Source organism: Camellia sinensis, chromosome 3, assembly GCF_055761805.1.
Source record: "Camellia sinensis isolate YWXY chromosome 3, ASM5576180v1, whole genome shotgun sequence".
Taxonomy (NCBI): Eukaryota; Viridiplantae; Streptophyta; class Magnoliopsida; order Ericales; family Theaceae; genus Camellia; species Camellia sinensis.
The window spans coordinates 194,975,795-195,119,973 of NC_138963.1; the positions used below are offsets into that span (position 1 = coordinate 194,975,795).

Below are 144,179 nucleotides of genomic sequence, written 5' to 3' on the forward strand. Positions count from 1 at the left end.
TCTTTGAGTCGTATTACCCATGACTTAAATTGTAGCGTGGCATTTTTTCCTGATCATTGTCTTTTTGAGGACCTTATCACAGGGAAGAGGATTGGCAGTGGTAGAGAGGACCATGGTCTCTACATTCTAGATCAGACAGACAAACTGGCCCATTCAACTATTCAATTCTGATCCACCAAGGGCGACATTTGGCTGTGGAACCGTCGCTTAGGAGATCTCTCTTTTTTATGACTTAAGTATTTATTTCCTTCTGTCTTTGCGAACAATATTGTGTCTAATTTTCAATGTGAGCCTTGCCAACTTGGAAAACAACACAGAGCCTCTTTTGCTCATTCTATTAATAAAAGTTCAGTTCCCTTTTCTTTGATTCATTATGATGTTTGTAGTCCATCCCATTTTGTGTCTTTAATCGGTAAAAAATGGTTTGTTACCTTCATAGATGATTGTTCCAGGGCCACTTAGGTATATTTGATGAAAGATAAAAGTGCGATGTTTTCTGTATTTCAAAACTTCTATAAAATGGTTTGTACTCAGTTCGGGGTGGTTGTTAAAATTCTTTGTTCTAATAATGAGGGCAAATATATTGACTCTGGCCTTGCCACTTACTTCGCCATTCATGGCATTATTCACTAGACTTTATGCACTAATACCCCTCAATAAAATGGTGTTGCCGAACGCAAAAATCGCTATCTCTTTGATGTCGCCTGTTATCTATCCTTTGAGATACGGGTTCCTTGATCCTATTGAGGGGACGTGGTTCTCACTGCTATTTATTTAATTAATCGTCTTCCTACCGAAGTCCTTCAAAAACAAACACCTCTTCAAGTTTTGTTTGGGTCTACCACTTCCAGGTTCTCCATTTCTCCTAAGACTTTTAACTGTGTTTGCTTTGTCCATAATCATTCACCCACTCGTGGTAAATTAGACCTTTGTCCATTAAGTGTGTTTTTCTGGGTTATTCTGCCACCAAAAAATATAAGTGTTATCATCCTCCCATTCGCAAATGTTTTTTCTTCATGGATGTCACTTTCTTTGAGTCTCAACCTTACTTTCTGCCCTCTCCGGTATCACTGTCATCCCTTCAGGGGGGAGCCTTGGTGTGAAGAGATTCCTATTCCACTTTCACCTGTGGTTGACTATATAGAGGATGATGAGTCAGCAGTTGTTGAAGAAAAGGCAGGCAAAGTTTATATCAGGGACAAGGACAGACAGCAAGTCATCTGGATGCAAGAGACTACTTTCCTTCCTTTACTGCGAACTTATTCTCTAGATGAGTGTCTTGAGAGTCCATGTAATTTTGATTCTAATACTCCTATTCTTGATTTTTTAGATCTTGATGTTCTCATTGTTAATAGGAAGGGGGTTAGGTCATGTACTCAACATCCGATTACTAATCATGTCTCTTATTCTAATCTGTCTTTGTCATGTAAAGCTTTTCGGTCTAAAGTGTCTTCTATGAGTCTACCTACCAATTCTCAAGATGCTCTCTCTATTCCTGAATGGAAGCATGCCATGATGGAAGAGATTAAAGCTCTCAGCAAGAGTGGCACTTGGGAGTTAGTAGAGTTACCTAGAAGCAAAAAATCTAGTTGGGTGTAAGTGGTGTACACGATAAAACACAAAGCCGATAATTCCATAGAACAGTACAAAGCAAGACTGATTGCTAAGGGTTTCACTCAGAGTTATAGGTTGGATTACCAAGAGAAATTCACACCGGTTGCTAAGATGAATTCTGTGAAAATCTTACTCTCTTTTGCTGCAAATTTGGATTGGCCACTTCATTAATTTGATGTGAAGAATGCCTTCCTTCACGGAGATCTAGCAGAAGAGGTCTATACGGATATTCCTCCTGATTTTGCGAATGCTAAGTCCAACGGTGAAGTATGCAGGCTCCGAAAGTCACTTTATGGGCTAAAGCAGTCTCCTAGGGCTTGGTTCAAAAGGTTTGCTCAAGCTATGATGAACTATGGGTTCAAGCAAAGTCAAGCTGATCACACTTTATTTGTGAAACAGTCCTCACATGGAAAGACCATAGCTCTTATTGTCCATGTTGATGATATCGTTCTGACACAAGATGATGTTGAGGAGATTCCTCGTTTGAAAGAATACTTAGCCAAGGAGTTTGAAATCAAAGACTTAGGCTATTTGAAGTATTTTTTGGGCATTGAAGTAGCTCGGTCCAAGAATGGCATCTTCATATGCCAGAAGAAGTATGTACTTGACTTGCTAAAGGAAACTAGAATGCTTGGAGGTAGACCTTGTGATACACCTCTAGAATTGGGCCAGAAACTGAATGAGGATCAAGAGGGAGATCCAGTGGACAGGGGGAGATACCAGAGACTAGTGGGAAAGCTCATATACTTATCCCACTCACATCCAGACATTGCCATTGTCATGAGTATAGTGAGTTAGATTATGTATGCTCCGAGAACTTCCCACTTAGAGGCAGTTATGAGAATCCTGAGATACCTGAAATCTTCTCCTAGAAAGGGTCTCTATTTCTCAAAACAAGGCCATCTCAATGTGGAGGCATTTACTAATGCAGATTGGGCTAGATCCGTCACTGACAGACGATTAACTTCCGGATATTGCACATTTGTTGGTGGCAACCTAGTCACATGGCAAAGTAAGAAACAGAATGTGGTTGCTAGATCTAGTGCTGAGTCGAAATTCAGGGCTATGGCTCAGGGTGCATATGAGTTACTATGGATTAAACTTTTGTTAGGAGACTTAGGAATCCATCAGAATGACTCCATACGACTATACTGTGACAACAAGACCGCAATCAATATAACTCATAATCCAGTTCAACATGATAGAACTAAGCATGTAGAGATTGATTGGTATTTCATTAAGGAAAAACTCACTAGTGGTATCATATGTATTTCATTTGTGAAGACTGGAGACCAACTAGCCGATGTTCTCACCAAGGGGCTAGGGAGCAAATCATTTCATGGCATCCTTAAAAAACTGGGCATGAGAGATATCTTCGCACCAACTTGAGGGGGAGTGTTAGAATAGGAAATACGTAATTGTGTGATTGTGTTTCCTTATATTATGCCATATGGCACTCCTGTAATTACTCAATATGATCAATATAAAAAGGAATGAAGTCCAACTCATTCTCTAACTCTTTCTCTTCTCCAAAACTACAATGCCACACCTCTTTGGCAGTGTTGTATTTAGAGGATATCATCCCGATGCGATCATCCATAGAGTTATGGAACCAGGTCAAAACTTGAGCATTATCACAATCTCAAGTGTCACAGGAAATCAGACATCTTTCTTATTTTAGATCCGATGGACAAGGAATAGAACCAATTTTTTCGACTGAGAAGAAAATTTCTTATAATACTAGAACAATAAGCATAGTTGCCACCTGTAAGTTTGCATTTAATAGCTTGAATTTTATCTTCCAACATTGTAATGAATCAGAAATAAAAGAGAAGGGAACTGATGGGGCAAAATGAGAAAACCCAATAAATCTGAGGGGTCAAACTGTAATAACTCAAAGTTGGGACAGAAGGATCAAGAACTTGTGGACGGAAATTAGAGAACAGAGATCAGAGACCAGAGAGAGAACCAAAGCAGAAAAGCTTCAATCGACACAACCAGAAAGAGAGAACCCGAAATCGAGCCAAAGCAGAGGTTGCGAGAGAGAGAGATCCCTCAAACCCAGACTAGAGTGGCTATTTCAGAAGTCTATTGCGACTTCGGAGAAGACCAAAGAAGTCTGTCGCAACTTCGAAGAAGTACAAAGAGGGCTATCACGACTTCGGAGAAGTCCAGAGATACCTTCGTGGCTTCGGAGAAGACCAGAGAAGACTTTGAACAACAAGAGTGAACGAAGAGAAGAACTTCGAACGATCAAGGCCAGACCTAGGGTTTTGGGCGTAGTTCCGATACCATGTAAGTTTTTTGTATTCTGTATATTCAATTGATCTCATAATACAAAGGATACAGCTATTTATATAGAACTCTTTAACCCTAAGACAAAAAAGGAAACGATGTGTTCCTAACCCTAAGACTAAAAAGGAAACGAAAACATACTACCATATATCACAATACAACTACCATATATCACAATACACTACCATATATACATATATACACAATATTCTCACAACTACCCCCCCAGAGTGCATGGCATGCTTACAAAAGGAGAAAGTGCCATGTCTAAAAGTTTATACCATTGTGTACCAAAGCAACATGTTGTAGTTGATGGGTTCACATGATGCAGTCGAGAACTTTCAATCTCTACTTGCCGAAGTTCATATTCTAACATCAGGTGCGTATAAAATTTGCAAATGAGGAAAAGAAATTAAATCCGTTGCAGTTAAGCTAGCAAATAATCATGGTCTTTTAGAACTCTCCTTTTGTTATCCTTGGTGTTCTGATCTACAGAAAGCTAAAATGTTGGAGCATACTTTGGCAGTGCTTGCTAACATTAGCTGCTCGGGTTTATATTAGAACTTAGAATATCTATGAAAATGGCACATTTGATTTGAATTCAACTTTTTTTTTCAAAGAGGGAGGAGGGGGGAGGGGGGGTTTGTTGTAAATTTGACGTGTAGACATATATGTCCAATTGTGTTTTTCAGTTCAATGAAATGGGTTTAGTAAAAGAAGATGAAGAAGAAATTGGAAAGATAAAAAATAGAGAATGGCATGATGATTTGGGAATGTAAAATGTATGAAAACAAAGAGAGAGAGAAGTGAAAAATAAAAGTACAATCACATCTATTCATGCCTCTTATATTTTTATGCACTAAATTTATATTCATAAACATAGCATATAAAAATATATGAAAAAATATTTTTATCGTATTCCTGCCATATCTTAATTTTTTTCAAAATCGGCACATCCTGTGTCCATGCCCATGTTTCTTAGATCAAACGTAATCACCATCTCGTTGCCTCAATAAGAACCTTTTAAACCATTGATCCTTTTTTATCTAATCCATATTCCAATCAAAATAAATAAATAAATAAATGTTGAAGTTTAATGTTTACACCTAATACAATCTAGTTATTCTAAGATGATTATGCACCAAAAATAGATCACTAAAATGGAAAAAGAAAAAGAAAATGTTACAGTCGGTCAAGCCTACTATAACAATTTGATCAAGTTGAAGTGACTTCTCATGAATTCAAATCCAAACAACATACAATATATAAATTTTATATATATATATATATATATATATATATATATATATATATTCTCTTTCCCACTCATTTTCTAACCAACTAAATCAACAGTATTATAGAATTGCAAACCAACAGCAACCGAAATAAACTAAATTACATTTATAGACCAACAATAACAATAAATAATAATAAAAAAATCCAGTGAAAAACACATTAGTGAATAATTCCAATTAAACACTAATATTCAAGAATTAAATTGGAATTCAATTCAATTAACAAGAAATAAGAAGGAAACAAATCAGAAAGCATACCAATAATTCGCCCGAAAGCGACATGAAATGCACGGTGTGAAGCATATCTTGCCTCCTCCTCTATACATCTTTAAAAAAATATTATAAAATAAAATATAAAAAAAAAAACCAAAACCACCACAAATTCCCATCAGAATACCATGAAATATAGAACCAGCATTGATCATAGAAAGTGAGGGCAAAAGGGTCACCCGGGAGTACCTAGTAATGCCTTGTACTTCTCCAGCCTCCGCATCCAACCCTAACGAAAATCACCACAACCTTCCTCCTCGTTTGTAGACTGAAGTTGATTATTAACGATTTAATGAACATGAGTAAAATGTTTATTTTTGTCATTTGTTTGAATGATGAATCTTAATTCATATGCTTCATTTTATGTGTGGTTTATTTCTTTAAAATTTGAAAATGAATATATAGGCCTTTTATATGTATCACGTGTTTTACATTTATTGTTAAGTTGAATCGAATATTTAATAATATTTTATAACACACTTCAATTCACAAATTATATGAAAATTATGTGATATTTTTAAAAATTAGAGGAGGAAATCGCATATGACACAAACTACCGGAGTAAAGGAAAGTTGGCCTTTTTCTTAAAAAATCACTACAATTTATTCTTTTTATGTTTTTAAATTTTTTTTATAAAAAGTTAAAAAATTATTAAAAAATTAAATATACAAAACAATCTTAAGAGGTGAAAAAATGTCTACTTAATTTTTTATTGAGTAGATTATACTAACCTTTCTTAAAATTTGTAAAAAAAAAATACAATAAATTTTATAATTTTAACATATTTATATTGAATTCCTTTATAATTTTAATTTATATAATACTTAATTCTTATTTTATCAATAATTTATTAATTGTATGAATGAAAAAAAATAATATTATCATTTTTTATTCAAAAATATATATTTTAAGAGAGATAAGTGTAATTTATCATTTATTTATTTTGAAAAAGGAGCCAGTGTGTATTTTGAACAACTTTTAAATGTCATTTTAATAATTTTCATATAACTTTCACCTACTCATAATAGAATTGAGATATATACATAGGCAATACAGATGGTGATTGATTATTGAGTGCTGTTTTGGGATGGCATTATAGTCTGATTTTTTTGACTATTTGACTATTGTAATTTGATTAAAAAAATTATATTTAAAATAATTTTTGAATGTTTTTATAATTGAATTGATGATTATAAAAGAAAAAATATAATAATTATAATTTAAATATAATATTTTATCTTATTAACTATTTTAGTTAAACCCACGTACCAAATAGATCCAGTGTCAAATTCAATCTCTTAAACAGACAATTTCCATTTTGAAATGGGGTCATAGCATTTTCCGTTATTATACAATTGGGAAATTTGTTAAAGACCAATGAAGTGAGCTCTCACTAAAAGTATTTACTTTTCTCTCTCTCTCTCTCAAAAAAAAAAAAAAAAAAAAAAAAAAACAAATAAACTTGACATTTAGTTCTTGTTTGGAAACATGTTATTTTAATAATTTTTTGACTTTTTATAAAAAGATGTACAGAAAAATAAAGAGAGTAATGTAACAACTTATAGTGATTTTTTAACTTTTTAACTAAAATATAGAATTGATAAACGAGACCTTAGAGCATCTCCAGCAGTATAGTCATTCTCTCTTTTCAAACATAGAAGCGAGCTTGGAAGAGTGAAAGACTCCTCCAGCTGACTCGCTTAAGCACCACTGAGATGGTTGTGAGCTACAGTACCTCGCCAAGACAAGCGAGGTACTGTTCATGAGCGTTTCAATTTTTTATTTGTTTTTGCCTCCTAAGTTCTGTTTTTGGTGGTAAAGTTTTCGGTGGTAAAAGTTCTATCAGTACCTCCCCAACAAATCCATAAAGAAGACATTCCAAAACTTACAAACTCTCTCATCCTCTCTATCTTTTTCTCAAACTTTTTGCTGAGGTAATAAGTTTTGTCATTTCTATTTGTTTATGCCATGAATAGTGGATAAGAAATTGGAGAATATGAAAGCAAATATTTAGATTGTTGCATTCTTATTTCATTATTTGTTGATTTTGGCAAAAATATTACACATTGCTTTGTCATTTGTGATTATGGGAGGAAATCCATGTGAATATATATTTTCTCCTTCACTTTGTGGCTTCTCTTGTTTTTAATCTCATCTTACAAATGGTTGCACCAAGTTATGGCTCCATGTTCTTAATCAATAGGTCATGAATTTACTACTTGTAAAAGAGGAAATATTATGTATTTGCATTGCACACTATATGTTTGTTGTAATTTCTGTTAGAATAGAAATTGTAAATTGTACCCAATTATTTTATCCCATCAGATGAGTTTCATATAGACAGAACACTTTAAATTTCTACTCCATTGAATGAATTCCATTCAGTGTGTTTGGTTTGAGTTTTCTGGATTAAGTTTTTTAAAAATTGACTTTTTTAGTTTTCGTGTTTTTTTATTTTTAGTTAATATTTTTTAAATTTTAAACATCTTTTTTTACTTTTTTAGATGCACCTTACTTAGATGTATCTAAAAAGTAAAAAATTTGTGAAAAAATATTTTAAAAAATTAATAAATACATAAAAATATTAAAAAATGTACTGAATTCTTGTATTTTTTTTTTGTATTTTTGGTATTTAGTGAATTTTTAAAAGATTTTTTTATAATTTTTTTACTTTTTAGGTGTATTTATGTTAGGTGTGTCTAAAAAGTAAAAAAATTGCTTAAAATATTAAAAAAAATTCAGTAAAAACAAAAAAACACGAAAAATAAGAAAATAAAATTTTCTGAAAAGTGTTTTTTGAAAAGTGGAAACAAGCATGCTTATTGATCCTTTCAAATTATGCTCCAAAAGTAGTAGTAACAGCAAGCTGCCAATAGCAGCAACAAGATGCCTAGTAACAACAATAGCAATAGGAAGCTTCTTTATTCCCAATATCTATAAACTTGCATTGATAAAGGAATTCATTACAAGTTATGGTTTTGAGCTTTTGTCTATCTTTGGCACCTTCTTTCTCTATTGCAAAGGAGACGTCATTGAAATCAACCCCCCATGCATAGCCATAGTTTGTTCAAACTTTGAGAGCTATTAGCTATGAGAGAGCAAAGATTTTTTCTTTCACTGATTATTGGAAAACAACAAATGAGAGCCTCCACTTTCCCAAAAGGTTATGAAAAGAGCATTGGCTATCCCAAAAACAAAACAACCAAAAAAAAGAAGAAGAAGAAGAAGAAGAAGAAGATGGAATTCACTAAAGTGCAAATTCACCTCTTTGTTTGAAAAAACTACTGCTCCTCCAGCAAGACTGATAGACTCCAAAAGTGAAAGACACAAATTAAATAGTCTGATTTCTTCAAATTTATTTTTTATAACTTGTGTTTCAAGCAGACAACTTAGTAAGGGTCTAAATTGGACACTAGGACTTTTAATGGTTGAATTGTCAAGGTAGCCTTATGTCTTGATTTAGTGAGAATATTTAAATACTCTTATGTCTTGGGTTCATCCTTAGTAGTTTGATTTATCTTTTTCATGGGAACATGCTAGCAATTTGTTTTCAGGTTTGTATCTATAACTACCAGAGCAATGTTTTCTTCCTCTTTCTGAGAGTTGTTCTTAGCTTGAAAAAACATGGAAGTCGTCTTCCTTGTATCCAGTACTATTCAAATTGTTGCAGCTTGCCATAAGCTCTATTTTTTAAATTTTAATTCTTATATATTATTCAATCATAGGTATGGATTCACAACAAGATGGTTACTTTATCAATCTTTTACAAGAAAGGCCCAACATTGATGAACATTATGTAATGGAATCTCAATATTTAAATCAAAATACTCAAGTCTTTGCCCAAGAGTCTCAATTTACTGCTAAAATTGAATCTTTGTCGAAGAAACCTCAACGTGGAGGAAACCTCACAATAAAAGAATACAAACTCCTTGTATCGGCTTGGCTTAATATTAGTTTAGATATACACGGGATTGAGCAAAAATGCTCTACCTATTGGAAAAGAGTGTGGGATTTTTTCCATGAGCACAAGAAATTTGAGTCTAATTGAAATGAGAATTGTCTTTTGAATCGATGGTCAACCATTCAGCTTGCCATGAATAAGTTTTATGGGTGCTACGCCCAAATTGAATCCTTGCATCAAAGTGGCATAAATGAGGATGACAAGATATTGAATATTGTACATTTACAATTATTATTATTTGTGAAGTTACCAAATATTATTTATTTATTTAATTTTCAGATTTGCAAGGCGAAAATTATGTACAAGGAACTCAAAAAATCTACATTACAATTCGAACACTGTTAGATTATTGAAAAATCTAGAAATTCCCTAGATATTTATTTGTGATTATGTATCAATTTTAACCAGTAAATAGCAATCCTAATCAAACAATCAAAGACAAATCGACACAACGATTTTATGTGGAAAAATCACAATTGGAGCGTCTCTAATTGTGATAAAAAAACCACGAGCAAAAGCCACAAAACAATCCACTAAGAAGACATAAAGGAATTACACAAGTGTACTCTCAATTACTTAGCAAATCTAGATTCGAACCGATCCCTATGTGCCTCTTCTAGCCCCATTTTCATCTCAAAATTATCTTGTATAACGTTGAATCCACAACACCAATGTCAAATCCACGATGATGAGCCACTCCAGAATCCACCAAAGTTTCAAGCCCGAATTCCTGGAAATCCACCGAAGAACAACTCTCTCTGTTGTATTGAATAAATAAAACAAACAAACCCTTTGATATAATCCACTCAATTCATGATTGAAACTCTCACAAATATCAAAGGAAACAAGCAAAGAAGCTCTAGAAGAAAACCCTAATACCCAAGAAGAAGATCTGGAAGCTGTCACCCTAAAAACGGATGAAACCATATATTTATAGAAAACTGATCTGCGATCTCCGCTCGAGTGCAAGAATGGCTACTCAAGCAGCTCTACGCTCGAGCGCAGGAATGGCCGCTCGAGCGGAAAAAACAACTCCCATTACTTTTGCAGGCGAGTGAAACTTCTAAAAGGTCGTGATCTTCGACATAGTCAGCGAAGTGGCAAACATGAAAGAATTAACTTCTGAAACATCTCTGCAAGACACAATTTGGGTTGGATTCGCATCTAAAACTCATAACCTCACTGAAATAAAATATCGAATAAAATTAAAACTGAACGGAGTTTTGTCAAACGAGATTGCCAAGAATAAAAACCTAACAATTATGTTAGTGGATCAACCAAAATGGACGGTAGAGTTTGAGAAGAAAAAACAACCAAAAAGACCAAGAAGAAGGGCAACCTTTTCTCTTTGTACTCCGGATTCGATAAATCTAGGGGAAGACGATGTCTCACCTAATGTTTATGTAGACTTGGAGAGACCAACCAGTAGGAAGGCTGAAAAGAAGCGATTGAATAAACGAAAGAAGAAAGAAAGCATACTTTCAAGTATTACAAAGCTTTAGAGGACATCAAGGAAGACAAAAAGAAAATGATTGACAAGAAAATTGAAATGATTGACAAAGTATACGTTCAAGAACAAGTGAAACTTCGTATCATGCAAGAAAAACATGAGGTGGAACTTGAAAAACATGAAATGAAACTTTTCAAAGAGGACGAAAGAGTTATTTTGATGGATCTCAGTGGCTTGCCGGAATCCAACAAGAATTTTATCATGCTCGGCAAATGAAAATCATTAAGAAAAGAAGAATGAATTAGTATTCATTCTCTATTTGCTCCTTATGATATTTTGGCTTTTGTCTAGTACGCTAAAAACTTGATGTATGATTTTTTGGTTCTGCTAGTATTTTGGTTCTGCTTTTGTCTAGTATTGCTTTGGCTCTGCTTTTGTCTAGTATTGCTTTTGGTTCTGCTTTTGTTTAGGATAGATGTTGAACTTAGTAATGTTTTGGTACACAATGTAGAAATAGGGTATACTGGGGCATTTGGCATGAATGATGGCAATGCTAGTTGTCTAATTCGATATTGTTTATGCTATGTTGTTCTACTGCTGTTTATGCTATGTTGCTGCCATTTTTGGCTGTTTTTTAATCTATTTTTGTTGTGTTTTTAGGCAGTTTTGCTGGTGTTTTACTGGTTGTGTAACTATTTTTTCCCCGTTCTTTAATCTCCTTTGAGGAGTTTGACTGAAGTTCTTCTACCTATTTTTTTATCACTTGCCAAGGTTAAAACATTAACACCATATTTCCAAACATCATGTGACAACACTCATCTCTAATTAATGTTAAACTGTGTTTGAGCATGATAAGTAACTGATTAGAATGAAATCCTGAATTGACTGCATGAGTGTATTGTTTTAAATGCATTTCCATCTATTTGATTACTGAATGATCTGTTCGTGTTTTTATTTCAAATTGCGAATTAAAAGCCTTATCGGCAACCGATTCAGAAATTGATTAAGGTTATATGCTAATTAGGATTTATAGGATTTTATGGTAAGTTTAATTAAAATATGATTTGGATTGATTAAATTAGATTAAATAATGTTAAATTACATTAGTTTGAATTTATTACATGTTTGCCACTAAGTGGATTCTTCTAGGCCATCCACCTAATCTTGATTCACATGTGTTTGGCACCTCTTTTCATTCATCCTCAAGACCAAAAAAAGGGAGAGAGAGAGAGAGAGAGAGAGAGAGAGAGAGAGAGAGAATTGGGAGAAAATTTGAATTCATCTGGAATTCTTGCTTGAACTTAGAGAAATTGAAGAGAATTGGCAAAATTGAGCTAGCACACTTGGAATTCAAGACCTAAGATAGGAAACTCACCCTCTTGAACATGAATTTGAGTTGTTACATGCATGGTTCATGAGAAATTGGTGATTTAAGTCAAGAATTAGCTTAATGTGTTAAATTAAGAGTCCATTCATGCATGCATATCCTTATCATAGAATTTTGAGGTTGTTTTCATGAAAATTCTTACATGCAAGTTCATATTTTAGTTGTAGTTCAATAACTCACCATGTTTTAAAGCTCAAGCTTGCATTTGATTACGTTTTAGAGCATTGGAGTTCATAGGAACTCGTGCATGTGATGTTCTTGCATTATTCTTCAAGTTTCATGCAAAATTGTGTTCAATTATCACACATTTGGGCTTGATTTTATAAAATGATCTTTGAAACATGTTGTACTATGGGTTTCTAAGTGTTTTCCAAAAAATTAGCCCAAAAGAATCGAGTTTGAAGCTTTAGAAATTGAGCTTTGTGCTTGAGAATCAATCTGGAAATTCCAAATTTTGGATCCACGCTTGAGCGGAGGATTTCACGCTTGAGCGTACACTCTGAGTACATGCACTTCCACTCGAGCGAAGAAAGTCACGCCTGAGCGTGAAATGCATATGCCCAGAAGTTCATGTGTTTTGCAGTCCGCTCGAGCGAGAGAATTCACGCTCGAGTGAGAGTCTGAGTCTCACGCTCGAGCGGAGGTCGAGCATCCGTCGAGCGTGAATATCATGCAACCAGTACTTTTCATGAGTTTGCAGCCTGCTCGAGTGAAGAAAGTCACGCTCGAGCGGAGCTTCATTGTCTGCATGTCCGCTCGAGCGTAGAAAGCCACGCTCGAGCGTGGACCCCTGTTTCAGCAAATTTTGAAAAGTATTTTAAAGTACATTTTTGCATCCTCATTTCATCCTAGGCATTCCTAGGTCAAGTTTAAAGCATCTTAATGAGGATAATGTTATAGAACCACACCAAGTCAAGTTTAGGGGCTAAGCTATTAATCCAAGTGTGTAACTTAGTGAGTGTTCGTTCTGCAACTGTGTAGGGTTGGCACCCGAAGACGTTGCCTAGCCTGTCTGTAGCCCAGTGCTCTGTGAGTAACAATGTTGTAAAGATACGTTCAATTATAATTATTTCTGAATGATTGACTGTACCGCTTTCTTAAATGACATTACTTACTGAATGAATGTTTGTCCTATTTGTAAACTGTACTCGTAGCATTCATAGCAACTTACTGTTACTGTACTGTTACTGTTACTGTTACAGAGATCTCTGTCAGTTCCAATGTTTGGAACTACTACTGTTTACCTGTTCTGATGGCCATCAACTGACTGTTCGGTCTATTAAGACCTACTGTACTGTTTTGCTATTGGATGTACCACATATGACTACTATAGTTTCTAAATGACTAATATGGCATGAAATATGAGCCACTGATTGAATAACTGATTTACCGATGCAAATGACTGTTTTAAATACTGAAAAGGCATTCATTCTTAACCCCTTTACGCATTTGTTATTCACTAGGCTTTAGCTCACTGTTTATATTTATATGTAGGTGTCCAGGCACCGAACCGAAGCTAGGAGCTTCAAGTTAAGCTCTTGTTTTGTCAAGCCAACCATCGCGCCTCACTTCGAGGTTCCGAGTCCGTTCAAGCTAATGCTGTTTTGGGGTGTTTCAAAATCACCCTTTTGTCTTTGTTTTGTATTGACTGAATAAGACTTGACTGTATAGGCAAGGTGATGGGATTGGATCCCTAACCTGGATGTTATGTATATATGTTGTATGTATATATGTTTTGATTATGAATGTGGCTCTGTTCATAAAAGTCTTTTTCCATTCAGATTTTCATAGCTCATTGGATATCTTTTTATCTACTGTTTGGCTTCCGCCAGCCCCTTACTCTGTATTACTGTCTTTACTGTTAAGCAGGCCTTTGGTAATCACGGATTACTGGCCGGTTACGATGCTAAACCCATAGGGGCAGGTTTGGGTCGTGACACATCATGTGCTGTATAGATTATCCAAACATCATTTGTGTTGTATTTTCTTTGCATTGCTAATTATTTATATATATATATATATATAAAGGCATATAATTAAAATGAAAATCATATAATTAAAAGGCATATAGAATTATAAAATTACACATAAATCAAAAACATATACCGATTACACTTACTAATAACATACTACATAAAATGAAACTTTAAATTCAAAGCTTTTATGACTCACTGTGTAATTGCCACAAGTGTTCGACAAGTTCCGATTAGAGATGAGAATGTGTTTGTCTGTCTCTAATGTTATGATGACATTGAATGAATTCCACAAGTTCGGTAGTTCTCTCCTGTAACACTTTTACATGGGGACTGTCATCGATTTGATCATAATTGAAGTCTTTTACTCTATTGTCATCCCGCTCATCCTCAATGATCATATTATGTAGAATTATGCACACCTTCATAATATATTTAAGCATTTTAGTATTCCAAAAACATGCCGGTCGATGCACAATTGCAAATCGTGCTTGAAGCACTCCAAATGCACGCTCTACATCCTTTCTTGTCGCCTCTTGAGCTGTAGCAAAAAGTTTTTTCTTATTTCCTTGAGAAGGAATTATTTTCACAAATGTTGACCATTGTGGATATATACCATCGGCGAGATAGTATCTCATTGTATATTCATTACCATTGATTGTGTAATTGACTACAAGAGTACGCCCTTGAACAAATTCGGTAAATACAAAAAACCTTTCTAACACGTTGTATCATTATAAGACCCGGATAATCCAAAAAATGCATGCCAAATCCAAAGATCGTATCATGCAACAGCTTCCAAAATAATTGTTGGTTCATGAATGTAACCAGTATACATACCTTTCAATGTAGTTGGACAATTTTTCCATTTCCAATGCATACAATCAATGCTCCCCAACATCCCAGAAAATCCATGACATTCACCAACCACTAGCAGTTTAGCGATGTCATTGTTGTTTGGTGACCTCAAATACTCATTAGAAAAAACATCAACAACTGCTTCAGCAAAATATTTTAAGCTTTCTATTGCAGTGCTTTCTCCAATTCTCACATATTCGTCCATAAAATCAGCAGCTACTCCATAAGCAAGCATCCTAAGTGCAACAGTTATCTTCTGAAGAGAAGACAAACCAAGTTTTCCAGCACAATTTCTTTTTTAGAGAAAGTATGGATCGTGCGCTTCAACTGCAGCTTGAATTCGAAGAAAAGGTGAATGCTTCATCCGAAACCTCCTTCGAAATAGCTCAAGAGGATATACAGAGTCGACAAAAAGGCTTTTATGACCTTGAATATGGTCACAATGAATGACTTTACGACCTCGAATAGAACCACGACGTGAGCTTGATCCTATCTCACTATCTAGTAGTTCTTCATCCATTGTAACAGCTTTGAGCATCTCCAAATCATCATCAGATTCAAAGAAGTCAGAGTTATTTACAGGCATATCATAAAGAGAATTAGAAATCATAAAGAGAATTGGAAGCCATAGAGAGAGATATGAAAGTTCGGATGATGCAGAAAATTAAGTTGAGGATAAGATCAAATGAGAGGAAATGTCTTATTTATAATTGAAAAGTAAAAAAAATATGACTGTTGTAAAAATATGACCGTTGGAAAAATATGACCGATACAAAAATACGGCCGTTGAAAAAATATGACCGTTTGAAAAATACAACAGTAGAAAAATGTAACTTTCACCAAAATATAATTATATTTAAAAGAATGAAAGAAATAAGTTTTTTTTTTTTTTTTTTTTAAATGGGAGAGAAGGTAGTTAAAGTATAAGAGCATCTCCAAGAGCCCTGTTATACCCTATTTTCAACCAAAATAGCAAGCCAAAGCATAAAAAAAGACCTCCAACAACCACATTAGATGCTTCAACAATTTGATACAAGCAACAGTTGCTAGCTACTTGAAGCGAGAAACTGTTGTTGTGCTATATATTTTTTTATTACTTTTTCCCTATGTGTCATTGAAAGAAATAATATATATATATATATATATATTTAAAGGGGATAGTTAAAGTAAGGTTGAGTAAAGTTGAAATTTATAAATTTATAAGGTTGAAATTTAAATATATATATATATATATATTATGGCAAACTTCACTTTACCCCTTTATGGTTTTGGCCATTTGCAGATTACCTCTCCTAACGTTCAAATATCACCACATAACCCCCTTGTGGTTGATGGACTAAAACACACACTAACTTCTGTTAACAGAAGTTGGAAATTGACAATTATACCCTCGTCTTCATTTTGTTCTTCTCTCTCTCTCTCTCTCTCTCTCTCTCTCTCTCTCTCCATTTCAAGGAAAACCCAATTCTCTCTCTCTCTCTCTCAATCTTCATCTTCTTCTTTTCTCTCTCTCCATTTCAAACTTTATATGTGTACATACATATACATATATATACATATACAATCTCATCTTCATCTCTCTCTCTCTCTCTCTCTCCATTTCAAACTTTGTTCCTTGTTCTATTCCGATTCAGACTTGAGTTTCTTTTTCAACACCTTTACTCTCTCTCCATTTCAAACTTTGTTCCTCGTTCTGTTCCTTGTTCTATTCCGATTCAGACTTTGGAGTTTCTTTTTCAACACCTTTACTTTCGCTCTGGCAGCTTCAAGCTACGCAATGACTTTTGCATAATCAGCAACTTGTGACTCTAATCTTCTATTATTTTATTTTATTTGGTCAATAATAATCATCTCTGAATCAACACAGAAAACATGAAAGAAATTAAAAGGCTAATCAAAATAACGATAATTTGAAAGAAATCATGAAAAAAAACCTCAAATCAAAAGCCTAATTTTTTTACCCAAAAATAGACTTGAATAAATCAAGAATAGATGGCTCTGAAGTGGCTGGGGTTATAGATGAAGTTCTCCACTTCATTGGAGATCGACAAGCCATACAAGAGGAATTTCAATTCTCTTCAATCAAAAAAAAAAAAAAAATTTAAAATGGGTTTAGATTTGTATTTGTATACAAATATATACAAATCCAAACCCATTTTAATCTCTGATCAAATATATGTATTCAAATATGTATATGTATAGAAGGAATTTCAAATCTCTTCAATCCAAAAATAAAAATAAAAATTAAATAGATTTGGATTTGTATATGTATATGTATATGTATATATGCACATGATCAAAATATATATATATATATGTACACATGATCAAAAATGTGTCTGTTCAAAGATGTGGTTGTTCAATTGATCAGAGATGTGTTTGTTCATCCTGTGAGAGAGGATGGATATGGGTGGTGGTTTGAGGGGAGGAGAGAGAGAGAGAGAGAGAGAAGAGATGAAGAAAAAGAAGGTTGAAAATATAATGGCATCTTTTGTAAATTTGAAGAGGTAGAAAGAGTATTTTCGTCATAAAAATGGACTCACTCCCCGTAGAGACACATGACTTTCACATTCTGTTATCTTAGATAAAAAAGTTAACAGTGCATTTTAGTCCATCAACCACAGGGGGATTATGTGGTGATTTCTGAATATTAATGGGGTAAATCACACCCGGTCCAAACCACAGGAGGTAAAGTGAAGTTTGCCCTATATATATATATATATATATATATATATATATATATATATATATATATATATATTTATTTAAAGGGGATAGTTAAAGTAAAGTTGATGAACAAACTATTTATAAATTTATATAATAATATATTTATGTGTGTGTGCATAAATGAGTAAAGTTGAAAGAACTAATATTTTAAAAGGGATAGTTAAAGTAAAGAGTGTTGTTGGAATGTGTATTGAAAAAATGGTTAGCTAAATTAATAAAGTGAAATTTTGGATAATTAATTTGGTGAGGATTGCTGGAGATGCTCTAAGAATATTTTAATAGAAGATAGCTAAAGTAAATAGCCTTGATAGAATGTATATTAAAAAAATGACTAACTAAAATAGTAAAGTGAAATTTTGAATAGTTATTTTGACTATCCTTACTAGAGATGCTCTTTAGTCTTATAGGCCATACAATAGAAATTGACTCATCTTGTTCTCAATTGGCAGGAAGACAATTGACAAGTTTGGTAACATACTAAAATAATTAAAAGGTTAAAAAATTATTATAAAAAATTCAATTATTTTTTTATTTTTTATATATTTTTTTATTAACATAATTAAAAAATTAAGTAAAATAGCTAATTTTCATAAGAACATCTCCAACGGTTCATCAAAATTTTCATCAAATCTGAGTAAAAAATAGACTTTTTTCTCATTCTGATACGGAGGGCTCCAATGGTTCATCAAATCAAATTTTCATCAAATCTGCGCCGAGACAACCGGTTGGTCGACCGGTGAAGGCAAAATTTTTTTTTTTTTGAATTGTTTGAATCTTTTCAGTGAACTGTCTGAACCTTTTTCCGGGTCGACCGGTTGGTCAACCGATAAGGCAAAAAAAAAATTTTTTTTTTGAACTGTTTGAACTTTTTTTTTTTTGAATTGTTTGAACCCTTTAGTGGTCGACCGGTTGGTTTCCCCCAACGGTCAGGAACAGTGATTTGGTAAAATGCTGCGTTTGTTCTCATTTTGGTGAAAGGTTTGGTGAATTCTCGATTTGATATCGATTTGGTGAAACTGTTGTAATTCAAAAAAGTGACTTTTTCACCAAATTTTAAATTTGATGCCAGGTTTAATGAAGCGTTAGAGATAGTCTAACAACTTAGATGTTTTGATCTACTCTTCGAAACCATAGCTGGAACGTCTTGTACTTTTAAAATCTTACTTAATCTTATCATTTTTTTTTTTACAATCATCTTCTTATAATTTAAGTCAAATTTAAGTATTACCTTGTTTTAATTTAAGTAACTTTTTTGTGATGAAAATGTAAAAGATCAAATTGAATTTAGCAAAAATGTAGTGCTATTGAGGCGAGACATATGTTATGTATGCCACGTGTTAATTTTCATCAATTTTATTAACACTGGATCAATAGAAAAGAAATATCGCAACTTAATTTTTAAAATATAAAAAGTTAAATACAGTACATATGATGAAATCAATAAATCAAATAAATGATGAACCAATTATCTACCAACAAAGTTCCCAGTTGTAACAACAAAGTAAAATTGACCAATTAGCAAGATATTTTTTGACGAATACCTGATATGAAGCCTGTATCACTTGGTATTTTGGTAAATAATTCAAAACCCACTTACTTTGCAAGTGTCTTCTCTCAAATTGCCAATGCCTTGAACCTATCAATTTAGAACAAATAGACCATTGAAGATGCATTTAATAACACAAATGACATTATCACATTATTCTTATGCAAAAATTCTATACACTACCAGCGAATTATGTAGTACATTACTCCAATAAAAAAAGACTAAAACGGAACAATTATTGAACAATTGGCGAGCAAACAAGAGATAGTTTGGGTCCATATAAAAATTTATGCTTGAACAACCGACCCCTATGCTTAAATATAGATCTCACTTAAAAAAATAACAAATCCAAATCAATCTCAAAATTTTACTTAGCATCAACAACAAAATATCCAACAAATTACACCATGAACAGATTGTTTTTCAAAACAAATAAAAATACAAGGAGCAAAGATGTGTCCTTTACGTGAACTTCGAAATCTTGTCAAGTGTCGTTGCATTGAAGAAGAAAAGTCTGTGTTTTAGCGAGCAAGTGTGCTATACAGTTTCTAATTTGGCCAACAAAGACAAGAAGGCAAGCTAAACATTAGTTTAGGTAAAAGAGCTCACTAAATTCAAGAAAAATCCCTCCAGAAGACTAGTCAAGAAACTAACTCAAATAATTGTGTACAATAACTACCTACTTAATGAAGTGGTATTTTTTACTAGATATTTTGATTGAGATTGCTAGAAATGCTCCAAGTCTGTTGAGTGGCAAATCCCAAAAAGTCAAAAATCGATGAATGTGTATAAGCAGAAACATTGGCCAAAGATTATTGCAAAGTTTTTTTGTTTCATGCACAAAAGTTTCTCTGCACAGAACCCTCACAATTTCAAGTACTGACTTTCAGCTGAAAGAAGTTTCGTTGGTTGATTTTATTGATGGGTTGTAGTCCCTTTCTACCCAAATTACATATTAGTTGATTTCATGACTCGAAATATTATAAATCCAAGTCTTTTCGATATCCTGTACATGGTAGAAAACTTTCAAGAATGTTTAGAAAACAAGAGAGATCAATTAGACTCATGTTATAAAACATATCATTTTGTTTTCTTTCTTTCAGACAGTAGGAGAGAAGCAACAGTCGCTGCGTCATTGCTGGTTTTGATGATCCAATCTAATCATTTCCTAGTTTAGTGTGTAGATCATCCATAAAAAATTATAAAAAAAAAAATCTATCCAATAATCATAGCCACATGATTTCATTATATTTATTTTCAAAAAGATTAACAATACTATCAAAATCATTCTTCCATCTATCTTTTTGGTTTAAAACAAATATAATGAAATATATGACTAGGATTATCATATTGACTTTTTTTCATGGATAATCTATACACATGACTAAAAAATGATCCGGTTCAGATCATCAAAACCAACACCTCGGTTCTTGACAAAATGACAGATTGGATTGTCCAATCAACCTCCATGACTCGAGAAAAGTCTACTCTTTTAGAAAATAAAAATTTAAAATTTCCCAGCAACGTCCAAAGACTTTGGTGCTTATGATTATGACCAATTCCATACTCCTTATAGACAATTTCCAAGAAGCTACAAAGATGAAGATTAGCAATTTCCCTGGTAGAATGATGGCACTAACCCTGTCAATCATAGAGCTTCATCACTTGCTTTTGTTTTCACAGCAACCGAACAGAACACCCTAAAATTTGCAAAAGCTGTGTGTCATGGCTCAAATAGTAATATCACCCCTTCTACAGGTGATCTTCGAAAAACTTGCTTCACAGGTTCTGATGAAGCTTCAGTTCAGCAGCCACTACCGGAAAAAGCTCGAGAAGCTGAAAGCTGCCCTGCCTGTGATTCGAGCAGTCATCGAAGATGCAGAAGAACAACAGCTCAAGGATAAGAAGGTTAAGGTCTGGCTGAGAAAGCTTCAAGATGTGGTTTACGACATTGATGACCTTCTGGACGAGGTCACCACCCAGTTTCTCCAAAGAAAGACGAAGAAAAAGAAGGTACCGATGGTTTGCTTAGCTCTTGAGCCTGTTTCAAACTACTATGTTATGCCTCGTAAGCTGACAACGATTCAAGAGAGGTTGGATGATATAGCAAGAGAGATGTCTAACTTCCAGTTCAGGGAGAGAATGGTGTATGAGCGGTCTGATATGATAGAACGACGACAAACAGGACCTCATATAGATGAATCAGAGGTTTGTGGTAGAAGAAAGGACGCGGATGCAATAGTAAATATTTTACTGTCGGCCACCACGAACACTGACACAGTCAGTGTTTCAGTGATTCCAATTGTTGGAATTGGGGGAATTGGAAAAACAACTCTTGCTCAATTGGCATATAATGATCCAAGGGTGGAAAGTCATTTTGATCTAAGAATATGGGTGTCAGTGTATGATAATTTTAATCCGAGAAAGATCATAAATGAAATTCTGGAGTACACAACTAAACAAAACCATGAGTCCTCACAAATAGGTGTACTACAGTCTCAACTGTTTGAATCCTTGTGTGGGAAGCGATACCTTCTCGTGTTGGATGATGTATGGACCGATGATCAAGACGAATGGGAGAAACTGAGATATCCATTGAGAAATGGTGCAGATGGAAGCAAAATTATAATCACCACCCGCAGCAAAAGAGTTTCATCAATAATGAAAACAATGCACCCTTACACATTGGAAGCTCTAAGCGAAGATGAATGCTGGACCTTGTTCAAGCAACGAGCTTTTGAGTCAGGAGAGGAGCGAGGATATCCAAACTTGCTGCCGATAGGGAAACATATTGTCAAGAAATGTGGAGGGGTGCCTTTAGCTGCCAAGATTCTTGGAAGTTTGATGCGCTTCAAAAGAGAGGAAAGTGAGTGGCTACATGTGCAGAAGAGCGAACTATGGAATCTGGATGAAGGAGAGAACAGAATTTTTTCGGTTTTGAGGTTGAGTTACGACCATTTGCCATCACATCTGAAACGATGCTTTGCATACTGCTCAGCATTGCCCAAGAATTTTGAGATCAGCAAGGAAAAGTTGATACGCCTGTGGATTGCGGAAGGCTTGATTCAGTTGTCTGGTGATACTTATTCTACCAAGAAGATGGAGGACACTGGCAACGAATATTTCAATGATTTGCTGTTGATGTCTTTCTTTGAAGCTGTAAATAAATATGATAACAGCAATTCATCAGAGTTTACAATGCATGATCTCATTCACGACCTTGCAAAATTTGTCGCAGGTAATGAGTTCCTGATGCTAGATCAGGATGATGCTTCTGTCAAGCCTGCAAAAGTTCATCACTCATCAGACCCAAGTAGTAATCTTGCCCAAACTCGCCATGCATCAATATTCTGCAATTTTTGGTCTTACAGGGTTCCTGAAGCTTTGTACGCAGCAAAGCAATTAAGAACTCTCAGATTTTTCTCTCCAACAAAGGACTCTGACAAAGCCCTACCGATCATAGCTGCAGTCTTTAAACGCCTCAGAGTGCTAGATTTAAGAGGGTGTGGGATCAGGAATCTGCATAAATCAATTGGTGTCTTGATATATTTGAGGTATGTTGATCTCTCTAACACCCTTTTGGAAACTTTACCTAATACAATCGAGAACCTCTGCAATTTGCAGACGCTGGATCTCTCAGGCTGCCATAATTTGATGAATTTGCCAAATGGGATAACACGATTGATAAACCTGAGACATCTGATTATAAAGGACTGCACGAGACTCACCCGTATTCCGGCATCTATGAGAAGTTTACTGAATTTGCAGACCTTGCCAATTTTTATTGTTGGCCCAGCATTTGATGAGAGCCTTTTCCAACTTGTGCATCTAGACCTGCGTGGTGAGTTAAAAATCAAGCATTTGGAGAATGTTGGTAGTATAGTACCAGACCTGTGTTTGGAGCAAAAGCAGCTTCACTCACTGGGATTATCATGGGGGGATAATGAGGCAAAGTCGGATCATTCTCCATCGAGGCAACCTTTAGAAGGGCATCATACGGATCATATCCACGCGGAGACTCTGCTCAACTTGTTGAAACCCAACAACACTTTGAGAAAGTTAATTCTAAATGGCTACTCGGGAGCCGTGTTTCCACAATGGATGAACGACATCATGCTTCCTAATCTTACAGAGCTAGTTTTGAACAACTGCAGAAGATGTGAAAAGCTTCCTACGCTCGGGCAACTTCCTTTCCTCAAGGTTCTCAACATGCAAGGACTAGATGCAGCGGCGAGCATTGGTAGTGAGTTCTACGGCATAGAAGGTAGAGGAACTGCATTTCCTTCACTGGAGCAACTAACCCTCAAAGATTTTCCCAGTTTACAATCATGGGAGAGTGAGGATTCACAAGATGCCTTAATTTGCTTGCAGAAACTAACCATCATTGAATGCCCTAGACTCGAAACCATGCCACGGTTTCCAACTCTTCAACATTTGGAGCTGCGAAACTGCAATGCTAGGGTACTCAGGTCAGCAGCAGAGCTAAATTCACTCTCCACTCTTATTATTGACTCCTTTCCAGAGCTATTGCACCTACCACAAGGGTTGTTGCAGAACAGTCCTCTTACATCTTTGACAATCAGCTCTTGCCAACAACTTAGTTCACTGCCATGGGATTTGAAAAACCTTGGAGCTTTAAAGTCATTGACTTTACGCTGGTGTGAAGAACTATCTGCTCTGCCACAGCAGATTAGAAACCTTACCTCTCTGGAGTCTTTGGAAATCACGGAGTGCCATAGTTTAGTCTCTTTGCCAGAGGAAGGCATTCAGGGCTTGCATTCCCTTCGATCATTTTCTATAGAGAACTGCAATAACCTGGCTTCTCTGCCAAAGGGAATAAAGCACCTCACAGCCCTTGAGCGCCTGACAATCATGTATTGTCCAAATCTGCCCTATTTACCCGATGAACTGCAGCATCTCTCAGTACTCCGAAGTCTTAGTATATTAAGCTGTCAAGTACTGGCATCTCTACCAGAAGGACTACAATACATCAAGACTTTGCAGAACCTGGAAATTTGCAGCTGTCCAAACCTCATGGATTTGCCAGATTGGGTGGAGAACCTCATTTCTCTTCGATCATTGGCAATCACCGATTGTCAGAATATGAAGTGTTTGCCAAAAGGTCTAGAACGTCTCAATGCACTCCAGCATTTTTCCATTAGAGATTGTCCTGACCTTGAGGAAAGATGCAAGGGCAGAGGAGCAGACCGGAAAAAGATATCCCATGTCCCATACATCTACATTGGATCATCAGCATCACAGCAGGCAACACAACGTTGCTGCAAGCACTTCAAGTTGCAACAGTCATAAACTGTTCTTTTTTCTAACTGGTAAAGTAATTGTATCCCTTCCTATAAAATTGTAGCAATTGTATCCCTTCCTATAAAATTGTAGCAATTGATATATGATACCAATTTGCATGCAATTTGTCATTTCAATTCACTAGCTACAACAAAGTAAGTCAAGAGCATACTACTGTAAGTTTTTTGTATTCTGTATATTCAATTGATCTCATAATACAAAGGATACAACTGTTTATATAGACCTCTTAACCCAAAGACAAAGAAGGAAACGATGTATTCCTAATCCTAAGACTAATAAGGAAAAGAAAACATACTACCATATATCACAATTCAACTATCATATATCACAATACACTACCATACATACATATATACACAATATTTTGACACCCCCGGTCAAACTCAAGGTGTTTTAGCAAAAAACACTGAGAGTTTGCCAAAAAGAAATTAAAACCATGCAGTGGTGTGAGTCTTGGTAAAGAAAGCAAGTTGTAGAGCCGAGGAGACGAAAGGAAACAAGATAGAGTCAGACTGCGGATGCTAATGGACAAAGGGACAATCAATCTCAATGTGCTTGGTCCGCTCGTGGAAGACAGTGTTATGTGCAATTTGAATAGCACTGCAGTTGTCACAATAAAGAGAAGTCGGAGAAGACTGAGGGACGCCTAAGCCAAAGAGAAGACAACGAAGCCAGACAATTTCAGCAGTAACATGAGTCATAGCACGGTATTCTGCTTCAGTAGTAGAATAGGCAATAACAGTTTGTTTTTTGCTTTTCCAAGAGATCAAGGAATTGCCAAGAAACATACCGAAACCAAAAATGAACTTTCGATCGGTAATATCACCAGCCCAATTAGCATCAGCATAAGCCACTAACTCCAAGAAAGAAGTAAACGATAACAGCAAGCCTTGGAAGATAGTACCGTGAAGATAGCGAAGAATCTGAACCAAAGCAGTCCAATGTGCAGAGCGCGGAGCAGAAACAAACTGGCTAACCACATGAACAGCATAGGCAAGATCAGGGCGAGTAACCATCAGATAGACAAAGCAACCCATAAGCTCGCGATATAAAGTGGGATCATTCAGAGGGACACCATCAACAGTGTAGAGCTTCACATCAAGCTCAATGGGGGTATCAGAAATCTTAGTGTCAAAAAGACTGACACGGTGAATAACCTCATTAGCGTACTTGGCCCGAGACAAAAAATAGCCCTTGGGAGAAGAAGCCATCTCAATACCAAGAAAATACCTCAAAGGTCCCAGATTCTTCATTTCGAAAGTGCGGAAATATGTTGCTTGACCTCAGAGATAGCAGAAGAGTCAGAGCCAGTGATAATCATATCATCCACATACAGTAATAAAGAAACAAAACTAGCAGAGGTGTGGAAAAGAAACAAAACAGAGTCGTGGGAACAAGATGGAACCCAAGCTCAGTAACAGCCGTCTAAAAGCAATCATACCAAGCACGAGGAGATTGCTTGACAAACCTGTCCAGTGGAATGAGGAAGGCCAGAGGGAGGACACATGTATACCTCCTCAGTGAGATGGCTATAAAGAAAAGCATTCTTAACATCCATCTGATAAAGAGGCCAATGATGAATAGCAGCAACAGAAATCAAAGTACGGACAATAGTCATCTTAGCAACTGGTGCAAAGGTTTCCTTATAATCAATGTCATACTCCTGTGAGAAACCTTTGGCAACCAAGTGAGCTTTATAGAGCTCAAGGGAACCATCAGAATGAGTCTTGATTTTATAGACCCATTTGCAACCAATCAGATTCTTGCCAGCAAGCAAAGGAACCAGTTCCCAAGTACTAGTCTTCTGTAAGCCAGACAACTCATCCTCCATAGCTTGAATCCAATTAGGATCCTGACAAGCCTTCTTGTAAGACCAAGGTTCTAAAAAAGAGTGAATAACAGACAAAAATGTACAATATGAAGGAGAAAAACATGTGTTAGAAAAACTAAGTTTAACTATCTGTTTACGAATGCGAAGGGGATACTTACGGAGAGCAAGATCAAAAGTAAGAGGAATAGTAGCAGGGACAGAGTTAACTGGTAGAGGAAGAGCCTTGCGACGCAAATAAACTAACAACGAAGGAGGAGAAGGAGCCGGCAGGGGAAGAGAGGGAGAGGAGGAAACAGACTCATGGGGTACAATAGAGAGAGACTCAACAAGAGGAATGTTAAGAGGAGAAAAAGGAACAAGCTCAGGGGAAACAATAGAGATATACTTAGCAGGAGGACCTCAGAAGGAAACGGATTAATGTGAACCAAGTCTTCTTTAGAAATTGGAGCAGTGAGAAGTGGAAATTGAAAATAAGCAAGACGTTCCAGAGAGGCAACATGACGGGAGACATAGAGGCGACGGGAAATAAGATTGTAACAACAATAACCTTTCTGAGTAAGACTGTAACCCAAAAAGACACACAAGTCAAACCGAGCACTGAGTTTTGTTCGATCTTTTCAGGAAAGAAAAACAAAACACGCAAACCCAAAAACATGAAGGAAAAAGTAATTAGGAAGTTGAGAAAACAGAGCCTCATAAGGAGAACGACCAGACAGTAGGGGAGTAAGCATATAGTTGCGAAGAAAAGCAACTGTAAGAATGGCTTCTCCCCAAAAGGGAGCTAGAACAAAGGCAGAAAGAAGGAGAGATCTAGCTTTCTCAAGACGATGACGGTATTTACGCTCAGCACGACCATTTTGGGCGGGTGTATCAATACAAGAGGTTTGGTGAATGGTACCCAAATTTGACAGATACTCACAGAACTCAATTTTAAAATATTTCCCACCTAAGTCAGACCGTAATAATTTAATGGTAGACCCAAACTGTGTAGTGATCATAAACTGAAAGGTACAATATATTTGGTGGAAGTCAAATTTATGAATCATAAGGTAAACCCAAGTATAGTGGGTGCAATCATCCACAAAAGACACATAGTATGCAGAATCCCCTTTAATAAGAATAGGAGAGGGTCCTCAGACATCCATATTCACAAGAGAAAAAGGAAAAACATAAATAGAAGTACTTTTATTGAATGGTAAAGCTAACATTTTGGCAAGTTTACATCCCTGACATTCATTAATAGTACTAGAAGAAACTTTACCCAAAAATCCTGGCTGAGCTAAAGACCATAAGCGGTCGACAAACAAATGACCTAAGTGAGAATGCCATAAATAAAACGGACTCGACTGAGAATCTAACTAAAATGAGGAAAGTGCAACTGGAGAGGTGGATAAAGGGAGATGTAAGTTTTCTACCACATAAAGATCTCCAACTCTACGGTCGGTCTCAATCTGCTTCTTGGACACCTGATCCTGCACACAACAGACAGAAGAAGAAAATATAACATCAAAACCAGAAGCATTAAGTTGGCTGATAGATAATAAGTTGATAGATAGCTGAAGAACATAAAAAACAGAGGGAATAATAACAGCAGACATGGCAGAGGGTAAGATAAACTCAATACACACAACACAACAGACATACCAGACCCATTAGCAATATTAATAGTAATAGAAACAGGAAGGGGACTACAGTTTCGAATTAAGGAAAGATGAGGAGTCATATGATGAGAGGCACCAAAATCAAAAAGCCAGAGAGAAGAAGGGATACTGAAGGAAGACCCAAGCAAACCTGAATGAAAAGAGGTAAGAGCGGAGGCAGATGGTGATGGCTGAGAGGTGGACATAATTTGCTGAAGTTGAGCAATCTGAGCAATTAAGAAAGCCAAGTCAGGATCGGGAGGAGCAGATGCTGCATAAGTGGTAGGAGGCCGGAAAGTACTCGGAGTAGGACTGCGAAACTTTGTCTGAGGTGTCTGAGGTGTCTGACGTCCCTTCTTGGGACAGTTGTGCTTCCAATGGCCCCTCTGATGGTAGAAAGCACACTCATCTAAAGCCAATGGCCCTTTCTTGGGCTTGGCAGTGGCCTGAACCGGTGGGATCGATAATAGTGGAGGTTGAGCAGGAGCTATGAAGACAGATGGAGACAAAGTCTGACTGGTCGTTTTAAGACGGGTTTCCTCGAAGAGAAGCTCATGAACAGTGGCATCCACAGAGGAAAGAGGAGACTGGTGAAGGATGCCACCACGAATAGCCTCATATTGAAGGGAGAGAGCCGTTAAGAACTACACTAAATGACCATGCTCTCAAAACTCAATATAAGCATCTAGAACCTTGAGGCTGGAAGGTTCCATAAGAGCCAACTAATCTCAAAGACCTACCATTTCAATACAGAAATCCTGAATAGACAGATCCCGCTGACGAGCTCCTTGAATAGCTGCTTCCAACTCGTACCGCTTAGCAAAGTTGGATTGCTGATAAACACTCTTTAAGTAATCCCTGTTAGAATAAGAAATATGTAATTGTGTGATTTTGTTTCCTTATATTATGTCGTATGGCACTCCTACAATTACTCGGAATTGTCAATATAAAAGGGAATGAAGTCCAACTCATTCCTTAACTCTTTCTCTTCTCCAAAACTATATGTTATTAGAGCCAAAAACCCTAGCCCATACCTCTGTCGGCAGTCACCTCTTTCAGTCGACTTCTCGAGCCTATCACCCAGGCCCCCTACAGTCAATCTGAACCTCCCACACTCTTGTTCAGTCCATTAGCAGCCTCCCTGTTCCTCTAGACAGCCTCTTAGGCCTAGTCGACAACCCCTCTAGCCTTCTAGGGGTATGTCGACAGCTTCTCTCTTCCACCGCAGGATTGCCCAGGCTCATCGACAGCACTAACTTGTTCAACTAGGGCCGTCGTGGCTTCCTAGGTGGTCGACTAGGGCCTTCAGTGCTCCCTGGTTGGTCGGCTAGCCTCACGCATGTAACTAGTCGTCTTTGTTCTTGTTGTCTCTGTATACAACAACAACAACAACAACAACAAAAAACAGTTTTCTTTTCTTCTTTATGCTTTCATAGGCTATATGCTTTCATAGCGTGAGTTATGTCTTTCCTTCCACTATTATCTTCCGAGTTTGTGATTAGCCTTGGGTTTGAAGTTTCTTTAGTAGAATACTCATGGCAGAGTTCACTAGTGAGTCAACAACTTCTCAGTCGCTTAAGAGCGAGAGCTCCCTTCTACCTTTTATTATGACTGATAATCTCAACCCTGGCCTAAAAATCACCACTTCTCTATTCAATCATCAGAACTATCTAGCGTGGTCGCAGAGTCTGACTATTTTCTTAAAGAGCAGAGGGAAGATGGGTTATGTTGATGGCAGGATACAGGCACCCACCATTACGAACCCGAGTTATTTGGGAGGACGTGACTACTACTTACTTTCGGAAGGGGAACTTCTCCCAGGCTTTTGAGTTACGTCGCTTCATTGAAAGGTCGGTACAAGGTGAAATGACTATCCTTCAGTATTTTACCTTCTTTAGCAATGGGTGGAAGCGACTTGATCATCTTCAAGATTACAAACCAGTCTGTCCCACTAATTCTGTGGGTTACTGGGAGTTTATGACACAAGAGCGGGTCTTCAAGTTCTTAGAAGGCCTAAATGTGGAGTATGATCCAGTGCAAAGCAGAGTCCTTGGCATTGATGTGCTTCCTTCTCTCCAGGAAGCCTTTGTTTTTATGCAGAATGAGGAGAGTCGCCGCTCTGCAATACTTCCCTCTGTCACTGCTGATCGCTCGGCCTTGGTCTCTGCACCCCCTCGCGATGGCGACCGTGTGACTCATGGTTCTCGTCCTTCCTCTGAGAAAGATAATCTTTTTTATGACTATCGTTGTCGACCTTGCCACACAGGAGAGACCTGTTGGAAGCCGTATGGGACTCCTTCTGGTGGTCGAGGAGACCGTCCTGGTACTCGAGGGGGTAGGTCTAGTTCATCTAGAGGCCGAGGGGCCAATGCTTGGGCACATCTTTCAGACTAAGTTGAGCCACCATCTTCATCTCCGATTGTCTCCCCTGCTGCTGATGTTTCAGGATTCTCTGCCTTGGATTTTGAGATTGCTCTTCGACACTTGTTAGATCATCGAGCCTCCACTTCTGCTCCAGGTGCACCTTCTTCTTCCTTTGCCAATTCAGGTAACTTGGCTTCCTCCCAATGTGCATTGCTATCTTATACACCTGTGCTATGGATTATTGATTATGGTGCTTCTGACCATATGTCTGGCTTTTCTAATTTATTTTCAGAGTATAACCCCTCCTCTGGTCAGGACAAAGTGCATATTGCTCATGGTACTTTTTCATCTGAGTCAGAGAAAGGTTTAATTCATGCCGTCTCTTCTCTTCCTTTGTCTTCTGTCCTCCATGTTTCCAATTTTAGTGTTAATCTTTTATCTTTGAGTCGTATTACCTGTGACTTAAATTATAGCGTGATATTTTTTCTTGATCATCGTCTTTTTCAGGACCTTATCACAGGGAAGAGGATTGCCAGTGGTAGAGAGGACCATGGTCTCTACATTTTGGATCAGAGAGACAAACTGGCCCATTAAACTATTCAATTCCCATCCACCAAGGATGACATTTGGCTGTGGCACCGTCAATTAGGACATCTCTCTTTTTTATTACTTAAGTATTTATTTCCTTCTATCTTTGCGAACAATAATGTGTCTAATTTTCAATGTGAGCCTTGTCAACTTGGAAAACAACACAGAGCCTCTTTTGCTCCTTCTATTAATAAAAGTTCAGTTCCCTTTTCTTTGATTCATTATGATGTCTGGGGTCCATCCCATTTTGTGTCTTTAACAAGTAAAAAATGGTTTGTTACCTTTATAGATGATTGTTCCAAGGCCACTTGGGTATATTTGATGAAAGATAAAAGTGAGGTGTTTTCTGTGTTTCAAAACTTCTATAAAATGGTTTGTACTCAGTTTGAGGTGGTTGTTAAAATTCTTTATTCTGATAATAAGGGGAAATATATCGACTCTGGTCTTGCCACTTACTTCGCCACTCATGGCATTATTCACTAGACTTCATGCACTAATACCCCTCAACAAAATGGTGTTGCCGAACGCAAAAATCGACATCTCTTTGATGTTGCCCGTTATCTATCCTTTGAGATGCGGGTTCCTCGATCCTATTGAGGGGACGCGGTTCTCACTGCCGTTTATTTGATTAATCGTCTTCCTACCGAAGTCCTTCAAAAACAAACACCTCTTCAAGTTTTGTTTGGGTCTATCACTTCCAGGTTCTCCATTTCTCCTAAGACTTTTAGCTGTGTTTGCTTTGTCCATAATCATTCACCCACTCGTGGTAAATTAGACCCTTGTCCATTAAGTGTGTTTTTCTGGGTTATTCCGTCACCAAAAAATATAAGTGTTATCATCCTCCCATTCGCAAATGGTTTGTCTTCATAGATGTCACTTTCTTTGAGTCTCAGCCTTACTTTCCGCCCTCTCCGGTATCACCGTCATCCCTTCAGGGGGGAGCCTTGGTGTGAAGAGATTCCTATTCCACTTTCGCATGTGGTTGACCACATAGAGGATGATGAGTCAGCAGTTGTTGAAGAAAAGGCAGGCAAAATTTATATTAGGGACAAGGACAAACAGCAAGTCATCTGGATGCAAGAGACTACTTTCCTTCCTTTACTGTGAACTTATTCTCTGGATGAGTGTCCTGAGAGTCCATGTAATTTTGATTCTAATACTCCTATTCCTGATTTCTTTGATCTTGATGTTCTCATTGCTAATAGGAAGGGGGTTAGGTCATGTACTCAACATCCGATTACTAATCATGTCTCTTATTCTAATCTGTCTTTGTCATATAAAGCTTTTCTGTCTAAAGTGTCTTCTATGAGTCTACCTACCAATTCTCAAGATGCTCTCTCTATTCCTAAATGGAAGCATGCCATGATGGAAGAGATTAAAGCTCTTAGCAAGAGTGGCACTTGGGAGTTAGTAGAGTTACTTAGAAGCAAAAAATCTAGTTGGGTGTAAGTGGGTGTACGCGGTAAAACACAAAGCCGATAATTCCATAGAACAGTACAAAGCAAGACTGGTTGCTGAGGGTTTCACTCAGACTTATGGGTTGGATTACCAAGAGACATTCGTACTGGTTGCTAAGATGAATTCTGTGAGAATCTTACTCTCTCTTGCTGCAAATTTGGATTGGCCACTTCATCAATTTGATGTAAAGAATGCCTTCCTTCATAGAGATCTAGCAGAAGAGGTCCATATGAATATTCCTCCTGGTTTTGCGGATGCTAAGTCCAACGGTAAAGTATGCAGGCTCCGAAAGTCACTTTATGGGCTAAAACAGTTTCCTAGGACTTGGTTTGAAAGGTTTGCTCAAGCTATGCTGAACTACGGATTCAAGCAAAGTCAAGCGGATCACACTTTGTTTGTAAAACACTCCTCACATGGAAAGATCATAACTCTTATTGTCTATGTTGATGATATTGTTCTGACAGAAGATGATGTTGAGGAGATTCCTCGTTTGAAAGAATACTTAGCCAAGGAGTTTGAAATCAAAGACTTAGGCTATTTGAAGTATTTTTTTCGCATTAAAGTAGCTCGGTCCAAGAATGGCATCTTCATATGCCATAAGAAGTATGTACTTGACTTGCTAAAGGAAACTGGAATGCTTGGAGTTAGACCTTGTGATACACCTCTAGAACCGGGCCAGAAATTGAGTGAGGATCAAGAGGGAGATCCAGTGGATAGGGGGAGATACCAGAGACTAGTGGGAAAGCTCATATACTTATCCCACTCATATCCAGATATTGCCATTGTCGTGAGTATAGTGAGTTAGTTTATGCATGCTCCGAGTACTTCCCACTTAGAGGCAGTTATGAGAATCCTGAGATACCTGAAATCTTCTCCTGGAAAGGGTCTCTATTTCTCAAAACATGGCCATCTTAATGTGGAGGCATTTACTAATGCAAATTGGGCTAGATCCGTCACTGACAGACGATTAACTTCCGGATATTGCACATTTGTTGGTGGCAACCTAATCACATGGCGAAGTAAGAAACGGAATGTGGCTGCTAGATTTAGTGCTGAGTCAGAATTCAGGGCTATGGCTCAGGGTGTATATGAGTTACTATGGATTAAACTTTTGTTAGGAGACTTAAGAATCCATCAGAATGACTCCATACGACTATACTGTGACAACAAGACCGCAATCAATATAACTCATAATCCAGTTCAACATGATAGAACTAAGCATGTGGAGATTGATAGGCACTTCATTAAGGAAAAACTCACTAGTGGTATCATATGTATTCCATTTGTGAAGACTAGAGACCAACTAGCCGATGTTCTCACCAAGGGGCTAGGGAGCAAATCATTTCATGGCGTCCTTAACAAGCTGGGCATGAGAGATATCTTCGCACCAGCTTGAGAGAGAGTGTTAGAATAGGAAATATGTAATTGTGTGATTGTGTTTTCCTTATATTATGCCGTATGGCACTCCTGTAATCACTCAATATTATCAATATAAAAGGGAATGAAGTCCAACTCATTCTCTAACTCTTTCTCTTCTCCAAAACTACAATCCCACACCTCTTTGGCAGTGCTGTAGTTAGAGGACATCATCCCGATACGGTCATCCATAGAGTTATGGAACCAGGTCAAAACTTGGGCATTATCACAATCTCAAGTGTCACAAGAAATCAAACATTCTTCTTATTTTTGATCCGATGGACAAGGAATAGAACCAATTTTTTTGACCGAGACGAAAATTTCTCATAATACTAGACCAATAAGCATAGTTGTCACCTGTAAGTTTGCATTTAATAGCTTGAATTTTATCTTCCAACATTGTAATGAATCAGAAATAAAAGAGAAGGGAACTGATGGAGCAAAATGAGAAAACCCAATAAATTTGAGGGGTCAAACTGTTATAGCCCAAAGTTGGGACAGAAGGATCGAAAACCGGTGGACTGAAATTAGAGAACAGAGACCAGAGACCAGAGAGAGAACCAAAGCAAAAAAGCTTCAATCGACACAACCACAAAGAGAGAACCCGAAATTGAGCCAAAGCAGAGGCCACGAGAGAGAGAGAGAGATCCCTCACACCCAGACTAGAGTGGCTATTTCAGAAGTCTATTGCGACTTCGGAGAAGACCAGAGAAGTCTGTCGCAACTTCGAAGAAGTACAGAGAGGGCTATCACGACTTCGGAGAAGCCCAGAGAGACATTCGTGGCTTCGGAGAAGACCAAAGAAGACTTCAAACAACAAGCGTGAACAAAGAGAAGAACTTCGAATGATCAAGGCCAGACCTAGGGTTTCGGGCGTAACTCTGATACCATGTAAGTTTTCTGCTATGAAGCATAGACATGGCAAAATCAGCGCCGTGGCGGAGTCGGACACGGGGACAAGCCGGGGACACGAGGACACGTCGGGGACACGTACGGGACACGCCATCTGCCGTGTCCCTTTAATTTAATTGTTTTTCTTGTAGGGGACACGCGTGTCCAGATCTGGACACGGCGTGAAACACGGCAAGTAGGAAGAGACAAAGGAGAGAGTGTGAAGGAAGAGAGTGAAGAGAGACAAACCTATCGAAGATCAAAGCTCCATGAATCCAGTCGAAGATCGAAGCTCCAAGCTCCATCAGTCAATCGAACACCCCAGACGATCGCAATCGACCTCCATCCATGACCTCGACCTTGACTCGCCTGTTGATCTCCATCAGTAAGTCTCTCTCTCTCTCTCGCCCCTCTCTCTCGCCCCTCTCTCTCGCCTTCCTTCTCGCTCGCGTCTCTCGCTCTCGCTCTCGCATCGATCGCGTCGATCGCTCTCTCTTGCTCTCGCGTCGATCGCCCTCTCTCTCCTCTGATCTGATTCGATTCATGTATCTATTAGGTTTAATGTATCTATTATAGGTATATAATATATATATGTATATATGTATTTATTTAATATTAATAAAAAAAACATATCTTATATCTTATATTTTATATAACATATATACATATATTAATAAAAAAAAAAGTAGATAAAATAAAATAAAATAAAAAATTAATAGAATCATATTTATTTAAAAATATAATAATAAAATAAAATAATTAACTTGTATTAAAATAAAAATATTTATATAAAAAAAATTTTGCCGTATCCCCAGCCGTGTCCGTGTCCGTGTCCCCATTTTTTTAAAATTGCCGTGTCCCGTGTCCATGTCCGTGTCCGTGTCCGTGTCCGTACTTCATAGGTTTTCTGTATTCTGTATATTCAATTGATCTCATAATACAAAGGATACAACTATTTATATAGAACTCTTTAACCCTAAGACAAAAAAGGAAACGATGTATTCCTAACCCTAAGACTAAAAAGGAAACGAAAACATACTACCATATATCACAATACACTACCATATATACATATATACACAATATTCTCACAACTACCCCCCCGAGTGCATGGCATGCTTACAAAAGGAGAAAGTGCCATGTCTAAAAGCTTATGCCATTGTGTACCAAAGCAACATGTTGTAGTTGATGGGTTCACATGATGCAGTCGAGAACTTTCAATCTCTACTCGCCGAAGTTCATATTCTAACATCAGGTGCGTATAAAATTTGCAAATGAGGACAAAAAATTAAATCTGTTGCAGTTAAGCTAGCAAATAATCATGGTCTTTTAGAACTCTCCTTTTGTTATCCTTGGTGTTCTGATCTGCAGAAAGCTAAAATGTTGGAGCGTACTTTGGCAGTGCTTGCTAACATAAGCTGCTTGGGTTTATAATAGAATTCAGAATATCTATGAAAATGGCACATTTGATTTGAATTCAACTTTTTTTTTTCAAAGAGGGAGAGGGAGGGGGGTGATTGATGTAAATTAGACGTGTAGACATATATGTCCAATTGTGTTTTTCAGTTCAATGAAATGGGTTTAGCAAAATAAGATGAAGAAGAAATTGGAAAGAGAAAAAATAGAGAATGGCATGATGATTTGGGAAAGTAAAATGTAAGAAAACAAAGAGAGAGGAAAGTGAAAAATAAAAGTACAACCACATATATTCATGCCTCTTATATTTTTATGCACTAAATTTATATTCATAAACATAGCAAATAAAAATATACGAAAAAATATTTTTATCGTATTCCTGCCATATCTTAATTTTTTTCAAAATCAGCACATCCTGTGTCCATGCCCATGTTTCTTAGCTCAAACGTAATCACCATCTCGTTGCCTCAATAAGAACCTTTTAAACCATTGATCCTTTTTTATCTAATCCATATTCCAATCAAAATAAATAAATAAATAAATAAATGTTGAAGTTTAATGTTTACACCTAATACAATCTAGTTATTCCAAGATGATTATGCACCAAAAATAGATCACTAAAATGGAAAGAGAAAAAAAAAATGTAACAGTCGGTCAAGCCCACTACAACAATTTGATCAAGTTGAAGTGACTTCTCATGAATTCAAATCCAAACAACATACAATATATAAATTATATATATATATATATATATATTCTCTTTCCCACTCATTTTCTAACCAACTAAATCAACAGTATTATAGAATTGCAAACCAACAGCAACCGAAATAAACTAAATTACATTTATAGACCAACAATAACAATAAATAATAATAAAAAATCCAGTGAAAAACACATTAGTGAATAATTCCAATTAAACACTATTATTAAAGAATTAAATTGGAATTCAATTCAATTAACAAGAAATAAGAAGGAAACAAATCAGAAAGCATACCAGTAATTCGCCCGAAAGCGGCATGAAATGCACGGTGTGAAGCATATCTTACCTCCTCCTCCATACATCTTTAAAAAAAAAAAAAAAAAAAAAAAAAAAAAAAAAAAAAACCCCAAAACCACCACAAATTGCCATCAGAATACCATAAAATATAGAACCAGCATTGATCATAGAGAGTGAGGGCAAAAGGGTCACCTAGTAATGCCTTGTACTTCTCCAGCCTCTGCATCCAACCCTAACGAAAATCACCACAACCTGCCTCCTCGTTTGTGGACTGAAGTTGATTTAAAATGTTTCTTTATTTTTGTCATTTGTTTGAAAGATGAATCTTAATTCATATGCTTCATTTTATGTGTGGTTTATTCCTTTAAAATTTGAAAATGAATATATAGGTCATTTATATTTATCACTTATTTTATATTCATTGTTAAGTTGGATAGAATATTTAATAATGTTTAATAATACACTTCAATTCACAAATTATATGAAAATTATGTGATCATTTTTAAATATTAAGAAGTAAATCGCATATGACACAAACTACCGGAGTAAAGGAAAGTTGGCCTTTTACTTAAAAAATCACTGCAATTTATTCTTTTTATTTTTTTTTATTTTTTAGTAAAAAGTTAAAAATTATTAAAAAAAATAAATATACAAAACAATCTTAAGAGGTGAAAAAATATCTACTTAATTTTTTATTGAGTAGATTATACCGACTTTTTTAAAAATTTGAAAAAAAATGCCATAAATTTTATAATTTTAACATATTTATATTGAATTCCTTTATAATTTTAATTTATATAATACTTAATTCTTATTTTATCAATAATTTATTAATTGTATGAATGAAAAAATAATAATATTGTCATTTTTTATACGAAAATATATATTTTACTTTATTTATTTTTGTAATTTTAAGAGAAATAAGTGTAATTTATCATTTTATTTATTTATTTATTTTGAAAAAGGAGCCAGTGCGTGTTTTGAGCAACTTTTAAATGTCATTTTAATAATTTTTATATAACTTTCACCTACTCATAATAGAATTGAGATATATACATAGCCAATATAGATGGTGATTTATTATTGAGTGCTGGTTTGGGATGGCATTTTAGTCTGATTTTTTTGACTATTTGAATATTGTAATCAGACTAAAAAAATTATATTTGAAATAATTTTTGAATGTTTTTATAATTGAACTGATAATTATAAGAGAAAAAATATAATAATTATAATTTAAATATAATATTTTATCTTATTAATTATTTTAGTTACCAAATAAATCCAGTGTCAAATTCAATCTCTTAAACAGACAATTTCCATTTTGAAATGGGGTCATAGCATTTTCCCTTATTATACAATTGGGAAATTTATTAAAGACCAATGAAGTGAGCTTTCACTAAAAGTATTTACTTCTCTCTCTCAAAAAAAAAAAAAAAAAAAAAACAAACAAACAAACAAACAAACAAATAAACTTGACATTTAGTTCTTGTTTGGAAACATGTTATTTTAGTAATTTTTTGACATTTTACAAAAAGATATGCAGAAAAATAAAGAGAGTAATGTGACAACTTATAATGACTTTTTAACTTTTTAACTAAAATATATAATTGACAAACGAGACCTTAGAGCATCTCCAGCAGTATAGTCATTCTCTCTTTTCAACCATAGAAGCGAGCTTGGAAGGGTGAAAGACTGCTCCAGCAGACTCGCTTAAGCATCACTGAGATGGTTGTGAGCTATAGTACCTCGCCAGGACAAGCGAGGTACTGTTCACAGGCGTTTCAATTTTTTTATTTGTTTTTGCCTCCTGAGTTCTGTTTTTGGTCGAACAGTTGTTGGCGGTAAAAGTTCTATCAGTACCTTCCCAACAAATCCATAAAGAAGGCATTTCAAAACTTACAAACTCTCTCATCCTTTCTATCTTTTTCTCAAACTTTCTGCTCAAGGGAGGTAATAAGTTTTGTCATTTCTTTTTGTTTATTGCATGAATAGTGGAAAAGAAATTGGAAAATATGAAAGCAAACATTCAGATTGTTGCATTCTTGTTTCATTATTTGTTGATTTTGGCAAAAATATTACACATTGATTTGTCATTTGTGATTATAGAAGGAAATCTATGTGAATGTATATTTTCTCCTTCACTTTGTGGCTTCTCTTGTTTTTAATCTGATCTCACAAATGGTTGCACCAAGTTATGGCTCCATGTTCTTAACCAATAGGTCATGATTTTACTACTTGTAAAAGAGGAAATACTATGTATTTGTATTGCACATTATATGTTTGTTGTAATTTCTGTTAGAATAGAGATTGTAAAATATACCCAATTATTTTATCCCATCAGATGAGTTTCATATAGACAGAACACTTTAAATTTCTACTCCATTGAATGAATTCCATTGATCCTTTCAAATTATGCTCCAAAAGTAGTAGTAACAGCAAGCAGCCAATAGCAGCAACAAGATGCCTGGTAGCAACAGTAGCAATAGGAAGCTTCTTTATTCCCCATATCTATAAACTTGCATTGATAGAGGAATTCATTAAAAGTTATGGTTTTGGGCTTTTGTCTATCTCTGGCACCTGCTTTCTCTATTGCAAAGGAGATGTCATTGAAATCAACCCCCATGCATAGCCATGGTTTGTTCAAACTTCGAGAGCTATTAGCTATAAGAGAGCAAAGATTTTTTCTTTCACTGATTATTGGAAAACAACAAATGAGAGCCTCCACTTTCCCAAAAGGTTATGAAAAGAGCATTGGCTATCCCAAAAAACAAAACAACCAAAAAGAAGAAGAAGAAGAAGAAGAAGAAGAAGAAGAAAATGATGGAATTCACTAAAGTGCAAATTCACCTCTTTGTTTGAAAAAACTACTGCTCCTCCAGCAAGACTGATAGACTCCAAAAGTGAAAGACACAAATTAAATAGTCTGATTTCTTCAAATTTATTTTTTGTAACTTGTGTTTCAAGCAGACAACTTAGTGAGGGTCTAAATTGGACATTAGGACTTTTAATGGTTGAATTGTCAAGGTAGCCTTATGTCTTGATTTAATGAGATTATTTAAATACTCTTATGTCTTGGGTTCATCCTTAGTAGTTTGATTTATCTTTTTCATGGGAACATGCTCGCAATTTGTTTTCAGGTTTGTATCTATAACTACCAGAGCAATGTTTTCTTCCTCTTTCTGAGAGTTGTTCTTAGCTTGAAAAAATATGGAAGTCGTCTTCCTTGTATCCAATACTATTCAAATTGTTGCAGCTTGCTATAAGCTCTGTTTTTTAAATTTTAATTCTTATATATTATTTAATCATAGGTATGGATTCACAACAAGATGCTTACTTTATCAATCTTTTACAAGAAAGGCCCAACATTGATGAACATTATGTAATGGAATCTCAATATTTGAATCAAAATACTCAAGTCTTTGCCCAAGAGTCTCAATTTACTGCTAAAATTGAATCTTTGTCGAAGAAACCTCAATGTGAAGGAAACTTCACAATAAAATAAGACAAACTCCTTGTATCGGCTTCGCTTAATATTAGTTTAAATGTACACGAGAATGAGCAAAAGCGCTCTACCTATTGGAAAAGAGTGTGGGATTTTTTCCATTAGCACAAGAAATTTGAGTCTAATCGAAATAAGAATTCTCTTATGAATCGATGGTCAACCATTCAGCTTGCCATGAATAAGTTTTGTGGGTGCTACTCCCAAATTGAATCATTGCATCAAAGTGGCATAAATGAGGATGACAAGGTATTGAATATTGTACATTTACAATTATTATTATTTGTGAAGATGCCAAATATTATTTATTTATTTAATTTTCAAATTTGGAAGGCGAAAATTATGTACAAGGAACTCAAGAAATCTACATTACAATTCGAACACTGTTGGATTATTGAAAAATCTAGAAATCCCCTAGATATTGATTTGTGATTATGTATCAATTTTAACCAGTAAATAGCAATCCTAATCAAACAATCAAAGACAAATCGACACAACGATTTTACGTAAAAAAATCACAATTGGAGCGCCTCTAATTGTGATAAAAAATCACGAGCAAAAGTCACAAAACAATCTACTAAGAAGACATAAAAGAATTACATAAGTGTATTATCAATTACCTAGCGATTCTAGAATCAAACAGACCCCTATGTGCCTCTTCCAGCCCCATCTTCATTTCAAAATTGTCTTGTATAACGTTGAATCCATAACACCGATGTCAAATCCACGATAATGAGCCACTCCAGAATCTACCAAAGCTTCAAGCCCAAATTCCTGGGAATCCACCGAAGAACAACTCTCTCTTTTGTATTGAATAAATAAAACAAACAAACCCTTTGATATAATCTACTCAATTCATAATTGAAACTCTCACAAATATCAAAGGAAACAAGCAAAGAAGCTCCAGATGAAAACCCTAATACCCAAGAAGAAGATCTGGAAGCTATCACTCTAAAAACGGATGAAACCATATATTTATAGAAAACTGATCCGCGATCTCTGCTCGAGCGCAAAAATGGCTGCTCGACCAGATCTACGCTCGAGCGCAGGAATGGCCGCTTGAGCGGAAAAGAAACAATTCCTAGTACTTTTGCAAGCGAGTGAAACTTCTAAAAGGTCGCGATCTCCGACATAGTCAGCGAAGTGGCAAACATGAAAGAATTAACTTCTGAAACATCTCTGCAAGACACAATTCGGGTTGGATTTGCATCTAAAACTCATAGCCTCACTGAAATAAAATATCGAATAAAATTACAACTGAATAGAGTTTTGTCAAACGAGATTGCCAAGAATAAAAACCTAACAATTATGTTAAGGGATCAACCAAAATGGGTGGTAGAGTCTGAGAAAAAAAAGCAACCAAAAAGACCAAGAACATGGGCAACCTCTTCTCTTTGTACTCTGGATTCGATAAATCTAAGAAAAGACAATGTCTCACCTAATGCTTATGTAGACTTGGAGAGACCAACCGGTAGAAAGGCTGAAAGGAGCAATTGAATAAACGAAAGAACAAAGAAAGCATACATTCAAGTATTACAAAGCTTTGGAGGACATCAAGGAAGACAAAAAGAAAATGATTGACAAAAAAATTGAAATGATTGACAAAGTATACGTTTAAGAACAAGTGAAGCTTCGTATCATGCAAGAAAAACATGAGATGGAACTTGAAAAACATGAAATCGAACTTTTCAAAGAAAACGAAAGAGTTATTTTGATGGGTCTCAGTGGCTTGCCGAAAATCCAACAAGAATTTTATCATGCTCAGCAGATGAAAATCATTAAGAAAAGAAGAATGAATTAGTATTCATTCTCTATTTGTTCCTTATGATATTTTGGCTTTTGTCTAGTAGGCTAGAAACTTGATGTATGGTATTTTGGTTCTGCTTTTGTCTAATATTGCTTTGGCTCTGCTTTTGTCTAGTATTGCTTTTGGTTCTGCTTTTGTTTAGGATAGATGTTGTACTTAGCAATGTTTTGGTACACAATGTAGAAACAGGGTATAATGGGGTATTTAGCACGAATGATGGCAATGCTAGTTGTCTAATTCGATGCTGTTTGTGCTGTGTTGTTCTGTTGCTGTTTATGTTGTGTTACTGCCATTTTTTGGCTGTTTTTTAATCTATATTTGCTGGTATTTTTAGGCAGTTTTGCTAGTGTTTTTGGGCTGTTTTGCTGGTGCTTTACTGATTGTGTAACCATGTTTTCCCCTTTCTTTAATCTCCTTTAAGGAGTTTGACTGAAGCTCTTCTACTTATTTTTTTATCACTTGCCAAGGTTAAAACATTAACACCATATTTCCAAACATCATATGTGTTGTATTTTCTCTGCATTGCTAATTATATATATATATATATATATATTGTAGACACAAATTTTAAAACATGAAGTGTTTAAACACATTTCAAAATTTATGTTACAAATATCCACTGTTTAGTTTTTGGACTAAACAGTGTTGATTATTTGAATAGCAGGCTCTTATTTCCGATCTGTATTTCAGATCGTTAATTACACATTTTATACAAATGAAACCTCCAATAAATGAAGAACAAACTAAACAACAAATGACAAATTAAAAAAAAGAAATATTTCATTGAGATTGTTATGGGTTTTGAACCCTCGAATACAGAATACAGTTTGGGTTTGGAACCCTTTACCTATTCATCGCCATTAGCGTAGGCTCTTCAGTTCTCTAGGCTTCTTTTCTTCTTTTTTTTGTAACGACTTCTTTAGCTCTCAATTTCTTTCTCTCTCTCTCTCTGATCTTTTCCCTTTTTGATTTTTCGATCCCCCGTCTTGTGTGATGGTCCTCATATTTATGGAGGGCCATCAGGTGATAGAAACGCTTCATCTTCATTTTGAATTTCAAATTGAATGATAGCGCCTATTTGAATTTTGAATAATAGCACTATCTGATTAATCATATATCTGATTAACCGGATTGATCTTTGGGGTTTCATCCTGTGTGGTGTCCTTGCTGTAGGCTCTACAGGTGTCATCTTTCGTAGGCTCCACGTGTCATTTGAGCATCTTGAATAACGTCGTTAAGAGACGACGTCGTTTTATTTATACACTTCAACGGAGCAGGTTAATCATTTTGGGAAGTGATTGCCTACAACAATCTTATTGTAGGCTCTATGTGTGTCATTGACTGTATTTAAAATTTAAACATAAATTTGGTTTAAAATTTATGTGCCAACAAATGCCCCTCGTGACTTGCACAAGTGAATTTTTTTAACTGTGCGAGTCACGACAATTTGGCACTTTTATCTGGATGATCTTTAGGTCTTGGATGGGATTATTTCTTTGCTTTGGTCTCTAGCCTTTTTTTTTTTTTTTTTTTTGGGTTGACGGCTTTTTCATGAGCCCTTTTACTTTTGTTGCATGGGTCCTTTTTGTGGACTTGATTTTTTTTTATTTTTTTTATTTCTTTATTTTTTTTCCTAAAGGGTCATGATTAAAATCCAAGATTTAATTGGACATTTCCTTTTGTGAGCCTACAGCTTGCCACCATTTTTTTTTTTTTTTTTTTTGCAGTAGATTGTTTTCTAGGCCATCATGAATTTTTCTAAACCATCATGGACTTTTTCTTTTCTACGCCACCATTTTTTTAAAAAAATTTGGCCTTTTCTTTTGTGGACCTCCAACTTGCCACCATTTTTTACAGCAGATTTTTTTTCTAGGCCATCATGGATTTTTCTAGACCATCATGGACTTTTCCTTTTCTAGGCCACCATTTTTTAATGGGCCCTTTTCTTTTGTGGGCCTCCAACTTGCCACTTATTATTTTTTAAGATTTTTTACAGTAGATATATATATATATATATATATATATATATATATAGTTTAGGAGTTTGTCTTTAAATTGGGCCTTTTCTTTTGTAGACCTCCAACTTGCCACCATTTTTTATAGCAGATTTTTTTTCTAGGCCATCATGAATTTTTCTAGACCATCATGGACTTTTCCTTTTCTAGGCCACCATTTTTTAATGGGCCTTTTTCTTTTGTGGGCCTCCAACTTGCCACTTATTATTTTTAGGATTTTTTTTACAGCAGATATATATATATATATCTATATATATTTTAAGAGTTTGTCTTTAAATGGAATAGGATGGATTGATATTGGTATGATTTCTAATCCAACACAAACTTTTACTTAGTATTTCAAATCCTACCTAAACTCTTGGTTCTTTGAAGTATTTTAGGAGACCACTACCTCCCTTTTTAAGCAAAAATATTTGCTTGTATAACACCTATTCATATATTTTTTTTGCAGCCCTTTTTTTTTCCTGCAGATTTTGTTTCTCCCAGCAGATTTTTTTTGTTTTCCAGAAAATTTCCAGCAACTTTCCAGCAGCAATTGCTCTTTGAGGATACAAAAGACTACCCTCTATTCCCCTCATATCAGGTTTGCTTTGAGAAAAAAAAAATTTTTCTTTCTTTAAGACCAAATACAGCAACTTTCCAGCCACTTTCCAGCAGCAATTGCTCTTTGAGGATACAAAAGATTACCCTCTATTCCCCTCATATCAGGTTTGCTTTGAGACCAAAATTTTTTCTTTCTTTAAGACCAAATAGCTTCTTTTTTCTGTGCTTTAGCTTCCATAAGATCTGTAGGATTTCTAATCCAACACAAACTCTTACTTAGTATTTCAAATCCTACCTAAACTCTTGGTTCTTTGAAGTATTTTAGGAGATCACTACCTCCCTTTTTTAAGCAAAAATATTTGCTTATATAACACCTATTCATATTTTTTTTTTTTTTGCAACCCTTTTTTTTTTCAGCAAATTTTTTTTTTCCAGAAAAACCAGAAAATTTCCAACAACTTTCCAGCAGCAATTGCTCTTTGAGGATACAAAAGACTACCCTCTATTCCCCTCATATCAGGTTTGCTTTGAGAAAATTTTTTTTTTTCTTTCTTTAAGACCAAATACAGCAACTTTCCAGCCACTTTCCAGCAGCAATTGCTCTTTGAGGATACAAAAGATTACCCTCTATTCCCTCATATCAGGTTTGCTTTGAGACCAAATTTTTTCTTTCTTTAAGACCAAACAGCTTCTTTTTTCTGTGCTTTAGCTTCCATAAGATCTTCTTCTTCTTTTTTATCTTATAGCATCGATTTGTTTGTCGCTATGCTATTTGGCAAATTCTATTTTATGTATATATATATATATATATATATTTTAAATGGCCTACTTGTCAAACCACAAGGACTTTGCATGTTGTACACAATCTGACGCAATGTTATATCACAAGACTTTATATCTTTGCGGTAGCATCCTCTTATTTAGCTTGGCCATCCAGGACTTTGCATGTTGTACCTCTATCATTCTTCTTCTTCTTCTTCTTCTTCTTCTTCTTCTTCTTCTTTTTTTTTTTTTTTTTTTTTTGTACAGGAGAATCTGGTGCTGTTTTATAGCATCAATCTGTTTATTTAGCAGATTTATTTCATGAACTCACCATTGAATGTTGTGCTTTTTATATGATGGCAAAAACAGCTCCTTTTGCTAGCCCATAAATCTACATAGTTCTTGAAATCAGGACAACCATGTAAACAATTTTTTAAGACCAAACAGTATCTTTTTCTTGTGATTTTAACTTCCACAAGATTTTCTTCTTTTTGTTTTTTTGATGAAGCTAAGACCTTTTTTTTTTACTTAGCCCTATAGCAAAATTTCTTTCTACATGAGTCCCTCTTTTTATTACACATATATAAACCTGAATAAACCCCTTTTTTCTTTCCTTTTATTTTTACCTTCCAGCAGGAAATTTTTCTCCATGAGCCCTCTTATAACCCATATGAACCGCTCACCTGTCATGTTTGTTAAGCAGATATGGCCTAGATATGAATAAAGACAGTCCATTTTGCTAGACCACAAACCCAAATAGTCAAACAAAGACCCTTTTTTGAAGCCAAGACAAGCATGTAAAGATTGAAACCACACCTTCTTTTTTTTTTCCAGCAGCAGCAACCTGTTTGTTGTCTAGCAACCTGTTTTTTTTTTTTTTTTTTTTTTTAGCCTGTATCCTTACTTGTGGATATGACCAAGGAACTTGCTGCTTGTATCTTTTGACAAATGATAGCAAAATCCCAAGCTACGAAAATTTGCTTTGCCCTTTGGCTTCTTTGGCTAAGATTAATTTTGTTTTCTAATCTAATCTAATCAAGGTGTGCCCCCTCGTGATTCGTGCAAGTGAATTGTAACTATACGAATTACAATTTTTTTTTTTTTTTTTTTTTTTGGCAATAGCTCACGTCTTTTTCCCTCTTTTGCAGGCAACACGCAAGGCGTCAGAGTTTGTTTGCAGGTATCATTGCCCCTTCTAGCCTAATGGCAATGAGTGGCTTGAATCCTTGGCAGTGATTGTGTCCTTTCACCCCAATGGCTTGAATCCTTGGCAGTGATTGTGTCCTTCACCCCAATGGGTTGAATCCTTGGCAGTGATTGCGTCCTTCACCCCAATGGCTTGAAACCTTGGCAGTGATTGTGTCCTTTCACCCCAAGGGCTTGAATTCTTGGCATTGATTGTGTCCTTCACCCCAACGGCTTGAAACCTTGGCAGTGAATGTGTCCGTCACCCCAACGGCTTGAATCCTTGGCAGTGAATGTGTCCGTCACCCCAACGGCTTGAATCCTTGGCAGTGAATGTGTCCGTCACCCCAACGGCTTGAGTCCTTGGCAGTAAATGTGTCCGCCACCCCAACGGCTTGAAACCTTGGCAGTGATTGTGTCCGTCACCCCAACGGCATGAGTCCTTGACAGTGATTGTGTCCGTCACCCCTACGGCTTGAGTCCTTGGCAGTGATTGTGTCCGTCACCCCAACGACTTGAAACCTTGGCAGTGATTGTGTCCGTCACCCCAACGGCTTGAGTCTTTGGCAGTGATTGTGTCCGTCACCCCAATGGCTTGAATCCTTGGCAGTGATTGTGTCCGTCACCCCAACGACTTGAAACCTTGGCAGTGATTGTGTCTGTCACCCCAACGGCTTGAGTCCTTGGCAGTGATTGTGTCCGTCACCCCAATGGCTTGAATCCTTGGCAGTGATCGTGTCCGTCACCCCAACGACTTGAAACCTTGGCAGTGATTGTGTCCGTCACCCCAATGGCTTGAAACCTTGGCAGTGATTGTGTTCGTCACCCCAACGGCTTGAGTCCGTGGCAGTGATCGTGTCTGTCACCCCAATGGCTTAAATCCTTGGCAGTGATTGTGTCCGTCACCCCAATGGTTTGAAACCTTGGCAGTGATTGTGTCCGTTACTCCAACGGCTTGAGTCCTTGGCAGTGATTGTCTCGGTCACCCCAACGGCTTGAAACCTTGGCAGTGATTGTGTCCGTCACCCCAACGGCTTGAAACCTTGGCAGTGACTGTGTCCGTCACCCCAACGGCTTGAGTCCTTGGCAGTGACTGTGTCGGTCACCCCAACGGCTTGAAACCTTGGCACATATCGAAAAGTTCTTTTTGTTGAAACTGGAATAGATTCTAGAGCGTCTTTGACATTCGGAGTATCTTCAGACTTCTTCACATCTTTTCCCTTTCTTTGTGAAGTCTTTGTATAGAAGCGAGCATCAGCATAGTAGGCATCTACTTCTCCAAATGGATCATTGTCAGCCACAATTGTCCCCTCTTTTTTAGGTGAAGGCAACGGGTACTTAATACATTGGTGATAAGTTGATGGCACTGCATGATGATTATGCATCCATGGTCTCCCAAGCAAAGCATTGTAAGAGGTGTCTACATCAATAACCAAGAACTCAATGCTTTCTTCAATATCCCCAAACTTGGTTTGTTATTCAATTTTCCCCATTGGGCGTTGCTCATTCTGATTAAATCCTTGAATGACCAAACGACTTGGGCGAAGTTGTGAAATTCGAACCCCTAATAAATTTAAGGCCCTCCGAGGCAGAAGGTTCACCGCAGATCCTCCATCAACGAGAATTCGAGAAATTTTCACATCATGGATATGCCCAGTGATAAACAAAGGCCGATTATGGTCTGTCATTTCAGCACACATGTTTTTGTCACCAAAGGTTACCATAGCCATGCATGTAGTTGCCTTCTCTTGATTTCTACCCTCAATTTCTTGGTGGAAATCCTCTAGCTTGGACAAGGCATATATTAAAGACTTTCGAAGCTTTGGAAACATTTTTAGTGCATCATATACGCTCAACAATGCTGGAATTTTCTTTAGATGAGCTAGTACATCATATTTCACTTGCTCTTCCTCCAGCAAAACTTGTGGAACTTCCGACGTTTGAGGGTCCTGAGGATTTCGTAATTTCCTCCGATAGGTCAAATAAGTCTGGCATACTTCAGCAACCGCCTTTTCGTTGACCTCAACTTCTTTTATTCCCTCACTTATTTGGACCATGTTAACTGGTCTAGTTGCAGGGTGATCATCATCATCAGTCACTTCTCCATCTTCTTGGAGCTGCATTCTTCTCCCATTTCTTAGGTACCGGGAGTCACGCCTATAAAAGCATTGAGATTCTTCAAAACCATTCTTCATGGCCTCCCAACTAGGCACCACGACTCCATCGAGGGAGCAATACCAGTCAAAGGTGATCCCCTATAAGGAAAGGGGGAATTGTTTTAGGCAAAGTGCTTCATTTTGAGCTGTTTCCCCACACTGTTTCAAAAAATGCCCAATATGTTTTTGAGGATCTCCATACCCCTCATATAGGACAAAATTTGGAAGTTCGTATCCTTCAGGAAATGGTGTTTGCTCTACCCATAAAGGGAACAAATCCCTTGGGCGATAAGTGCCCATCTCTCGAAGGTCAAGGGCAGTTTCAATCTTCTCCTCAATTGTGCCTTCTATGAAATCATATGTTTGAGAAGATGTACCTTCGTCATCCAAATGTTCTGACATCTCAATTTCTATTGGCCATGATTTATAAAATGTCCTATAGAATCGATCAGCCATGGTGTCCCAATCTAGGATTGAATTAGGTGGCAGGCTGAAGTACCAATCCGCTGCCCACCCTTACAAAGAAAGAACGAACTGCCGTAGAAGTAACGCCTGGCTTTTTACTGTATTTCCACATTGTGCAAGGAAACGAACCAAATGGCGCCTTAGACAACCTGTCCCATTATATAAAGGAAAACGAGGTACTGCATATCCTCGTGGGAACTGAACCCATTCGACCCAATTAGGGAAAGGGTGTCTAGAAATTTGATTTCTTTCAATACTCAAATTTTGATGGGCTTCAAAACCCTCATCTTTCAAAGAGACTGTTACTTTTGCCTGATGTTCCGTTTCCCTTCTAGTTTCAATTTTTGTTTTCTCATCATCACCTGGATTGCGAATGATATGTATTTCTCGCTCTTCAAAATTTATGTCCACAGTGATGACATTACAAGGAAAGTCAAAGTCGTCACTTGATACACTTTCTCCATCGTATGTCCTAGCTGGGGATGTGTATGGTGAATCATCAGGGGAAAAGTCAAGTTCCCAATCTTCATTAGGATCCTCAACTTGAGATGACTTTGCTTGTTTACTTGAATGCTTCCATACTTCATCATCCGACTTACACCTGCCATTCACCTCATTATCCTTGAAGTGTAGTCGTTTTTTCGCCTTTTTCACAAGCTCAGAGTCGGACCTATACCCAGTGTCTCCTTGTTCTGTTCCCCTTACATATTCTGGAGTACTTTGATAGTACATTGGTGGTACTGGCGAATACTCTGGAGAAAAGGCTTCTGGTGTATACTCTGGAGAAGTTGGTGTATATTCTGGAGAGGCTGGTGTGTATTCTGGAGAAGTTGGTGTATACTCTGGTGAGTCAGGTATACAGATAGGAGATGTAATTCAATCCCCTTCCCTAACTTTTGAACCAACTTCACCCTCATCTTCCTCGCCATCACTCAAAACAATGATGGTTAGACAATGGGCCAAAGTAAACTTTTCCTCCCTTCTGTTATCAAAGTATGTCTACAACTCCACAGATTGAAATTTTGAAGGTAGAAATTCCTCCAATGTGATTGGGACAAGAGGACCTTGCTCTAACTGCTCATCAGGGACCAATTTCTCCCCATTTTCCTTCTTTGGGTTCTTTTTTCCTTTTCTCTTACTTACTTTTGTTTTTTTCTGTTTCCTAGAAACTTTTGAATTTTCTTCTGGGCAGACTCCACCATTAGGACTTTTGTGTCCGTCACCGCAATGACACACATATATTCAAAATTCAAATATATGATAATGAAGGTGAATGGGTTGTTTATCAGTCAAAAAGCATGAAGAAAAAACAAAATGCCACAGTGAAAGCTAGAAGTGTGGTTGATTCAACAACACAAGGGCCAAAAGTTTCCAAAAAGCAAAAATCAAAAGTTTCTAGGAAACAGAAAAAAGCCAAAGTAAGTAAGAGAAAAGGAAAAAAGAACCCAAAGAAGGAAAAGGGGGATAAATTGGTCCCTGATGAGCAGTTAGAGCAAGGTCCTCTTGTCCCAGTTACATTGGAGGAATTTCTACCTTCAAAATTTCAATCTGTGGAGTTGCAGACATACTTTGATAAAAGAAGGAAGGAAAAGTTTACTTTGGCCCCTTGCTTAACCATCATTGTTTTGAGTGATGGCGAGGAAGATGAGGGTGAAGTTGGTTCAAAAGTTAGGGAAGGGGATTGCATTACATCTCCTATCTGTATACCTGACTCACCAGAGTATACACCAACTTCTCCAGAATACACACCAGCCTCTCCAGAATATACACCAACTTCTCCAGAATACACACCAACCTCTCCAGAATATACACCAGCTTCTCCAGAGTATACACCAGAAGCCTTTTCTCCAGAGTATTCGCCAGTACCACCAATGTACTATCAAAGCACTCCAGAATATGTAAGGGGAACAGAACAAAGAGACACTGGGTGTAGGTCCGACTCTGAGCTTGTAAAAAAGGCGAAAAAACGACTACACTTCAAGGATGATGAGGTGAATGGCAGGTGTAAGTCGGATGATGAAGTATGGAAGCATTCAAGTAAACAAGCAAAGTCATCTCAAGTTGAGGATCCTAATGAAGATTGGGAACTTGACTTTTCCCCTGATGATTCACCATACACATCCCCAGCTAGGACATACGATGGAGAAAGTGTATCAAGTGACGACTTTGACTTTCCTTGTAATGTCATCATTGTGGACGTAAATTTTGAAGAGCGAGAAATACATATCATTCGCAATCCAGGTGATGATGAGAAAGCAAAAATTGAAGCTAGAAGGGAAACGGAACATCAGGCAAAAGTAACATTCTCTTTGAAAGATGAGGGTTTTGAAGCCCATCAAAATTTGAGTATTGAAAGAAATCAAATTTTTAGACACCCTTTCCCTAATTGGGTCGAATGGGTTCAGTTCCCACGAGGATATGCAGTACCTCGTTTTCCTTTATATAATGGGATAGGTTGTCCAAGGCGCCATTTGGTTCGTTTCCTTGCACAATGTGGAAATACAGTAAAAAGCCAGGCGTTACTTCTACGGTAGTTCGTTCTTTCTTTGGAAGGATGGGCAGCAGATTGGTACTTCAACCTGCCACCTAATTCAATCCCAGATTGGGACATCATGGCTGATCGATTCTATAGGACATTTTATAAACCACGGCCAATAAAAATTGAGATATCAGAACATTTGGATGACGAAGGTACATCTTCTCAAACATATGATTTCATAGAAGGCACAATTGAGGAGAAGATTGAAACTGCCCTTGACCTTCGAGAGATGGGCACTTATCGCCCAAGGGATTTGTTCCCTTTATGGGTAGAGCAAACACCATTTCCTGAAGGATACGAACTTCCAAATTTTGTCCTATATGAGGGGTATGGAGATCCTCAAAAACATATTAGGCGTTTTTTGAAACAGTGTGGGGAAACAGCTCAAAATGAAGCACTTTGCCTAAAACAATTCCCCCTTTCCTTAGAGGGGATCGCCTTTGACTGGTATTGCTCCCTCGATGGAGTCGTGGTGCCTAGTTGGGAGGCCATGAAGAATGGTTTTGAAGAATCTCAATGCTTCTATAGGCGTGACTCCCGGTACCTAAGAAATGGGAGAAGAATGCAGCTCCACGAAGATGGAGAAATGACTGATGATGATGATCACTCTGCAGCTGGACCAGTTAACATGGTCCAAATAAGTGAGGGAAACAAAAAAGTTGAGGTCCACGAAAAGACGGTTGCTGAAGTATGCCAGACTTATTTGACCTACCGGAGGAAATTTCGAAATCCTCAAGACCCTCAAACGTCAGAAGTTCCACAGGTTTTGCTGGAGGAGGAGCAAGTGAAATATGATGTGCTAGCTCATCTAAAGAAAATTCCAGCATTGTTGAGTGTATATGATGCACTGAAAATGTCTCCAGAGCTTCGAAAGTCTCTAATATATGCCCTGTCCAAGCCAGAGGATTTCCACAAAGAAATCGAGGGTAGAAATCAAGAGAAGGCAACTACATGCATGGCCATGGTAACCTTTGGTGACAAAGACATGTGTGCTGAAATGACAGACCATAATCGACCTTTGTTTATCACTGGGCATATCCATGATGTGAAAATTTCTCGAATTCTGGTTGATGGAGGATCTGCAGTAAACCTCCTGCCTCGGAGGGCCTTAAACTTATTAGGGGTTCGAATTTCACAACTTCGCCCAAGTCATTTGGTCATTCAAGGATTTAATCAGAATGAACAACACCTAATGGGGAAGATTGAATTGCGAACCAAGTTTGGGGATATTGAAGAAAGCACTGAGTTCTTGGTCATTGATGTAGACACCTCTTACAATGCTTTGCTTGGGAGACCATGGATGCATAATCATCTTGCAGTGCCATCAACTTATCACCAATGTATTAAGTACCCATTGCCTTCACCTAAAAAAGAGGGGACAATTGTGGCTGACAATGATCCATTTGGAGAAGTAGAGGCCTACTATGCTGATGCTCGCTTCTATACAAAGACTTCACAAAGAAAGGGAAAAGATGTGAAGAAGTCTGAAGATACTCCGAATGTCAAAGACGCTCTAGAGTCTATTCCAGTTTCAACAAAAAGAACTTTTCGATATGTGCCAAAGTCCGAAAGGAAATTGGGGGCAAAGGCTCTAGCCCCAATAAATCCAATTTTGGATCTCAAGGGTGAGTTCACGTTGCCATTAAGGAAGACAGAATGCACTTATGTGGAGAAATATAATAAAATTGTGGTCCCTTCTAAAGGAAAAGGATCGAAACCCATCATATTCCACTCACTTGGAGATGTTGAACAGAAAGTGAAAGTTGAACAAATGCCAGAAGAAAACATCTCGAGTTTTGAGAAGCCTACCTTCAGTTCAGAAATCACACAGATGTTGGTAAAAGTTGGTTTAGATCCTGAAAAACTACCAGGAACAATGACACCCTTTGACTTTGCATTAACACCTTTACAGAGGCAGGCTATCCAGCAAGGCGGTATTATCACCGCTAGGACAGAGGGGTTAGGCTATCAGGGGAATGAGGAAAAATTTCCAATAAACATGACTATCACTCAAGATGTGTTGGAAGATGTTGACCAAGATGAAGCTCAACCTGCACCAACAGAATTTGAAGCAGGAGGCCAAGCCACCGTGGATGACCTTTGTGAAATAAATCTGGGTGATGAAGGAGAAAACAAACCAACCTTCATTAGTGCAAATTTAAAGGAAGAAGAAGCTCGGCAATATATTTCCTTTTTAAGGGAGTATCGTGACATATTTGCATGGAACTACAATGAGATGTTTGGTCTTAATCCAGAGATTGCAGTCCATAAGCTTGCAATTCACCTTGAGAAACGGCCAGTTAAACAGCCTCAAAGGCGAACTCGACCAGAGCTTACAGCCCAAATTGAAGCCGAAGTCGACAAGCTTATCAATGCAGGATTCATCAGAGAAGTCAAATATCCAACCTGGCTAGCAAACATAGTGCCAGTCAAGAAAAAGAATGGTCAAATCAGGGTTTGCATTGATTTCCGTGATCTCAATGAGGCTTGTCCTAAAGATCATCCAGATAAAAGTGCCAAATTATCGTGACTCGCACATTTAAGAAAATTCACTTGTGCAAGTCACGAGGGGCATTTGTTGGCACATAAATTTTAAACCAAATTTATGTTTAAATTTCAAATACAGTCAATGACACACATAGAGCCTACAATAAGATTGTTATAGGCAATCACTTCCCAAAATGATTAACCTGCTCCGTTGAAGTGTATAAATAAAACAACGTCGTCTCTTAACGACGTTATTCAAGATGCTCAAATGACACGTGGAGCCTACGAAATATGACACCTGTAGAGCCTACAGCAAGGACACCACACAGGATGAAACCCCAAAGATCAATCTGGTTAATCAGATATATGATTAATCAGATAGCGCTATTATTCAAAATTCAAATAGGCGCTATCATTCAATTTGAAATTCAAAATGAAGATGAAGCGTTCCTATCACCTGATGGCCCTCCATAAATATGAGGACCATCACACAAGACGGGGGATCGAAAAATCAAAAAGGGAAAAGATCAGAGAGAGAGAGAGAAAGAAATTGAGAGCTAAAGAAGTCGTTACAAAAAAAAGAAGAAGAGAAGCCTAGAGAACTGAAGAGCCTACGCTAATGGCGATGAATAGGTAAAGGGTTCCAAACCCAAACTGTATTTTGTATTCGAGGGTTCAAAACCCATAACAATCTGAATGAAATATTTCTTTTTTTTAATTTGTCATTTGTTGTTTATTTTGTTCTTCATTAATCGGAGGTTTCATTTGTATAAAATGTATAATTAACGATCTGAAATACAGATCGGAAATAAGAACCTGCTATTCGAATAATCATATGAAGAGTTCACCCCCTCCAATGACATTTTATATTCGTCCCAGACATCCAAGGCGTGCCGTGGGCTTTTCAACATTTATGCCAGCTCTTGTCAATCCAAGAAGTTTAACCACTGGACTTTCAAATTCATTGACGAATCCCCAACTTCAATTAGTGGTTTTCAACGAAAAGATAGAATTCCTGATGATGTGTATCTTTCTGGTTTTTTGACAAGCTGGCTTAGCGGATTTGTCTTCCCTCACTCTTCCGGGGAAATTCGTCCGACAACCTTTCATGTAGCCACCAAAATGGCAGGTGGAACCTTATTTAGCCTGGCTATCCCCGTCCTTGCATACCTCTATCATTCTCTTGGTAAAATGGCATCATCATCTTCACCTGGGAAGGAAAATATTCAGGGTCCTTTACATTACCTTTTTGGATGGATTTCACTATATTTTGTCACGACTTACTCTCATGGGGATCCTCAGTCGATTTGTCCGATTCCTGATATTCATTTCATGCCATATCTTGGGTTTATTGGAAACCAATCGGCTGCCCAGTTTTTTACTGATAAATTTCCATTTGTGGACTCTCTTCTAACTTATCGTACGGAGTGTCAGTTTAGGGCTCTTACTCATGAAAGTGAACCTTTAGGCATTCTGGTCGACTCTGAAAGGATATCACCTTTCCACCTTGGCTATCTTATATCTGAGGCAAGGGATTTTAACTTTTAAAATGGGATTTAATTTCATTTCTGAACCGTACTCCCCTAACCGATACGATCGTCAATTTGGATTTGCTCATGCATGCCCTATACCACTTAATGTATCTTGTCGGCAGCCCTCTGAGTGGTCTAAATTTTATTACAACTGGCGCCATATGCTACGTTGCGGTACAAAAGTCTCATTGGAGTTACCAGGCTCCCGATCTACTTCTCACGTAACCATGCCTTATGCCAATTGGTGGTTGGGAACTTCCTTTACCGTGCTTCAATATGTTACTCATACCCAGCCGAAATCTTCACGCAAGAGAAAACTGGATATGTCAATTAAAGACCGAAAGACGAAGAATCCTCCTTACTCTAGAGCTAGGTCATCATCTTCACCTATTGCTCTGGAAGTATCATCACCTCAGAGAATGGATAATAGTCGACCACTTATTGCTCCTTCTCGATCTAGTTACTCGGTTTCAGATCTCCTTCATCTTTTTGAGGATATGTGTAATTCTCAATTTAAAATGAGATTTAGCTTTGAGCAAGTAGATTCTGGTCCTCAATTTTCTAATCTCGCAAAGCTTTTTCCAGAGACTATGTTTATCAGTGATTGTACAAGAACTTCCCAACCCACCGTAGCGACCAAAACGCCAATGGATCAATTTCGCACATACTTATACTCTTTTCTTGAAGATAAAGATGAGAATATGATTCAAGAACTCTTTGAGGAAGATGGGTATGAATTAACTGCCTTGGGTCGTATTCGCATTAAGAGTGTTGAAATTCCTTCTCCTACCAAATCTTTTGATTGTTCTCTCAATGGAAGTAGCGAGAGTGAAGATGAGTTTTATGACTACACCCCTCTTTTAGATGGCACACCGACTAAGATGAGTAAATCGCCTTCAGCAAATGTAGCTTTTTCTTCTCCTTCGAATGAGTCATCCAAGCTATTAGAGAAAGGTATAATTCTTTTTTTCTTTTTTTTCTTTTTTTTTATTATTATTTTTTTTAATACCTTTCATTTTCTTAGACACTGCGCCTCGGACTTCCCCAGCTGCCTCGCATATGCCGTTGGCTACCTTTAAGGGTATTCTTATTCATTTCTTTGTACCTCATTTTATTTCATCATGTATAAATACTCAAAGAACTCTTTTCTCTTTAGATCATGCCACATTGCAAAATCCATGGTCCACTTGTGGGAATCACAACTTGTCTCCTCCACCTAAGTCTCTTCAAGCCGTACACCAAGGTATACTTCATTCATCTATATATATATATATTGTTTTTACCTTCTGCGTTTTCATTGAGTATCTCCTTCTATTTTCACAGAAAATACTTCTGACACATTGGAAGAGACAGACGAAATTACTTCTGATACCTCAGAAGAGGCCCAAATTCTTGCAGACTTACTTGAAGCAAATGGGGTTAACAAATTATTCGACAAACTTGAAGCACCCTTTGCTCCATCTAACCTTCTTTTGGGAACTTCCTCTAACAAAGCAACCACCCATATTCAGAAAGGTCTTACTATTTCTCTCCAATCAATGACGGATGTTAATGGCATGATTGCTGTAGCAAACAACGTTTTCATGATTTTGAAGAGTTTGGGTGTAGACTTCATCTCCTTTTATGAGAAGGTGAAGATATTCCTTGGGTGCTTTGCTTTAAAAACCCAACTTGCAGATTCTTCAAACTTGTCTACTGTAGAATTTGAGGCCCAATATTATGAGAAGAATCTTCATTTCGACAAAGTTTCTAGCGAACATGAACAATTGTCTACTTCAATTATCAAGTTGGATGAGCACATTGCGGGTCTTAATCAAAGGATTATTCAAACCAAAGAGTTACTCAAACAACTTGAAGAGGAATTGTCATCCACCCAAGCGGAACATGCATCCTTTATGTGTGATTTTGCACAAGCTTCCGAGAGTGTTTCTAAATCAGAAGAAGACGTGCAAACTGCTCTGAATGTTTTGAGCCAACACAAGAAGAAGAATGGACAACACAGTGTTGTGGAACGTGCTTTTGAAAAGGCCAAGACTTTTCTTAATGAATGAATGCACTTTTATTTTTTATTCATCCGAACATAATGTATTTATGAAATTTCGCTCAATGATAGATTTATTTGTTATATGAAATTTCTCAATACAATACATTGATTTGTCTTATTTTAGCCGTACACAATAGATTTATTTGTTTATACATTGATTTATCTTATTTTGGCCGTACACAGTTTATACTCTTGCGGGCCAGGAGTATCCAATGTTTTATCACCTTAGATTTCGATGAGGTATTTTAGCAGTTTAACCACATACAATACCGTTGGTGGTGTTTGACTTTTGTTTGGCCGTACACAGTTTATACTCTTGCGGACCAAGAGTATCCAATGTTTTACCACCTTAGATTTCGGTGGGATATTTTAGCAATTTAACCACATATAATACCGTTGGTGGTTTTTGACTTTTGTTTGGCCGTACACAGTTTATACTCTTGCGGGCCAAGAGTATCCAATGTTTTACCACCTTAGATTTCGGTGGGATATTTTAGCAGTTTAACCACATACAATACCGTTGGTGGTTTTTGACTTTTGTTTGGCCGTACACAGTTTATACTCTTGCGAGCCAGGAGTATCTAATGTTTTATCACCTTAGATTTCGGTGAGGTATTTTAGCAGTTTAACCACATACAATATCGTTGGTGGGTTTTTTTTTTTTTTTTTTTTTTTTGCCCTAACTTCTGCCTAGGCCGCCCTTTCGGGTTTTCAACCTAGCAGGCTTTCTTAAGGGTAATATCTCTTCAAGAACCTTGCATTGGTTGGGGGAATGATTCTGTCACCATCCATCGTTATCAACAAATAGGCCCCATTAGAATAAACCTTCTCAATCACATAAGGTCCTTCCCATTTGGGCTCAAGCTTTCCTTTGGTTCTTCGTGAGACTACTATGGCTGTTCTAACCATTAGTACCAAGTCTCCCTTTTTAAAGGAACGAAACCTCACTCTTTTATTGAATGCATTTGACATCCTTTGTTGGTAGATTTCCAAGTTCTGTTGAGCATACAACCTTCTTTCATCTAGGGTCTCCAGCTCAGCCAACCTCACTCTTGCACTTTCATCTTCTGTTAAGGACTCTTGTATTGCCACTCGTAATGATGGTATTTGAACCTCAAGTGGTAACACTGCTTCTCCTCCAAAAACCAACGAATAAGGGGTTGCTTGAGTAGGAGTTCTGTGCGAAGTTCGATAAGCCCACAAAGCTTCTTGTAACTTTTCATGCCAAGCTTTTTTGTTCTTATCCACCATCTTCTTAAGAATTTTGCACAATGTCTTGTTGAAAGCTTCTGCCAAACCATTGGCAGGTGCATGATATCTTGATGAATGGTTGTTTTTGATTTTGTACTTGGCAAATAACTTGTTCAAAGCATCACTCCTGAATGGCTGTCCATTATCCATGATGATACTTTCTGGAATCCCAAACCTGTAAATGATATGGGTTCGGATGAACTCGGAGACAACTGTGCTTTTTATATCCTTTAAAGCCACAGCCTCTGCCCATTTTGAAAAATAGTCAGTTGCAGCTAGGATGTATTGATATCCTGCTGAAGATGGAGGTACAAAAGGACCAATAATGTCCATACCCCATGCTGCAAATGGCCAAGAACAAGTTGTTAAATGTAAAGGCTCTGGGGGTTGGTGGAGAAAGTTCCCATGGAATTGGCAGACTTGGCATCTTCGAACATAATTTATGCAATCTGCAATCATAGTCGGCCAATAGTATCCCAACCGTTTTAGCTGCATATGTAATTTAGGACCACTTTGGTGTGCCCCACATACACCTGCATGTATTTCTGCCATTACCTCTTGAATACGCTCATTGGCTATACACCGCATGAACATTCCATCCAAAGACCTTTTGTATAACGTTCTATCTTTCCACATGACGAATTTGGTAGCCCTGCGTCTCACTTCAATTCTTTTTACTTTATCTTCAGGTAGCCTACCATGTTGGAGGTAAGCTATGAATGGTTCTCGCCAATCCTTCTCGTTTTCTCCTTTTGTGGTGACAACCAAGATTGGAACCAAGTCAGAAGCCTCTTTTAAAGGTTGTAACACCCTTCTTTCACCTACCGTGATAGTAATTGTTTTGCTATCTGGTAGGGTGAGTGATGCAGCCAAACTTGCAAGTGAATCAGCTCGAGCATTTGTTCTTCTCTTCACATGGAAAATGTGTTTTTCTGAATTGCGAAAGCAATTGATCAGCCCTTTCATGATACGGGATGAGACTTGTTTTCTTAACAATGTATTCTCAACGGAGTTGCTTTACCACCAGTTCCGAATCTCCATAAATTGAGAGTTCTTCAATAGGAATTTGTAATGCCAATTCTAATCCAGCAATTACAGCTTCATATTCTGCCTCATTATTGGAACATCCTTCACTTAAGGCGAAAGAATGGGTGATTATAGCATTGTCTGGAGTTACAAACACAATTCCAATTCCAGCTTTATTGTTTTTAGGATTTTCTTGCTTTTTGCCATCTGGACTCCTTGAAGCTCCATCAAAATACATCTCCCATCCTTTCTGAATTTCTACTTGCATAACCTCTTCATCTGGTAAATCAGTTACTAGAGGTGAGTCATCAGGTATAGGATGTGCTGCCAAAAAATCTGCTAGAGCCTGCCCCTTTACAGCTCTTTGGGGAACATATTCAATTGCGAATTGTTGGAGAATTACAGCCCACTTTGCAATTTTCCCTGAAAGTATGGGCCGTGAAAGTATATATTTCAAGGGGTCTGCTCTTGATATCAACTTGACTTCGTGTTCCAAGACATAGTGCTTTAGTTTTTGCAAGGCGAACACCAAGGCAAGACATGTCTTTTCGATGGGGGAGTAATTGACCTCTGCCCCAACCAAAGTACGACTCAAGTAATACAAGGCATTTTCTTTCCCATGCTCATTATGTTGTGCCAACAATGCCCCTAACGAACCATCCAAGACTGTTATGTACAACAAAAGTGGTTTTCCTTTTATTGGGCTCATAAGTACTGGAGGCTTCAAAAGATACTCCTTAATACTGTTAAAAGCATTTTGGCACTGCTGATCCCATTCAAATGGAACACCCTTTTTCATCAATCTTGAGAATGGCAAACATCGACCAGCCAAGTTAGAAATAAATCTTCTGATATAGGCCAATCTCCCTTGTAGCCCCTTCAATTCCCTTAAATTTCGTGGAGGAGGCATTTCGACAATGGCTTCAATCTTGGTAGGGTCAATTTCAATCCCTTTGTTTCGAACCACAAACCCAAGAAATTTTCCTGATGAAACTCCAAATGCACATTTTAGTGGGTTCATCTTGAGTTTGTACCTCCTCAAACGTTCGAAGATTTTTCTCAAATCTTCCACATGGTTTTCCTTTTCCTTTGTCTTGACGACAAGATCATCAACATAGCATTCGATGGTGTCATGGAGCATATCACCAAAAATTACAGTCATCGCCCTTTGATACGTGGCCCCAGCATTTTTCAGGCCAAAAGGCATTACCTTATAGCAAAAGACTCCTCTCGGAGTCCTGAATGCAATCATTTCTTCATCTTTAGGGGCCATTCGGATTTGATTGTATCCTGAGTATCCATCCATAAAAGACAAGGTTTCATATCCAGTAGTTGCATCTACAAGAAGTTCAGTAATGGGCAAAGGAAAGTCATCTTTAGGACAAGCCTCATTGAGATCACGGAAATCAATGTAAACCCTGATTTGACCATTCTTTTTCTTGACTGGCACTATGTTTGCTAGCCAGGTTGAATATTTGACTTCTTTGATGAATCCTGCATTGATAAGCTTGTCGACTTCGGCTTCAATTTGGGCTGTAAGCTCTGGTCGAGTTCGCCTTTGAGGCTGTTTAACTGGCCGTTTCTCAGGGTGAATTGCAAGCTTATGGACTGCAATCTCTGGATTAAGACCAGGCATCTCACTGTAGTTCCATGCAAATATGTCATGATACTCCCTTAAAAAGGAAATATATTGCCGAGCTTCCTCTTCCTTTAAATTTGCACTAATGAAGGTTGGTTTGTTTTCTCCTTCATCACCCAGATTTATTTCACAAAGGTCATCCACGGTGGCTTGGCCTCCTGCTTCAAATTCTGTTGGCGCAGGTTGAGCTTCATCTTGGTCAACATCTTCCAACACATCTTAAGTGATAGATGTTTACTGAAAATTTTTCCTCATTCCCCTGATAGCCTAACCCCTCTGTCCTAGCGGTGATAATACCGCCTTGCTAGATAGCCTGCCTCTGTGAAGGTGTTAATGCAAAGTCAAAGGGTGTCATTGTTCCTGGTAGTTTTTCAGGATCTAAACCAACTTTTACCAACATCTGTGTGATTTCTGCACTGAAGGTATGCTTCTCAAAACTCGAGATGTTTTCTTCTGGCATTTGTTCAACTTTCACTTTCTGTTCAACATCTCCAAGTGAGTGGAATATGATGGGTTTCGACCCTTTTCCTTTAGAAGGGACCACAATTTTATTATATTTCTCCACATAAGTGCATTCTGTCTTTCCTTAATGGCAACGTGAACTCACCCTTGAGATCCAAAATTGGATTTATTGGGCTAAAGCCTTTGCCCCCAATTTCCTTTCGGACTTTGGCACATATCGAAAAGTTTTTTTTGTTGAAACTGGAATAGACTCTAGAGCGTCTTTGACATTCGGAGTATCTTCAGACTTCTTCACATCTTTTCCCTTTCTTTGTGAAGTCTTTGTATAGAAGCGAGCATCAGCATAGTAGGCCTCTACTTCTCCAAATGGATCATTGTCAGCCACAATTGTCCCCTCTTTTTTAGGTGAAGGCAACGGGTACTTAATACATTGGTGATAAGTTGATGGCACTGCATGATGATTATGCATCCATGGTCTCCCAAGCAAAGCATTGTAAGAGATGTCTACATCAATGACCAAGAACTCAGTGCTTTCTTCAATATCCCCAAACTTGGTTCGCAATTCAATCTTCCCCATTGGGCGTTGTTCATTCTGATTAAATCCTTGAATGACCAAACGACTTGGGCGAAGTTGTGAAATTCGAACCCCTAATAAGTTTAAGGCCCTCCGAGGCAGAAGGTTTACCGCAGATCCTCCATCAACCAGAATTCAAGAAATTTTCACATCATGGATAAGCCCAGTGATAAACAAAGGCCGATTATGGTCTGTCATTTCAGCACACATGTCTTTGTCACCAAAGGTTACCATGGCCATGCATGTAGTTGTCTTCTCTTGATTTCTACCCTCGATTTCTTTGTGGAAATCCTCTGGCTTGGACAGGGCATATATTAGAGACTTTCGAAGCTCTGGAGACATTTTCAGTGCATCATATACACTCAACAATGCTGGAATTTTCTTTAGATGAGCTAGCACATCGTATTTCACTTGCTCCTCCTCCAGCAAAACCTGTGGAACTTCTGACGTTTGAGGGTCTTGAGGATTTCGAAATTTCCTCCGGTAGGTCAAATAAGTCTGGCATACTTCAGCAACCGCCTTTTCGTTGACCTCAACTTTTTTGTTTCCCTCACTTATTTGGACCATGTTAACTGGTCCAGCTGCAGGGTGATCATCATCATCAGTCATTTCTCCATCTTCTTGGAGCTGCATTCTTCTCCCATTTCTTAGGTACCGGGAGTCACGCCTATAAAAGCATTGAGATTCTTCAAAACCATTCTTCATGGCCTCCCAACTAGGCACCACGACTCCATCGAGGGAGCAATACCAGTCAAAGGTGATCCCCTCTAAGGAAAGGGGGAATTGTTTTAGGCAAAGTGCTTCATTTTGAGCTGTTTCCCCACACTGTTTCAAAAAACGCCTAATATGTTTTTGAGGATCTCCATACCCCTCATATAGGACAAAATTTGGAAGTTCGTATCCTTCAGGAAATGGTGTTTGCTCTACCCATAAAGGGTACAAATCCCTTGGGCGATAAGTGCCCATCTCTCGAAGGTCAAGGGCAGTTTCAATCTTCTCCTCAATTGTGCCTTCTATGAAATCATATGTTTGAGAAGATGTACCTTCGTTATCCAAATGTTCTGACATCTCAATTTCTATTGGCCATGGTTTATAAAATGTCCTATAGAATCGATCAGCCATGGTGTCCCAATCTAGGATTGAATTAGGTGGCAGGCTGAAGTACCAATCTGCTGCCCATCCTTCCAAAGAAAGAACGAACTACCGTAGAAGTAACGCCTGGCTTTTTACTGTATTTCCACATTGTGCAAGGAAACGAACCAAATGGCGCCTTGGACAACCTCTCCCATTATATAAAGGAAAACGAGGTACTGCATATTCTCGTGGGAACTGAACCCATTCGACCCAATTAGGGAAAGGGTGTCTAAAAATTTGATTTCTTTCAATACTCAAATTTTGATGGGCTTCAAAACCCTCATCTTTCAAAGAGAATGTTACTTTTGCCTGATGTTCCGTTTCCCTTCTAGCTTCAATTTTTGCTTTCTCATCATCACCTGGATTGCGAATGATATGTATTTCTCGCTCTTCAAAATTTACGTCCACACTGATGACATTACAAGGAAAGTCAAAGTCGTCACTTGATACACTTTCTCCATCGTATGTCCTAGCTGGGGATGTGTATGGTGAATCATTAGGGGAAAAGTCAAGTTCCCAATCTTCATTAGGATCCTCAACTTGAGATGACTTTGCTTGTTTACTTGAATGCTTCCATACTTCATCATCCGACTTACACCTGCCATTCACCTCATCATCCTTGAAGTGTAGTCGTTTTTTCGCCTTTCAAGCGATTGGACAAATAACTGCAGGCACAAGGCCTCATTCTGGGCTATTGGCCCGCATCTTGAAAGGAAATGAGCCACATGTTGTCTTGGATCTCCTGTACCATCAAACATTTTGAAATCTGGTTGGGAAAAACCAGAAGGGAATGGAACAGCATCTACCCATGCTGGGTAAGGTTTTGTAATTATTCAAAAATTCTCATCATCTTTTTCTTTGACTTTCTTTACTTGTCTCCTCACCATATCATCAATCATGGCCATGAGCATTGGATTCATACCACCACTGGTTAGATCAGAGTAACAAGGACCATTGCCCCCTGGGGCTAGTGTACTTTGTATGCCTACAGATGTTCCCACAACAGGTTGTGTCATTTGTTTGGGTGCACTTCCTGGTCCTGTCATTTGGGCCTGCAACTGTTGCATTTGCTCCAACATAGCAGCCATTTCTCGTTCTCTTCTCTCAAGTTGTTCCTGTAGGGCCACCACTTTTTCCTTGAGACCTTGGTCTTGCTAGACCTGCGAATTTTCACCTTCTTTCTCAACCTCAGTCATCATAACTGCGACTTTGTTGATATCTTTCAATTCATTGTTTCCAATATTCGTTGAAACAAACGAGATAGAATCATCTTGTTCGTATAAAGGATTATCAACCCCCACAACATTATTCATATTTGAAGCATCTAACTGCGATGCTTTGTTTTGAGCCTGACGGGTTATGGACCTTGTCACAGGCCCTTTTCTTATTCCCTCCATAGATAGTTCAACCAAAGTAGAAATATTTCCCAAGGGTTGCTTACCCTCCTCCACCTTGGATTTTCCAACAAAGACAGGACTTTCAATTTGTTTTTGGGGTTCATCTTTCGAGAGAGCCCTTTCAATAGCTCCTATAACATTTGTTGCCACTGTTCTTAGTTCCAGTTTCTTTAAAGCCTTATTTCTTCTTCGCCTTTGTCTTTTCGAAACTGGACCGAATGGCATATCAAGTTGAGCCCCCCGGGGCATAGAAGGAACCGTTTGCGTTTTTGCAAACTCATGAATTTTCAAAACAGTCCCTACATTTTTAGAGTGGACCAATTGATGTTGATTCAAATCCCGTTGGGCCAACAGGTGTTTGTTATTCGAACCTTGTCGGGCCAACGGGTGTTCCTTATTCAGTCGGGCCAACGGGTGTTTCTCACTCGAACCCTGTCGAGCCAACAAGTGTTCCTTTGGCTCTTGAGAGTTGACTGAGATTTGGTTTGACCGATTTTGTGCTCTGAACAGAACTATCGGTTTGTAGGCCACAACTGTTTTTTCAACAACAGGGGCCTTTTTTCCATCAACAAGAGTTTGGGTCATCACCGGCCTCCCAATGGCCCTAATGATGGCCATGTTTTCAGCAGAGGCTTTCTTCTGGGCAGACTCCACCATTTTAATGGAGTCTTCTACCCTTTTGAGTAGTTGGGCCACAACATTTTTTGTTGCCCCCGTTGAAGCTGCAACAAAAGTCGTAGTTGCAAACTGATTAGCCTCCTTTGCCTGAATTAGAAAGTTCTTCGTTCGGGCTGTGGCCCTCACAATTGCGTACTGCTTTGACGCTTTCACATAATCTTCAGTAATCTTTCTCAAACTTTCAGCTTTCTGGAGAAGTGTGACTTTCTTCGTCACACCAGTTACCTTCGGGACAGCCAAGAGCTTTCGCTCCGGAGCCCCTTGGGTGGCAGGGGAAAGAAGTGCATCTTTCCAGGATTTCGTTGGCTCTACCTTTGGGACAGCCAAGAGCATTCGCTCCGGAATCCCTTGGGTGATGGGTGTTATCTCCAACCTTGGTGATTTCAAAACCACTGGAGTGTAGGCTTGTCTCCTAACAGTCGCTTCAGCATTCCTATAACAAAAGAATACGTCAGTAAGTTTCAACTATATATATATATATATATTTTTTTTTTTTTTTGGTTCTTCAAAAGATGGGAGGAGAAATAAGGTCCCACTGAGCGTGCCAGAATTTGTAGACACAAATTTTAAAACATGAAATGTTTAAACACATTTCAAAATTTATGTTACAAATATCCACTGTTTAGTTTTTGGACTAAACAGTGTTGATTATTTGAATAGCAGGTTCTTATTTCCGATCTGTATTTCAGATCGTTAATTACACATTTTATACGAATGAAACCTCCGATTAATGAAGAACAAAATAAACAACAAATGACAAATTAAAAAAAAAGAAATATTTCATTCAGATTGTTATGGGTTTTGAACCCTCGAATACAAAATACAGTTTGGGTTTGGAACCCTTTACCTATTCATCGCCATTAGCGTAGGCTCTTCAGTTCTCTAGGCTTCTCTTCTTCTTTTTTTTGTAACGACTTCTTTAGCTCTCAATTTCTTTCTCTCTCTCTCTCTGATCTTTTCCCTTTTTGATTTTTCGATCCCCCGTCTTGTGTGATGGTCCTCATATTTATGGAGGGCCATCAGGTGATAGGAACGCTTCATCTTCATTTTGAATTTCAAATTGAATGATAGCGCCTATTTGAATTTTGAATAATAGCGCTATCTGATTAATCATATATCTGATTAACCGGATTGATCTTTGGGGTTTCATCCTGTGTGGTGTCCTTGCTGTAGGCTCTACAGGTGTCATATTTCGTAGGCTCCACGTGTCATTTGAGCATCTTGAATAACGTCGTTAAGAGACGACGTTGTTTTATTTATACACTTCAACGGAGCAGGTTAATCATTTTGGGAAGTGATTGCCTACAACAATCTTATTGTAGGCTCTATGTGTGTCATTGACTGTATTTGAAATTTAAACATAAATTTGGTTTAAAATTTATGTGCCAACAATATATATAAAGACATATAATTAAAATGAAAATCATATAATTAAAAGGCATATAGAATTATAAAATTACACATAAATCAAAAACATATACCGATTACACTTACTAATAACATACTACATAAAATGAAACTTTAAATTCAAAGCTTTTATGACTCACTGTGTAATTGCCACAAGTGTTCGACAAGTTCCGATTAGAGATGAGAATGTGTTTGTCTGTCTCTAATGTTATGATGACATTGAATGAATTCCACAAGTTCGGTAGTTCTCTCCTGTAACATTTTTACATGGGGACTATCATCGATTTGATCATAATTGAAGTCTTTTACTCTATTGTCATCCCGCTCATCCTCAATGATCATATTATGTAGAATTATGCACACCTTCATAATATATTTAAGCATTTTAGTATTCCAAAAACGTGCCGGTCGACACACAATTGCAAATCGTGCTTGAAGCACTCCAAATGCATGCTCTACATCCTTTGTTGTCACCTCTTGAGGTGTAGCAAAAAGTTTTTTCTTATTTCCTTGAGGAGAAGGAATTATTTTCACAAATGTTGACCTTTGTGGATATATACCATCGGCGAGATAGTATCTCATTGTATATTCATTACCATTGATTATGTAATTGACTACAGGAGTACACCCTTGAACAAGTTCGGTAAATACAAAAGACCTTTCTAACACGTTGTATCATTATAAGACCCGGATAATCCAAAAAATGCATGCCAAATCCAAAGATCGTATCATGCAACAGCTTCCAAAATAATTGTTGGTTCATGAATGTAACCAGTATACATACCTTTCAATTTAGTCAGACAATTTTTCCATTTCCAATGCATACAATCAATGCTCCCCAACATCCCAGAAAATCCATGACATTCACCAACCACTAGCAGTTTAGCGATGTCATTGTTGTTTGGTGACCTCAAATACTCATTAGAAAAAACATCAACAACTGCTTTAGCAAAATATTTTAAGCTTTCTATTGCAATGCTTTCTCTAATTCTCACATATTCGTCCATAAAATTAGCAGCTACTTCATAAGCAAGCATCCTGAGTGCAACAGTTATCTTCTGAAGAGAAGACAAACCAAGCTTTCCAGCACAATTTCTTTTTTAGAGAAAGTATGGATCGTGCGCTTCAACTGCAGCTTGAATTCGAAGAAAAAGTGAACGCTTCATCCGAAACCTCCTTCGAAATAGCTCAAGAGGATATACAGGCGATTCAACAAAATAGTCGAGAAAAAGCCTTTTATGACCTTGAATATGTCACAATGAATGACTTTACGACCTCGAATAGAACCACAACGTGAGCTTGATCCTAGCTCACTATCTAGTAGTTCTTCATCCATTGTAACAGCTTTGAGCATCTCCAAATCATCATCAGATTCAAAGAAGTCAGAGTTATTTACAAGCATATCATAAAGAGAATTGGAAATCATAAAGAGAATTGGAAGCCATAGAGAGAGATATGAAAGTTTGGATTAAGCAAAAAATTGAGTTGAGGATAAGATCAAATAAGAGGGAATATCTTATTTATAATTGAAAAGTAAAAAAACATGACCGTTGGAAAAATATGACCGATCCAAAAACACGACCGTTGAAAAAATATGGCCGTTAGAAAAATATGACCGTTTGAAAAATACGACAGTAGAAAAATGTAACTTTCACCAAAATATAATTATATTTAAAAGAATGAAAAAAATAATAATTTGAAAGAAATTAGTTTTTTTTTTTTTTTTTTTGAAGATGGGAAAGAAGGTAGTTAAAGTATAAGAGCATCTCCAAGAGCCTTGCTATACCCTATTTTCAACCAAAATAGCAAGCCAAATCATAAAAAAAGACCTCCAACAACCTCATTAGATGCTTTAACAATTTGATACAAGCAACAGTTGCTAGCTACTTGAAGCGAGGAACTATTGTTGTGCTATATATTTTTTTTTATTACTTTTTCCCTATGTGTCATTGAAAGAAATAATTAATATATATATATATATATATTTAAAGGGGATAGTTAAAGTAAAGTTGAGTAAAGTTGAAATTTATAAATTTATAAAGTTGAAATTTAAATATATATATATATATATTAGGGCAAACTTCACTTTACCACTTTATGGTTTTGGCCATTTGCAGATTACCTCTCCTAACGTTCAAATATCACTACATAACCCCCTTGTGGTTGATGGACTAAAACACACACTAATTTCTACTAACAGAAGTTGAAAATTGACAATTATACCCCCGTCTTCATTTTATTCTTCTCTCCCTCTCTCTCCATTTAAGGGGAACCCCAATTCTCTCCCTCTCTCTCAATCTTCATCTTCTTCTTTTCTCTCTCTCCATTTCAAACTTTATATGTGTACATACATATACATATATATACATATACAATCTCATCTTCATCTTTCTCTCTCTCTCTCTCTCTCTCTCTCTCTCTCTCTCTCTCCATTTCAAACTTTGTTCCTTGTTCTATTCCGATTCAAACTTGAGTTTCTTCTTCAACACCTTTACTTTCGCTCTGGCAACTTCAAGCTTCGCAATGACTTTTGCATAATCAGTAACTTTCGCTTTGCCCCTATATATTAATATATATATATATATATATATATTTAAAGGGGATAGTTAAAGTAAAGTTGAGTAAAGTTGATGATCAAACTATTTATAAATTTATATAATAATATATTTATATGTGTTTGTATATATGAGTAAAGTTGAAAGAAATAATATTTTAAAGGGGATAGTTAAAGTAAAGAGTATTGTTCGAATGTGTATTGAAAAAATGGTTATCTAAATTAATAAAGTGAAATTTTGGATAGTTAATTTGGTGAGGATTGCTCGAGATGTTCTAACAATATTTTAATAGAAGATAGCTAAAGTAGATAGCCTTATTAGAATGTATATTAAAAAAATGACTAACTAAAATAGTAAAGTAAAATTTTGAATAGCTATTTTGACTATCCTTACTGGACATGCTCTTAGTCTTATAAGTCATACACTAGAAATTGACTCATCTTGTTCTCAATTGCCTGGAAGACAATTGACAAGTTTGGTAACATACTAAAATAATTAAAAGGTTAAAAAATTATTATAAAAAATTCAATTAATTTTTTTTTATATATTTTTTTATTAAAATAATTAAAAAATTAAGTGAAATAGCTAATTTTCATAACAACTTAGATGTTTTGATCTACTCTCCGAAACCATAGCTGGAATGGAAGAAGATGTCGTCTTGTACTTTTAAGATCTTACTTAATCTTTATCATTTTTTTATAAGGGTAAATTATAATTTAACCCCCTGTGGTTTGCCTAAAAAACACGGAGCTCCCCTATAGTTTCATTTGTAACACTTAAACCCCTATACTTCATACCAAAGTGCAATTTTCGACAGAACTATTTATTTAAACAGAACGTGTATTGCACGATCATGAATGATGAGTGGAACAGTTTTTCCCTCCCAAAAACATATAGCAAATGATCAAAACACCCTTATTGCCATATATATACACAAAATGGTGTAGTGCAATAGAGCTTGGATTACATTCTTAGCGAAACATTAACATCTTTATCCCCAAACAAAATTCAGTGTTTGAGCATGGGTTTCATTTACCTCAAGCATTAACATCCTTTGAGCATTGGTTTGAGCATGGGTTCCATTTACCTAAAGCATTAATATCCTTTTGTTTGTTTCATTTACCTCAAGTTCTCTCTCTCTCATTATATAAATATACAATATCATCATCACCTTCACCACCATCAGCACCGTCACCTCTTGTTTCCCCTCTTATCTCACCACCATCACCTTTCATGCAAAATCACAACCAACCAACATCACCACCATCATATTTCATGCAAAACCACAACCAACTTCTTATTCCATGCAAAACCATCACTTAAAATCACCACTACAACTTCTCTCTCTAAAAATTATCCACAACCAACTTCTTATTCCATGAAAAACCACCACTCAAAATCACCACCACAACTTCTCTCTCTAAAAATTATCCACAACCAACTTCTTATTCCATGCAAAACCACCACTCAAAATCACCACCACAACTTCTCTCACTAAAAATTATCCAAACCCATTTTTCTTCTTATAATTCAAATTAGTAACAAATCCAACCCATGAATTCAAATAATTAATATATGTAAACATTTAGATTTTTGAAATAGCATTGATGGGATTCATACCAACCAACCCCACTTTTTCTTCCTGTTTTCGACATTTCTTCGGCCCATCTTTCGGACTCCATAACTTTCGCGATTCTTAACGGTTTTATCATGTTCTTTCACCAATCTCCTCACCTTGCTTTATACTTCATCCTACGCTACCTCATTTTCTCACTTCTTTCTGAAATGGGTGGTTTCGGCATGCCGAAAGTTGTCCGAAAACTAACGTCACACATTTCAAAGAAACATCTCAAAATCTATTTCTTCTTTTTCATCATCTACTCTCTTCTGTTGCTTCATCTATAGCATTTTGTAAAAAATGGTTCTTGGTTTTGACGAAGCTGGGCAATGGTGGTGATGATGGTGGTCACGGTGAGAGAAAATATATAATATATATATATATATAGAGAGAGAGAGAGAGAGAGAGAGAAGTCAAAGCTTGGGTTCACCATTTATCCTTCTCCTCAAGTGTCTACATGTTAACTTATCAATGATAGATTCAATTTGTTGACTGGTGATTTATAATGGCATTAAGAAGAAAATTAGAGAAATAAATAAGGGTAATTTAGACTTTTTACAATTTCTGTTACGTCCGTCCAAAATTGCACTTTGGTATAAAGTATAAGGTGTTTAAGTGTTACAAATGAAACTATAGGGGGGCTCCGTGTTTTTTGGGTAAACCACAGGGGGTTAAGTTATAATTTACCCTTTTTTATAATCATCTTCTTATAATTGAAGTCAAATTTCAGTATTACCTTGTTTTAATTTAAGGCCAAGTTTGGGAAGATCCAAAAAAGTTAAAAAGTCAAAAAGTTATTCAAAAAGTTAAAAAGTTAACACTATTCACCAAAAGTCAACAATTACGGCTACACAACTCCCAATTCAAATTTTTCCCTACAAATCAATTTTTACAATTTTTTATTACACATTTTTCAATAAAAAGTCAAAAAGTTAACCCAAACATCCATATTTTCAACCTCAATTTTTTAGTCCAAAAAGACAAAAAGTGCACTTTTTTAGTATTCCCAAACTTGGCCTAAGTAACTTTTTTGCGATGAAAATGTAAAAGACCAAATTGAATTTAGCAAAAATATAGTGCTATTGAGGCGAGAAATATATTATGTATGCCACATGTTAATTTTCATCAATTTTATTAACACTAGATCAATAGAAAAGTAATATCGCAACTTAATTTTTAAAATATAAAAAGTTAAATACAGTACATATGATGAAATCAATAAATCAAATAAATGATGAACCAATTATCTACCAACAAAGTTCCCAGTTGTAACAACAACGTAAAATTGACGAATTAGCAAGATATTTTTTTACGAATACCTCTTATAAAGCCTGTATCACTTGGTGTTTTGGAAAATAATTCAAAACCCACTTACTTTGCAAGTGTCTTCTCTCAAATTGCCGTGCCTTGAACCTATCAATTTAGAACAAATGGACCATTGAAGATGCATTTAATAATAAAAATGACATTATCACATTATTCTTATGCAAAAATTCTATATACTACCAGCGAATTATGTAGTACACTACTCCAATAAAAAAACTAAAACGGAACAATTATTGAACGATTGGTGAGCAAACAAGAGATAGTTTGGGTCCATATAATAATTTATGCTTGAACAACCGACCCCTGTACTTAAATATAGATCTCACTTAAAAAAATAACAAATCCAAATCAATCTCAAAATTTTACTTAGCATCAACAACAAAATATCCAACAAATTACACCATGAACAGATTGTTTTTTCAAAACAAATAAAAATAGAAGGAACAAAGATGTTTCCGATACATGAACTCTGAAATCTTGTCAAGTGTCGTTGCATTGAAGAAGAAAAGTCTGTGTTTTAGAGAGCAAGTGTGCTATACAGTTTCTAATTTGGACAACAAAGACAAGAAGGCAAGCTAAACATTAGTTTAGGTAAAAGAGCTCACTAAATGCTCCAAGTCTGTTGAGTGCCAAATCCCAAAAAGTCAAAAATCGATGAATGTGTATAAGCAGAAACATTGGCCAAAGACTATTGCAAAGTTTTTTTGTTTTATGCACAAAAGTTTCTCTGCACAGAACCCTCACAATTTCAAGTACTGACTTTCAGCTGAAAGAAGTTTCCTTGGTTGATTTTATTAATGGGTTGTAGTCCCTTTCTACCCAAATTATATATTAGTTGATTTCATGATTCGAAATATTATTTAATCCAAGTCTTTTCGATATCCTGTACATGGTAGAAAACTTTCAAGAATGTTTAGAAAACAAATGAGATCAATTAGACTCATGTTATAAAACATATATATCATTTTGTTTTCTTTCTTTCGGACAGTAGGAGAGAAGCAACAGTCACCGCCTCATCTGTGGTTTTGATGATACAATCTAATCATTTCCTAGTTTTGTGTGTAGATCCATTAAAAAAAATTTATCTATCCAGTAATCATAGCCACATGATTTCATTATATTTATTTTCAAAAAGATTAGCAATACTATCAAAATCATACCTCTGTCTATCTTTTTGGTTTAAAACAAATATAAAAAAATATATGACTAGGATTATCATATTGACTTTTTTTCATGGATAATCTATATACATGTGAAAAAAATGATCCGGTTCAGATCATCAAAACCAACACCACGGCTCTTGACAAAATGACGGACTGGACTGTCCAATCAACCTCCATGACTGGAGAAAAGTCTACTCTTCAGAAAATAAAAATTTAAAATTTCCCAGCAACGTCCAAAGACTTTGGTGCTTATGATTATGACCAATCCCATACTCCTTATTGATAATTTCCAGGAAGTTACAAAGATGAAGATTAGCAATTTCCCTGGTAGAATGATAGCACTAACCCTGTCAATCACAGAGCTTCATCGCTTGCTTTTGTTTTCACAGCAACCAAACAGAAAACCCAAAATTTGCAAAAGCTTTGCCATGGATCAAATAGTAATATCACCCCTTCTACAGGTGATCTTCGAAAAACTTGCTTCACAGGTTCTGATGAAGCTTCAGTTCAGCAGCCACTACCGGAAAAAGCTCGAGAAGCTGAAAGCTACACTGCCTGTGATTCGAGCAGTCATCGAAGATGCAGAAGAACAACAGCTCAAGGATAAGAAGGTGAAGGTCTGGCTGAGAAAGCTTCAAGATGTGGTTTACGACATTGATGACCTTCTGGACGAGGTCACCACCCAGTTTCTCCAAAGAAAGACGAAGAAAAAGAAGGTACCTATTGTTTGCTTAGCTCTTGAGCCTGTTTCAAACTACTATGTTATGCCTCGTAAGCTGACAACGATTCAAGAGAGGTTGGATGATATAGCAAGAGAGATGTCTAACTTCCAGTTCAGGGAGAGAATGGTGTATGAGCGGTCTGATATGATAGAACGACGACAAACAGGACCTCATATAGATGAATCAGAGGTCTGTGGTAGAAGAAAGGACGCGGATGCAATAGTAAATATTTTACTGTTGGCCACCACGAACACTGACACGGTCAGTGTTTCAGTAATTCCAATTGTTGGAATTGGGGGAATTGGAAAAACAACTCTTGCTCAATTGGCATATAACGATCCAAGGGTGGCAAGTCATTTTGATCTAAGAATATGGGTGTCAGTGTATGATAATTTTAATCCAAGAAAGATCATAAATGAAATTCTGGAGTACACAACTAAACAAAACCATGAGTCCTCACAGATAGGTGTACTACAGTCTCAACTGTTTGAATCATTGTGTGGGAAGCGATACCTTCTTGTGTTGGATGATGTATGGACCGATGATCAAGACGAATGGGAGAAATTGAGATATCCATTGAGAAATGGTGCAGATGGAAGCAAAATTATAATCACCACCCGCAGCAAAAGAGTTTCATCAATAATGAAAACAATGCACCCTTACACGTTGGAAGCTCTAAGCGAAGATGAATGCTGGACTTTGTTCAAGCAACGAGCTTTTGAGTTGGGAGAAGAGGGAGGCTATCCAAACTTGCTGCCAATAGGGAAACAGATTGTCAAGAAATGTGGAGGGGTGCCCTTAGCCGCCAAGATTCTTGGAAGTTTGATGCGCTTCAAAAGAGAGGAAAGTGAGTGGCTACATGTGCAGAAGAGCGAACTATGGAATCTGGATGAAGGAAAGAACAGAATTTTTTCGGCTTTGAGGTTGAGTTACAACCATTTGCCATCACATCTGAAACGATGCTTTGCATACTGCTCAACATTGCCCAAGAATTTTGAGATCAGCAAGGAAAAGTTGATACGCCTGTGGATTGCAGAAGGCTTGATTCAATCCTCTGACGATACCTTCTCTTCTAAGAAGATGGAGGACACTGGCAACGAATATTTCAACGATTTGCTGTTGATGTCTTTCTTTGAAGCAGTAAATAAATATGATGACAGCAATCAGACAGAGTTTACAATGCATAACCTCATTCACGACCTCGCAAAATTTGTCACTGGTAATGAGTTCCTGATGCTAGATCACGATGATACTTCTGTCAAGCCGGCGCAAGTTCATCACTCATCAGACCTAAGTAGTAATATTGAGCAAACTCGCCATGCAACAATATTCTGCAATTTTTGGTCTTTTAGGGTTCCTGAAGCTTTGTTTGCTGCAAAGAAATTAAGAACTCTCAGATTTTTCTCTCCGACAAATGACTCTGTCAAAGCCCTACCAAACATAGCTGCAGTCTTTAAACACCTCAGAATGCTAGATTTAAGTGGGTGTGGGATCAGAAGTCTGCACAAATCAATTGGTGTGTTGATATATTTGAGGTATGTCGATCTCTCTAACACCCTTTTGGAAACTTTACCTAATACAATCCAGAACCTCTGCAATTTGCAGACGCTGGATCTCTCAGGCTGTCACAGTTTGATGAATTTACCAAATGGCATAACACGACTGACAAACCTGAGACATCTGATTATAAAGGACTGCACAAGACTCACCCGTACTCCAGCATCTATAAGAAGTTTACTGAATCTTCAGACCTTGCCGGTTTTTATTGTTGGCCCTGCATTTGATGAGAGCCTTTTCCAACTTGTGCATCTAGATCTTCGTGGTGAGTTGAAAATCAAGCATTTGGAGAATGTTGGTAGTATAGTACCAGTTCTTTGTTTGGAGAAAAAGCAGCTTCACTCACTGGGATTATCATGGGGGGATGATGACGCAAAGTCAGATCATTATCCATCAAGGCAACCTGTAGAAGGGCATCATACCAATCATAATCACGCAGAGACTATGCTCAACTGCTTGAAACCCAACAACACTTTAAGAAAGTTGATTCTAAATGGTTACTCGGGAGTCCTATTTCCACAATGGATGAATGACATCATGCTTCCAAATCTTACAGAGCTGGTTTTGAACAACTGCAGAAGATGTGAAAAGCTTCCTACACTCGGGCAACTTCCTTTCCTCAAGGTTCTAAACATGCAAGGACTAGATGCAGTGGTGAGCATTGGTAGTGAGTTCTACGGTGTAGAAGGCAAAGGGACTGCATTTCCTTCACTGGAGCAACTAACCCTCAAAGATTTTCCCAGTTTACAAGCATGGGAGAGTGAGAATTCGCAAGATGCCTTGACTTGCGTGCAGAGACTTACCATCATTGCATGTCCTAGACTCGAAACCATGCCGCAGTTTCCATCTCTCCAACATTTGGAGCTGCGAAACTGCAATGCTAGGATACTCAGGTCAGCAGCAGAGCTAAATTCACTCTCCACTCTTATTATTGACTCCTTTCCAGAGCTATTGCACCTACCACAAGGATTGCTGCAGAACAGTCCTCTTACATCTTTAACAATCAGCTCTTGCCAACAACTTAGTTCACTGCCATGGGATTTGAAAAACCTTGGAGCTCTAAAGTCATTGACTTTACGCTGGTGTGAAGAACTATCTGGTCTGCCACAGCAAATTAGAAACCTTACCTCTTTGGAGTCTTTGGAAATCACGGAGTGTACTAGTTTAGTCTCTTTGCCAGAGGAAGGCATTCGGGGCTTGCATTCCCTTCGATCATTTTCTATAGAGAACTGCAATAACCTGGCTTCTCTGCCAAAGGGAATAAAGCAACTAACAGCCCTTGAGCACCTGACAATCATGTATTGTCCAAATCTGCGCTATTTACCCGATGAACTGCAGCATCTCTCAGCACTCCGAAGTCTTAGTATATTAAGCTGTCAAGTACTGGCATCTCTACCAGAAGGACTACAATATGTCAAGACTTTGCAGAACCTGGAAATTTGCAGCTGTCCAAACCTCATGGATTTGCCAGATTGGGTGGAGAACCTCATTTCTCTTCGATCATTGGCAATCACCGATTGTCAGAATATGAAGTGTTTGCCAAAAGGTCTAGAACGTCTCAATGCACTCCAGCATTTGTCCATTAGAGATTGTCCTGACCTTGAGGAAAGATGCCAGGACAGAGGAGCAGACTGGAAAAAGATATCCCATGTCCCATACATCTACATCGGATCATCAGCATCACAGCAGGCAACACAATGTTGCTGCAAGCACTTCAAGTTGCAACAGTCATAAACTGTTCTTGTTTCTAACTGGTCAAGTACTTGTATCCCTGGCTATAAAATTGTAGCAATTGATATATAATAGCAATTTGCATGCAATGGATCATTTCAATTCAATAGCTAGAACAAAGTGAGTCAAGACTCAAAAGCTATGAAGCATGGACACTCCAAATCAGTGCCGTGGCAGTGTCCGACACGTGGACACGCCGAGGACACGTACAGGACATGCCAGATGGTGTGTCCCTTTAATTTAATGGTTTTTTTGTAGGGGCCACGGTGGGGCTATTTTTTTTTTCTTCTTCTTTTGTCTCTCTTATTTAATGCTTTTGTGAAGAATATTGGTGGATGTTGAATGTTTTCCCCTTCTCGTCTTAGTTCTTGTTATCATTTATTATGACTTTTTTGTGAATGGATGATCTACTAATTTGTTTAAATGTAGTGGTTATATTTGTTGAATTAATGTTATTATGTTAGCGTTTGTTAATTTTGATTTACAATGAATGTAATATAAATCTACATAACACATAAAAATATATAAAATAAAATTTGCCGTGTCCCCATTTTTTGGAAATTGCTATGTCCCGTGTCCGTATCCGTATCCGTGTCCGTGCTTCATAGCTCAAAAGCATACTACCCCCCAAGAGTGCATGGCATGCTTACAAAAGAAGAAAGTGGTAGGTCTAAAATGTTGGAACGTGCTTTGTCAGTGCTTGCTAACACCAGCTGCTCAGGTTAATATTAGAATTTAGAACATCCATCAAAATGGCACATTTGATTTAAATTCAACTTTTTTTTTTTTTTTGGATGTGTATACATATATGTACAATTGTGTTTTTCAGTTCGATGAATTGGGTTTAGGAAAAGGAGATGAAGAAGAAATTGGAAAGAGAAACAATAAAGAATGGCATGATGATTTGAAAGATGATTTGGGAAAATAATACATATGAAAACAAAGAGAGGGGAAAGTGAAAAATAAAAGTACAGCCACATATGCATTCATGCATCTTATATTTTTATGCCCTAAATTTATACTCATATACATAGCAAATAAAAATATACAAAAATAAATAAATTTTTATCGTACCCGCCATGTCCGTATCCTAATTTTTTTCAAAATTGCCATGTTTTGTATCCGTGCCCATGTTATCACAATCTCTTTGACTCAATAAGAACCTTTTAAACCATTGATCCTTTTTTTATCTAATCCATATTCCAATAAAAATGTTGAAGTTTAAGTTTTTACACCTAATACAGTTTAGTTATTCGACGATGATTAAGCACCTAAAATAGTTCACAAAAATGAAAGAAGACAAAAAGAAAATGTAATAGTTGGTCAAGCCCACTACAACAATTTGATCAAGTTGAAGTGACTTCTCTCGTGAATTGAAACCCAAACAACATAGAACATATAATTTAAATCTTTTTTTTTTTTCTTGTTGTCGTTTTTCTCTTTCCCACTCATTTTCTAACCAACTAAACCAACAGTATTATAGAATTGCAAACCAATGGCAACCAAAATTCAGTGAAGAACACGTAGGACTTTGTTAATAATTCATAATGTAGTGCAAAATTCCAATTAATCTTTAACCTCGAAGAATTAAATTGGAATTCAATTAACAAGAAATAAGAAGGAAACAAATCAGAAAGCATCCCAGTAATTCGCCCCAAAGAGGCTTGAAAAGCAGGGTGTGAAAAAAACCCAAAACCACCACAAATTCCCATCAGAATATACCATAAAATATAGAACCACCATTGATCATAGAAATTGAGGAGAACAGGTTGTCACCGAATACCTAGTGGACATCGAATGTAACGCCTTGTACTCCTCCTTCAGCCTCTGCATCAACCCCGCTCCGTCGCGGGCCGCTCCGGCTTGGGGTTCGGATCGCAAAGTGATGAAACAATGTCCACTTAATTTTTTATTAGGTAAAAAATGTCTACCCTAAACCCTAACACAACTCTTGAAAATTTGGAGAAAATATATTAAGGTGGTACAATTTAAATTTTGATATAACATAAAATTATATTAAATTTTTTGTGATTTTATTTTATGATTTTTTTTAAGGTATTGATATTAAGATTTTATAAAATAAAGGATATACAATATTTTCATAGTAGTTAAGGTCTCTCAATATTTTCATAGAGAAAATTTGGCTCAAAGAAATTTTGTCCGACTTAAAGAAATTTTGGTCCCAACACAAAAAAATCTCAATTTTTACAAAAAAATTTAAAATTTCTTTGATATGATCACGAAAAAATTTAAAAAAATTTCTAGTATGATCACCGAAAAATTTCATCGAGAAATCTTAGCTAATAAAAAAAGTATCTTAAACTTCTCCTATATACAAAGTTTGAGAGGAATATTTTACTAATTTTTCTTTTAATTTGTATAACATTTATATTTTATTTTCATTAATAATTTGGTAGTTATATGAATAAAAAAAATAATATTATCATATTTTTTATACAAAAATATACATTTTACATTGTTTATTTATATATTTTCACAACACTGCATTATTTTCGGTACATTTACTCAAATTATAAAAAAAATGAATAAATTGTATGATTATATTAAAATTGTGAATTATTATATATTTTAAAAACTTCAAAAGAATTTCGTTTAATTTACTCTTTTTATTTTTTATTTTTTATTTTATTGAGGGCAACGCTTGTTTTAGGTTTTTTATTTAATTATTTGTTTATTTATTTTTATGACTCGTGGTGTTTTAAACCTCTTTTAAATGCAACAATTCATCAATATCATTTTAACCATTTTTATATAACTTTCATGTGATCATAATTCACAAGTTCATCTCCAACGTTTAACTAAATTTATTATCAAATTTAAATTTGATAAAAAAATATATTTTTTTGGTTTTTATTAATTTCATCAAATATGTATCAAATTGAAAACATTTCAAATCTTTCACCAAACTGAAGATGTCTTGCATCTTTCAGCAATTTATTATGCATAGTCGTTGAGTGGTGACCCATAGGACGACCGGCCGGACGTCCAACCGGATGTCCCTCCAGATAATTACCTCAAGGCAATAATTTGTAAAAATTTACATTAACCAATCGACTGCCCGTTTGACCTCCCGGGTGACCACCTCTATATTTTATTTTATTTATTTTTTTTTTTTTACCTATACACCATAAGCAGTGCCGGCCCTAGGCATGGGCCAACAAGGACATGGCCTAGGACCCCTCAAAATAGACCCAAAAAATGAGCCCCGTCTATTATAGTATAGTGTAATATATTAAGTATGTTTTAAGTTAAAAAAAAATTTAAAGAAGGCCCAAACTAACTTAAAATAAATTGACCCATTAAAAAATTAGAAGGCCCATTCAAAAAAATTAACATTGTTATTCATTGAAAATAGACCCAAAAAATGATCCTCCTATTATAGTTTATTGTAATATATTAGGTATATTTTAAATCTAAAAAAAATTAAGGAAGACCCAAACTAACTTAAAATAAATTGACCCATTAAAAAATTGAAATGCTCATTTAAAATAATTAGCATTGTTATCCATTGAAAATGATTTTGTAAAAAAACTAGATTATGCAAGTATAATTGATTTATTTGCTTCTAAATATATAAGAAGAGCGAGAATCAAATGACACTTATTAATTGTTGTAATGTAATACTAAGTATTTTTTGTGATTTTGCCACAAATTTTGTCTTTTATCTTCATTTTTTTCATTCAATAAAAAAAAAATATGAAGGACCCCAAAAATTTATTAGTTGATTATTGACTTTAGATTTCAGAAATCTCAGGCCGGGGCCTGATCATTAGTGCTAATGTTATCATGTTCAACTGTCACCATTAGTGCTACCCACTCTCTCTCATTGATGCCCCTCACAAATCCTCCTATCAGTGGCTTTCTTTGTCTTCTGGGTTTGGTGAAAAAGTTCCAAAACAACATAGTTTTCAATTCATTACTCAAATCTAAAACTTTTGTTCTGTGATCTCTTTCTTTGAGCTCTGTTCTTATCTAGGTTTTGAAAATTATTTCTTCAAAATGACTGTAGAGGAAATTAGAGGGCATTTAAGGGATGAGAGTGATAACTTTCCTATGGGTATGTGTGTTCTTGCTGTTGATGATGACCAAACTTGTTTGAGGCTATTGGATGGTCTGCTTCGAAAATGCCAATACCATGGTTTGATTCTCATCTTTTATACGTATTTCTTTGTTTTCTTGTGAGATTTTGTTCCATTGATCAAAATTGATTCTTCAAATTTTGGCCTAATTTGTTTTTATTTTTGTTTTTGGGGTTAAAGTTTGATAGAAGTTCTGTTGATTCATTTTGCTCTTTCCTGTCAATTGGCCGGTTGTCCCCTGAACGTTCAGTACGTTTTTTTTAATGAAAGTTACAGTACTCACAGTTGGAGTGACTAATATTAGATTGAGAAATTCGCCATTTTTTTTACTTCAATTTGATAAACTGTTAAAGATAGCCTAATAGAATTAAGATATATATACCTAGTCAATATAAATGGTGATATATTATTGAGTTACTTGCATCGTATTATTAAACATATGATGATATATCATATATATTATTGAATTACTTGTGTCGTGTTATTGAGAAATCTAAAGAGCAATGCTTTTACTCGGTAGTATTTTATTCTCTCGACCAATATACGTATGACAATGCCATTGAATGGTTCTCGTCTTGACACTTGAGCCATACAAAAGAAATGGACTTGTCTTTCTCAAATTGCCTACCATGAACACGATTGACTTAAATATACTCTCCGAAACCAAAGCTGGAAGAACATGATATCATTTTGTACTCTAAGATCTAATTTTAATCTTACAATTTTTTACAATCACCTTGATGTTCATCTGATGATAATGAAATTACAAAAATTGGCATTCGTACTAAATGTGATATTTTTTAATTTAAGTAACATTTTCATAAAAATGTAAAAGACCAAATTGAATTTAATAAAAATATAGTGCTACTGAGGCAAGAAATATATTATGCAACACACACGTCAATTTTCATTAACTTCATTAATGTCAGATGAATAGAACTTGATTTAAAATATAAAAAATCAAATGCAGTACATATGATAAAATCAATAAATCAAATAAATGATGAACCAATTATCCTACTGACAAGTTCCCAGTTGCAACAACAAAGTAAAATTGACCAATTAACAAAGATATTTTTTACGAATACCTCACCATAAAAAAAAAAATGAAAGAAAGAAAAAATTTCGAGCTACTTTGTGCGTTTCCTCAATCTCATACAAAGCCTGTATCACTTGGTATTTGGTAAATAATTCAAAACCCAAACCAACTAGAAAAGGCGGAGCAAATTCTATTCAAGAAAATTTTGAAGGCAATTACATCCCTTACCGTGGACAAACACCAAAACTTTGCGACGATTACTTTTGTTTCTGCAAAGAATTTAATGGAGGAAGAAAAGAAATTTACGATAAAAATCATGATCTTCCCTCTAAAAGTATATGCCAGCATAAAATCTGGCATTGCTGATTCTGGGTATGCCAACAACTAGTCATGACGATCCGCTCAGTGTTGTCGGTATGGTCAGAGACGTGGGACCCACCAGCTTAAAATGACACCACATACTGCCCAGAACAACCAAAAAACAAATCACAAATTCATATCTGCAGATACCCAGTTCCCCTAACCAACAAGGTCATGAATTGTATATATTCAAAAGGTGAAAAATGCATAAGCGAAACTCATGAATCAAACCTCTCCCTGGCTCTTCAGCATTGAGGTCAAAGGGTTGAAGTTTGATCATTTGATCGGTAATATGATGTCAAGGTTCTTCTGAAGCAGCCAGCCTTTGGGATAAACAAGGTCACCAGCTTCCAAATGAAGATGCCAGTTCATTATCCTTGAACAACCAAAGGGTGTACCTTTCATTTGACTTTCATCTTCCACCACTTGTTCTATAAATGTGGTTTCCTGTGGAAAGCCAAAGTCAACAGTTGTAAATATTAATTGCACATTTCAAGTTCCAGAAGATGAGAATTTTAAGAAAATTTTAAAATGGTAGTGTAATATAATATCTGAAAATGCAATGATGTGATGTATACTTGGAAACCCTCCTTTGCAGTGTCTAGCTGCCGAATAGGATTTGAAGTGGGGCGATGCCATCTCTTTGGGTCCCATAATATGGTGCTGTTGAATGCAAACCCTGACATGTCAACATGAAATCTTCGGAGTCTTTTACTCTTCTCATTTGTGTGCCATCCAATTAAGTTACTGCCGTTGCATACTGGACCTTCCAATATTGCTTTGTTTTTGCTTGATTCAAGCATGGCAACAGGCCATGTGCCAAAACGGCTATAAATCAAGAGTAAATAAAATAAATTTGCAGAAGGATAAAACACGAATAAAATAAAATAAAGAAATAAGTTGATCAGTTGTTCAATTCCATTAAATAAAAAAAATTGGTGTTTTGATTTTAATTCTTACATTTCTTCTGTGACCATAAATTGTTCACTAGTGATTTGACTAGTCTCTAGCACTTACAATAATTTTTTAAACTGCTTTTCCTTACAATCTTCGTGCCATTTCCTATTAAATGTTCCTCAAACTGGCAACTTATGTCTGAAACCTCAAATTACACTCGCATGCTATTTGTTAACACACAGACAAGTGTGTTTGTGTGTGTGTGTGTGTGTGTGTGTGTGTGTGAGAGAGAGAGAGAGAGAGAGAGAGAGATAGAGAGAGAGAGAGAGAGAGAGATAAAAAACCAATTCATAGTTGAAAAGGTTTCTTGAAGGTCATCTATTTATTTAATTTTTTATCATAAGAAATATCTAAATAGTGCTATCGAATAAATGGTTGAAATAAGAGTGAGTACCAGATAAAAAATCAATTGCCAACTCAATTATATGTTTTTATACTAGCTCATTATTCAAGAGTACACACCTTGGAAAAACCAATTACATACATGGTTGTTAAGATCTTGCAGTTCAGTATTCAATTCACATGATTCGATACTAGGTTCAACCAACTGACTATTATCAAACATTACATGTGTGTTTTTATATGTATATATAAAAAATGTTATTATATTAAATAAATTTACAATTCACTATATTAACAAAACGATTCACGATTTAACCACAATGGTTATATGAGTGAAACTTGTCAATTAAGTAGTTCAAAGAACGGAAATTGCAATACTACAAGTTAAGAAACAAATGGCAGATAGATACAACAAATCAAGTAAACAGGATGATTTCAGGCTATAGGTGGCAGGCATCAATAATCCACAAGCTACAGGGAGCATGCAATCTCACTATTCCTCAATTCTTTCATTCAACTACAACATTTTCATGAAATATTTTCAGGATTCTCAAGCATTTAAATTTTTTTATAAAAAATCTTAAAACCTAAAGTTGACTTAAAATATGTCTCCATTATTTTCGTAAAAGGCATTCAGGGCATATATGCAACAACAATCCACGTGTACGTACAACAACAATGCGCTAGGATATATTACGTGCTCTTGCATGCACGTATCTGTACAAACGTATATGCGTGCATTTTTAGAGTGATAATACTATTGGTATAAGTTTTTCATATCTACAGTAGTTAGTAACTAGTTAATAACATATAAAGAGGAGCAGCCCCTTCTGGGGTAGAAGTTCACATTCTTGGCTCCTAAAAAGTGACGTTACTTGCTAAAACATAGCATGCTTTAGGCCCTCACTGTAAATGTGGTCATTAGTTACCACCCAAAATTTTCTGTAATCCCCGAGTTTTTCAAAAGCCCACAATATACACTCAACCACATAAAAAGGTTACTTAGCCCTGCCACTCTATAATATTTCCCAAACACCCTTCTCTCTCTCTCTTTCTCTCACATACACTCACACCCACACATGGACACCCCTAGTGGTCGTGTATCTGAATTTCGTATTGCAAGTACAAAGAAAGGAAGACATACAATATAAGTAAAGCAAACTGTTTCTATGAACAAAAGGGATGGAAAAAAAGATTATCAATTAAGGGCACAAAACATGTCTTAGTAAATCCTATGAAATCAAGCTCTAATACCTATCATCTCTCATCTAATAGCTATTTCCCTCACTTATTCTTCACTCAAATTAGATGCACATATCCCAAATGCAAGCATACTTCCAGATTATTATAAAATCAGATCACAAATAACAGAAATTATTACAAAAATCAAAAGCAAATGAAATACCTGATTTCCCTGAGAGACTCAAACAACTCAAGCGAGTAGATATTATCATCATCTGCAAAGTAAACAATCCCATCAAGTTTGTGATGCTCAATATGCTCGAGCGCCGTGTTCCGTTGATGAACACCTCTATCCTTCAAATCAGTGGAATTATTGGTGCACACTAGATGCCTATACATAACACCACTGTTCCTCAATATCTCCGCTGTCTCCATCGACTCCATATTCATCTCCACCACAATCCACAACAGCGGCGGAGGAACAAGTCTCAGCACCTGCCCCAATCTATTCAAGAAATAAGCCTGAAGCGCCCTATTATAAGTCGGAGTCACCACAATCAACTCTTTCCTAGGCACAAAATCGAACCTCGCCTTCATCTTCAACCTCCTCTCAACACCTAATTCAACCTTATCCACGAAATTCGCAGGCCTCGCCACAATCACGCTATCAACATCCTCCTGAACATTCGCCAGAGGAGGCTTGATCTCGAACGAGAAATCATGACTCCGCACGTCATCAAAGCTCCCAAACGGAGTCATACCTAACAAAAACCCTAGCAAGAAGAAGAACAAGCACCTATAGAACAATTTCTTTAACAACTGACCTTTACGGGAGTAGCGTGGGAGGAAAACGCCGCCGAGGAATCGCCGGAACCCGGCGGCGAATGTGGATGATTTTCCGGTTGAGAGAAGTTTGTGCTGCGGCGGCGATGGAACTGAAAACGGAGTCCCTCCGTTCTGGTAAGGCCGATCATGGTAGGGAGAGAGAGTTCTGCGGATCGAAGCCATGAATCAGATTGCAGAGCATAGAGAATAGAGTCTATTACATGATTTCCAAAAGTAGAAGCCCTAGAGGGACAAATCGAGAAGGGAACAGATTTGAATTGAGCTAATAATTGACGTGATCGAGCTGGGAAAAGAAGAACCGATGCGAGATTCAGAGATTTTTGGCAGTGTCTAGTGAGATTTGAATTTGTGCTGTTTGTTTGGTTGTTCAGGTTCGAGAGATCGATTGTTCTAATGGGATGGAAATGGAAAGGCGGCTAGCGATTTTTTTTTTTTTTTTTTTTTTGACCGCGCTATACTCTTCTCTCTCTCTTCACTAGCTAGGCAGCTGGAATTGGGTGTGACTAAAGTGCGCGGTGTAGTAGTCCATCGTCCAGGTGTCACCTGGTGTTTATCGGCGGAGGACCTAGGCGTCTCGAGATTATTATTATGAAAATTGTTTTAGAGCTCTGAAAGAGTAGCTCTAAATTAGTATTAAATTGTCTTTTTTTTCTTTTTTTTTTGAGCAAATTATATATATCTTTTTGAAGTTTAGTTAAATTATAAATATCTTTTTGAGATTTCAAAAATTACAGATATCTTTCAAAGGTTTATATTTTCATAACAAATTGTCCCCTGAGATTTATATTTTCATAACAATTTACTCACTAATTTGTTACGTAAAAAGTACCTTCAGGAGAGTATCTGTAATTTCTCAAACTTCAGAGAGTATATATAATTTTGCTAAATTTCGAGGGGTATATGTAATTTGCCTTCTTTTTTTTTTTAATATAAAAGAGGTTGCCAGCTCAGTAGAGCTGCTTTTAGAGCAGCTCTACTAGAGCTCTGAATCAGTGATGTATTATTATTATTATTATTTTAATTTTATTTATAAAGTAATAAATTTTATAAATTTTTTTTTAAAATCAGATACTAACAATTATCATATTTTAAATTGATTTTTGTTTTAAATTTTAAAATTTATTTTTATTTAATGATATATCATTTAATAAATTTAAAATATATATTGTTACATATTTATAATGGAAATGTTTGATTACATTAAATGTTATGATTTTTTTAATTTAAAATAATTATAAATTTTTATCCTTATTTTGTACCTATTAAATATGTAATGAAAATTACAAACATAAAATGGAGAGAATCAAAGTTTATTAATTTATATAACATTTTCTTTTCTAATTTGAGGAACATTCACTATGTTTTTTCTTGAATTTTAATTTGTATTTTTAGTAATATTTTAAAATATTATAATCAATTTTTTTTTTACTTTTTAAATCTATTTAATCTAGATATATAATTTAAAAGTATAAAATTTGTACAAAAAATTTAAAAAATTCATTGAATACAATAAAATATGAAAATGTACTAAACTTTCATATTTTTTGTATTTTTTTATATTTGGTAAAATTTTTAAATTTTTTTTCACAAATATTATATTTTTTAAGTATACATAGATTAGGTGCATTTAAAAAATAAAAAAAATTTTACATCAAATATTTAAAAAATTAATAAAAATAAAAAAAAACTTAATTTTATAAGAGTGAGTTAAACATTAGTCCTCCTATGATGACACATATAGTTTTATTATATTATATGCATTGTATTTTAAGAAATATTTTTAAAAATGGAGATTGACTAATAAGTCTCATATTTTGAATTTGTAATTTGTAATTCATATAGTCCCATATTTTTTCTTATGATCCATTTAATCCTTTTGGATGTATAATGACTTATTTGCCTGCTACATTAGAGTATCACATCTGAAAAAAAAAATACACTAAAGAGTTTTTTTAGTGTCATATCATACATGTCATGGTGTCACGTTAGAGTATCACATTTGGAAAAAGTACATTAAGAATTTTTTATTTTATCAGAGTGTCATATCATACCCGCCATGTTGGAGTATCACATGTTATGTTTAGGAAAAGTACACTAAGGAATTTTTAATTTTTTTAGAGTGTCATATCATACCTGCTACGTTGTTACGTTTGAGAAAAATAAACTAAAGTGTTTTTATTTTTTTGAAGTATCATATCATACCCGTCACATTGTCACATTTGAAAAAAGTACACTAAGGAGTTTTTTTTTTTTTTTTTTTTTTTTGAATGAAAGTTTTGAGTGTCACATCATACCCAGCACGTTGTCATATTTAGTAAAAGTACACTAAAGAATTTTATCATACTCGCTACGTTGGAGTGTCACATGTCACGTTTGAGAAAAGTACACTAAAGAGTTTTTAATTTTTTTTAGAGTGTCACTCATAGCCGCCACGTTGTTACGTTTGAAAAAAATACACTAAGAAATTTTTATTTTTTTTGAAGTGTCACATCATACTCGCTAAGTTGTCACATTTGAGAAAAGTACACTAACAAGTTTTTAATTTTTTTGGAATAAAAGTTTTAGAATGTCACATCATACCCGCCACGTTGTCATATTTAGAAAAAATATACTAAGGAGTCTTTAAATTTGTTTGGAGTGTCACATTAATACCAGCCATATTAGAGTATCACATCATACCTGTCACATTAATAAAAGGGTATAGTTGTCTACCAAAACATTACCAAAATAAAAAAATAGGACCACACAGAAAGAAACTCGCCACTAATAGGACTTAATAAATCAATAGAACAAACTTAGGACTAATTAGAGTACTTGTTTGTGATATGCGATTTATTGATAAATATTCCCTTAACAAATATATAAAGATTATAAAAAAAAAAGGCAAGCAAATTTTATAAAATTATTAGAATACCATTTCCTTTCTCTCATTTCTTCTTTCTTCCATAAATCCTAGCTCACCGACTAGGGATGGCAACGGGGGCCAATGGGGCTAAAATTAATTCTCCATCCTCATTTTCCTATAATATTTTTTCTCCATTCCCCATTTTCCATCCCCTATGGGTATTACCTCCCCATTCTCTAATGGGTTTGGATTTTTCTTAACCCAACTTGACAATTTTTTTTTAATAAAAATTTTAAGGTTTAAAACCAAATATACATTCAATAACAAAGTCAAATACACATTAATAATTAATTAAAAAAGCTCCCAAAATTCACACGATACAGCATTGAACTGTCTGATTCAAACACGAACTAGTTGTTTCAAACTTGTAACAACTTGTTTTGAGCGGTCAATAGGTCGCTCAAGTGGATAAGTAGAGCTCCCAGTATCTTACTCGTTGGCAAGCGAGACTGCTCGAGCAGGGAAGTGGTCGCTCGAGTGAATATATCAAGCTTCTAGTAGTTTCAATGTAACTCTGCAAAACTTCTGAGACCCTTCGTTTACCGTTTAAGCGGTAGATAGTTCACTCAAGCAGTCTACTTCTATTATGTGAATCGCTCGAGCGGTTTGTTCATGATAATAGTGTTAAATTTCAATTCAAACACTCTTTTCACATTCCTCTCTCTAAACCTTTTTTTTTTCACGAAAATCTAGCATCTAAACACTAGATTTCATCTATTTTGAGTTCGAATCCATCCTTGCTCCTTCATCAAAGTTGTTCATCTCATCAAGGGCTACATTTTGAACCGATTAGATCTTGCTATTGTGGAAGTTCATCTTTTGGGTCTGCATCTCTCTCTCACAACTCTTGAGATAGGAATATCTTTATCCTTGTATATCTATAATTTGGTTTAAATATGTGTAAATCTTATGGTATGGGCATATGATTAGGAATGGGTGATATATATATATGGATATTAGTGATGATAGTGAGTTTTGGTCAAAATATTAGTGAAAGATTTGAGTATCTACTAATGAAAGATAGTGTAAAAAACATAAATAAAGGAATATAAAGACATGAAAGGAAAAGCTCTAAAATAATTGTGAAACCCTGAATGTTGTTCATGGATCATGATTAACAAAGAAAGAGAAATAGATGCGTAAATTGGAAGAGTATTGAGATTCTTGTATTGTGATAAGTAATTAGTTTTGGAATGTGCTTGTTATGTGCTATGGCCTTACCCGTGTGGGAAAATTGAGGTGCTTACTTGCCCAGTTGTGTGAGGACGACAAATGTGGGGATGTTTTGAGGTATCCACTTGCCCGGTCGTGTAAGGACGACAAATGTAGAATGGTTGAAGTACTTGCCATCTGTGTGAGGACGGAGAAATGTGGAAATGAAGATAAAGTTGTATTTGTTTTGAAAAATTGGAAACAGAGTACTCATGGGCATTGGTAGTGATCATGCATATTTTAAATTAAATATTTATATACTCAGTTAAATATATTCTCAACTGGGCAATTACTCATTTCTATCTAACAACATTCCAAGACTCGGCGAATTGTAATTACGTCAATAAAGGAGAAGACGACCACTCGTTTTATTTATTTATTTATTTATTTTTAAATTTGTCATCTTTTGAAATTGAATTGTTAAACTTTTGGTATTATTCTCTTTTTTCATACATGCCCTTTTTGTTTTAATGGTCACATTTGAAATGTGTAAACCTCAGGGATAATGGTTTAGTTTTCTCTAAGTTATTGAACTGTGACCGGTTAATATGTAATTTTGTAAGTTGAAATCTATAATTCAATGAGAAAGATAATTATTGGAATTGATCTTTGATTTATTTGGGAATACGGGGCATGTATGTAATCGATGTACAATTGGAATTATTAAGGGGTGTTACAAAACTTGTGCACCAAGAAATAACAAATACAATAAAGTTTTAGAAAATCAAAATGCACTTTTAAGTATATCACATAACCCTAGCCTTGACTCGTGTCGTTCAATTCAACAAGAACCCCAAATCAACATATATCATCCAAAATTAAGCATAGAAGTTTACTGTCATTAACTTGATTAAATGCTTAGATATACATATGTGAATTTATATATATATATATATATATATAAATATCAATCTTTATGTTGTACTCTAGTTGATCAAAGTTGGAATACAAACCTTCACAAATTTGAAGAACAAATGAGTTAGGAACCTGATAATGATATTGAAAAAGAGAAGTTGCTTAATAAACACGAACAAGAAGAACGTCTCGCTAGGTAAAGGTTGAGCAAATTTTGATTGGAAGCCTTTGATTTTAGAGGCTCAAGAGTGAAGAAACTGCCTTATATTTAAGCATGCTTTTCTGAGAATCTGTTGGCTGAAAACATATAGAGAAATGAACGGATACCCTGAAGCTTGAGTAACCAGCTTAGGGTATGATGAAATATCACCCCTTATTTATAAATGAAGATTAGGGTTTATAAGGAAGACAATTACAAGATGATCCCTTAGTGCATAAAAATGATTACAGACCCTAGTGACTTTCGGCTAATAGAATATGCTAAGTGCCTTTCGGTGATTATAATATGCCAACACTCCCCCTCAAGCTGGTGCGAAGATATCTCTCATGCCCAGCTTGCCTAATATGTCATGAAACGGTTTATTCCCAATTCCTTTGGTGAGAATGTCAGCAAGTTGTTCACCAGACTGAACAAAAGGAGTACAAATGATACCACTAGTGAGTTTCTCTTTAATGAAGTGGCGATCAATCTCAACATGTTTTGTCCTGTCATGTTGAACTGGATTGTGAGCAATGTTGATGGCGGCCTTATTATCACAGTATAACCGCATGGAGTCCGTCTGAGCAATACCTAGATCTCTCAACAATAATTTGATCCATAAAAGTTCACACACACCTTGTGCCATAGCTCTAAACTCAGCTTCTGCACTTGACCTGGCAACCACATTCTGTTTCTTACTCCTCCAAGTAACTAGGTTGCCGCCGACAAATGTGCAATACCCTGAAGTTGATCTCCTATCAGTTACTGACCCAGCCCAGTCAGCATCTGTATAGGCTTCTACACGAAGATGATCATACTTTGAAAAATACAGACCTTTACCAGGAACAGACTTCAAATACCTCAAGATTCTCATGACAGCCTCAAAGTGAATCTGATGAGGAGCATGCATAAACTGACTAACTACACTGACAGCAACAGCAATATCAGGACGGGAGTGAGATAGGTAAATGAGCTTACCCACTAAACGTTGATAGCTCCCCCTATCCACAACTTCTCCTCCTTCATCATCCCCCAATTTCTGATTGGGTTCCAGTGGGGTGGCACATGCCTTGCAGCCAAGCATCCCAGTTTCCTTCAACAGGTCAAGCACATATTTTCTCTGTAAGATAAATATCCCATCCTTAGAGCGAGCAACTTCAATTCCCAGAAAATACTTCAAGCTTCCCAAGTCTTTGATTTCAAACTCTTTGGCTAAATATTTCTTCAACAGAGGGATTTCCCCACTATCATTGCCTGTAAGAACTATGTCATCTACATAAACAATAAGTGCTGTAGTCTTACCGCATGAGGAATGTTTCACAAATAATGTGTGATCTGCCTGACTTTGTTTGAAGCCATATTTAAACATAGCCTGAGTGAATCTCTCAAACCAAGCCCTTGGAGACTGTTTGAGACCATATAATGACTTCCGAAGTTTGCATACTTTCCCTTCTGTTTGATGATCCCCAAACCCGGAGGAATGTCCATATATACTTCTTCTTCGAGATCACCATGTAGAAAAGCATTCTTGACATCAAACTGATAAAGCGGCCAATCTAGATTAGCTGCTAGAGAAAGAAGTACTCTGACTGAATTCATTTTAGCCACGGGTGCGAAGGTCTCCTGATAATCAATGCCATATGTCTGAGTAAACCCTTTTGCCACAAGTCTTGCCTTGTAACGCTCAATAGACCCATCTGCTTTGTGTTTCACAGTATATACCCATTTACAGCCCACAGGTCGTTTGCCCGTAGGTAACTCAGTCAATTCCCAAGTGCCATTCTTCCTAAGTGCTTTCATTTCCTCAATCATGGCTAGTTTCCACTCAGAGATAGCAAGAGCATCCTGAAAATGGTTAGGAATGCTAACAGAGGAAATATTGGACACAAACGCTCTATATGAGGATGACAAATGAGAGTATGATACAAACTGTGAGATAGGATGTTGAGTACAAGATCTCACACCCTTTCTTTTGGCAATAGGAACATCAAGATCAGTGGACTCACGAGATTCAAAGTTACTTGGACTCTCATCAGAAGCAGGAGATGGTAGTGGAGTAGCAGAAACGGTCCCGTGTATCCAGTTAACTTGTTTTCTGTCGATGTCCCGGACATAAACATGTCCATCCTTATTCTTGGTGACAGTGGGTTTTATAGTTCCAGTAGAAGAGGGGGGTGCAAGAACGACTGGTTCTATCATAGGAGGCACAGGACTCACTTCTTCCATAGGAGGCACAGGACTCACTTCACACCAAGGCTCCCCCGGAAATGAGGACGGTGACACCGGAGAGGACAAGAAATAGGACTGGGACTCAAAGAAAGTGACATCCATGGACACAAACCACTTACGAGAAGGAGGGTAGTAACATTTATACCCCTTTTGAGTAGGAGAATAACCAAGGAAAACACACTTGAGGGAGCGAGAGTCCAACTTACCACGAGAGGGAGAGTGATTATGGACAAAACAGACACAACCAAATATTTTGGGAGGAATAGAAAACAAGGACTGAGAACCGAGGAGGACGTGAAGCGGAGCCTGTTTGTCCAAGACCTGGGTAGGGAGACGATTAATAAGATGGGCAGCAGTGAGAACGGCGTCGCCCCAATAGGGTCGAGGCACGTTCATAAAAAAACACATGCACCGAGCCATGTCAAGAAGATGCCGATTCTTGCGTTCGGCCACCCCATTTTGTTGAGGGGTATTGGTACAAGAGGTCTGATGGATAATGCCATGAGTAGAGAAATATTGTCCTAACCCAGAATCTATGTATTCCCCGCCATTATCAGAACGAAATATTTTGATAGTGGCCCCAAACTGAGTACAAATCATCTTATGAAAAGTGCGAAACACAGAGAAAACTTCACTCTTATCTTTCATGAGATACACCCAAGTAGCACGAGAAAAATCATCAATAAATGTAACAAACCAGCGATGACCTTTCACAAACAGAACACGAGAGGGACCCCAAACATCAGAATGTATTAATGAAAAAGGAACTAAGCTTTTATTCAAACTGGGAGCAAAAGAAGCTTGATGTTGTTTTCCAAGGTGACAAGACTCACAAAGAAAGTCAGACACATGATGATTTGCGAAACTAGAAGGAAATAAATGCTTAAGTAAATGAAATGAGGGATGCCCAAGACGCCGATGCCACAGCCATACATCAGCGGGGGTAGTGGAAGACGTGGTGGAAGAATAAGCAAGTTTGTCCGGTTGATTTAGGAAGTAGAGACCATTTTCTGCACTACCACTGCCAATCGTCCTCCCCGTGACAAGGTCCTGAAAAAGACAATGATCAGGAAAAAACGTCACACAACAATTCAAATCCTGGGTAAGACGACTTAAGGATAACAGATTAACAGAAAACTTAGGAACATGGAGAACAGAAGATAGATGCATGGTAGGAGTGACTTGGACTAAACCTTTTCCAGAAATGGAAGAAACAGTTCCATCGGCAATCCTAACTTTGTCCTGACCTGAAGAGGGCTTATAGGCAGAGAAAAGATCAGAGGAGCCAGACATATGATCTGAGGCACCAGAATCAATAATCCAAGGCAAAGATGTATGACATAGGAAAGCACAAGGAGAAGATGCTAAGTTACCTGAGCGGGCAAAGGACGAGGAAGCGGTACTGAGAGCAGTAGAAGATCGGCGGTCTAACAATTGGCGCAAAGCATCCTCCAGCTCAGTATCAGAAGCTTGGGTAACAGAAGTGGAATTAGAATCAAGGGTATCAACGGCACTAGACTGATGAGCCCGGGAATAGGAACCACGTCCTCTAGATTGGCCTGACCGTCCTCCTCGAGAACCAGACCGATCACCTCGACCCCCGGATGGAGTCCCATGAAGCTTCCAATACGTCTCACGAGTATGCCGTGGCTTCTTGCAATAATCACAGAATACAGACTCCTTAGTAGCAGACGGAGGAGGCAGGATGAGGCCATCTCGAGGAGTAGACAGTAATGCGGAACGGTCAGTAGAGATAGGGGATATCATAGCAGACTGGCGGCTCTCCTCATTTTGTACATAGGCAAATGCCTCCTGAAGTGAAGGAAGAGTATCCATACTCAGAACTCGACCCCTAACTGGATCATACTCCACATTTAGGCCGGCCAAAAATTTAAAGACCCGTTCCCGTGAGATGAACTTTTTGTACCCGATAGAATCAGTAGGGCAAACAGGCTTATAGTCTTCCAGGTGGTCAAGGCGTTTCCAGCCGTTGGTGAGGAAAGTGAAATACTGAAGAACAGTCTGCTCCCCCTGAAGTGAGCTCTTAATAGAGCGGCGCAACTCAAATGCCTGTGAAAAATTCCCTTTGCGGGAATAGGTAACAGCCACAGCCTCCCAAACGTCCTGGGCAGTCTCCATAGACAAGTAGCCCTCACCAAGTTCTGGAACCATCGAATGGATAAGCCAACTCATAATCAAAGAGTTGGCAATCTCCCATTGGTCATAACCTGAGTCAGTGGTACTAGGTGCCTGTATCCTGCCATCAACATACCCCATCTTCCCTCTGCTCTTCAAAAACATAGTCAAACTTTGAGACCATGCTAGGTAGTTCTGACCATTAAATAGAGAGGTGGTGATTTTCAGAGTAGGGTTGGGGTTCTCAGTCATGGTAGTAGGTAGAATGAGACTCTCACTTTTTGGTGTTTGAGAAGAAGAGGACACACTGGTGGAATCTGTCATGGATACAATACTACCAAACCCGCAACAAACTAGTGGCAATCACAAACCCGGAAGGTGGTGGTGAAAGAACAGGCACAATGACTACTTATAAGATCATAACAAATTTAAGAAATCATATATATATATATATTTATTTATTTATTTATTTATTTTTATTTTTATTTTTATTTTATTTTTTGTTTTTTTTGTTTTTTTTGTTTTTGTTTTTATTTATTTATTTATTTATATATATATATATACATATAGTTATACATGTATTAGGACGGTGGTATACAAAACAACAGAGGGTATATCATACATACACAGAGACGAGCGACTGATGAAGACGAAGACGACTAAGCCGAAGCTGATGAAGCTGAAGACGAAGGCGATGACTGACGAAGACGATGAAGACGAAGACTGGCGAAGACGATGAAGACGAAGACGAAGACGAAGACTGATGAAGGCGAAGGGTGCTGGCGACTGATGAAGACTGACGGATTGAGGAACTGAGCGACGAATGCTTACGAACTGGAGAACGACCCAGCAGAGGACCAACCTAGGTAAGATCGAACCCTAGAGCATATGCTCTGATACCATGAAGCTTGAGTAACCAGCTTAGGGTATGATGAAATATCATCCCTTATTTATAAATGAAGATTAGGGTTTATAAGGAAGACAATTACAAAATGATCCCTGAGTGCATAAAAATGATTACAGACCCTAGTGACTTTCGGCTAATAGAATATGCTAAGTGCCTTTCGGTGATTATAATATGCCAACATACCCATCCTTGACCCATTCCTGATGGATATTTAAAAAACACTACTTACCTGACCCAACAGGTAAGAAAAAAAGGAGAAAATTCATATATTTGGATAGCGTCTCCATGACTCCCCATAGGGTAGGTTTCCAATTGTCATCCCTATCCCCGACCAACCTCTCCTCACTCCTCTATCCTCACCCCTCCCCACCACTAATATCATATTGAGTGTAAAAAATAAAATTTAAAATTTAAAAAAAAATATGAATAAAATAATAATTTTCATTATATGATCATATATTTTAATCAACCATGAAAAACAATGTTTAACTAAATAATATTATTCACTTTTTCTATTATTTATAATTGATATTACTCCTATATTTTATCAGCAAATATTTTGTGTTAGAAATTATAAATTTTTGAACACCCCAAAAAAGCTATTTTTGAAAATTCAAAATCAAATAAAATGATTTTTGTTTTTGGATAGTTAATTTTTAAAGATAAAAAAGAAAAAAAAAAAAGTTGATAAGGAACAGCTCTGAGAAATGAGGCTAGTCTAATTATCACCTCTAAAATATCTAATTTTTGAAAGGGTGCTAGCAACTTGTGTATTAAATTCTTAATCCCTGGTGTCTATTCTAGCTTTGTTTGGTGACATTCTCATTATTAAAGGGAGCAACAGAATGGATGTAGACAAAGTAAAGGGGTTAACTTTCTCATAAACATCATTAACTGCAATAAAGACTTACAACTCATTTTATTTGGTGGATATGGTTAGGTTTGTGACAGTTGAAACCACTCATAAATACTTCTTTGATTACATTATCCAAGTTCTTATTAATGGTCTTGTTAACAAATGTCATAGGGCATTAGTAAAAAATCAAAAAATTGAATAACACGAGATTTTTTTTTTCTTTCCAAATTCAATGTACTTTTATTTAAATTAATATATTTTTTAATATTTTTATAAATAATTTTGTTAAGAATAAATGAGACGAACAACCTCCACCATATAGAAAGTTGAAAAAATAATAAATGTACTTGAATTGTTCTTTTCTGAGACGACTAATGCCCTTCTTTATTTTTTTTAATTTTTTTTTGGATACAATTCCCTCAATCTTACTTTTTTTTTTTTTTTATCTAGTTTTTAACTTTTTCTTCAGACACCATAAGTTCTTATTAACAACCATATACACTAGTTTAAAAAGGTCCCTGCACAGGTTATTAAGTTTTGTGTTTTTATAATTTTTTAAAAATTAAAATATTATTTTATAAAATTGAATAGAATAAATCATTAAATATATGATAGAATTATGTGGTATGATATGTATTATTTTTTGATTTGTTATACACCTAATGATATAGGCTTGTTGGCTGTATAATTTGTAAAAGTCAATCACAATTTAACACGTGACATGAAGAAGGCAATTTCGGGAGTTAATATAAGTTGCCAACCAAAATCAGATACGTGTCTGCCCGTATTGATAATAATGGATCTACATAACACCGGAACAATCGAGGGATATAAGGTGATATGGCCTAACGGTTACTCACAAAGTTTAAATTCAAAATCAGGAAGGAAACCTAACTGCAAAGGTTGCGTAGTGGGACTGACCGCGAGAGAACATGTTCAACAATCATGGGAGGACATTTCGATGGTTAGAAGCCCACTTCCACTGTTGGAAATTAGGCTTTTAGCGGCGTTTAAAAAACGCCGCTATAGGTACCAAAAACGTCGCCAATTCTTTTTGCGACGTTTAATACCAAACGTCGATGACGCGGCCGTCGCTATAACTTTATGGCGTTTGGAAAACGTCGTTGTATTAGTATAGGCGCCGCCAAATGCCCTGCCCTAACCATACTGTGACGTCAGTATGATTTTAGCGACGTTTTTAAAACGCCTTCATAGGTTTTTTTAATTTTAAAAATTCCAACCGTTATAGTGGCATTTGAAAAACGCCGTCTTATCTTTCTTTTTTTTTTTTGGTTTTGAAATTGTGCTAATTTTATGTGATTGAACTAAAAGAACACCAATAATAAAACTAAATAACACTAATATGAAATAATAACTCCCATTCAAATAACAAATATGGTATTAATTCACTTTCCCATTCAATTTAATATAGCATTAATTTTTTCACAAAATAACATATCCAAAAATTGAATTCACAATTCTCAATTAAAAAATTACTACCTTATATACAAAGCCACAAAAGTTAAATCCAATTGAAACATAAAACCAATAAGTACCTTAAAAATGTCTTGGCTTCGAATTGTGGAAGATACATTACAGGGATTTAAAATTATTAGAGGAACTTACTAGAAAAGGCTTATGCCGATGACTATGAATGGCAATATATTACCTAGAACAACCACAACTAGCTGAGTCCTGATTAATGAATTAGGAATCATTTAGATTATCTAAGGCAATGGCAAATCATTCGTATGCTTATATTAATGCTTCTCCTACGTAAAACATTTTCAGAAAGTGTTAAAAAAAGAATAAAGAACAGGAAATAAACTCGGCCGAAGTTCTGGGTTTTCTCCGCAGCATGCTTTTGATGAGGGCCTGACTGGAAAACAAAAATAGAGCAAGGATTAGATTAAGACACTAATTAAAGGCCACAATATACAAATAAGAACACAATTCCTCACGAGGAAAAATCTAAATTTTCATAGGCATAAAAAATATGCCAAGTTGCAACTTGCATTCATGATTGCATTATAACTTATATATGTATTTATGTGACATTTGTGTATACACTTACCCAAGGACCAAATGTCTGACTTAGAGCCATAAGGTATGTCAGCAAGAAGCTCAGGGCACATATAACTTGGAGTTCCTACAACCTGAGTTACGAAAAAGAAATCTTGAACAATAAAACTAATGCAAATGTTGAAACTTGAAAAATGAACCAGTTAACCACAAGACTTACAGAGGATGCAAGATCATCTGATGGCAACATCTTAGCAAGTCCAAAATCACCTGCAACAGGATTAATCAATGGTGATTCAGCAAAATATTGACACCTCTCAAGACTATTAAAGAAAGAAAACATATCACTTACCAAGACGTATGTCTTGATCTTTTGCCAAGAATATATTTGAACACCGCAAGAACAAGACTGTCAGTAACATGCAATTTCAGAAATTTCAGAAGGATAATTCATAAATCCTCTAGTATACAGATAGATGCAACTTACCTTAACATCTCGATGAAGAATATGATTCACATGCAAGTAGTCAAGAGCCATAAGCAATTGAACAAGCTATTTACACAGCTTCTATAAACAATTTAACATCAATGTATCAGTGAACAAAGAAATTGTGAGCTGATACAAATTGAAAACTGCAGAGGTGGGAGGTAGAATGCACACACTATAGCTCAACCTCACTCTCTTCGTCTTCTTCTTCTTTTAGCGTTGACACAGAAGCACACACTTAGGGTTCTTGCTCTTCACAGGTACTCATATGTGTTCTTTCATATCATGTTTTTGATTTTCAGAGTTTAGATCCTACTTTCAAGCTCTGTTATGGGTTTGAAAGGGTTTTTTTTTTTGGTGATTTATAGAGTTGTTTTTTGTGTTTTTTGCTTGAAATCTCTAAAATGTTGTTGTGCTCTTGCTTTGTAGTGATGTTTTCTTGTTGATCTGTTGGGTTTGAGTTTGATCTCTGTTTATTTGCTTTATTTAATTTTGTTTTTTTGGCTTTTCAGTGTTTTGGGAAAGTTTCCGCTCTGTGTTGTAGCTGTGGCTTCTCTGACATTTAGGCAATTTTCTATTTCTTATAATATGGGGTTTTGTTGACTTGTATGACCCTTTTCTGATCTGATGTGTTCACTTGGGTTTGTTTCTGGAAATTCTTCTGCCATTTCTGTTTGAAAGTAGTCGTCTTGCTGCATTCTTTATTTATTTGTTTTTCTTTTTGGGTCCTTTTTTTTTTTTTACTCTCTATTGTGTGTGTGTGTGTGTGTGTGTGTGTGTGTGTGAGAGAGAGAGAGAGAGAGAGAGAGTTTTGCTCTGCCTTTTCTAGCATTTTGTGCTCTGCATGTCTGCACTGTGGTCTCTGTCAACATATCTTGGTCATTTTGGTTGTGTTTTGGCTCTCTTAATGCCCAGCTAGCTTTGTTTTGGGTCTGTGACATCTAATGTTGTAGACTCCTGAAGTATTTTTTGTGTAACCTTTTTCTATTTTAGCCTCTGAAACATTGCTTCTGGAATTCCTTTTTTCCCTTAACTTCTGTTTTGTTTTTTAATTTTTTAATTTTTTCAAAAAAAAAAAAAATAGCTTTCTTGGAATCTATTTTCTTGGTTTCTTTTCCTAATCTATGGTGAGGTTATGGTCCTTCAGCTTTATTTGCATGCACTACAAGATTAATGATCTAAGCTTTATTTTTGGGGGCTTTAAGGGTTTATGGTTATTCATGACTGTATATGCCCTGTTGTCTGTTAAGAGTGCTCATTTTTTGTGCTAGAGTTTCATGTCTGAAAGCCTCATCAGGAGTTGTAAATGTATTGAGAGTTTCATATGCTAAATCTGCAACTTTTTTTACATTTTAACAACCAATACTATCTTTTTGCTTTGTGGAGTTTGTTTCATATGTATATATAGTGCTCTTCGCAGCTCTTCCTTATTGGAGCGCCTTCGGTAGCCTAATGATTTCCCGTTCCAGTGTCATCTGTTCCTATGATTTTAATTGTCTATAGTGTGATTTGAGTTTGAACAAATGTTCTGCATTTTTCCTTTTTTTTTTTTATGTGGTTTTGTTTTTGTGCTTGTTTCTCCATGCTACTGCTGGTGGCATGTTATGGCTTATCAAGTTATCAAATTTGTTTTAATTCATTTATGGAAGGCTGTTGATTTCTGATTTATGGAAGGCTGTTAATTCATTTATGGAAGGCTGTTGATTCATACATTCATTTTTTCACTCAACTATTCTGAAGTGAATAGAAAAATAAATAAAAGAGGAAAGTCACTGTAACAGTTTTAATTCATGACATTGCTTAATTAGCTTCTCAAAACTTTCATAATCTAGGTGAGCAGAGGAAAACACATGTTGGATTTAGAGAACTACACAAAATAATATATATATATATATATATATATATGTATAGAAAGAGAGAGAGAGAGAGAGAGAGAGAAGTATCCATAAATGATGGCATTTAATGAGTAAAGTTTCATAATGTTAAGACCAATGATCAACTGGGTTAAACAATGAAGCATATGAAAGCAATATCAGCATGACAGGAAGGAAGGAACAAAAACAAATAGAATAGACATTCAGGTAGCCTATTAGACCATCAGAAAACAAAGGATGAAAGAAAATACTAATGTCAATTGAACAACATCAATAATACGAGATATAACATCTACTGACCTTCTCTACCCAAGAATCTTTATACTCCACAATAAACGGATTCCTCATTTTGGCAATAAGCTCCATCTACGTAGTGCAAGAAAAACGAAAATATTAGTCTGTACTCTAGTAATCTGACAATGTCCCAGATAAACACCACAGCAAAAGTTCAGCATGTAGCAAAACCAGCTAAAGTATAAATGTCTACATGCTAATTAATGATAAGTATGCGCAATTGTGTGCATAGCACTTAAATGCTCTTCATTTGACATTCGAAGAGTGCTTCCATCACGAACTTGCTCCACAATAGCTTCCATGGGCCTACCCTTGTTTGAAGCGAGGAGGCCCATTGCATCCAAGTTACCGGAATCACCAACAGCTGAGGGAGGTAAGTTCCTTATGGCTGCCTCAGAAGCTCCTGGTGCCTGCAAGCAGCAGTTAAATATTAAAAAGGCGTCAGCGTGACATTTTTACTTTCATCTCAATTAGTTTGAATAATCCCGAAGTGAGGAACATCAAGGCATTTTGCAGAAGATGAGAAGTCAAGTTATTACAGATTAAGTTCGAAGAAATATATAACTTACAATTTTTCCATTTTAGTCGAAGTTAAAAAGGGATTGTGAAGGTCATTCCCCCCCCTCCCCTTCCCAAAAAAAAAAAATAAATAAATAAATAAATAAATAAATAAAAAAAAAACCCTCATGTAAATCCACAATATAGGGACAAATTTTCTAGACATCGCTTGCATGCCTAAATCAATGAAGTTAATTGTAGCAATCAACATTTTGGCTTCATTTAAGACAAGCAATTTTAGCCTATCGAAAGAAGAGACAAAATTCTTTTAAATGTTAAATATTAGATACAACTGATCCACGCCTTCGTTAATTTTGTAAACTAACCCTACTCCAACATCCTAAAACAAATATAAGAATAAAATAAACAAATAAACAGCAGTAAAGGACTTAGACTCACCCTGCTCCAACGTCCTAACCCTTGTTGTTTGGCTTGCTCTTCAAGGCGTAGCAGTTCCGCTAAGAAAGGACTAGCTTCTCCTTTCTGTTGACCCTGCTCCCTAACCTGCAAGCATCAGATTTAGCTAATGCCCATACATACAGAACAAATCCAACGTTGGAAATGTATGCACCAAAGAAAAAAGTGATATAACCTTTGCCCAGCCTCCAGCAACAACCATCAGCTGATTCTTTTTCGGTTCAATTATCCCATATTTAAAAGAGGCAAAAATCTCAAGCTGTAATGTGTGAAGATACAATTCGAGTATAAAAGAAAACATTACATCCAAATTAAGGCGAATTAGGTTTGTGTCTAGTTGATTTTTCAATTAACTATTATTGATAAGTTTTCATCTCATAGGACTTGTCGAATATGCTTGACAAGAATTCAGAAAAGCCCTTATGACCGAGCCGAAACAGTTGGACAAACAAGTCATAGATACACTCAATTAAAAACATCAACCAGGCTTCCAAAAAAAAAAAAGTGTCTTCAGACGAATAGGCGACAAAACGTAAACTATCACAATTTTACAACACAAAATCAAAGTAAATATACACCAGAAACACTACATCAAAACACAAAGTGTATGCTTTGATTGAATGAATAGATCTTCTAAGAAAAATTGCCCATAAAGAATCTTCAGATCCGTAAAACAAGATTTAATAAAACAATCAAAACCTCCGAAAACAACAACCATACGCATATCCTTTCAAAACTGATTAACAAAATTTAAAATTTAAAAATAAAATTTCTTGATCTGCATAATGAATAAGGTCTTCAAGTACATGCAATCTGCAAACATCGCGAATCAGCTTAATGCAGAATCTATACGAGCTAAAATTGAATAGATAAACACATGCATACACATATACACATACAGATCTGAGAAAAACACCTGATTGATCAGAGAAAAAAGCAGTATGTTCTGGATCGATCGGAACCGGAAATCGGAGAAAACCAAATCGATCGATCGATCAAACTTGTATCAAATTATTGAAACTGAACACAAACGAAGAACAGTTTATGATTAGAATTGCACGAACAATCACAATTGATATGATGATTTATATATAGATAGATATATATAAGAGAGAGAGAGAGAGAGAGAGAGAGAGAGATGAGTACCGAAGAGATTGTGTCCGAGAAGGAGTCGGACAGCGGATCAGAGCGAAACACAAATCTGAAAATACTTGCGAAACACAGATCGAGAGAGAGAGGGAGACAGAGACAGAGATCGAGAGAGAGATCGAGAGAGAGAAGAATCGACGAAACTGAGATTGGATTGAAATCGAAATCGAAATCATGCATATCGTTAGTAGGCGATGCAGATGCAGATGGTGATGGCGGTGGCGGTGGAGCTTTGAAATCAAAATCATTCTGAGATTGGATCGATCGAATGATGAATCACCGAGCTGAAGAAGGTTGAATCAAGTTGAAGGAACTGAAGGGCTTAGAGAGAGAGAGAGAATGAGAGATTTGAGGGATCGGTTGCTTTGAGACTCTAGGGTTTCTCAGATTCAAATAAGTTGTGAGAGATTTGAGGGCTTGAAGACAGAGAGAGAGAAACAGTGTAACACATTCAAAGGCGCTTTTTAAACGACTTCATTACTTAAACGGTATCGTTTTAATAAAAACAAAATGTGACGTTTATAAAATGTCGTTAAATATTGAAAATAGTGGCGTTTAAAAAAATGCCGTTAAATAAACGCCGTTAAATAATATATTTCCTGTAGTGTTCAATGGTTATCATTGAGAAGTATAAATAGTAGAGAAGGCCCGCAGAATGAATCATCTAGACTCAGATAAAAAAACCAATTTATTTACTTTATTTTCCCTTCCAGCTTTTACGACTCTTTACATTTACGTACTTCAATTTCTGTACTGCACTTCATTCATAGGAGTAGTTTCAAATAGGTTTTTTACTGTAAACCTCTACGAAGCTGGGTCAAATCATTGTAAGTTTTTCATTTTACTTAATGAAATTCTGAAATTATTCTTCACTTGTTGTTATTTACCAAATTCTCCTAAACAAGTCACCAGTAAATGTCCTCTTCATTGAGGCTGAGAAAACTAAAACACAATCGTCTGATAATTGGTTAGCAATTAATCTTTTGTAAGGACTGATTGATTAAGATTACAATATTAACCTTCGAAAGCCAAAAAAGCCAACATATATTTTTGGCACGCCCAATGGAACCAATTGAAATGGCTAGACGTAGGAGATAAGGAGAAAATGAATGCTTGGAAGAAGGTGTGAAATGAGAGGTAGAAGTACCTAACCTAGAGGATAATGTGATAACACATCCTATGGAAGCACCTATCTTATCAGAACCTATGGTCGAACAGACCAGTAATTCAGAACATGCACCACATGTTCAAAATATTGGATGAGACCATGGAATTGGACCATCCACTGTTCCATCTACTCAGCCAATGAATCCATGAGGAGGCCTGGTAGATGCCATGGGACAGCAGTTAATGAACACCATGGAAAGATGGGCAATATCTTTTATGGATTGAATGAATTCCCATCAACCAACTAACACAAGCCTTGCTGGTGGTGGAAGAGCTCTCAAAATTTTTCAAGAAAGAGTCAGCCAGAACCAATGGCTCAGCTTCATTACTGGTTGATGGAATGGTAGAAGGTATGTCAAAAAGGCTAGCCAATCTAGCTTAAAAAATGTCCATCTCTTCTACTGACATTGGTGGTGTAGAAAGGGCTCTAGTGGAAGGAAAAGATGGCTGCATAGGGATAGGAGAGAAGGATGAAGTGTTCCTAGCAGTTTCCATAGTCCTGGCCACCAGTAAGTCAAGAGAAGAGGGACTGGAGCTGAATAGTGATGGTGGACAAAGAATTGGTGAGCTACCAGTAACTTCTCTGGGAGTATCAGCTATCACTGAAGATGAAGTGATAACTGGGATCTCTTCAGGTGGGGAAGGAGTAGCCAGGATTGTAAGAAAAGTAAATTGGGCTGAGCTAAAGGTTAGATGAGGAAGATATGGAGTTAAGCCAAATGATAAGGATATAGGAATACCCTGCCTCAAAAAATGTATGGAGAATGCACAGCTGGAGGGTGGAAGTATTGTTTGGATGTGTTTTACATTTAAGGGCATATTAGTGTTAACCTTCTTCCTCGTTTTCGAGGCTGTCTCTAATGGTTTTTTAACTTCAGATAAGATTGAGGAAACCTTTGTCGAAGGGGAAGGTGAAATAACTGTTGCTGTAAATCAGAAAGTAAGAAGCAATGGTAAGTTTTATTGCTCAAACTTTGGAAAAGGAAATTATCAAAACAAAAACAAAAACTAAAGGAAATTACCAGCCTCGAAAGTAGTAGTGATTGTTGAAGAACTGTGAAGAGCATAGTGTTCAGCAGTTTGTTGTCTCCTTGTAGTTTCTCTTTGAAGTGCATCCGCAGCAGCTGTCTCATTCCTTATTATCTGTTGCTATCTCATTTTCTCGGACCTTTGAAAAACCACAAATTCTTTAGATTGCTCTTTCTCGATTGCCTTGGCAGCCGCTTGATGAGCAGGGTCATCATCGAAATCTGATGGAAGATTGTTATTTTCTTCTTCCTCTTAAGTGGTGGTTCTTCAGATATTTCCTCATCTTCAGGACTAAGCACAAGTTTTCTCTTCTTTTGCTGTTGTTGCTTGTCCTTAAGAATGTTTAGGGCTTGAGCCCTTTGAGGAGAATCTACTTGTGAAGCTCCTGCATAAAAAAGAAATCTATAAATAAAAGAGTTAAGCATTATAAAGAGAAGAAAAAAAAAGATAAAGAATACATGCCTTTCTTCGAAGCAGCCCTAGTAACTCTAAGAGAATGAGGAGAGGCTGAAAGAGCTCTCTTTGTGTCAGCAGGAGCAGAAACTGGAATGGCAGAAGCTGTAGAAGGAGTGATGAGCCCCGTCCCCTTGGGCTGGGTCTGAGAAGGCAAGTCCAGTATCACTAGCAGGTCTTTGGGAGGTATTGCCAGGAGCACCTCCATATTTGCTGACCACTAGTTTTGATACCTTTTCAGTACAGTGCCTTGTGGGATGAAGGGAATGAACTGAAATTCGATTAAGTCCCGAATGAGTTTGGAGGTTGCCTCTTCTAACCTGGGTCTTTGTACCTTTAACTCTCTGGTGGTAAGATTAGGGTTGGTTTGACTGCAGAGAGGAATAGGGATCCCTTGGGTAAGCCTAAATTGCCTGGCAAATTGAGCAGGGCAGTAGGCTTTTGCTATGCACTTGTAAGCTCTAGGATTTAAAGTGCCAATAAAAAGCTTTATGAGAGTTAAAATAGAAGCCTATATATCCTTATACTGAGGCTGGGAACAGTTTTTATCAGCCAAGAAAGTCATCAACCAGGTTGGGCCAATATTGGCTTCGAAGGGACAGAAGAAGGTGTGAGAAGAAGTGGAAGCTGAGAGTTGATAAAAGAAAGTAAAATAGAAGGCAAAAGTGGAGTGATAAATTGAAACTCATGCATATTTTGTTCCATAAGAGGTAGGGTTTGATAGCAAAAATCTCAAACACCTAGAATGCAAAGCAGGTAAATAAACAAAAAGCCAGAGCTGTAATATCCAGAGTGGCCCTCCTTGATTAGTATCTAAAGGTTTTACAAAATTGGGAGCATGCTCTATATACATTGGGAGCATGCTCTATATACATGGCCCAAAACATATGGAGCTAAGGCTATTTTCTTCCCTGAAGCTAGAGCCTTAACAAGGGGAGCAAACTTAGGCATAATCCTCTGAGAAGAGGTACAAAATAAGAATTTACAAAGCCAATACAAAAGAAAGGAGAAGAACTCTCTGTCTGTCACAGGGCCTTCTTTTGGATTTTTAGAGTGTGCAAAATCACTAAAGGAGGAGTTTAAAGGAGGGATGAAAAATGACACATTAAGATCGGGATAGTTAGGACCAAAAGGAGTGCCAATGGGGGATAAACCTAGAAGGTGGCATATATCCAGAATGGTAAGGGCCATCATACCATATCGAAATTGGAAAAAAATAAATAAGAATTCCAAAAACATAATACAGCAGGTATAAGGAAAGGGTCTTCAGGAATAGAAAACCTGGCCAATCGAAGGGCATCAAGAAGGCAGAGTTCTTGAAGGTCAAGTGTCCTAGTAGGGACAACTCAATCATACCATTCTTTCCATTCAGGTCTCATTGTAGGCCAGTAGCAGTGAGGTCGGTTCAACCTCCAGCTTCCCTAGTCAAGTGCCCCTTCGTAGAGTAAGCAATGATCCTCCAAACGAAGGTATAAGGTAGGAAGCTGAGCAGGGGCCTCTCTGAAAATGGGTCCAAGCACGTACTCTCCCTGAACATAGCGGCGAGGAATAAGAATATGCCTATCAATAGCACACCATTTACCAACTTTGTACTTTTCACATTCTTCATTGATGAGTCTCTTTAAAGCTACAGAGGGACTCACATGCTTAACGATTTGCACTTTTAAAGAAGTCATTACTGAAGGGGTGAAAAAGGAAGGTGACTAAGAAGCGAAAGTTACAGATAAGTTCAAAAGGGAGAGAAATGAATTTTTTGGCGAGTAGATAGGTGAAATATGAAGGAAAGGGGTTTTTAAACCTTTCTGTCCAAAAGTTACCCGAACCAGTTGAGTGGGTCAGGTGGATCCGAAATGATTATTTTATGATTTGGGTCCATGTGAAATTAAAACCCTTATTTTGAAATATGGAGGGTCCCAAATTTAAAATGAAGAAAATTTTCTTGAGGGAAACGTATGTTCAATATCTAGATTGGCTTCGAAAAGCAAATATTTGGCTTTAAAGCCAAATGTCCAACATCCTGCAGGGGCTTCGAAAGCGGGTAGTTGACTTCGAAGCACGTTTCATACCTAAGAGTACAAGAATGCTCGAGTTTTTGTTTGCTTCAAGGGGATTAAAGACTTGCTTTTAGGTTTCTTGTTGAAAATAAAATCCTTGGAAGTAGACTTTGAAATACTCTGTAGCTAGAATTTGTTTGCTTTAGACCTCGAAGTTGCAAAAAACCAATATTTGGTCAAGTAGTGAAAGAACCCAAAAGGACTCACTCTTTAAGAATAAAGCAGTGTAATCCCTAAGGGAAGTTTTCATACTTCGAAACACGTAGACTGTTTTTTTCCGAAGCAAATTAGTTAATTCGAAGTTGTTGATTGTGTTAACCATATGATTGGAATGAGAAGACCTAAGGCAAAGATTGTCAATTATACTCTATATGTTGGAGATATTCAAATTAGGTTTCAAGTATTCCATTGGAAATGTTCAAATCAGGTTTCAAAAGACAAAATTGGTAAATTTGAAACTCTGATTTTGTTTGATTTGGGAGAATGGAATGGTCACAAGTATGCAATTGGAATATAAAACCAGACCAAGCCGAATAAAGAAAGAAAAACCTAGCTTTATTGATTTGAAAATAATTACATTAGAAAGCCTTCTTGGCTACAAATTCAATCTCATAAAAAATAAGGAATAGAGAGAATAACAAGGTCATGAAATTTGCCCCAGCAGTGGTCAATGAATTTACATTCCTTCTTTATTCTGCTTTTGTCTTATCCAAGCTAGGTTGTTGCAGTTGATATATTCTTATTTGATGGAAAAACTGTTCAGCTTTCATTTCAAACTCCATTTCCTTCAATCCTTGTTCCATCTCATCCATATCTAAATCATCCCAGTATGCAAAATCTTTATTCTTGAAGTCATTATATTCGTCAATAAGATTCTTTTCTTTGTATTGGGTTTGAATTCGATGGGCTGAGATTCTATCCAAAGAATTAGTGGTAGCCAAAGAAATTTGGTACCAATGGAGAAGAAGTGGGAGTTGATCCAAAAACATCTGAAGTTCTGCTTGAGCAATGGGATTGAGGACATAACCCCAGTCATGATGTCACAAGCCCATCGAAAGTTCTTAAAAGGAATACCATCTCCAAGAACATTGAAGGGCAAGTGAGAAAAGGCTGTAAGCAAAAGTTGAGCTTGGTATCGCTCAAATGTAGTGAGAAGATCCGAAGGTTGGTAGGAAGAAAGAAACTGATTCTCGAAGAGAGTAAGTTTCAGTTCCTCCATCCAGTGAGGATTCTGAGGAAGAGGAGGTGCAAGAGGGTCTATTCTAATGGAAGAAGAGAATTGGGTGTTATTCACACATTCAAGCCAGTCAGAAGAGCAAAATTTTGCCTTCTTGGCTAAAAATGACGGATTGTATCCTTGTGCTTCCTCTGGACGAGGAGTTGTTCGCACTATCGTCGTAGGCATGGAAGATGTGTACCACGCTACAAGTAAGTTGTCTTCCAGACTACATTGGCGATTGATAGGTACATAAGGGTGAACCACTGAGCTCCAAGAAAAATGAGGGATAGACAGAGGATCAGCGAATTCGACGAATCGATGGTGAATTCGCTCTCTTAGTTTGGATTCATCAGGTTCTGGCCAGCTTCCCCAGCTAATAGACCTGGAGGAAGAAGGAGCAACTATGTCCCATGCAGAGGTTGATAAGATAGAGGAAGAAGCGGATGTGTCCCATGCAAAAGATGGTGAGGCAAAAGAAGAGTTTCCAAGATCCATTTTTGCAAATGCTTGATCCAAAGGTTCGTAATTGACAAACTTTGGGTCTAAAGGTTGGTACGTTGCAAAAGCTTCTATAACTTGCATAAATAGAGGCGGATAGATGTAATCAATAAATGCAATGAGATTCTTTCGAGGCCTATAATCATCTTCCATAGACTCCTCGTATGTTCGATCAATGTAAGAAAATGTTTGCTTGGCCATAAGGACTGTATCAGCCTTTTCGAATGCTCAGATAGTGGGAAATGTTCAAGGCGTAGAAAAGAATTTAATGCAGTATAAACATTGCAATGATGGACGTTGGTTGCATTTTAAGAAGATGCAAATCCCATGCACGTCCTAGGACATGGGTAAAATGCCTTGATCCACAAATATCACCAAGTATTTGGTATATTAGTGGGTTGGGTAATGTTGGCTGTATAATTTGTAAAAGCCAATCACAATTCAACACGTGGCATGAAGAGGGCAATTTAGGGAGTTAATATAAGTTGCCAACCAAAGTCAGACATGTGTCAGCCCATATTGATAATAATGGATCTGCGTAGCACTGGAACAATCGAGGGATATAAGGTGATGTGGCCTAATGGTTACTCACAAAGTTCAAATTTAAAATCAAGAGGGAAACCTAACTGCAAAAGTGGCATAGTGGGATTGACTGTGAGAGAGCATGTTCAACAATCATGGGAGGACATTTCGATGGTTAGAAGCCCATTTCGACGGTTAGAAGCCCATTTCGATGGTTATCATTGAGAAGTATAAGTAGCAGAGAAGGCCCCAGAATGAATCATCTAGACTCAGATCAAAAAACCAGTTTATTTACTTTGTTTTTCCTTCCAGTTTTTACAACTCTTTACATTTCTATACTTCAACTCCTGTACTGCACTTTATTCATAGGAGTAGTTTCAAATAGTTTGTTGCTATAAACCTCCACGAGGTTAGGTCAAATCATTGTAAGTTTTTCATTTTATTTAATGAAATTCTGAAATTATTCTTCACTTATTGTTATTTACCAAATTCTCCTAAACAAGTCACTAGTAAAAGTCATCTTCATTGAGGCTAAAAGAATTAAAACACAATTGTCTGATAATGGGTTGGTAATTAATCTTTTGTAAGGACTGATTAATCCTTACTGGCACGCTTAAAATTATAATATTAACCTTCAAAAGCCAAAAAAGCTAACAAGACTCTAATTCTATTACCATATCATTTTAGGTGAATTTATGAGTCTTTAACATTTCTTCCAAATTTATTAAAAAAAAAAAATTATGGTGTGTAGTTTTTCTCAAAAAATAAATATAAAACAAATACTAAGATAATTCTCCTATATAAAAAAAAAAAAAAAAAAAAACTACTAATATAATTCACTAATCTAATAAAGAAGCAGAAGAATATACATATATATATATATATACAAATGACTAATTTTATTAATACATAAATTATACTCGCATAACAAATGACCAATTTTATTAATAAGTAAATCATTATGTAAATCAATAATTTTGAATGATATGAAAAATATTTTTCAGTTAACCATTTTATTAATAAATAAATCATTAAGTTAATTAATAATTTTTAAAGATATGAGAAATATTTTTTATTAAAAAATTTTGATAATTTATTATTGGAAAAAGATTGAGGCCTCAAATTTGAGGCCTCGAATGTGCCTCGAATTGTTTTTTTTTTTTTTTTTTTGCTATGTTGGTATGGTTGTTTTTTTTATTTGTTAGGCTCTTGGTTTGGTTGTTTTTATTTATTTGTTTATTTGTTGGGATTTTTTTATTTTTGTTTTTTAAGGGTGGTTATGTGTAGGGGTGAGTTTAAGGTTTAGGGTTTTAAGGTTTAGAGTTTTAGGGTTTAGGATTTAAGAGGTTTAGGGTTTACGGTTTAGGATTTAAAGTTTAGGGTTTTAGGGTTTAAGATTTAGGATTTGGGGTTTTAGGATTTGGAGTTTTAGGGTTTAGGGTTTAGGGAACACATAACCACCCTTCCAAAAAAAAAAAACAATTCGAGACAAATTCGCGTCTCACTTTTCGAGGCCTTTAGCACGGCTCTTTATTATTATATAGGAGAATAGTTTTTTTTTTTCCTAAGTACTGTGTTAAATTAAAATTTATGACACACAATAGTTGTAATTTTTAGTATTATAGAACCGATTCATATTTTAAACAAACCTTATGGGTGTATTTATAATTTGTTGAAAAATAAAAGATTTATGTTTCATAATTGACCAAGCATGTTTGCTTAATTACAGAAAAACCTGTTTCATAATTGATCAAGAATATTCGCCTAATTATGAAAAAAAAACCTTCACTTAATATATAGGCCACCATTAGTAAATTATTCAAAATAAAATGGCAAAATCGAACCAAAAAAAAAAGAAGACGAACCTCAAGCAGCTAAGCAGTTCTTATATACATACATATCACTATTTCATAAATTAGATTAAAAAAGATTTTTTTTAATTAAAAGATATTAAAAAAAATGTTGATATCACCATAGAAATTATTATAAAATCAAACACAAAATACACATCAATAGACAAAACTTTAGTGGGTTCACTTATAAAAAAAATATCAAATCATATATATTTTGCATATATTTTCTGTTATATATTATTTATCATATTTAAATATTAAAAATCTCACTTTTAATTATGCATTTTTTTTTTTTTGTAAAATACTATTTGGAAAAAAGATTTTTGGTGATCATTAGCTCTATTACAGACAAAAACGTAAAATTGAGAAAATTGCAATATATATATATTGATAAGAAGGGTATATTAGTCCTCTTAAGAAGAGAACAATTTTTTTTAGTAGAGTAAATTTGTTATCTTCTCAATTTTCTATATAGTGGAGGTAATTCAATTCATTTAATGCACTTTTAACAAGTGATAAAATCTGTTTACATATTTTTAAGATACCTTTTACACTTTTTAATATTAAATAATGTCTAAAGGACGCTTATTAGCATTTATCCTTATTAATTATCTAAAACTTTTTTTTATAGTTGAAGCTCTAGATTCAAAATTTAAATTGATGTATAATATCAACTTGATGCTATGATTGGAGCAACTTAAGTGACTACTGTTTACAAAGTCAATGTAAGCCTAATAATTAATGCCTTAAGCATTACAGAAAAATTAATAAGTGATAAAGGCATTACATATCTTTGTTCCCCACCAATCACTTACACTATGTTTGCAAACTTAGGAAGGAAAAGAAAAGAAATGATTACTTAAATTATAAGAGAAAAGAAAAGAGAAAAAATGATTGTAATTTCTCTCATTCTTGTTTGGATAAGTAAGAAATAAAATAAAAGAAATGATTATGATTTATCTCCTTCTTGTTTAGTTAGATTTCATAAGAGAAAATAAAAGAAATTATCTTATGTTATATTACCAAAATAATCTTTTTATATTTTCAATCATTTTATTTCTTTTATTTTTACAAAGATAAAATTGTTATTATGAAAATATTGGTTTCTTTTCACTCCCAATCTCTCCACTTTTGGGAAGATTGAAAATGAAATTTATAAGAGAAATGAGTTTCTTTTCGTTTCTCTCTATTTCTCTCTATTTTTCTCTACTTAAGTTATCCAAACAAGTAAGAGAAATACATATCTCTCCATTTCTTTTCTTTTCTCTCCAAATCACTCAATCCAAATATAGCGTTAATGTCAAGTCTTTATTGTTCCTCTATATCTCAACACAAAGTCATGACGTGAGCCCCAACACCTTTCATTAATCATAACACTTTTTGAAACTACTTGACCATGGTTAAAATCATTGAATAACTTCTCATTTTATGTTACGAAAAATGCTTAGAAACACTAATTGAACAACCTTAATTCAACTCTAATGGCATGAAATGGACCATGTGAGAGGATGAGTCCACACTCCTTATCCATCATCTCTCTATTTCTTCATTCTCTCTATTTTCTATTTCATTGAGGGTTAAAATGATAGTGCTACATTAGAGAGATGTAGCATAGTTGTTTTTATTATACTTTCAAAGATAAAACTGTCTCTGGTTATGTGATACGAATATCCTAGATTTTTATTTTTATTTTTGGATAAATGACAAAAAGTAGGTATTGCAACCATTATTGTTCACTTAATGGAGAATTTGGATCCTCTCCTTGAGGCGAGTAATTTTTATATGCGGATAGAGTATGTGCCATATGTTACCTTTCATTATAATGATTGGTTTTAACAATAAGGTCCACTACATTTTAGGTTGGTGTAGACACCCCAATTCTGACCGGTCCTAAGACTTGGACACTTTCTTTTGATTACCCGATGATGACAATTAGAATATGTTTCTCACAGAATCCTCAGTAAGAGAGATGGAATTTGAACTTTAATTCCAACATTCACCAATATGGCCAAATTGTTTTAAACTACTGAATATTTCATTAGTTTAGTATTTTTGTAATTTTGCATAATTTTATATATTTGTTCATATTTTTGGTATTTTTATATAAATTGGTATAAATTATATATTTTATATATAAAAAAGAAAATAACAAAAAAAGTTATATTATTATATTATATGTTTAGTATTTTGGTATAAATTATATATTTTATTATATATATATATATATATTATAAAAAAATAAATAATAAAAATCATTTGATGTCGGTCAGCCCTCGGCTGTCAACATCAAACATCAGGCATATATATATATATTTATATTATTATTATTATGTTTATATTATTATTATATTATAAGCATATAGATGAGGCATATATTATTATATTATATTTTGCTTATATAAGGACAAAGAGGGAGAGGCTCAGCAGGGGGCTAATCTGAAGAGAATTGAAGAGAGTTAGAAAGAGTTAGAGAGAAAAGAAAGAAACATTTCAACTTGGGCCAACACATACCATAAACTCCATAATTTCGAATTACGGATTTGAGAACACACTTCCTACACTTAAGGGTGATCAAGAGGGAGTTTGTGAACTAAGGAGTTCATTCTTTCCTAAGGAGTTTATTCTTTCCTTAGAAGGTGAATTTTACAAACCTTTCATTTTCTTGCATTTCTTACTTATTTAGATCTTTTGCTTTGATTTATTGTTGTATTATATATTGTTGTAATCTAATTGAAAGTGGTGAATTGATGTCCCATATATGTTGTTTTTTAGCATGTGAAAGAGACTTTCCATGCTTAATGGTTTAGTCTCTTCGGAGGTTCATTACCAGGGCATTACATCTCTCTCATGCCAAGAACGACTCCTCATTTGATGCTTCTTTCCATTTAGAGGACTTAACTCACCATTGGACTTAATGAATTAAAGAACGGATGGTAATTTAAAATTGAGTAACTAAAATATGAGGCTAAAATAGTGCAAGATAATAATTTGGTTGTGTTCAATCGGACGTTAATTGAACACATGGAAACTTAAGGCAGTTTATACTCATTAGTAATGAAATGATTTAAGTTTCCAAGGTCACCACTTTCCGTGATCAATTCATGAAAGGAAGAAGTTAGAGTCATATTTTGTTGCATTTATTGAACTTGCACACTTTGATTCACAAGCCATTATGTAATGAAATTGTTTGAGTTAGTGGTTTGTGGCTTAAGTTTACTTCTCCTTTGATTCGTTCATGAAATGGAGGGGTGAGTTGTGCAAACAACCCTAGAGAATACCCTGTGCATGCTCTGTTTGTCCTCTGTTGCAACAAGGTGAACTAGGCAACAGTGGCCGGCATCCCTCACCAGCGGTCGGCCGGCCACTAATGCAAAATTCAGCAGTGTGTTCCTTTGGCGGAGTAGAGCCATTCTGGAAGTGGGCAACAGTGTATGTGTTCTATTGTGCAACAGAGGCTCTCTATAAGCAAAACAGTGGCTTTTCGGGTGGAAATCGAGCATGCGCATGAACATTCCTCACTTCCCGAGGTAGAGTAATTAGTTGTTTAGCTTACTTACTTCTTTTAATTATACTTGTGTTGTAATTATTTAATTAGCTAAAGTAGTTAATTAGTTGTGAGTTAATTTATTTCATTTGATTTGTAATAGTTAATTAATTAGCTTAGCTTAAATGGTTAGCTTGTTAGTTTATTCATTTGGACTCTCTTTCGTGAGAACATAATGTTGTAATAATGTGTATGTCTTTCAACCCCACGTCTTTCTCCCTTTTATTTAACTACTTATGATAGTTAGTATAGGGGCATCACGTTTAAATTACTAGCATTCTTCATGTTTGCATCCACTTATATTGCATGCACCGAGGCACGGTTCGTCATTCCAACTGCATTGTTAGTTTAATACTTATTTGAATACGTGCTTAAACCATATGCTATCAATTGATTCATATGCCATGTTAAGTAGCCGGGCCTATTTTAGATTGTATATTGCATGTGTTGCATTAGTCATATTGCATAGTTAGGAATCATGTATTTTTTCTAACTCTCTTATGTCTTTTTGGCTTGGAGTACGAGGTAAGCCTTTACTTGCTTTAGCATATTGCATGAGTGTGATTGTTGCCATGTCTAGCATGCTTATCATGAGGCTAAGTGCTTAATTGATATACCTGTTTGTATGCCTGTGGATGAAGGCTAATTGCTTGAATTGGAATAATTTGAGCCATGCACATTTAAGCGCACTTTTCAAGTGGCAAATTCAAACTCTTTTCAAAAAACAAACATGACTCAAGTGCTCCAATTTTTGCAAGTTAGTCTATACTTGTATGTGTGCATCACATAGTAATGCTAGATTAATAACCGGAACAAGAACATATAATGCAAAGTAAGATTCATATCATGATTAGTAGAGGCCGATCTTTGATCGGGCGAGCAGAGGTGCTCAATTCATGACCTTCCATTTTCGTACCTAAGTTTCCGAACTGAGATAATCTTGGTGATAACGGACACGTAGCCTTTGGCATGAGTCATGCGTTTCCTAAATTTTTCCAAAATAAAACATTTAGGTGGCGATTCTGTAAACAGTCCATTTTTGGCAATTTGATTTAAAATCGATTTTCTAAAAGATTCGCCGAATTTGGCTCTTTGGTGTTTATCTATTTCACATTGCACTTATGGAATCAAATTCAGAACCACAGGAGTCCGATACTGTAGGGCTTATTTCAACTTCTGAAAGGGGGCGCGAAAAAGTCGAGCTACAGTTGGGTGTTTTAGGAATAATAAGATGTATATACATTTGTGATTGGTGAAAGATAGTGTTACGTGGTATCCTATTGGCATACAAAAATTTCTCCCTTGAAGCTCTCTATTGTGTTGCTTGCCGAGGAGGGGGGGACGATTGAGATGGTGCCACGTCACCCACTTAGACATGGGCGGTTGAGATCAGCTAAATTAAAAAAAAAAATTATAGTTGGGCTTGCACTAATCGACTGTGTCAACCCAATTGCAAGTTCAATCTCTCTCTCTTTCTCTGTCTCTGTCTCTGTCTCTCTCTCTCTCTCTCCCTCTTATCTCTCTCCCTGTTCGAGGCATTATCAGTTAAAGCTTGAATTGTGTTCATTCACATTTTGAAAAAAAATGATGATCTGTGGCATGAAAATGATGATTTATGCTCTGTCAGAGCTCCAAAGTTAGAGAGGTTTTCCGACAGAGCTCTGGTAAACCCTAAATTCAAGGAAGACGATGTGAAATTAAGGTTTAAGGGAAAAAATGTTCAAGTTAGCGTGATGGAGAAGTGAGAAGAACAAGATCAAATTTGTTTCCAAATTACAGTTCTATGATGACCGGGTCTCTTTTTCTCTAATTCTTTTCATTCTTTTTGGTTTCGTTTTCTTTTGTTCTCGTTGGGTTGAAACCCTCGGAAATTAGTTCTAATTTAAGGCTCTCGTTCTTGTTTTTGTCGGTGTCAAAGTTTCTTTCTTCCGAGAAATGCGGAGTCAGGTTCGAAGCGCCCGGATAGCAAGTCAGAAAACTCTGGGCTGCACGTACGGGAGGCCAAGCCGCACGTACGGGAAAAGAGGAGTTTGGGTGGATTGTATTCTGCTTAAATTACAGGTGCGGAGCAGGTGCATGCGGGAGGGCCGCACGTGCGAGGTTGAGATCCGCACGTGCGGGAGTGAGGCTCCGCACGTGCGGGGCACGTGCCGCACGTACGGGACGGTTGGGCAGTTCGAGGCTCTGTTTTTCTATCTCATTTAGGGCTATTTCTATCTCATTTCTTACACACTCCTCTCTCTCTCTCTAAAAACACTTTTACTCCCCCATTCTCTCTAGAAAACATCATCAAACCCTAAAACTCTTTAATTCTTGCAAATCTTGGGGTCTAGATTCAACATCATCGCTCTCTATTTTGGTGAGCAAGCAAGAACAACATTGTGTGGTGGAGATTAAGCTTTGACAACCTTGGTTTCTAGGGTTTTTCCCCTCTCATCATCTCCATTTCTTCATCAAGCATTGAGGTAGGGACATTCTTGAGTTATATATACATGTTTTGCAAGATTAAATGTTGGTTTTGTTTTTCCTCATGAGATTATTTTGAGAGTGGAGTTATGGCTCAAAAGTGTAGAGATTTTTCAAAGGGGGGTTTTGAACTTTCAAAAGTTTCTAGGTTAATCCTTGAGGGCTTCCTCTATTTAACCTAAGAAAAATGTTTTGGATGGGATTCCATCACGTAAATGGAAATGTTTGATTTTATGATGAAAAACCCTAGAAATTGGGGATTTTGGGGCTTATGGGTAAAACCTATGGATTTTTCCTCTCTCTTGTGTTCAATGAATGAAAGAGTGTAGATTATCATGTAAATTGTTTTAAAGCAATCTTTTGACATATGAACAATGAAGAATTATTTCAATACTCATGTTCAATACATAAGCATGTATAGTTGAGAAGTAAACTAATTGGTGTGCACTATGGATTGTGAAAATTGTGAAATTTTTGGTGATTAATGTTGAAAACATTACATGTAGTCTCGAAGAGACTAACTTGGTGGAAATTGTGCATGATGAGAAATTGTTGTTGCAATGAGTTGATGGCATATAAGTTATTTTGTGAAATAGCATTGAAGAAAGGAAATGAGAAATGTATTTGTTTGATATTGTTGTCAAGTTACTCGAAATTGGAGAAATGTTATGAGATATGGAAGAATATTTCATTGCATTCGCATGGAATAACTTATAACGCATTGTGTAATTAGATTGGAAAGATCTATTTCAAGAAAGGAACATATACATATTTTGTAATGAAGATAATGGAATTGTGTTAAAGGGTAAATACGTTGGTAAGTCCAGATAGAAGGTGTAGATGAATTTGATAAGTTGGCCTGAGTGTCCATGGTGAAAGACCAGAAAGCCGCACGGATATGTGTCGAGCCTTTCGGTTAATACCGGTAAAAATGACAATTGGGTAGTACTTGTAGAGTCTACTTGCAGACACCAGCCTAGGGATTACTAGTGTTGTATTTACCGCCCCTATTGATTAAAATTGAAAGTTTTGAAATGTTTTGCGATTGTAAGCTTGTTGTAGACACCCCATTTTTGACCGACCTTAAGACTCAGACGTCACCAATTGAGCGCTAGGTGATGTTGCATAATTTGCTCGTTCAGAAGTTTCAGAGTCGCGGCCGTGAGCCCTGCCTCCGGACTTCCGAACCCTTTTCTGTGCCTTGTCTCGGTTTGCGAGCCAGACTCGGTTTTCTTTGTTTCTTTTCCCGAGGGAAGGGAGAGGTCCCGTAGACCATCTCTCAATGTCCAAAGGCTACATTTGGTGGCCGTAGGCCATTTTTGCCCATTTCGGAGTCCGGTTCCCGGTTTTCGGAGCCGTCAGGCCGTGTGCCTCGGTTCAGGGCCGCTTAACCATCTCCTATTGCTCTGATTTTTGGCATACATCTTATTTCATCCCTTTTGAGGGACACTGGGGGCTAAGAAACCCACTTCGAGGTCGAATACCATTTTCAGTGCTTAACAGCCCATTTTCGGGACCCCGAACTGCGTGTTTTGGCCCCGGAACGTTCGTTTTGCAACGATTTTCGTTCATTTTTGGCAGGTACCTCTGTTTTATCACAGGGAAGGTCACTGAAGGGTGGGAGGCCAACAATTGTTGCAGCAACCAGTTATCTCTCTTCCGGAGCCTCCCGGCGCCCGTTTTTCGCACTTCCGAGCTAATGTTGAATACCTTGGAGCTAGTGTTGCCAACTTTCAACCACATATCTGTGATCTACACATCTGAGAGGCCCCTAAAAGTTCATGGCCGGCCATTAAGGTCACCTGACCCTTTTGACCCCTTCCTTCCGGGCTAATGTTGAACCCCTTGGACCTTTTTTCTTAAACTTTGAACCACATATCTGTGATCTACACATCTGAGAGGCCCCCAAAAGTTCATGGCCGGCCAGTAAGTCAACTTGACCCTTTTGACCCCCTCTTTCCGAGCCATTGTTGAACCCCTTGGGCCCACTTTCTTGGAATTTCAACTACATGGTTGTGTTGTGCACACATAGAGGTACCTCCCCAGTAGCTGGCCGGCCAGAAAATCACCTTGACCCTTTTGACCCCTAGCCGGCCGGCCACCTCCAGCAAAAGTATGAGGCCGGCCTGCTTCCTTGCACTGTACCCTTTCCAGCTGTGGGGCAATATCCCCCAGATATTTTCTGTATCTGGGGGATATTTTGTGGGGGAGTTTTGCCCTCCTTCTCCCCCACCTTTACACCCCATTTTTTATCTTTATAACCAGCTGGTGGCCTTCTTCATAAGGGTTAGAAAAATTATCCTTCAAAGCTCCATAGCCAACTCCATCTTCTTCCCTCTCAATTCTTCAAAAAACCCTAAGTCCCTAACCTTCATTCCTTCTACACCACCAAGCTCTACCACCACCACCTCACCTCCAGCAGCAAGGAAGGTTTCTAGAAGGAAAAAGAGGCTGTAAATCCATCCAAGAAGCAACAAAAGCTTGAATCTTCAAGGGTAAGTTACACTTTTACCCTTTTGACCCTTTTCCTTGATCTATCTCTAAGCCCCACTTCTTTTTGGTTTCAAGCTCCGGCCCTAACTGAAAAGGGCCATATTTTGAGCTCATCTTCACTTCTCATTAAAGGCTCAACCTTGTTTGAGCCCCCCATAATATACTTGCTTCATTGATCATCTTGTATGTCATAGTTTTGCATGCTATTTTTGGCCCATGAGCAATCTGTTTTTGAGCATGTTATAAACTGATATTAGGCTTATTTTGATCTCCTCTCCAACATTGAGGAAGGGCTCAACCTTGTTTGGTGTCTCCATATGTCACTTGTAGTTATATCCCCTATTTGGCCCCATTTTTGCATAAATTAGTAGCCCTCTTTGCTTCTGTTTTTGGACCTTGGTTCGAACTAAAAGTGGTCTTATTTTGGCCTATACTTCATGTTTCATTCACACTTTTTTCCTGTTTGGTGATTATTTTATATACTTCATGTTATAGCACCTTTTGAGCCTTGTTTTGCATCACATTTTTAGCATGTTTGTATACTGATTTGAGGTCTACCATATACTGTAAATGTTCATATTTTTGGTCCATCTTCAGTGTTGTAGAAGGAAATTTTTCAGTTTGAGTTTTGCTTATACCACTTGCCTCATTACCCCCCTTTTGGCCCCTATTCTTGCATGCTATTTTTCCCTTACTTATACTTGCTGTTTGGCCATGTTTATAACTGTGAAAGTACATCTTTTGGGACTGTCTAGCTTTTTTCTTTGCATTGCATGTCCGTATTGTACATGTTTGGCATAGCTATAGGCCATTTCGGGTGCCTAATGTCGCATTTCGGGACATTTCCTTGCATTTCATGTCATTTCGCTTCATTTCGGGACTATTTTCCCCCATATTTTAGTGCTGAAATTCCATTAGCATGCTTGCATATCATTTTTGCCATATTTCATTGCATTTCATCATTGCCTCGGTTTACGTGCCCGTGTGCGCGCATTTCGAGGCACTTCTTTTTTATCCGACGGCATCCTATGTGAGTGTGGCTGAGGCTCACTCATGTTGGTATAAGCCCATTTGTCATTTCCATGCCATTTCATTGCATTTCATCATTACCTCGGTTTGCGTGCCCGTGTGCGCGCATTTCGAGGCACTTCTTTTTTATCCGACGGCATCCTATGTGAGTGTGGCTGAGGCTCACTCATGTTGGTATAAGCCCATTTGTCATTTCCAGCCCATTTCATTGCATTTCATCATTGCCTCGGTTTGCGTGCCCGTGTGCGCGCATTTCGAGGCACTTCTTTTTTATCCGACGACATCCTATGTGAGTGTGGCTGAGGCTCACTCATGTTGGTATAAGCCCATTTGTCATTTCCATGCCATTTCATTGCATTTCATCATTGCCTCGGTTTGCGTGCCCGTGTGTGCGCATTTCGTGGCACTTCTTTTTTATCCGACGGCATCCTATGTGAGTGTGGCTGAGGCTCACTCATGTTGGTATAAGCCCATTTGTCATTTCCATGCCATTTCATTGCATTTCATCATTGCCTCGGTTTGCGTACCCGTGTGCGCGCATTTCGAGGCACTTCTTTTTTATCCGACGGCATCCTATGTGAGTGTGGCTGAGGCTCTCTCATGTTGGTATAAGCCCATTTGTCATTTTCATGTCATTTTCATATCATTCTGTCATCGCCTCGGTTTGCGTGCCCACGTGCACGTACTTCGAGACACATATCATTTTCTCGGTTTGCGTGCCCGCGTGCACGTACTTCAAGACACATATCATTTTCTCGGTTTGCGTGCCCGCGTGCACATACTTCGAGACACATATCATCGCCTCGGTTTGCGTGCCCTCGTGCACGTACTTCGAGACACATATTATTTTCTCTGTTTGTGTGCCCGTGTTCACGCACTCCGAGGCATTTCATTTTCATAGCATTCTGCATTTTCTCGGTTTGCATGCCCGCGTGCACGCATTTCGAGACATCTCATTTCATAGCATTGTGTACGTTAGGATTGTATCTTAGTTGAATTTCGTGCATATCATGCATATTGCATCGTGTCCGGAATAGGAGTTAGCCTGGGCACGGGAAACGAGGTACATTTCGTACTCCGAGTGACGGAATGTATCTCAATTTCCCAGTCACCGACACTCCGGATTATCCATGATGGAGTTAGGTTTTAGCTGTAGTTTCATGTGCATTCATCCTATATTGAGTTGTGCATTTCGACTCCTCGGCCATCATGCCTCGGTATGCGTGATTGATGGCACGAGGATCGAGACATGCATACATCTGTGCAAATACATTGCTATGCCCCTTTCCTGCTCTCTGTTGCAGCAAAACGAGGAATCAGCAACTTTTCGGGACTTGGCACGCATTCCAAGAATAACAGGTGTAAACAGAGGCTAATTGGGGCATTCCGGTGGATTTCCGCGCAAGACAACCCGGACATGCATCATCCATCAGAAGCAAGGCAGTCCCTGGCTTGCACGCCAGTTTTATTTGCTTTCTTAGTTAATTCTTTAATTAATTAGGATTTTGTAATATTTCGGACTGTAATATTCTTTTATTTGGAGACTGTAATATTTGGACTGTATTATTTATTCGGACCCTCCGAGTGAGGGCACAACTGTAATAAGTGTGCGTGAGTGTGATGTATGTCTTCCAACCCCACGTCTTTCTTCCCTTTTATTTACCAGCTTATGATGGTTAGATTAGGGCATATTTAAATTAGCATACAGTATGACAGCATGTTTGCATCATTCATCTGTATTGCATGCACCGGGCTCGGCGCATCATACTAACTGCATTGTATTTTCAATTTCAAAATTGAATACATGATAGTTGTAGCATTTCATATGCCATGTTTAGAATAGCCGAGCCTACTATAGTTGCATTTTTGCATGCGTTGCATTAGGCATTTCTGTATACTTAGGATTCATGCATGATTTCTAATGAGTTTCTATTTTGGCTTGGAGTACTCGGTAAGCTTTATGCTTTAGCATCCTTGCATGCGTGTGAGTGCTGCCATGAATAGCATGCTTACCATGAGGCTATGTGCTTATGTGATATAACTGCCTGAATGCCTGTGGGTGAAGGTTGGGTTATCTGAATTGGAATAGATCATCAAATGTTTCAAGCCTACCTGCGGGTAGCAAACCATTTTCAAAAACAAACATGAAATGTTTCGTTCCAATTCAGGCGACCCGGTCTATACTTGTATGCTGTGAGCATCACATAGTAACCTAGGCTAATAACCGGAATAAGAACTCACAATGTTTTCAAAAATAGATATCATGGTTAGTAGAGGCCGGTCTATGACCGGGCGAGCGGGGGTGCTCACGAAGTGACCTTCCCCAATCGTACCCAAGTTCCCGAGCCGAGGCAACTTTGGTGATGACGGACACGTGGCCTTTTGGCACCGAGTCAGGGTTTTCTAAATTTCCCAAAATAAAATATTTAGGTGGCGACTCTGTATCTGGCAAAGCAGTCCATGTTTGGCACTTCTTTCAAAAATCAGTTTTCCTAAAACGATTTGCCGGATTTGGACTCTTTGGTTCGGATTTAGAACCGTGACTGCAAAAGTCGAGTCCGAGCTGTAGCGAGGTCCCCCCGCGGGCTTGTTACACTTGTATTCAAAAAAAATTGAAATCTTCAAGAAGAGCATGAAATAAATTTTCTTTAAAAGAACATGGCATGGCATGGACATTTGCATTGTTTTTTAGGGTTGCATAACTGTATGTACTTTATGAGAATCCTCTACTGGGCTTTATGCTCACCCTTATGGGATTTGGTGTAGGTAAAGATGTGGTGATCCCGCCGAATTGATGGCATGAATATTTTGTGAAGAGTAAATAGTTCTCTTATTTTTGTTGTAAATTTTTGTAAAGCCAAGGGCTAAATTTTATGGGTCCGAGAGACCATTTTGTGTAACCGAGCTATTGTCTTGGAAGATGTAAGCCCTTAAGGGCATTTTATTGCTTGGAGACTAGGTGTTTTATATGCTATAGATTCATGTGTACTTTTATCATTGAATATATATCCGCATGTGAAACTTTTGTATAAAACTCCCTTATTAACTATGTGAAGATGGGAAGTTTATTGCCATGATTTAGTGAATGTTAATTAGTGTGGGTAGTTCATGTTAAATTATTTTGGGGCGTTAAAAGTTCCATGCGACTCAAGTAGTTTTAGTTTATGTCCTATTTTGGCAACAAGGAAAAAAGCCAGCTTGTTGGCTTATTCGGATCACATCACCTCTCTATTTTTTTTCACGTTTAAAAAAAAACAATAAATTAGATTTTTTCCTAATTCTCAAAACAAGCCTATGTTTCTTAAATCCAATAAAAATGTTTTTGTTTTTGTATTAGAGTTTGAATTCTTTTGAAATCGGTGGATTTGAATGTATAAGACATTATTTAAGGCAAGTGATTGGGAAATTGATAATGTACCCCCTTGTTTGTTTCCTGAGAAATATATAATGTGAGAAAATAAAGTAGAATTTTGGAAATGTGTTTATGTTTATTTCAGCTTTCCACTTTGTTAATGTATAATGTATATATTAATGTATAATATATTAATGCAATCACTACAGCCATACAGCTAGCTATAGGATTAAAATAGGATTCTTCTTTAGGCTGCTTTCGGCCCATTTTTCTTTTATATGTTTTTCTCTCATGATGATGTTGTACAGCAACTCCTATATAATGGAGCCTCTCCTTACAGTTCTTAATATATTGAATCACAAAGTTTGTTCTCTCTCAATATCCCTCTCTCAACTTATTTTACATGGTATCAGAGCGTCAAATATACAGCTCATTAACCAAAAAAATTCACATTTTCTGGTAGTTATCTCTGCTTCATCACTGATCAGATCTTTTTTTTTTTCTCAAAAATTTTCGCACTGCCTACTCACGTGCTCGAAATCTTCTCACGCTTCCAACGCCACCAATGACATCCTCAGATCCTCGCTAACGCGCCTTCACGCGCCATCTTTGTCGCCGGCGCATCACCCGCTTCCGCCTTCAATGTCCTACGCGCTCTACGCGTCCACCAGTCGCTTGAACCATCTCTCTCTGCGTCTCACGCGCTATACGCATCTGCAAGCCGCTTAAGCCGTCCGCTTGAGCCGTCTCTCCCACACACGTCACTCGCTCGCGCCGCACACGCCTCGCGCCGCTTTTGCCTTCGGCTCGCGCCACTTGCACACACCTTTGTCTTAGGCTCCAGCCGGTTTAGCTCAAACCGCCTCAGTACCTTTCCCAAGCCGGTTTAACCTTATTTTTGGAATTTTCTGGCCGGTTCAAACCGATTCCTCACTAATTTGGACCTTCTGCATTCACTAGTGCCCTCGGTTTTTTCATATTCTACCTCGATCGTACTGTTTTTCCCTCATAGATCGTATGGACTCCTCTAACCACCCTATTTTCATTGTTCTTGACGGGACTAACTATGTCTTATGGGCACAAGCCATGTCTAGGTTCCTTAAAGGCAAGAAACTTTGGCGTATCATCACTGAGGATGTGTGCAAACCCATCCCAGAAACCACAGAATCCGCTGCCAAATATGTCAACCGTCTAGAGGATTGGGATAGTAAAAACTATCAGACCATCACTTGGCTTCACAATACTTCTATTACATCTATCAGCCTTCAGTTTGGTCGGTTCCAACTTGACTCTGCTTCCTCTCCAGCCAAGGCCATCTAGGATTTTTTACAAGAACGCTATCAGACTACTGGCCTTACTCACAAATATCAACTTCTGAGTCATCTTCACCGTATGCTCCAAGATACAACTCATACCATTAATGATTTCCTCTCCCAAATGTATTATGTTTGGGATCAGCTCGCTCTTTCTGAACCTCCATGGCCTCATACTGAGGATGCTGCCTTGTTTACTACTTACCGTGACCAACAGCACTTGGTTCAGTTTCTCATGGCTCTCACTCCCCGTTTTGAGCCAGTACGCGCATCTTTCCTTCATCGCACTCCTTTACCCACTCTTGAGCAAGCAATTTCTGAACTACTGTCAGAGGAAACCAGGTTTGGTACTCTCCATTTGCACCCTGTGGACTCTATTCTTGCTACTCCTCGGATTCGGAGTTCTCCTTCACCACCTTCACCACAGAGGTCAACTGCCTGCAACTACTGTCAAAGCCGTAGCCTTCCGTCGACTCATCTTCTGGTTAATTGTCCAGTTCGTCTTTATCGGTTTTGCAACAAGACTGGCCCTGGTCATCTCCTGCAAGATTGCTTTCGCAATCCCGCCCGTGCCTCTCTCAATGGTCCTTCCACCGGGAATTTTTTCCGCAGCAACTCTCACCATTCTGGGACTCCGTTTAAAACAATGTCTGCTCAACATACTGCTGCTGCTGCCTCAGAGGATTTACCTTCCTCTGTCCCTATAGACCCTTTCACTCGAGTCTTCTCTCAAACAGATGTTGAAGCCATGTTTCAACATTTTTGGCAGAATTCGGTACGCCTCCATCTACTGTTTTGTTTATCACCGCAGGTAACACTTCCTGGTACTTTGACTCCGCTTGTTGCAATCACATGACCTTTGGCCCTACTATTTTTACTCCTCTCTCTTCTACTCCTCATGTTCCTTCTATCCATACTGCTGATGGGTCTCTTCTGTCTGTAAGTCATGTTGGTTCTGTTTCCACCTCTCACTTATCTTTATCCCATGTATATCTTATGCCTGCTCTTATTTTAAATCTTATCTCCATTAGTCAATTATATGAGCATGGTCTAACTGTTACCTTTTCCCATACTAGTTGTTTGGTGCAGGACCCTCGGACGGGGCAAACTCTTGGGATAGGCCGTAAGCATGGACGTCTCTACTTTCATGTTCCCGATTCCTCTCAGATCACAGTTCCTACCACTGCTACCACTGCTCCTCCTTTGTCTCCTTTTCAGCTTTGGCACTGTCGTTTAGGCTATCTTTCTGTTGGTCGTTTAAAATCTTTAATTTCTAGTGGTCATTTAGGTCCTGTAAGTTCTGATGCTTTAGATTGTGTGTCCTGTCAACTTGCCAAACAACCCGCTTTGTCGTTTAATAAAAGTGACTCTGTTTCTCTTACACCATTTGATCTCATCCATTCTGATATTTGGGGACCCTCTCCTACTCCTACTATGGGAGGCGCACGCTACTTTGTTGTTTTTATAGATGATTTTTCCTATTTTACATGGTTGTTTCTTATGAAAAATCACTCTGAGCTCAAACAACTTTATTACAATTTTGCTGCAATGGTTAAAACACAATTTTCTAAAATTATTAAGCTTTTTTGCTCTGACAATGCCATGGAATATAAAGATTTTGACTTTTTTTCCTTCCTTCAGAGTCATGGTTCTCAACCTCATCGTTCCTGTCCCGGTATGTCTCAACAAAATGGACGTGCTAAACGGAAACATCGGCATATTCTTGACACTACTCGCACTCTCCTTCTGTCTTTCTCTTGTCCGAAACATTTTGGGGAGAGGCAGCTCTCACTGCTGCTTACACTATCAATTGTATCTCTACACCTGTCATTCATAATCACACTCCTTATGAGCGTCTGCATGGAACCTATCCCCCTTACACCAACCTTAGGGTCTTTGGATCTACCTACTTTGTTCTTCTCCAACCTCATGAACGTACCAAACTTGAACCCCGTTCCCGCCTTTGTTGCTTCTTGGGGTATGGTATTGAACATAAGGGGTATCGTTGTTGGGATCCTCTCTCCCAGTAACTCCGTATCTCTCGTCATGTGGTCTTTTGGGAACACAAAATGTTTTCCTCTCTCTCTCTCTTCCGTTTGTCCGTTCCCTCATCCTCTATGTTTTTTACTGACCCTTCCACAGATATGCTTTCTGATGAGCTTACTCCACCGCCCTTGCCAGCCTCTCTTAAGTTTTCTGATGAGCTTACTCCACCACCCCTGCCAGTCTCTCTCGAGACTACCTTGCCTACTGGTCTGTCCCATGCACCTGCTCGCTCTGATGGTCCTGCTCTTGCTCCCTCGGGATCCTCCCCTCCCGTTAAGTCTCTTCCTCTGGCTCTTCCTCCCTCTGCTCGACCACACCGGGTAACCCAACCTTCTACTCGTCTTCATGACTTTATTGTTGGTTCTACTGCCTTTTCTACTTATGAACTGACCTCCTATCATAAGGCTCGCTCTAATCCTTTTTGGCAGCATGCTATGATTGATGAATTGCAGGCTTTAGACAAAACTCATACTTGGGACATTGTTGATCTTCCTCCTGGCAAGACTGTCATTGGCTGCAAATGGGTATACAAAATCAAGACTTGTTCTGATGGATCTATTGAGCGCTACAAAGCCCGCCTTGTTACCAAAGGCTTCAACCAAGAATATGGTATTGACTATGAGGAGACCTTTGCTTCTGTTGCTTGTCTCACCTCTGTTCGCAACTTGATTGCTGTTGCTACCACCCGACAATGGGATCTTTATCAACTGGACGTGAAAAATGCTTTCCTTAATGGAGTTCTTCTCGAGGAGGTCTACATGCAACCTCCCCTTCGGTCTACTCATCCACCTCATAAAGTCTGCAAACTTCGGCGTGCTTTATATGGTCTAAAACAAGCTTCACGCGCTTGGTTTGCCAAGTTCAGCTCTACTATTCATGAATGTGGTTTCACCTCCAGCTCTTATGATACTGCTCTTTTTATCCGGAAAACAGCTCAAGGAACCACCTTGCTTCTGCTTTATGTGGATGACATGATTATCACCGGTGATGATATCGATGGTATTCTTCGCCTTAAACAGTTTCTTAGCCATCATTTCGAGATGAAAGACCTTGGTCCTCTCAGCTATTTCTTGGGTCCTGAAATCTTCCATGATTCCACAGGTTCTTTTTTCTCTCAAGCTAAGTATACCTCTGATCTTCTCACACGTGCCGATTTTACAGATTACAAGACTGCCTCCACTCCCCTGGAGCCTCAGAGTCGTCTTACACCTCTTGATGGCACTCTTCTCTTTGATGCTACCCTATATCGTTAGCTGGTTGGCAGTCTTGTCTATCTCACTGTTACTCGTCCTGATATTGCCTATGTCATTCATATTGTCAGCCAGTTTATGTCGGCTCCTCGTACCCCTCATTATGCTGCATTAGTTCGTATCCTTCGGTATCTCAAAGGCACTCTGTTTCATGGTCTTCATTATTCCGCCCGCTCTTCTCTCCAGCTTCGTGCTTTCTCCGATGCTGATTGGGCTAGAGATCCTACTAACCGCCGCTCTATTACTGGATTCTGCTTTGTCCTGGGTGATTCTCTTATTTCTTGGCCCAGCAAGAAACAATCTCTTACTGCTCGTTCCAGTACCGAGGCCGAATACCGTGCTCTTGCTGATACTACTCAGGAGCTTATCTGGCTTCGTTGGCTTCTTGCTGACATGGGTGTTACCCCCTTTGGCGCTACTGCCCTCTTTTGTGACAATCACAATGCTCTTCAAATCGTTCACAATGATGTTTTTCATGATCGCACCAAGCACATTAAGATTGACTGCCATTTTATTCGTCAACACGTCACTCGTGGTACTGTCTATCTTTATCCGATCTTTTCTGTTGATCAACCTGCTGATATCTTCACCAAAGCTCATTCTCCTGGCCGCTTTGTTGAACTTGTCTCCAAACTCCAGTTGGTTGATGTTTGTCCTTCTTGAGTTTGAGGGGGGCTGTTAATGTATAATGTATATATTAATGTATAATATATTAATGCAATCACTATAGCCATACAGCTAGCTATAGGATTAAAATAGGATTCTTCTTTAAGCTGCTTTCGGCCCCTTTTTCTTTTATATGTTTTTCTCTCATGATGATGTTGTACAGCAGCTCCTATATAATGGAGCCTCTCCTTACAGTTTCTTAATATATTGAATCACAGAGTTTGTTCTCTCTCAATATCCGTCTCTCAACTTATTTTACACACTTAATAAAAAATAAAAATAAAAATTAAAAAAAAAAAACCCTGAATTAGTATTGTAGAGAGGGGTGATAAACGGAGAAGCCATGGATCTTCAAAGGAGAAAAAGCTTGAGCTATGACTTGGTCCACAATGTGAAGAAGAAGGAGGCTGAAATAAAAAATAAAAAAATTGTTTGTTTGTTTGTTTGTTTTTTTTTTTAATTCAGCAAATCTCAATTGCCTATCTTTAAGTGCGTGACATGGCACCATCTCATCCGTCCCTCATAAGAAACAACTATCTTATATTTTGGCAATAATAAAATTGTTAGAAAATAATACAAAAGTTATTTACATATGTAAAATTATTTTTTTCACAAAAATTCAAGAAATCTTATGAATTCTATCATTGTCATTTCTCTATATCTATTTGAAGAACTAGAAATCTTGTTAATCTTAAAAGGGGAATACTAGATTAAATGAAAAATAAGAAGAAAAAAATGACAAATTGATGGAGTGCAAGTGAAATTTTTTGCACAGTTTTTACTTACACTCCATTGATTTACAATGTTTATTTTTATTTTTATTTAAAATGTTTTATATTTATCACGGATTAACTTCACTAAAATTTTCACAACTTATTTGGATGACACAACAAATGTCATGTAGATCCAATTTAGGGGGGGGGAGGGGGAAATGGCATGTAGATATTCCGCAATTATTAAATGTATAATTACTTTTTTGAATATATGAATTTCTATAATATATATACAAATAATGCCCATGTAAAAGGTGAGAAAAATGGATGAAATTAGTTAACCTATTCAATCAAAAACAGGCGACTTGCAGACACGCAATGGCTCTAAAGAAAAGACCGCCCACAGGTTGTGCAAACTATTTTGACTTGGCTGTTGTAACATTGCTCATGCCTGCCAATGACCAAGCCACCATGCTAAGGTGCTATTTGGGGATTGCTTATAAGGTCTCTTTTTTTTCTTTCACTATTTTGTTGTTGTTGTTGTTGTTTTTTTTTTTTTTTTAACCTTTTGTGATGGTGTTTGGGATTTATTTATTTAATTATTATACATGTGCCACCCAACCATAAAAAGGAATGAGAATAAATTCGTCTTTTGATGTCTCAAAACAAATGATTCTTATTTTTTATATATATATCGGGTAATTTAAATTTTGCATCCAATTTTATTTTAGTCTTACATATGAAATTATAATAATCAACCCCCTATACTTGTGGTCAAATCTTACTTAAATCACTGCACATGAAATCGTGACAATCAATCCCTTGCACTTTTAGTCAAATTTCACTTTGATTTTTACACAAATGTCAATGTCTCATTCTCTTACTCCACTGTTTAAATTTTTAATAAAATCCAATCATATGACAAGAATGTGACTGCAAAATGGCGATAAGAGAGAAAAATCATCCATATTTCTCACCAATATAAAAAGTTAAGTGATTCCAATTATGCAAAACGCTAATTTATCTTTTTAATCATTCACAATCTGCATTTTATTTTAGCATAATACAGTAATAATTTGATATAAATTTTGGAACAAAGTGTGCATTGGTTAAAAATGTGAATAATTTTCCTCTCTTATTTTCATTTTATAGTCATATTCTTATCACATAACTGAATTATATTAAAAATTTAAATAATATGCTACAAATTAATCTAAACCATTCATTTGTTTGTGTCTCATTAGCCCCAATGGTTTAGATTGATTTGTGACAATGTACATGGGACATGTAATAATTTTTCTACTTTGAGGTTCCCAAATACCTACTAAAATTTGTTAAGTGTATCCCCTTATTATAGGAGATTTATTATTATTATTTATTCTTATTTTATTTTATTTTTTTGTGTGTGTAAACTTGTTGTCAAGCTATAATTTTAAATTTGAACATTTAGATGGTGTGTTTCACTAATGCTCTAGATAGATAATATAAGAAAATAAAAGAAAAAATATATTTATTTATTTATATATATATATATATATATATATATATTTGTTTAGATAGAGAGTTCTAAAAAGTAATGGAAATTAAAATTTTCTGTACAATTAGCTTATTAGTTAGGCTAAAAATTTCTTGCAAAATATACAGAGAAATTTATTTTTTACCATAAATCTTGATAAAGTTTATTTTATTTTCTTTTTTGCCTATTTTCTCTCCACAACTCCCTATTATGCAATTTCATTCTTTCCATAATTTTGTTACAAAATTTTTCATTTATTCAAATGTATGCAAGAAAATAAATTTTCATTTTTTTTTCCTTTCGCTTCACTTTCTATCATTTTCATTTTTTATCATCTGTTTCTTTTTAAACAAACGAAGCCTAAGGTATTTTGTTGAGGTAAAAGTTACAAGACGTCGAAAAAATTTAGGCATTGTTTGAGAAATTAGTTATTTTAGCCTGACCAAAATAGTTGTGTTTAAGAAGTTAGTTGATTTTTTTTATATAGTTGATTTAATGGTTATGAGAAAAGAAATCAAATGATTATGGAATGGATATTGCATTTTATCTTATTAGTTATTTTATTCCATTTTATCTTTTAATAAGCTATTTTAACCTAAATCTCTTCCCAAAAAGTACGGCTTGTATGGTTCCCAATGATTTAGTTGTGTAATTTATTGGTTATTGTGTGTAAATCATCCTAAATATTTGAATGAAATAATGAGTTTTAAAAAAAAAAAGATTTTATTAAAATTGTTATTTAACAATGAGTTAATTTTTTCTTGTAGAAAAAAAAAATATATATATTTTTTTATTTTCAAATTTAAAGTGTCTTGAATTTGCAATTTTAAAAACAATATGATTTTTAAAAATAAATTAAGAAATATTTCAAGGTGTTTTTAGTTTAAGGTTTCTGATATTAAGATTTTATAAAATAAATAACATGTAATATTTTTATTATAGATTGGGTCTTTCAACATTTTTACAAAAAATTTTATTCACAGTGTAATTTTCAATTCTCACAGAAATTTTTTTTATAGAAAAATTTCAATTTCACAGAGAAATTTTAACTTTGTAATGAGTTAAATTTTCTCTAATAAATATTATTGAAAGATCTTAACAAGTAAGAAAAAAATATATTAGACATGTTTTACCACCCAAAGTTAAAGATGGATATTCCACTAACTTTTTCACATTTCAATCATGAAAACAAGTTTTTGTATCTATCATTTATTTTTTAGTAAAAAATCTCTATTTGTGCATAAAAATACTAGGAATTCACCCTTATGATTCCTAACTTAACTTGAATATGTTTGTATGGTAAAAATTAAATTAATAAGTGTGAGATTTATGAATAAAATAAATTTGAATCATTAATTTTTATTTTTTTTAAAAAATAAATTATGAACGGCCAAGGGTGAGTTTTTGTAGGAAAATTTTATTTCCACACACCTAATTAGCTCAAGACACACACTTAATAAAATATTAATTTAATGGCAATTATATCATAAATAAAAATTATCATAATAGAAATCCAGTAACACCCATAATATTATGTAGAAAAATTCTTTATACACATCTTTACACCTTTTGAGTTAAAAAAAATAAATCCTAGTTTTCCATTGTTTACTTTACTCTCTAAGTTTATACTGCATTGATTATATCGTTTTGTCATTAGAATCCACCATAATTCTTATTTTTGTGATAGAAAAGTTACAAATCAATGTAAATTCAAATTCAATTAACAATATGCCTCGTTACAACAAAAGTAGTTATGAAAATGTAAGTTTTTTTGTGCATTTTTTTTTTCACGATTTTAATTCGGTAAACCAGTGCCAAAACATGTTACTTTTTTCAGATATCAACTGCCGAAATTATTAATTCTATTCGAAAATCAAGTTCCGAATTTGGATTCGAAACTTAACTTTCGAATTTAAGAATTTATTTCGAAAACCAAGTTCCAATTTTTTTTACATGTTTCGGAAGTTAAAAATCGAATAAACCCTTTTCATTTGGATAACCAATACTGAATAAGCAAAATTGAATTGCTTCAAAAAAAAAAACGAGAATTTATGAAAAATAAGAGATAGATGGAGTTGTACGTTTTCAATGGAGTTTGATACAAAACGATACTGTTTCAAGATCTATGTTGATATAAGTCGATGCCAATTAATGACTTTTCGATGTTGACAAGATTGTTGATTGAAGAAATCAGTTTGATGATGTAACTGGAAATCAAAGGAGGTAGTTTGTTGTATAATCTGAAGATTCATAAAGCGATTTGCTGAGAGATTTCTTGTGAAAGATGTTGCTGTATTTTCAAGGTGGGTAGAATAAAACATGGGTCTACACCATTGATTCTCTGTAAAACAAATGGTTTAAGTGGTATGTGTATAAGAGCATCCTTATCAGTCTACTTATATTTTACCCTAAAATATTATTAAAAAATTCATTTTCTATTTTAGGAATCACTTTTTCATTTACTTCCTTCAACAAACTCTCTATTCTTTTTCTATTCTATTAAAATAATCTTTTCAATTTCTTTTAAATTTGAAATTTTTTTAATAATAAAATAATGAAAACATGCCAACCAACCAAGCAATTTCAGGCAATGGGCTCCTACTCAAATTTTGGAATTTTTCAAACAACGTCATTAATTTCAGTTCAGGCAATAGGCAGTTTCTCAAATTGTAGCAACACTTCAAACAACAACGGTCATTTTTTCAATAGCCTAACAATTATGTTTTTCAAAATTAAAATCCACCTACTCTCCACCTACTTCACCCACTTAAACCTACTCCACTAAACCTAACCCACTACACCACTACCACCTCACCTACTCCACTAAACCTAACCCACTACACCACTACCACCTCCACTTCACCTACTCCTTACCTACTACACACTCACCCTCTTCTATATATAGGAATCATGAATCATTGTATCTATATCAATACAATCAATACAATAAATCAATAATACATCAATTTTTACATGGTATCAGAGCTATAAGATTTAGGCCTATATTCCTTTCTTTCCGGCGGGCAGCCGGCCGGCAACCATGCCTTCGCTGCCCGCTGGAATTTTTCAACACATACCACAAACACATACCAGAAAATATTCTTCCTTTGTCATTGTTCCTCCCTCTGTTCTTATGCCGTCTTCTGGATTTGACAATATGAGGTATGAACACCCCAGTTCCATTGCCAGTTCTCCACAAGTTCACGAGCCAGGTGGGCGGCACAGCATTGGTTCCCTCGTTCTCCAACCAACTGAAATAACTCCCAAGGCTGTTAGAGAGCAGCTGGTGCAATTGATGTTTGAAACTTTTAACATCTCGGGCTTTTATGCGTCAGAGCAAGCAGTATTATCACTTTATGCTGTAGGGCGTATCTCTGGCTGCACCGTTGATATTGGTCATGGGAAGATAGATATCGCACCAGTAATTGAAGGTGCAGTTCAGCACATTGCTTCGAGAAGATTTGAAATTGGTGGTATTGACTTGACGAAGTTGCTTGCTCAGGAGCTTGGTAAATCCAATCCACTGGTGAAGTTCAATACCTCAGATGTTGAGAAAAGAAAATAAGCTGTACTCATGATTTTAACTTCATTATTTTTATTTATTTTCTCCAACTCCCTTTTAATCTCTTTCAAATATCCACTCTACAATAATATCTCTTTCTCAAATAACCCATCCAAAAATATTTTTTTTTGGTAGGATCCGACCAAACAAATTTGAATCTCACATTTCCTTTTTATTTTATTTTATTTTATTTTTCTTCCTTTCACATTCACATATTTTATTTTATTTTATTTTTCTTCCTTTCACATTCACACCTTTCTCTTCAATTTTATTCACATACTTCTCTTCCAATTTATTTTCTTTTATTTTCAAAAAAAAAAAAAAAGAAGCAGAAGAAGAAGAACTGCACACCAACCTCATTTTATTCCTGTCAGGGATCCAACCCCGATCACAATATTACACAAAAAAAAAAAAAAAAAAACACCACCAACAGCTTTGTTTTCTTTTCTGCAGTCGGCCATCACTTCTTCGCCTATGCCGCCGGCCTTTTCTTCTTGCCTCCGTCCTGGGCGGCCCTTGACGGTGCTGCCTCCGTGTTTTCCAATCCGCTAAGCAAGTTGCCTCCTCCCTGCTCCTCCACTACAGCATATGGCGGCCCTCCAAATCGGAACATCACGGTGGCCTTCCGCTTCAGCTCCTTGTTTTCTGTCTTTAGCACACTTATCTCTGCTCGCGCATCCTTATACATGCGTTGGAGCAGAGCCAGCTGGGAGTTTAACTGCTGCACCTCATTTGTCCTACTCTGCAGCCGGTGCGACAAGTTTGTGACCGCCGTCATGGTCTCCACACATGACTTTAAAGTATACTGATTGGCCTCAATATCAGTTTGCACCGCCATTTTTTGCTCCACCGACCGCATCAGAAAGTTCAACGGAGCAAACACAGAGGTGTTTGGTTGAGGTTCACTGGCTACCGCACCAGTTATTTCTCTTGTGGACTCGTTCAGTTCTGGAAAGAGCGTAAGCAGCCCACGGGAAGAGGAGGCCATGTTCTGGTTAGCTGGACGGGAAGAAGAGGCCATGTTTTTTGGGTTGCTGAGTGTTTCAGCGAAATAGCAATTTCAGACTGCTAATGTTCGGAAGGGGAGTGTTTCAAGATTTGCAGCTCTTAGAGGCAATCTCTCAGAAAAACGAATATCTCTCTCAGAAAATGAAGAGTTTTTCAGAAGTTTTTTCCCAGGTTTTTTTGTCTTCGCTTCTGCCTCAAGCACAGCCTCCGCATTGGTTTATATCGACACTGACGACGCGGCCGACACGCCACTCTGTCGCTCACGTGCCTCGCCGCGTCTCCGGCTCACCTTTTGATGGCTCGACGCTTTCTGTCGGGCACGACTTTTGATGAAGTGGGCGCGCCTTTTGAGGGCGCAACTTTTGATAGCACGCCTTTTTATGGATTGGGCACGCATTTTGATGGCACGTCTTTTTATGGATTGGGCACGCCTTTTGATGGCACGCTTTTTGAAAGATTGGGCACACCTTTTGAGGGTGTGACTTTTTAAGGGTCCGACAAGACTCTGTAAACTGTCCCGACACTGATTCCGGTTAGCTCCTTCAGGGGTCCGACAAGACTCTGTAAACTGTCCCGACATTGATTCCGGTTAGTTTCTACAAGGGTCCGACAAGACTCTGTAAACTGTCCCGACATTGATTCCGATTAGTTTCTACAAGGGTCCGACAAGACTCTGTAAACTGTCCCGACATTGATTCCGGTTAGCTCCTTTATGGGTCCGACAAGACTCTGTAAACTGTCCCGACATTGATTCCGGTTAGCTCCTTTATGGGTCCGACAAGACTCTGTAAACTGTCCCGACATTGATTCCGGTTAGTTTCTACAAGGGTCCAGCAAGACTCTGGAAACTGTCACAACAACTGTCACAACATTGTCTGCTACAACGGTCCGACATGACCCCATAAACTGTCTTCTACATCGGTCTGACACCGCCATCCAGTGTCCTCTACACCGTTATGACACCACCATACAGTGTCCTCTACAACGTTATGACACCCCCATACAGTGTCCTCTACAACGTTATGACACCCCCATACAGTGTCCTCTACAACGTTATGACACCACCATCCAGTGTCTTCACCAATGGTCTGACACGACCATACAGTGTCTCCTATCCTCTTTTCTTTTTATGTATTTTCTTGTTTTGTTACTCTCTCCAAACTCAAGTTGGTTAGTTCCTATCCCCCTTGAGTTTGCGGGGGGCTGTTAAAATCCACCTACTCTCCACCTACTTCACCCACTTAAACCTACTCCACTAAACCTAACCCACTACACCACTACCACCTCACCTACTCCACTAAACCTAACCCACTACACCACTACCACCTCCACTTCACCTACTCCTTACCTACTACACACTCACCCTCTTCTATATATAGGAATCATGAATCATTGTATCTATATCAATACAATCAATACAATAAATCAATAATACATCAATTTTTACATATATAAATAGCACTATTTGATGTCCCCATTTCAATTTGAAGCCAATTTCTTTCGAATTCATTTTCTAAATTTTTTCTATGGCTCGCAATCGTGTAATCAATATGATTACTAATGATGAAAACTCTTATGATCAATTAGAGATATGTATAGTGGTTGTAATAGAAGAAAAACGACTTGAAAGACAATCAAGCTCACGTTGCGGTTCTCTTGAAGGCCGCAAATATATTCGACATGATTTTGGTCAAGGCCATGAAAGGCTTTTTCTTGACTATTTTGCTGAACCGCTTGTATATCCCTCCAATTTATTTCGGAGGAGATTTCGAATGCGCCGTTCTCTTTTTCTCCAAATTCAAGCAGCAGTAGAAGCACATGATCCATGCTTCGTCCAAAAAAAAAAGTGCTGCTGGAATGCTCAGTTTATCTTCTCTTCAAAAAATGACTACTACACTTAGGATGCTTACTTATGAAATAACGGCTGATTGTATGGATGAATATCTAAGGATCGGAGAAAGCACCGCACTGAATAGTCTGAAAAAGTTTGTTAAAGCTATTGTAGTAATTTATTCGGATAAGTACTTAAGGTCATCAAACAACGATGATATTGCTAGATTGCTAATAGTTGGTGAAAGTCGTGGTTTTCCTAGAATGTTGGGGAGTATAGATTGTATGCACTGGAAATGGAAAAGTTGTCCGACTGCGTTAAGCAGAATGTATACTGGTTAAATTCATGAACCAACAATTATTTTGGAAGCAGTGGCGTCGTATGATCTTTGGATATGGCATGCATTTTTTGGGTTACCAGGATCTCATAATGACATCAACGTGCTAGATCGATCTCCTATATTTGCCGAGCTTGCTGAAGGCTACGGTCCTCCAGTCAATTACTCAATCAATAGTAATGACTATACAATAGGATACTACCTTGCTGATGAAATATATCCACAATGGTCAACATTTTAAAAAACAATTCCATGTCCATGGGGAAACAAGAAAAAGTATTTTGCTGCAGCCCAAGAGTCCACCAGAAAGGATATAAAGCATGCATTTGGAGTACTACAAGTTAGATTCGTGATAGTACGTCGACCTGCACGTTTTTGGAAAACTAAGACTTTGAAATATGTTATGAAGGCATGTGTGGTATTGCATAACATGATTGTTGAGGATGAGCGAGATGTCAATGGATCAGAAGACTTCAATTATGATGGAAGTTCACAAAAATCGGTCTCACACGAGCATACACCTGAATTTATGGAATTTATTCAAAATCATCATCTCATTAGGGGCAAGGAAACTCATTCTCGACTCCAAGCTGACTTTGTTGAGCACTTGTGGCAAGTGCATAGACAATCATGCTAGAACTTTATTTTAATATAAATATTTAAATTGTATCACATATTTTAGTTTAAGAAGTCTTGTATTGCTATGTGTTAGACATATTGATTTTGATGATTGCTTTTGATTATGTTTTGATTTTTTTTGACACATGGATTATAATTAAAAAAACTTAATGTTTGATTTTTTTTATTTTCTTGTTTTTTGATCAACAAAACCCAGATTAAGAATTTTATAATTTTTGTGGCAAACAATGTAAAAGCATATAGTTCCAACTCATAATGGAGATGAAATGGACAAGGGATTTTGTCTGAAAACAGAGAAACAAGTCCTAAATGTAATAGTAACAAGCAAAACCCACATGAAGATTATTATAATTTTTGTTCTGACTCCAAATAGAGCTGAAATGAACAAAAACCCAGATGGGGTTTTCTGTTGATCTAGCTAAATGCACTATGAAAACATGGAGACCTAGATGAGGGAATGCTATACTGCCCAAAACCCAGATAAGCATTTGTGTGATAATGTGTTGAGAGGATGTGATGTTTACCTCTGGACTTCTTGAACCACAGCTTCAGGGTTGGGGTGTTAGTGAGGGAGGGTGAGATTGAAGGTGGCTCTAATGAGAGGAGAGAGAGAAGTTAAGAGGCAGAATAAGATAATGCAGGTGTTAGGAAGCATCCTTGGAGGAGCAATAATGGCGTATGGTATATGTTTTGCTGTTGTTTACTTCTACCAGCAACAAGCAGTAGAATTAAGTGGAAATGGAGGAGCAATAATGCATCTTACACTTAGACCATATTTTTTTTGAATGGAAATGGTGTTTAAACAAGTCAAGAATCAAGCACAAAATAGGCCCAAAATAGAGTGCAAAGTAGCAGTAGCAAAGCAACAGCAAAACAGCCGAAAACAAAGAAGGAGAGACATCCCCCTGGATGTCCGGCCCTTTATTTGGGCTACTATGTTCGCCTACTCTGCTGTAGCTATTCTGCTTGTTGTTTTTCTGCTGTTTTGGCCATGAAATAGCATCTGTTTAAGCTTAGTTTTGATCTCATAAACAACATATCTATAACTTATCTCAGAAACATGATCTCATAAACACCATGGTCTATTCCAACATCATGGTCCATAAGCAAAATTCCTGCATTATAGTAAAAATACATTACATTTTCATACCATGGTCAATTACAAAATTCTTGCACTATAGTCAATATACATTACATTTTCATATCATGGTCAATTACAAAAAATTCTTGTAGAATTGAGTCAAAATACATTAATTTCCATATCATAGCCCATACAACAAAATATTAACTTTTATAACCTGCAGTTATGCAATTACTTTCTTTTTTCAAGGATTTCCAAATGGCGACGATTGTAATATTGTTGTTGCATAAGAGACAAACCATTAGTATTCATCAACATAATTCTCTCCTCCTGTTTAAGTTGTTCCGCTTTGAACATTTCATTTTTCATAGTAAAAGTCTTTCTTTCTCATGAAGAAGTCTTTCCTCTTGAAAAAGTCTTTGTTCCTTGTGTCAAAGTCTTTGTTCCTCCTTTCTCGAGGATTTTTATTTTCTTCTCACTATTCTTTTATTATCTTCCTTTATCTCAGTTTAGTATCCCAACAAGAGGCGAAGTCATACAATCTTCACTCTTTCGTTTCTTTATCCGTTCCTTTTCAACTTTCCTGCCTCTTGGTCTCTCCAAGTCTACAAAGGCATCAAGCGATCCATCATCATCCCCTAGATTAATTATATTTGGAGTAGAGGGAGGAATGGTGGTCAATGTTGGCTTTTTTGTTGGTTTTTTCTTTTGACAATCTGTAGACACCCCATTTTTGACTGCCTTAAGACTTAGGCGCTACTGATGGTTTATTTGGTGATGAAAGTTGTGCAGTGAAAAGGTTCAATTTTTTCAACAATGAGAGAGTCAAATCCAAACTTCATACCCCTTTTTGGACCAAAATGATCTTGATCAAAAAAATTTAGACCTTAAAACCCTCTCTTTCAAAATATTTTTGAAAATAGGTTCCTATGATGTTTCGATGCTCGTATTTTGTTAAATGCTGTGCTTTTCGGTAAACCGAGCAAGAACAAAGTGGAAATGAATAAAAGGGAGATGAAATCTTTGAAAAATCTTTCAA

The 144,179-nt window shown here is 36.7% G+C and overlaps 6 protein-coding genes and 1 pseudogene across 10 annotated transcripts; 3 read left to right on the forward strand and 4 right to left on the reverse strand.

Moving 5' to 3' along the window:
• Positions 1–14,399: 14,399 nt before the first annotated feature.
• Positions 14,400–80,521, reverse strand: LOC114323469 (secreted RxLR effector protein 161-like). Of its 3 annotated transcripts, XR_014365055.1 has the most exons (7): positions 80,357–80,521; positions 73,394–73,487; positions 37,492–37,570; positions 37,297–37,364; positions 27,945–28,001; positions 19,372–19,466; positions 14,400–15,641 (listed from the first exon to the last, which is right to left on the reverse strand). XR_014365055.1 is itself a non-coding variant. In XM_082921801.1 (6 exons), the coding sequence occupies exons 4-6, from the start codon at positions 37,358–37,360 to the stop codon at positions 15,402–15,404; spliced, it is 399 nt and encodes a 132-aa protein (XP_082777927.1). In that variant the 5' UTR covers positions 37,361–37,364; positions 37,492–37,570; positions 73,394–73,487; positions 80,357–80,521; the 3' UTR covers positions 14,400–15,401. The 3 variants fall into 3 exon arrangements, 2 of the variants coding, with proteins under 2 accessions (XP_082777927.1, XP_082777926.1); XM_082921801.1 differs by lacking the exon at positions 27,945–28,001; XM_082921800.1 differs by lacking the exons at positions 14,400–15,641; positions 19,372–19,466 and having other exon boundaries at positions 25,158–28,001.
• Positions 21,049–24,918, forward strand: LOC114323467 (putative disease resistance protein RGA3). Its single transcript, XM_082921799.1, has one exon. The coding sequence runs from the start codon at positions 21,102–21,104 to the stop codon at positions 24,684–24,686; it is 3,585 nt and encodes a 1,194-aa protein (XP_082777925.1). The 5' UTR covers positions 21,049–21,101; the 3' UTR covers positions 24,687–24,918.
• On the forward strand, positions 74,506–80,514 carry LOC114323415 (putative disease resistance protein RGA3). Its single transcript, XM_082921798.1, has one exon. It carries the CDS (start codon positions 74,815–74,817, stop codon positions 78,574–78,576), a length of 3,762 nt encoding a protein of 1,253 aa, XP_082777924.1. The 5' UTR covers positions 74,506–74,814; the 3' UTR covers positions 78,577–80,514.
• Positions 80,522–83,649: 3,128 nt separating the features above from the next.
• IRX9-L (Nucleotide-diphospho-sugar transferases superfamily protein) lies at positions 83,650–87,957 on the reverse strand. 2 transcript variants are annotated; one of them, XM_028271085.2, is made up of 4 exons: positions 86,777–87,957; positions 84,651–84,900; positions 84,304–84,519; positions 83,650–84,173 (listed from the first exon to the last, which is right to left on the reverse strand). In XM_028271085.2, the coding sequence occupies exons 1-3, from the start codon at positions 87,559–87,561 to the stop codon at positions 84,349–84,351; spliced, it is 1,206 nt and encodes a 401-aa protein (XP_028126886.2). In that variant the 5' UTR covers positions 87,562–87,957; the 3' UTR covers positions 83,650–84,173; positions 84,304–84,348. The 2 variants fall into 2 exon arrangements, with proteins under 2 accessions (XP_028126886.2, XP_082777928.1); XM_082921802.1 differs by lacking the exon at positions 83,650–84,173 and having other exon boundaries at positions 84,188–84,519; positions 86,777–87,926.
• A 12,273-nt stretch (positions 87,958–100,230) lies between these two features.
• On the reverse strand, positions 100,231–101,350 carry LOC114267296 (serine/threonine-protein kinase Nek3-like). The gene is made up of 4 exons (XM_082921804.1): positions 101,073–101,350; positions 100,941–100,990; positions 100,773–100,854; positions 100,231–100,577 (listed from the first exon to the last, which is right to left on the reverse strand). The coding sequence occupies exons 1-4, from the start codon at positions 101,140–101,142 to the stop codon at positions 100,486–100,488; spliced, it is 294 nt and encodes a 97-aa protein (XP_082777930.1). The 5' UTR covers positions 101,143–101,350; the 3' UTR covers positions 100,231–100,485.
• A 2,210-nt stretch (positions 101,351–103,560) lies between these two features.
• Positions 103,561–104,552, reverse strand: LOC145822141 (ribonuclease TUDOR 2 pseudogene; annotated as a pseudogene). Its single transcript, XR_014363370.1, has 3 exons — positions 104,526–104,552; positions 104,333–104,437; positions 103,561–103,785 (listed from the first exon to the last, which is right to left on the reverse strand). The product of XR_014363370.1 is annotated as a ribonuclease TUDOR 2 pseudogene (transcript).
• Positions 104,553–141,136: 36,584 nt separating this feature from the next.
• Positions 141,137–141,661, forward strand: LOC114323416 (uncharacterized). The gene is made up of 2 exons (XM_082918739.1): positions 141,137–141,365; positions 141,456–141,661. Exons 1-2 carry the CDS (start codon positions 141,137–141,139, stop codon positions 141,659–141,661), a joined length of 435 nt encoding a protein of 144 aa, XP_082774865.1.
• The last annotated feature ends 2,518 nt before the right edge of the window (positions 141,662–144,179 follow it).

What these genes read in the sequence shown, in the direction of transcription:
- IRX9-L (XM_028271085.2), bottom strand. Translation starts at nt 87,561, where the DNA reads ATGGCTTCGATCCGCAGAACTCTCTCTCCCTACCATGATCGGCCTTAC. An exon ending in GAGTCTCTCAGGGAAATCAG is followed by an intron (nt 84,901 to 86,776) that starts GTATTTCATTTG and finishes CTTGATTTATAG; the next exon opens with CCGTTTTGGCACATGGCCTG. An exon ending in CTGCAAAGGAGGGTTTCCAA is followed by an intron (nt 84,520 to 84,650) that starts GTATACATCACA and finishes GGCTTTCCACAG; the next exon opens with GAAACCACATTTATAGAACA.
- LOC114323469 (XM_082921800.1), bottom strand. Translation starts at nt 25,951, where the DNA reads ATGAAGAATCTGGGACCTTTGAGGTATTTTCTTGGTATTGAGATGGCT.
- LOC114323416 (XM_082918739.1), top strand. Translation starts at nt 141,137, where the DNA reads ATGACTACTACACTTAGGATGCTTACTTATGAAATAACGGCTGATTGT. An exon ending in AATGTTGGGGAGTATAGATT is followed by an intron (nt 141,366 to 141,455) that starts GTATGCACTGGA and finishes TTTTGGAAGCAG; the next exon opens with TGGCGTCGTATGATCTTTGG.
- LOC114323467 (XM_082921799.1), top strand. Translation starts at nt 21,102, where the DNA reads ATGGCTCAAATAGTAATATCACCCCTTCTACAGGTGATCTTCGAAAAA.
- LOC114323415 (XM_082921798.1), top strand. Translation starts at nt 74,815, where the DNA reads ATGATTATGACCAATCCCATACTCCTTATTGATAATTTCCAGGAAGTT.
- LOC114267296 (XM_082921804.1), bottom strand. Translation starts at nt 101,142, where the DNA reads ATGTTACTGACAGTCTTGTTCTTGCGGTGTTCAAATATATTCTTGGCA. An exon ending in AGATCAAGACATACGTCTTG is followed by an intron (nt 100,991 to 101,072) that starts GTAAGTGATATG and finishes ATCCTGTTGCAG; the next exon opens with GTGATTTTGGACTTGCTAAG. An exon ending in CAGATGATCTTGCATCCTCT is followed by an intron (nt 100,855 to 100,940) that starts GTAAGTCTTGTG and finishes TTCGTAACTCAG; the next exon opens with GTTGTAGGAACTCCAAGTTA.